Source organism: Crinia signifera, chromosome 9 (assembly GCF_055691185.1).
Source record: "Crinia signifera chromosome 9, ASM5569118v1, whole genome shotgun sequence".
Classification (NCBI taxonomy): Eukaryota; Metazoa; Chordata; class Amphibia; order Anura; family Myobatrachidae; genus Crinia; species Crinia signifera.
In genome coordinates, this window is record NC_139225.1 from 71,074,868 (window position 1) to 71,219,046 (window position 144,179).

Here is a 144,179-nt window from a genome sequence, read left to right on the forward strand (position 1 = left end):
ATATATATATATAGAAAACGGTATATCGAGAGATATAAAGAAGCAGCACTCCTTATTTGATTTTTAAAGTCCAAACAAACAATTTATTCCATAGGCAACTGAGTATCAGATTTTTGCAGCTTATCAATCGGCATTAGCATGCCTTTACCAGTAGCAAGGGTCACAAACATAATCACCCATCCTAGTAGTGTAGGGAGAACACAGTCACAGTCGACGGATCCGTTTCGGCTCAATAGAGCCTTTCTCACAGACTGACCCAATGTTAGTGATACTCGTGCAGTGTTTAAATAGCCATCACCATTAATTTCAATCAAATCACAACAGCTGCTGTGCATCACAGACCAGCCAATCATAGCCTATAGCCCAATCACGCCCATGCCCGGAACTCCATGTATGGAGCTAAACAATCACACACCCCTATCCCACTCACGTGGGTCTCACCTGCCACTACAGGACCCCGGGCTCACTCGTTCAACTGCGGCGGTATTAGCTCAGGTGCTGGAGACGGAGGTGGAACGCAGCGCTTCGCGCCGCGTCACCCGCGTCATCACTATGCACCAGGTCCAATCAGGGAAGCCGGCGTATCGCATCATCACCTGACGCGATCCCGGCCACTCCCCTGGACCAGCTCTGGAGCGCATCGCCATGTTGGAGAGGGCAGGGTGCTCTACGGGCTAGGTGTCTGGGGATGCGGACGCCATCTTGTGGAGGTCACTGAAAGACCTTTAATAATCGCATCTGAGGCATTGTAAACACTAGTTTAAAGGCATTTAGCGGCGGGGGCAAGTTACCAGATAGGCTTGCTGTTAAAGCACATCAGTGGAGTGAACATAACACGACAAATGACAACATATAATATATACCCCATCCTATGCCAACCTGTTCATGTACCAGTATGAGAAAATTCATATTATGTCCAATGTACAATATTCCAAATATGTGGCAATCTACATGAGGTACATTGACGACCTCTTTATGGTCTGGACTGGCACACAGAAGCAACTTGATGACTTTGTCCTTTACCTCAATGGCCTACCTGGCCTGATCAGGTTCACTTGCACAAGCGATCCAACCTCCCTTAACTTTCTGGATGTAACAATAACTGTCAACAACAATAAATACGACACTAAAGTATATAAGAAACAAACGGATAAGAACACACTCTTGGCATACGACAGTTTCCATCCACAGCCGCTTAAGAGAGGGTTGCCCTTCTCGCAGCTCATCAGAGTTGCGAGAATTACATCTAATCCGGATGATCTTAATGACGAACTGCAGATTATGGCACTAAAATTTCTTGATCGAGGATACGATAGAAGAGAGGTCCAGGAAGCAGTACAGAAATGTAAAACCATAAAACGCGAGGACCTACTGAAACCATCAAATAAAGATTCTAGCCTTGACAGAATAGTATTTCCTACCACCTACTCTACTAATTCGGGACTCCTAAAATCGTCTGTGCAGAGACACTGGCACATCATGAGCACTGACCCAGTGTTGGGCCCAGATTGTGCCAGTGCTCCACTGTTCAGCTACAAAAGGAGCAGTAATCTGAAACAGAGGGTCTCCTACTCCGACATCAGCCCCGTTAAGACATCAAGTGGTTGGCTGACTTCTAGGAATGGTACCTACAAATGTACAAAATGTGCCAACTGCAGCTTCCTAGTCACGGGCACACATTTCACCCATCCGATCTCCGGACAGGCATTTCCGATTTATCATCGCCTAAATTGTGAATCCAAATTCGTCATCTACGTCACCCTTTGCCCGTGCAACAAATTGTACGTGGGTAAAACCATCAGGATGGCGAAGGAGAGAATAGCGATGCACAGATCTTCTGTCAAGAAGGCCCTGAATGGGGTTGATATAAATACACCTCCGGTAGCAAGGCACTTTGTAGAGGCCGGACATTCAATAAGTGACTCCAAGTATATGCTGGTTAACCATATACCTCCTCTCAGAAGAGGAGGTGATAGACATAAAATGTTGCTACAGAGGGAATGCCAGTGGATTCGGAAACTGGATACCTTATCACCATCTGGACTCAATGAAGAATATCCTATTTCTGCTTATCTGTGACTCCATGACATGCATGGAATCCCCCGCTCAGTCATTGTCCGACCTCATCGGGCCAGATGTCAATTATTCAGGATCGATTGATATTCTTATGAAACCTTATTCAGGACCAATTGATATTCTTATGAAACCTTCCCCACTGTAAATACTGTATATATTATATGTTGTCATTTGTCGTGTTATGCTCACTCCACTGATGTGCTTTAACAGCAAGCCTATCTGGTAACTTGCCCCCGCCGCTAAATGCCTTTAAACTAGTGTTTACAATGCCTCAGATGCGATTATTAAAGGTCTTTCAGTGACCTCCACAAGATGGCGTCCGCATCCCCAGACACCTAGCCCGTAGAGCACCCTGCCCTCTCCAACATGGCGATGCGCTCCAGAGCTGGTCCAGGGGAGTGTCCGGGATCGCGTCAGGTGATGATGCGATACGCCGGCTTCCCTGATTGGACCTGGTGCATAGTGATGACGCGGCGCGAAGCGCTGCGTTCCACCTCCGTCTCCAGCACCTGAGCTAATACCGCCGCAGTTGGACGAGTGAGCCCGGGGTCCTGTAGTGGCAGGTGAGACCCACGTGAGTGGGATAGGGGTGTGTGATTGTTTAGCTCCATACATGGAGTTCCGGGCATGGGCGTGATTGGGCTATAGGCTATGATTGGCTGGTCTGTGATGCACAGCAGCTGTTGTGATTTGATTGAAATTAATGGTGATGGCTATTTAAACACTGCACGAGTATCACTAACATTGGGTCAGTCTGTGAGAAAGGCTCTATTGAGCCGAAACGGATCCGTCGACTGTGACTGTGTTCTCCCTACACTACTAGGATGGGTGATTATGTTTGTGACCCCTGCTACTGGTAAAGGCATGCTAATGCCGATTGATAAGCTGCAAAAATCTGATACTCAGTTGCCTATGGAATAAATTGTTTGTTTGGACTTTAAAAATCAAATAAGGAGTGCTGCTTCTTTATATCTCTCGATATACCGTTTTCTATGATCTCTTGCTGACGGGCACCCTCAGAATAATCTCTTAAGTGTGCGGATTTCCTAAGTTTTCTTATATATATATATATATATATATATATATATATATATATATAAATAAATAAGGGGGGGTAACCGGCACTCCAGGAACAACAGTGGAGACAATGACCGAGGTGCTGTGTCGGGAAGGTAAGTAGACGGGGGTGAGAGACACTGCACTCAAACGGGTTTAAGCTCAAAAGAAGACACCACACAAGGGGGCGTCTGGACCAGACGCCCCCTTGTGTGGTGTCTTCTTTTGAGCTTAAACCCGTTTGAGTGCAGTGTCTCTCACCCCCGTCTATATATATATATATATATATATAAATACTAGGTGATTCATCGCGCCCTACGGGCGCTCTTCACACCGTCGTAAGGGGCTGCGCCCCCTTAATTTGTGAACATTTGTATATGAGAAATATGGTTAGAATTGTATGTAAGATGGCCTGTATTGCAACTTGAGTTATAGGTGAAATGTGTTAAATAGAGAGCATATGATGTGGAAGGGGTGTGTATTGTTTTGTTTAATTAAAAAGCAGTTACAGAGTAAGATGTACATGTACATATAAATGTTGTTTATGTGGGTGTGCAATAGTATAGTAGGGTGTTTCTGAGTCAGCGGCTCCCCACTGGCGGAGGTCACGACACAGGAAAACAGGAGGCTGGGTAGTGATAGGGTTGTGTGGGCATAAGGGGGACTAAAGAGGAGGGTGGGAGATAATGTGCAGCTTCTGCCAGTGGGTGAGGGTCCATCGTGGCAGTACAGGATGGTGGCCCTTAGTCAGTCTCTCCTCCTACTGGGTGGGAGTTCGGGTGCATGAGAGCAGGAGGCTGGGCTATGAGGCATGATAGGGGCATGTGGGCAAAACAGCGTCAGCGACTCCCCAGTGGTGAAAGTTACGGTTCAGGAGAGCAGGAAGCTGGGTAGTGATAGGGGTGTGTGAGTATACGGGGGACTAAAGAGGGGCTTAGGGGTGCCGTGAATTGCGGGAGGGGCGCGGGGGGTGCCGTGAATCAAGGGAGGGGGGGCTCAGTTGTCGGCGAATCGCGGGAGAGGGCGGGGGTCCGCAAAGCGTGGGAGGGGGCGTGAATTGCGCGAGGGGGGGGTTGCGAATCGCGGGAGGGGGGTGCGCGGGGGGTCCGTGAATTGCGGGATGGGGGGGGGGCACGGGGCGCGATGAATCACCTAGTTGGTTATATATTCTTGTAGAAGGATGGTAGGATGTTGCTGTCATTCAGAATGCATTTACATAAACAGTAATAGTAGCAGTAAAAGGTCTGACTTAAAACACCTACAGTAAAACAGAACAGGTGTTATATATTATACAAAGAATTGGTTGATGATGTGTAGGTTGACATGCACATTGTTCATAGTTGTCACTGGAAAAAAATTGCTACACGAAAAAATCAACACAGAAAGTTCAACACATGTAAATGTTGACATAAGTGTGGCACTTCATCTGTGTCCATGTCGACACATGAGAATGAATATGAAAACATTCCAAAAAAGAAAAATAAATCTTCAAAAACTCATGTCAACCTTTTTCATTGTCGACCATAGCCGTGCCAGTGTTTTGCATGTGCCATTTAATCCTGGGGTTGCCGTGAATCGCGCGCAGGGGGTGGGGGTGGGAGGGAGGAGGTGAGGGGTGTCCGCGAATCACGGGAGGAGGGGTCGTGGGTGGATGCCGTGAATTGCGGGAGGAGGGGTCGCGGGGGGGGGGGGTGTGGGTGCCGCGAATTGTGGGAGGTGGGGGCGCGGGGGGGTTGCAGTGAATCGCGAGAGGGTGGGTCGCGGGGGCGGGGGGGTTGCCGCAATGACAGGAGGGGGGGTCAGGGGTGGGGAATCGCGGTGGGGGGGTCGTGGGGGGCACCATGAACCGCGGGAGGGGGGGCCCGGGGGGTTGGCGCGAATCGTGGGAGGGGGGGTTGTGGGGTGCTGCGAATTGCAGGAGGGGGGGGGTGTCACGGGGTGGGGTCGCGAATCGCGGGAGTCACCGGGGGTGCCGCGAATTGCGGGGGGGTGTGCTGCAAATCGCGGGAGGGTGGTCGCGGGGAGTGCCGCAAATTGCCACAAGAAAAAATCAACACAGAAAGTTCAACACATGTAAATGTTGACATAAGTGTGGCACTTCATCGGTGTCCATGTCGACACATGAGAATGAATATGAAAACATTCAAAAAAAGAAAAATAAATCTTCAAAAACTCATGTCAACCTTTTTCATTGTCGACCATAGCCGTGCCAGTGTTTTGCATGTGCCATTTAATCCTGGGGTTGCCGTGAATCGCGTGCGGGGGTGGGGGGGAGGGAGGAGGTGAGGGGTGTCCGCGAATCACGGGAGGAGGGGTCGTGGGTGGATGCCGTGAATTGCGGGAGGGGGGGTCGCGGGGGGGTGTGGGTGTCGGGAATTGTGGGCGTCACCGGGGGTGCCGCGAATTGTGGGGGGTGTGCTGCAAATCGCGGGGGGGGGGTCGCGGGGGTGACGCGAATCACCACAAGAAAAAATCAACACATGTAAATGTTGACATAAGTGTGGCACTTCATTGGTGTCCATGTCGACACATGAGAATGAATATGAAAACATTGAAAAAGTGAAAAATAAATCTTGTCAACCTTTTTCATTGTCGACCATAGCCATGTCAGTGTTTTGCATGTGCCATTTAATCGTGGGGATGCCGTGAATGGGGGGGGGGGGGGAGGGAGGGAGAGAGGTGCATACCTCCCAACATGACTCTCTCCAGGAGGGACACATTGCTCTGTTTCTGGACTTTCTTCTTAATTTATGGATTACCATCACCTGTGCTTAAACACCTTTCTTATCAATTACCCTGTTTAAAACAGGTGATGACAATCATAAATTAAGATGGAAGTCCACAACCCAGCGTTACAGCTCCAGACACACTTTGAGTGACAGATGTAGCCAAATATATAAGAGATATATATATATATATGGGAGTGGATGGTCCGGCACTCACTTGATGCACGAGATGAAATGCTGTGGTGCCTTCCCCAGGATGATTGGTCCAATATGTAGCGTGGTGTGGAGGGCGGCACTCATCAGACTTGTTTAATGCAAGTAAAAGCCTTTATTGGTCCGACGGCGTTTCGGGTAGAGACCCGTTTTCAAGGACATACAAAGATATACTGAATCCACAAACATATTTATACACTGTGCGGAACCCGCCCCCACAATAATCAGCTCACAGCTGAACTTACCCGGTCCTCCGGCGTGTCGGCGCCATGTTCAGCAGGCGGAAGTGTGCTTCACCCCACAGCCGTCCCCCCGGCAACTCAGACCATCACTCACGGTCCTCGCCGCCCGGAAGTAGCCTGTGTTCACTGTCGAACACCTCCGTCTGTCAATCTGCAGGCTGCCTTCACCCAAGTCCCGGGGCTTGTCCTGCGTTGCTAAGCAACCACCATATACACAAACGAAAAGCATAACTATAAAGGAACAAATAAATAACAAACAAGTAATGAAACATTACATTTAAAAATTGCAGCAGTTATAAAAAAACACTGCCCAATACAAACTTTATGATAAAACATTTTTTACGGTTAAGTATATATAACCTATATTGCGGTGGAAAGGAGCGTTTAAATGCAGTAATATATATCTCTCTGTTGTTACAGATAGTATGAATATTAAATATGGCTGTTGGTTCACTGCCCGTTATACTATGTATTGTCATTTAATAATACCTACATTAAAATACGCCTAGACAAACTTAAAGGCCAATCAGGAATCAAATATTATTGAATCTTATTTAAATGTCCTAATGAGTGACCCAAGGTCCAAATTTTTTCCCAGAGCAAGAAATATCCAAATAAGAGATTATTTTACAGAAATAATATGTAAATTATCAGAGGATCAGAGGAAACATTAAAGGCCTAGGTTTTCATTAAGGCCCCTGGGAGCAATGGTTTGTAAAAAGAAAATCCATCTACTCTCTTTTTGTAATAATTTTTTGTTTCTATTACCTCCTCTCAAAGACAATGGGACATGGTCAATAATCATTGATCTCATACTTGCAACACTGTGCCTAAATTTAATACAGTGTCGAGCCACAGGTTGATCACTATGACCACTGGCTAGACCCTGATTGATACCTGACCTATGTAGGGCCATCCGCTCCTTAAAGGAGCGTTGGGTTTTCCCCACATAGGTCAGGCCACACGGACAGGTTAAAGTGTAGATGACATAGGAAGAATGACATGAAAGTGGGAATTTTATTGTTATTCTCTTCCCTGAATGCGGGTGATTGAAGGATGCACCTACTGCCATGGAGCGACAAGTAGTACACCCCAGGCAGCGGTAACATCCATTCTTTCTACCCAGGAAGGTTGTTGGTGTTTTATTCTTGTCCCATCCTGAAATGTCATATTTCACTACCTGATCCTTAATGCTCATCCCTCTTGTATAGCTGGGTAATAATTGAGTATTAAGTAACAAGGGGAGGTCTTTATCAGTGGCCACTGCTGGCCAAAATTGTTTGGCCCTGATGACATTATGTTTACTAGATGTATTAAATCTATTGACCCATGGAATTTTATGCCTAGTTTTGTCCTCTGTCTCTCTTTCACTGTTTAAAAGACTTGCCCTGGGGATCCTAAGAACCTTTTCTTTGAGGGTAATTAGCTCCTTCTGAGGGTACCCCCTTTCCATAAATTTGGACACCATGGTAGATAATGCCGGTTCCACCTGTACTTCTGTAGAGGTTATTCTCCTTACTCGCAACATTTGCGAGTAAGGGAGACCTTTACGGGTAGCTACCGGATGAAAGCTCTCGTTTCTCAGGACCGTATTCCGGTCTGTCTCCTTCACATACAAAGAAGTATTAATCTTTTGTTTATCAATATCTATTCTCACATCCAAAAATTGGACAGTAGATACATCAAGATTATATGTGAATTTGACCACACTTTTAGATTCATTGTGGTCCTGTAGCAGATCATGCAGCTGACTGACTTCTCCCCTCCAAAAAATTAATAAATCGTCTATGTAGCGACGATAAAATAAAACATCGAATTTTAAAGTTTTATTAATAAAAAATAAATTTTGTTCTATATGGTGCATGAAAATATTGGCATATGCCGGGGCTCAGGCCTCCATCCTCATTGGCTCCTAGCTTCCTTATCTAGGGAGCCAGCCCTGCAGTCTTCGCCGGTGATAGCTCCTGTTTGGACCTATCTGTCTGCTGCTCCCCGGTCCGGTTCCCTGCTGTTCCCAGTGACGCTTTCTTGGTCCCTTCTTCAATTGGGTCCTCCCCGTGTCGTGAGTTGCCCCACTGGGGTAGTTTAATTCTTATCTTCTTCATTGTGATTACCATTCTTGTTCATATTTTTCCTGTCTGCCAGATTGGCAGGTCATTTACGTTGAGACAGCCTTTTGCCTCCCACTCGTCTCCTCCCCTTGCTTCCCAGTTTACCTGGGGTTCCCAGTCCATCTTGTTCTTTGTATGCTCTTGTATTTTGTCTTGTATTTTGTTTGGTTCCCTGGGCGACGGTTGTCGCGGGTTGTGGCGACCAGGTCGCGGGCGCTTAGCTGCGTTAGTCAGGGTTCGGCAAGTCGCCGTTTGTTAATTTTTAGTTAGGCCCTCAGTCAGCTTACCTCTTGGCCGTACCCTAGGGGGGTCCCCGGCTCCTTGTCCTTCCTTAACTCCTGGCTGCACCGGAGCTTGGGTGGGCATAACCTACCCATTCAAACGTGGCGGCTACAGGCGAAGCCTAGCAATACCTGCAGGAGTCGGTCACCCAGCCTGGGGGGTACAACAGAGGCAGTGTAGGGTTTTGCCGTGGCTGTCCTAAACAGCAGTCCCGGCTGTGGGGTCACACCCGAAACCTAACATTATCACCGGCCCTACAAAAAAAAAATTTTTTTTTCCTTCCTCCCTCCCCCTTTCTCCCGTTTTCCTGGACAGATAGCATTCAGGGTGTGAATATTGTTTGTCTCTGGCATAGATCCATTATTAGGATGAATCCAACTCCTGAAGGTCAGGCTCAGGCATTTGCCAGTCAATTACAAGGTTTGACGCAGATGGTTCAAAATTTATCGCTAAGGATGAAAACCCAGGAGGATGGTGCACAAGGAAATCCTCCGGTTCTCGTAGAACCTAAGGTTAACCTTCCAGACCGGTTTTCAGGTAACCGGAAAGATTTCTTTAATTTTAGAGAGAGTTGTAAACTCTACTTCAAACTTCGACCCCGGTCATCCGGCTCTGAACTGCAGCAAGTTGGTTTAATTATGTCTTTGCTTCAGGGGGATCCCCAGACTTGGGCTTTCGGGTTAAAGTCTGATAATCCCGCCTTAGCGTCGGTGGATGCTTTCTTTAAATCATTAGGACTTCTATACGATGACCCTGATAGGGAGGCGTCTGCCGAGAGTCATCTGCGCTCCCTCAGACAGGGTCGGAACCCTGCAGAAGCGTATTGCACGGAATTCCGACGATGGTCGAATGACTGTGGCTGGAATGATCCAGCATTACGTAGCCAATTTAGGCTAGGGCTTTCAGAGGCCATTAAAGATAGCCTTATCCAGTATCCCGTCCCGGGATCGCTTGACAAACTCATGGAGTTATCTATTAAAATTGATCGGCGTCTCCGGGAACGCAGGTCCGAGAGAGGACCCAGTCTGAGGCCTACTTCCCTCGGCTTTGTACCCTTGGAGGACGAAGAAGAACCGATGCAAATCGGTGCTTTCCGCATCACTCCAGATGAGAGAGCTCGCCGGATGAATGCTGGGCTATGCATTTATTGCGGGAGCAAAGGGCATTTCCTCCGTGCTTGTCCTAACAAGGCGGGAAATGCCAAAACCAAGTGAATGCAGAGGGGATTCACTTTGGTTCTCTTCTTATTTCCCCTCACAATGCAATAACAATGGAAGAGAAAAAAGGTGAATCAGTTTGACTGGGATGCACTCCTGTTCCACAGTAATAAAATATTATTTTTACCTATAAAAGGTGTATACTTTATTTGTTGACGTATTTGATTATTTTTAGAAGTTTTATTTATTAAACTTTATTAAGAGCTAGTAGGTCATCATTCTGTAATGGTGCTGGATAATACAGTTTGTCAATGATATGAGACCTTAAGGTAAGTAGTGAAAATAATAAAACAAGATATAGATTTAAAGAGAAAAAGAAATTTTAAAGATTAAAAATCACTCTGTGAATATTGTAGCTTGAGTATACTTGTCTAGTTACTGCTTAAATTCCACAGTGTGATAGTGGATTAATGCAGTGCCTGTGTAGGGTGTTTGATTAACACGGTGATATTCTCACTGTCTGTTGTCTAATCAAAGCAATGTATTGCCCTCTGCGTATATATTCCTCAAATGGGGTTGATTCTGCCCACGATAGTTCTATCTGAACCACACCATATGCAGTGGTTCAGATAGAACTATCGTGGGCAGAATCAACCCCATTTGAGGAATATATACGCAGAGGGCAATACATTGCTTTGATTAGACAACAGACAGTGAGAATATCACCGTGTTAATCAAACACCCTACACAGGCACTGCATTAATCCACTATCACACTGTGGAATTTAAGCAGTAACTAGACAAGTATACTCAAGCTACAATATTCACAGAGTGATTTTTAATCTTTAAAATTTCTTTTTCTCTTTAAATCTATATCTTGTTTTAATATTTTCACTACTTACCTTAAGGTCTCATATCATTGACAAACTGTATTATCCAGCACCATTACAGAATGATGACCTACTAGCTCTTAATAAAGTTTAATAAATAAAACTTCTAAAAATAATCAAATACGTCAACAAATAAAGTATACACCTTTTATAGGTAAAAATAATATTTTATTACTGTGGAACAGGAGTGCATCCCAGTCAAACTGATTCACCTTTTTTCTCTTCCATTGTTATTGCTCTTTTTTAAATCAGGGGATCAGCACCCTAAATTGCCAGGAAAGATATTTATAAAAATTTCCAGCGAATATAAGCACAATTATTCCACGATACCATACATTGCTTCAAAAGCACCTTATGGTGCGGGTCTCTCCACTTCTTCTCTTCCCCTCACAATGCGTTGCTAGTCCCTACTGAGATTCGGGGTGAAGAGGTGAAGATGTCAGTTACTGCATTTATCGATAGCGGGGCAGCTGGTAATTTTTTAGATATTCAGCTTGCTGAAAGACTGGCCATCCCTCTGCTACCCCTGAAAAAACCTGTAATAATGCGAGGCCTGGACGGCAGTCCGTTAGCCAATGGAGTGGTCCTCCATCAGACCCCGCCAGTATCCCTGCGGGTGGGCATCTTTCATACAGAAAATATCTCTTTCTTTCTTATTTCATGTGCCACGGTGTTGATTGTTCTGGGTCACCCCTGGCTCCGGGTTCATAACCCACAGATTGATTGGCAGGCGGGGGAAATAACTCGATGGAGTGATCATTGCTCCAGTCATTGTCTAGAACAGCCTGTATTTGGGGCAGTGGTTTCCGTGGAGGGGATTCCGGCTGCCTACGCTGACTTCCAGGATGTCTTTTCCAAAGGCGAAGCTGAGGTTTTACCACCTCATCGCACATACAATTGCGCCATTGAACTAATGCCCGAGGCACAATATCCCAAAGCCAGACTTTATTCTTTGTCTGGACCCGAGACGCAGTCCATGAATACGTATATTCAGGAAAATTTGGCTAAAGGCTTTATTCGGCCCTCAAAGTCTCCCCTAAGTGCGGGGTTCTTTTTTGTCTCCAAAAAGGATGGCTCCTTAAGACCCTGTATAGATTACAGGGCACTCAACAAGATAACGGTAAAAAATACGTATCCGTTACCGTTAATATCTGTATTGTTTGACCAGCTTCGCACCGCTAAGATCTTTTCTAAGATCGATCTGCGCGGTGCCTTCAACCTTGTCCGCATAAAAGCAGGAGACGAATGGAAGACCGCCTTTAGTACCCAAACAGGGCACTACGAGTATCTCGTAATGCCATTCGGTTTGTCCAACGCACCAGCGGTCTTCCAAGATTTCATCAATGACATTCTTAGAGACTTCTTGGGAGTCTTCGCTGTGGTCTATTTGGACGACATTTTAATCTACTCCAGCTCGTTGGAGGAACATCGCCATCAGGTCAGGTTAATTCTTCAGAGGCTTAGAGAACATCGCCTCTTTGCTAAGCCCGAGAAGTGCGAATTTGAAGTTACCAAGGTATCCTTTTTAGGATACGTGATCTCCTCTGAGGGCTTTTTTATGGAACCCAAGAAACTGCAAGCAGTTTTAGATTGGGCCAAGCCCACGACCCTTAAAGCCGTCCAAAGATTCTTAGGGTTTGCTAATTACTACAGGCGGTTTATCCGCTCTTTTTCTGACGTAGTAGCACCCATAGTGGCTCTCACTAAGAAGGAAGCAGATCCATCCCAGTGGCCTCCCCAGGCAGAGGAGGCATTTCTTGCCTTAAAACAAGCTTTCGTGTCCGCTCCCATTTTAAGACATCCCGATCCCCAACTACCGTTTGTCGTTGAAGTCGACGCTTCTGAGGTAGGAGCAGGGGCAGTCCTGTCTCAACAGGATCCTGAGTCCTTATTCTTTTTTCCCTGCGCCTATATGTTGCGAAAATTCTCTACTGCGGAGATGAATTATGACGTCGGGAACCGGGAGTTGTTGGCCATAAAATGGGCATTCGAGGAATGGAGGCATTGGTTGGAAGGGGCCAATCACCAGATTCTGGTTATCACAGACCACAAAAATTTACAATACCTGGAATCAGCCAAGCGTCTGAATGCCCGACAAGCCCGGTGGGCATTATTCTTTACACGTTTTAACTTTATTATCTCTTACCGCCCCGGGTCCAAAAATGTAAGGGCAGACTCATTGTCCCGGAGTTTTTTACCCAAACAGGGTATGCGGGAACCTCCTCGGCCCATTCTTCCGGCATCAATTATACATTTTTGCATTACTCAGACCCTCAAAGACCTACTTCTGCAGGTCCAGGGTCAGGCACCCAGGCAGATGCCTCTCGGCCGTTTATTTGTTCCGCAGCCCTTGAGAAAGCGGGTCTTAGAGGAGTTCCATGACAGTCAGATTGCAGGTCATCCTGGCATCAAAAAAACAAGGTATAAGCAGCGCTTTCATACAATAATTGCAAGTGTATGCATCAATCTAATCATAAAAAAATTTAATAAAACAATACACATAAAATACAGTAATGGTAAAATACAGTAGAATTATAAGGACCACTGATTAGAATATATTCACCACCAATGTTGGAATAACCTGCACTGATCTTGACAGCAAATGTCCAATGAGAATTAGAGGGAGTCCGTCCATACGTTCTTATATCACCTGGGGATGCTTGGTTGTTGGCCCGTTGGCAGGAGTTGGTATAGCCAGTTCGGGAAACTTTATTTGTATAGGCAATCCGCTTTACAGGAATGGATGGTTGGTCTGCAACCTCACTCGTCAAAATTGAGGACAGGAACAGGATCAGATGATTTAGCAGGAGATCAGAAGATGATTTTGCAAAACTTGGAATCACAGATTGATTCACTACTTTTTAGTCCTGCTGTCTGTGAGAATCCCTGAGAGGAGATGCAGCACTTCACTTTGCAGGGATTAACTGTTTTGTCATCCTGGATGACAAAACAGTTAATCCCTGCAAAGTGAAGTGCTGCATCTCCTCTCAGGGATTCTCACAGACAGCAGGACTAAAAAGTAGTGAATCAATCTGTGATTCCAAGTTTTGCAAAATCATCTTCTGATCTCCTGCTAAATCATCTGATCCTGTTCCTGTCCTCAATTTTGACGAGTGAGGTTGCAGACCAACCATCCATTCCTGTAAAGCGGATTGCCTATACAAATAAAGTTTCCCGAACTGGCTATACCAACTCCTGCCAACGGGCCAACAACCAAGCATCCCCAGGTGATATAAGAACGTATGGACGGACTCCCTCTAATTCTCATTGGACATTTGCTGTCAAGATCAGTGCAGGTTATTCCAACATTGGTGGTGAATATATTCTAATCAGTGGTCCTTATAATTCTACTGTATTTTACCATTACTGTATTTTATGTGTATTGTTTTATTAAATTTTTTTAATGATTAGATTGATGCATACACTTGCAATTATTGTATGAAAGCGCTGCTTATACCTTGTTTTTCTGTTTTTCTATATATTTGGGGAACTGACCACCCCCATAAGCAGCAGCTAACCAAGAAAACCACTCATATATAAGCGCTCTAAACATTAACCTAGGTTAATTATTTGCACATCCTGGCATCAAGAAGACACTTGATCTTCTCTCCCGATGCGTCTGGTGGCCGAGCATGGTTCCAGATACCAAGGAGTACATCCAGTCTTGTCCTGATTGTGCTAGACACAAGATTCCCAGAGTATCGCCCACAGGACAACTTATTCCCTTGGCCATTCCCTCCAGACCATGGTCACATATTGCCATGGACTTTGTGGTCGACCTGCCTCAATCATCAGGTTTCCGAGCAGTATGGGTGATTAGTGACAGGTTCAGTAAGATGGCCCACTTTGTTCCTTTGCCCCAGTTGCCGTCAGCCAATAAGTTGGCCAAGTTGTTTCTAGCTCATGTTTTCAAACTTCATGGTCTTCCGACCGATATAGTTTCTGACCGAGGTCCGCAATTTATTGCCCGGTTTTGGAAACTTTTTTGCAAAGCTTTAAAGATCAAGCTGAGTTTGACTTCCGCTTATCATCCCCAATCCAATGGGCAGACGGAACGCCTTAATCAATCCTTGAAGCAATATCTGCGCCTTTTTGTGTCCAAAGCTCAAAATGACTGGTCGGAGTTTCTCCCCGTTGCCGAGTTCGCATATAACAACTCCCATCACTCGGCTACCCGGACTTCACCTTTTTTAGCCAATTATGGCTTTCACCCTAAAGCCACTGCCCTGGCTCCAGAGGGATCAGTAGTACTCTCTTCCACCACTGCCCGTTTAAGGGTCATTTGGAAGGAGGTACACCACGCTCTTAAGAGGGCTGCTCTTCAGGAGAAGGTTTTTTCGGACCGGTCAAGACGACCATGCAACTTTAGAGTAGGCGATAGAGTCTGGTTATCGACTCGGAACATCAGATTGCGACAAGGAACTTTTAAATTTGGTCCAAAATTCATTGGTCCATTTGCCATTGTTAAGAGAGTCAATCCTGTAGCCTTTCGGTTACAAATCCCTAGGGCTTTAAAGATAGCCAATACATTCCATGCCTCTCTGCTCAAATCAGTTTTCACGTCGAAGAAATTTCCTCGAAAAGCAGACCTGGGTAAACCGCCTATTAATGTCCATGGACAGCCAGAATTTCTTGTAGAAAAGATCTTGGATTGCAGGGTCTCTCGAGGTTCTTTATATTTCCTTGTCCATTGGAAGGGATACGGCCCGGAAGAGAGGTCATGGGTTTCCGACAGGGATCTGCACGCCCCGCGTCTCAAAGCAAGCTTCTTTCGGGATTTCCCTCAGAAAGCAAGGCTTCGGGGTTCATTAACCCCTCCTCAAGGGGGGGGTACTGTTAGGCGCCGTGGGAGCGCTTCTGGAAGGACAGAGCGGCATGTTCGCTCAGCCGCCTGTCCTTCCGGCTCCGACGTCCGGTTGCGTAGCAACCAGGGACGCCAGAGGACGCAGCGTCGGAGCGTGACGCCCGTCCTCTCTCCCCGCATCTCCCAGCAACTAGGGAAGCCGGAGGACGCGGCGTTGAGACATAACGCCCGTCCTTCCGCCTCACGTCTCCCAGCGCCGGAGACGCGGCAGCGCCGTTGCTTAGCAACGGCAGACGCTGCCAGGCAGGGAAAGAAAGCCGCGAGTAAACAGACCACAGGTGTCTGAGGGGGCTCGTTAGGACAGGCGGGGCTCAGGCCTCCATCCTCATTGGCTCCTAGCTTCCTTATCTAGGGAGCCAGCCCTGCAGTCCTCGCCGGTGATAGCTCCTGTTTGGACCTATCTGTCTGCTGCTCCCCGGTCCGGTTCCCTGCTGTTCCCAGTGACGCTTTCTTGGTCCCTTCTTCAATTGGGTCCTCCCTGTGTCGTGAGTTGCCCCACTGGGGTAGTTTAATTCTTATCTTCTTCATTGTGATTACCATTCTTGTTCATATTTTTCCTGTCTGCCAGATTGGCAGGTCATTTACGTTGAGACAGCCTTTTGCCTCCCACTCGTCTCCTCCCCTTGCTTCCCAGTTTACCTGGGGTTCCCAGTCCATCTTGTTCTTTGTATGCTCTTGTATTTTGTCTTGTATTTTGTTTGGTTCCCTGGGCGACGGTTGTCGCGGGTTGTGGCGACCAGATCGCGGGCGCTTAGCTGCGTTAGTCAGGGTTCGGCAAGTCGCCGTTTGTTAATTTTTAGTTAGGCCCTCAGTCAGCTTACCTCTTGGCCGTACCCTAGGGGGGTCCCGGGCTCCTTGTCCTTCCTTAACTCCTGGCTGCACCGGAGCTTGGGTGGGCATAACCTACCCATTCAAACGTGGCGGCTACAGGCGAAGCCTAGCAATACCTGCAGGAGTCGGTCACCCAGCCTGGGGGGTACAACAGAGGCAGTGTAGGGTTTTGCCGTGGCTGTCCTAAACAGCAGTCCCGGCTGTGGGGTCACACCCGAAACCTAACAACATTTATTTATACTTACAACCCTGTTGATGTGTAGCGTGGAGCCGCACGCCGGGGGGGGGGGGGGGTGTCCCTCCGTCCTGCCGTGGCTGGTATGGATGATGTCACTCCGCCGGGCGTCGGGGCTCACGCTGCATAGAGAACCTATTGCCATGACGACAAAGGACGCTATGGAAACATCAACATAAAAAATACCGTGAATACGTGATGGGGAAAAAACAGAAAAACATATGTTTTTCTGTTTTTTTCCCCCATCACGTATTCACTGTATTTTTGGCCGCAAGAGAGCTGATGTCATAGGCTGTGAGCTCTGATGAGCCGCATGCTTCCGGAACGGGCAGCGTGGTGAAGCGTACCCGCTGCCGGAAAAGTTCGTTCCTAGGCGATAACAGTGAACCATAGTGCTTCCGGGGAGGGTAATACGGTGGAACGCACCTACTCCCGGAAGTATGGTATGCAAATGAATAGGGCAATACGGGGAATGATTTATAAATGCAAAGTCTGTTTGCATTTATAAAATTAGGAGGTACATGAGAATAGGTATAAATAAATAATGTACCGTTTCTGTCTTACACTTAAGGGGTTATTCTGGTTCACTCGCAAAGGCAAGTTCGCTCTCTAATAGACAAAACCATGTGCATAGCGGAGGCTAATTTTATTCCATAAAATGACAGGGGCATGCAGGAGATGGTGTCGGCGGCCTAAAAAGGGTGGTCGATCTGTTGAAAGCAGATCACTGTATTTTGGCCACTGTACTTAATCCCAGGTGTTGTAAACCTGTATCTTTGTTTCTGATAGACACAAATCTGCAGAGGCGCAAAGAGCTGTTGGTGAGACAATGGTCAGGAACGTGACATGGCAACATCTCCTTCTTTCATTTCTCCGGCATATTGAAAGAATGGTGGATGATTATTTATTTAATTCAGTTACAGTATCCAAGTAGGCATATCAGACAGTCCATTTATTATTATTTACAGTTTCTTATATGCAGCATATTCCGTTGAGCATTACAATTGGAACAACAGTTATAAAACAAACTGATTAGTACTAGTAACAGACCGATATACAGGGCCCTGCTTACAAGTTTATAATCATGTAATATATTGGCAGGCATATGTTTGTGCAGCACATTTTACTAGAGGGTGCAACGTCAAAGGGGTGTGCCTAGCACCACCTATTGGGCATGTCTAACACTGCACCCTGGGTGTGTCTAACACCGCCAATCAGACATGTCTACCATCATTTATTGGCATTCGCAATATAAAACATCTCTCAGCCACACCATAATCTCCTGCCTATTTCAGTTTTAATCTTCTAAATACTCTGTATAACAGTACATGCAAATAAAGTAAAAAACTTATACATATGATGCAGGTATGTAGTAATATGACAATGGTCTAGTACAAGTAACAATGCAAAACACACATAATTGATGGACACTTCTTTTAATGGAATACAGTTCTAGTAAGCAAAAGTCTTTGGTAAAAGGTATTGCTGGTATTGCTAGTGGCAGGGAGGTGTACATACGGTTGGGCATAGTATTAGGTGGCGCTTGTGCATCTCCAACACTCAATGTCCGCACGCCTATGTTGGTAGGAAAAAAATGCAATGTTTTAGTTGGGCCTTGCACAAACTACCTTTGTTTTACTCCATTATCTCTACTTTTCATTGTAATTTAATATCTGATACAGCACCCCAAGACAGCAGCAGCCCTCTCCCACAGTGCCCGGATAACTCTCCAGTGTGTCATCATTTATGTCAGTAACTCGATTTAGAATTTACAGCGCAGCACCCCTCTCCCACAGGTCTGGACTTATACAGCAGTATCACTGGACTGGATTTATACAGCAGTATCACTGGACTGGGCTTATACAGCAGTATCATTGGACTGGATTTATACAGCAGTATCACTGGACTGGGCTTATACAGCAGTACCAATGTACTTTAACGGCAGTGTCACTGGACTAGGCTTATGCAGAAATTTCACTGGACTGGACTTATGCAGCAGTACCAATGGACTTTAATGGCAGTACCACTCTGGACTGGCCTTATACAGCAGTATCACTGGACTGGACTTATGCAGCATTATCACTGGACCAGACTTATGCAACAGTATCACTGGACTGGACTTATGCAGCAGCACCAATGGACTTTAAAGGCAGTACCTCTGGACTGGACTTATACAGCAGTATCACTGGACTGGACTTATGCAGCAGTATCACTTAACCCCTTCACGACATTTGACGTATATATACGTCATGGTCGGGAAGTACTTCCCGACACATGACGTATATATACGTCATGACTTCTAACTGTCACTGCGTCTAGAGACGCAGTGACAGTTAGGTGATGTCTGCTGTCCCTGACAGCAGACATCCCCCCTCGCCGCCCAGGGGGGGCAGGGGTGCCCCCCCCGGTCGGCGATCGCTGTGATTGGCTGTTCAAATCTGAACAGCCATTCACAGCGTTTCCTGTGTTACCGGCGGCTAAGCCGCTCGGTAACACAGGGATCGGTGGTGATCGGTGCTGTCAAGTACAGCACCGATCACCACCGATGTGCAGCCCCCCCCTCGCACCCGCCGGGCACTCACCCGGCAGCAGCAGCAGCTCCCCCGGCTCCCCCGGAGCGTCTGGAGCGCACGCAGCGCTGCCCTCCTCCCCCCTCCCCCCCGCAGCAGCAGCAGCAGCATCAAGCTGCAGAAAAAGTTAAAAAATATATGCACTGAAAATATATATATATATATATATATATACACACACACACATATATATATATATATATATATATATATGTGTGTGTATATATATGTATATATATATATATATACACACACATATATATATATATATATGTGTGTGTGTGTGTATATACCGCACCGATTAGCACCGATCGCCAGCCCCCCCCCTCCCACCCGGCAGCCCCCCTCCCTCCCACCCACCCGGCTGCCGCAGCGCCAGCACCCCTCCCACCCCCCCGCCAGCCGCAGCGCCAGCCCCCCTCCCAAAGCTGGTGACTAAAATGGGGTCACTTGTGGGGGGGTTCCACTGTATTGGTGCTTCGGGGGTCTTGCTAATGCGACATAGCACCCACCATTCATTCCACCACCAAAAATCACTCCTTCCCTTCTGAGTCCTGCCATGCACCCAACTGGTATTTTTTGGTCACACGTGAGGCATTGCCGTACTCGGGAGAAATTGGGGCACAGATTTTGGGGTGCTTTGTCTCCTTCATTCCTTGTGAAAATAAAAAATTTTGAGCCAGAACTGCATTTTTCTGTAAAAAATGACATTTTTTTACACAAAAATGCAGATCTGGCTCAAAATTTTTCATTTTCACAAGGAATGAAGGAGACAAAGCACCCCAAAATCTGTGCCCCAATTTCTCCCGAGTACGGCAATGCCTCATGTGTGACCAAAAATACCAGTTGGGTGCATGGCAGGACTCAGAAGGGAAGGAGTGATTTTTGGATTTTGCAGCACAGATTCTGGTTGAATGACCCCCGAAACACCCATACAGTGGAACCCCCCCACAAGTGACCCCATTTTGCAAACTACACCCTTCAGGGAATTCATCAAGGGGTATAGTGTACATTTCAAACCCCCCGGGGTTTCACCAATTTTGATACAACTGAGCTGTGAAAATGAAAAATTAATTTTTTTTCATTTTCACTGCCCAGTTGTACCACAATTGGTGAAACCCCTGGGGGTTTGAAATGTACACTATACCCCTAGATGAATTCCCTGAAGGGTGTAGTTTGCAAAATGGGGTCACTTGTGGGGGGGTACCTAACTTTTAGCATCTTATGGTGCCTAGAAACCTACATTGTGCCTAAAAAATAATCTCATAAAAAGGAGGCTCCAAAATCAAGTAGGTGCTCCTTCTATTATGAAGCCTGTGGTTTGGTCACCGTGCACACTAGGGCCACATATAGGATATTTATGAAAACCAAAGAATTGGGGGAATCAATTTTTAGTCACATTTCTCTAGTAAAATCTACTGTGTTCCTTAGAAAAATGTATTAAAATTGCAAATCTGCAAAAAAAATGAAATTTTGAAATTTCACCTACACTTTCTTTTAATTCCTGTGAAACACCTAAAGGGTTAACAAACTTCCAAAATGCTGTTTTGAATACTGTGAGGGGTGCAGTTTTTGAAATGGCATCATTTATGGGGGTGTCTCACATACAAGTCACTCAAAGTCACATCATAACTGACCTAGTCCCTAAAAAAATCAGAGTTTGAAATTTTCTTGAAAATTTGAGAATTTGCTATTCATATTTGAAGCCTCCTAGTGTCCAAAAAAATGAAAAGGAGGTTGAAATAATGATGGCAACATAAAGTAGACATATGGTCTTTGTTAGTTATTAACTATTTTGAGTGGTATGTTTATTTGTCTCACAAACAGAAAATGTGAAATTTTGCAAATCGCAAAATTTTCCATTTTTTCACGACATTTTGGTATTTTTCACAAAAAAACACAGACTGTATCGACGAAAATTTACCACTAACTTGAAGTACAATGTGTCACGAGAAAACAATCTCAAAATCACTGGGATAAGTAAAAGCAAAAAAAAGTTATCCCCACTTAAGTGATACATGCCAGATTTGAAAAAAAGGGCTCTGTCAGGAAGGCAAAAACTGGCTCTGTCATGAAGGGGTTAAATTTATTGGCAGTTTCCCTGTACTGGACTTATGCAGCAGTATCACTGGACTGGACTTATGCAGCAGTACCAATGGACTAGAATTATACAGCAGTATCACTGGACTTATGCAGCAATTTCACTGGACTGGACTTAAGCAGCAGTACCAATGGACTTTAAAGGCAGTACCACTGGACTGGACTTATACAGCAGTATCACTGGACTTTAACGGCAGTATAACTGAACTAGACTTATGCAGCTGTGTCATTGGACTGGACTTATGCAGCTGTGTCATTGGACTATACTTATGCAGCAGTATCACTGGACTGGAACTATGCAGTAGTATCACTGGACTCTAATGGCAGTATAACTGAACTAGACTTATGCAGCTGTGTCGCTGGACTGGACTTATGCAGAAGTATCACTGGACTGGACTTATGCAGCAGTATCACTGGACTGGACCTATGCAGCAGTATCACTGGACTCTAACAGCAGTATCACTGGACTGGACTGGACTTATGCAACAGTATCACTGGACTTTAACGGAAGTATAACTGAACTAGGCTTATGCAGCTATGTCATTGGACTGGACTTATGCAGCAGTATCAATGGACCAGACTTATGCAGCACTATCACTGGACTGGACTTATGCAGCAGTGCTAATGGACTTTAAAGGCAGTACCACTGGACTGGACTTATTACATCAGTATCACTGGACTGGACTTATGCAGCAGTATCACTTAAATGTAATGGCAGTTTCACTGTACTGGACTTATGCAGCAGTATCACTGGACAGGACTTATGCAGCAGTATCACTGGGCTGGACTTATGCAGCAGTATCACTGGACAGGACTTATGCAGCAGTATCACTGGACTGGACGTATACAGTTGTACCACTGGACTGCACTTTTACGCAGCACCAACGGACTTATGGCAGCACTAAGCATCACAGCACCACAGGACTTGTGGCAGTATAGGACACCAGCACTAGTCAGCACAGCACTACAGGACACCAGCTCTAGGCAGCACAGGACCACTGTACTGGACTTATGGAAGCACAGTGACATGGCACCAGCATTAGGCAGCACCATACCTCCCAACTTCTGTGCTGATGAAATAGGGACACTCGAGCGTCCGCAAAGGGGGTGGGGTGTATGCAAATGAGGGCACGGCTTATGCTAATTAGCCACAACCTCATTTTCATACGCATGCGCACAGCGTCTATTCTATTAGATTGGGGGGTCTCCCAACTGCCACCCCCCGCAGCGGGACAATGCCTGACGCGGGTGGGACAGCGGGACAGGACCCGAAAATCGGGACTGTCCCGCTGTAATAGTGACAGTTGGGAGGTATGTAGCACAGCAGCACAGGACACCACCACAGAACAGCACCAGGTCGCCACCCCACATGCTCAACACCAGACCACCAGTACCACGGACCCTTTCTACCATGGACCCCATTCCTAGTTTCTGGGAGGGTAGGCAAGTATGTCTCAATGCATTACTTTGCCCAGGGTCTGCAATGCTGTTAAAATGTCCCTACGACAACATCTGTAGATTATCAAAGTAGATATGAGATGCAATACGCAGGAAGCAGTAGCAGGTATGCGGTTGCAGAATCTCTTAGGCAGGAAACCGTGCAGCAGGATGCAGAGTGGGTTATCACTGCATAAACAGAAAGTGAAAGTATGTAAAGACTAAACACGAACTGAGGCAGAAGAAACACACCCAGCAGCATTTTAGTAATTTCTTCCATTCCCATCATACATGAACTTAATGATCACTCCCACCAGGTTACACAGGATGGGGCAAGGATGGTGCGGTCCGGGACGGTGGAGACACAATTGCATCATCACAGCCCCGTCCCCAACTTTACAGCATAGCTGCCTACCCTCCTGCATTCTGTAGGAGACTCCCTGAAATAGCAGCAATCTCCCTCTCTCCCTCATTAGTCTAACAATATCCCTCATTTCACCTAGCCCACATTACAGTGTTACATTTTTTGGGGAAAAAAGGAATGAGAGATAGATACATTTACATTGAATCATCAGCGCCATTTCCCAGCACTTTAGCAATTATAGTAGCTCTTACTAACTGCTCTTACTAACCGCCAACCTGCCCCCTAACTCTGTTGCCCCAATCCGTGGTCTGTGAACACATGCTAACAATGCTAACCTTCACCTCTAACAGCCATGTTCGAAGGAGCTGGTTAGGTCGGCTCCGACCCCGATGCCGCCAGGCCTTAAGAGAGACAACGTGTTAACGGAGGTGATCCAGGCGCAAAAGAGAAACTAACTACCAAAAGTGGGGCTGGCTGGGATACCCCCTAGGAGTGACTAAATGCAGGATGGCAAGCCCTGGGTGCAACAATGCACAATGGTGGTACACAAGACAATACTGGCGCAACAATGCATAGGGATGGTATAATAAACAATACTGGCATAACAATGCATAGAGATGGTATAATACAAAGTACTGGCGCAACAATGCACAAAGATGGAATAGTACACAATATAAAAGAAGGCTGCAGGGAGAGCCCCTGACTTATCTGGGAAGAAGTGAGAATCACAGATGAGATCTCTCCACTGCAGCAGCACAGACACAACACCAAATGGCTGGGAACTCTGACAGGAACTCAGTAACCAGGAACACACCACAGACGCGCTGGTACCAGTTTTACTTTTTTCGGCTGAGTCTCTAGGATTCACTCTAGGATGGACTGTCCCATTTCCAGCAGCTGCTGGTAGAACAACTCCTGTCACAGCGCCACTAACTACCCTCTAGGGCAGTGGTTATCAAACTGTGGGTCCTGACCCCAAAGTGGGTCTCGACCTTCTCAGCATGGGGTCGCGACTCCATGTTGCTATCAGGCTGATGATTTTTCTAATCTTTTCAGTGATTCAAGGAGTCTGAAGAATCTGTTCAATTGTCTGTTATTTCAGACTCCTCACATCATTTAGTGCCTCCACCATGCTGCCATGTATGTGCTGTCTGCTGACTACACACGTGATGTGATGACCTTCTGCAGTAACTTGCTGGGGTCCTGTAATTATTTTTATTGTCTGATGGGGTCCCAGAGCAAAATAGTTTGAGGACCCCTGGGACTACAGATAGTTTGCGTTATAGGAATAGAGGGAGGGGCCCTAAAATGCGGTGCTACCTGCTGAGACCTGTAGTGCAGCAAGCAGGAGGAGGAGTTTGCAGGTGCACACTAAATATAAATGCTAGACCTTTTAATATCATTGCTAAATTGCATTTATGAGGTTATTAGCATAATGATGGCGATTATTATGGGTTTGTCCACCGCGTCCAGGTTACCTCAATAGGACAAGTCCCTAACACTACTCTGAGACAGGTCTGGGGGGTCCCGTGTCCTATGATGGCCATCATTATGCTAAGAACCTCAGAAATGCAGTTTAGCAATGATATTAAAACATCTAGCATTTATATTTAGTGTGCACCTGCAAACTCCTCCTCCTGCTTGCTGCGTTATAGGAATGTCTGCATATTGTGTGGAGGGGGTCACATAGGCAAACACAAATTATCTTATTTAAATGCTTAAAACATCCTATACTATAGACCATATGTATTGTTAAATATTAATACTGTACTCCATACAGTATCCAGTGTATAAAAACACCAATTTTCAGGGCTTTTAAAACTCCCCTAGACTCCCGTACTTACTCCAATGCACTGCAGAGTTGGAGATTTTGAATTACATTTGGAAACCCCCTCTAAAAATCCATTTGCCACTAGGTCACTCTGCAAAAGATCTTCTGAGGAAATCTTCAGCACATGTAGATGGAGAAACGCGTCAAGACCGGGGTTACTACTATCCTTTATTACCCACCAAGTTCCCCAACCATTTAAAAGTGGTCCAGATTGCCTGGTAGCAGCGCCCCAGGAGTACCTTTCCAGGATGGCCGTGTGTATAGGAGGAGACCTGTGGCGATCCCTGTGGCTCACTCCACCGGGCTCCACCGGACACTGACACCCGCTTCATGCGCTGGTAAGAGGTGTGGTTCATCTGTGGCAGTGGTTTCTCCCAGCACCGGCTCTCACTACAACAGAGCGACGTCGGTTGTGGCACCAGGAATGCCACCTACCACTCTGGCACTCCCCTGATGCCTGTGACGTGGTTTGTCCACATTGGGGAGACCTTCTGCGATCCGGAATTACCGGATTTATACTGTTTTATTATAACATTTATACCATCAATGCCCTAAATTTCAAGGACCTTAAAAACGTCATTACTACAAAGTATTAAGGATCTAATTATGACATAAATCCAAGATTTGGAACCATTTTATCCGGTAATACCAACCATGTAGAAACTTAACAGTGTGGGGGTTTAACTTCTATTGTTGTGGTTCAAATATTGGACAATTTATCCTTCATGTTTTTTATAATTGCTTCATAATAGTGTAAATGTTATAATTGTGCTTTTTTATGCCTTTAAATTGATTATTATATTGATTAAATAATTTATAGATCAATACAGTGTGCTCTCATCCTTTTTTAATTTTTTTCACTCTGCAAAAGACTTTAGTTAGCATAGCAGTTTGGTAGTGGGTAGAGGAGAATTACATGCATGTTGTAGGCAGTTAAAGTATACATTTTAGAGCATTGATTAATGCCCCTTTCCCACTGCAGGTCTTAAACGGTATATTGCCGTTTTTTCCCCTTTCTAAACATTTAAGGCTGCAGTGGGAAAGCGCCAGAGTTGATTTACCGGTTAAAGATAACCGTTATTTCAACACGTTTAAAAAGCAGAGTCCTACATGTTTCAAAGCCGTTTTTTAGGCAGTGGGAATGCCTCTTAAATGGTATTTAAGATCCTACACTAGTATTCCACCTCCCCTGTCCTGCACCCCCCTACCCCCCCCCCCCGTACCTGCCAGCTGGTTCCCTCGCTCCCCCCCCTGCCCTGGTACCCCCTCCCCCCTGCCCTGGTACCTTGCTCCCCCCCCTCCCCTTACATCCGGGCAGCAGGGCAGCATGGTAGGCAGAGTACCGGCAGTGCGGCAGCATGGTAGGCAGAGTACGGGCAGCGGGGCAGCATGGTAGGCAGAGTACGGGCAGCGGGGCAGCATGGTAGGCAGCGGGCATTGAAGGGCTCCTAGTCGGCAGGTCCCAGACTGATTGCTAAAAGCATCATGCAGGAGGAGGCTGGTGCACAGACAGCGGGGGCACTGGGGATCTGGGCAGCGCGTCCATGCACAGGAAGAGGAGGATGCGGAGGAAGGTCCATTAGAAGATTGTCATTTCATCGGCAGGGGTCCCTGCCGCAAATGGGAAATAGCGGGCCCGGAAATTACATATGCGCATATCTAATGAGCCGCTATTTCCCATTCACGGCAGGGACCCCCGCCGATTAAATGGCAATCTCCTAATGGACCTTCCTCCGTGTCCTCCTCCTGAGCATGGACTGCACTGCCCGGATCCCCAGTGCCCCCGCAGTCTGTGCACCAGCCTCCTCCTGCATGATGCGTTCAGCAATCATTCTGGGACCTGCCGTCTAGGAGTTCTTCAATGCCCGCTGCTTACCCTGCTGCCCCGCTGCCCGGATGCAAGGTACCAGCTGCAAGGTACCAGGGGAGGGGGGGGCAAGGTACCAGGGCAGGGGGGAGGGGGGTACCAGGTACCAGGGCAGGGGGGGAGGGGGGTACCAGGTACCAGGGCAGGGGGGGAGGGGGTACCAGGGCAGGACAGGGGAAGTGAGGGTACCAGCTGGCATGTACGGGGGGGGGGCAGGACAGGTACCAGGGGACACGAGGGGTTTAAACGGTATTACTGCAATGTGAATGGTACTTAAACGGTATTTAAAACGGTAATCTACTGCAATGTGAAAGCTAATACCGTTTTAAATACCGATTAAAAATACCGGTTCTTTAAACGGCTTGGCAGTGGCAAAGCAGCATAAGGCTTACTTTCTGTGGCAAATTTTCAGTGAAGGTGTTTGGATTCCAATAGTTAGGCCAGTTATTGTTTTGGTTAGAAGGAACCATTATAATTATTATTATTTATTATCAGTTATTTATATAGCGCACACATATTCTGCAGCGCTGTACAGAGAATATTTGAACACTCACATCAGTCCCTGCCCCAGTGGAGCTTACAATCTATATTCCCGACCACATGTACACACACACACACACACACACAGACATTCTAGGGTTAATTTGTTGGGAGCCAATTAACCTACCAGTATATTTTTGGAATGTGGGAGTTAAACGGAGTAGCCGGAGGAAACCCACACAAGTACGAGGAGAATGTACAAAATCTGCACAGTTAGGGCCATGGTGGGAAATAAACCCATGACCTCAGTGCTGAGGCAGTAATGTTAACCATTACACCATCCGTACTGCCCCAAAAATAAGCTAGTAATTTCCCAGGAGTGGTTAGGGTGTGTGTGGCCCCTTTTTTATTTGACTTTAGATTTCTGTATTCGTCTTTGTGCGTAGTTCTGAAAAAGTAGTCAGGAAAATTTAGGCTCATTCAGCATTTGTCTTACCCTAAAGAGGGCTCAGTGACTGATGCTTTAGATCAGTGTTGTCAAACTCATGGTTCTCCAACTACACATCCCAGCATGCCCTGTCACAGTTTCAGCAATCCATTATATAAAATCTATGGCAGGGCATGCTGGAATGTCTAGTTCCACAACAGCTGGAGGGTCATGAGTTTGACACCACTGCTTTAGATCTGGCAGACATTTGCCAGTCATTTTAGGAAGCCTTAAGTGTAGTGAAGGGTTTTGGGAAAGGAGCTTTATCAGCAGAGGTGGTTATTGATTTTGCATTTAGATTACTACCTCTGCATTATGGGTCGCTTAGGTACATGAGCTTTAAAGTAGACAGTGCATTTTATGTAGATAGGTGTTTGCCTATGGGTGGTCCAGCTCTTTTTTGCAGTGGTGTATTCGGGCTGGGTGGCTCACTATCTAGATGATTTTTTGCCTGTAGGGCTGGCCCATGGTGAGATTTGTTGCGAGCTGCATTTTTCAGTGCAGAGGCTTTTCTCGGTGATAAGGGTTCCCGTTGACCTATTACCCAACTGTCATATTTAGGAATCGAAATTGATACGGAGTTAGGTCTCTGCATATTGCCCCTGATAAACTGCAGCGTTTAAGTGAGTTGATGGGATGCTTGTGACTTTATAAAAGTTTATTTGAAGCAAATACCGTCACTTTTAGTTTTGCTTATTTTTTTCTGCCGGTTATTCAAATGGAGAGAGTATTTTGTTGCAGGTTAAAAAAGGCTATTGGGAGGGTGTGGGGGGGGGGGGGTTAAAAGGCTCATTATATGATTAGAATTTCTTCAGAGTTGAAGGAGGATTTGCAGATCTGGTTAAAGGCCCGGGGCAGCGATGAGTGGTGTGGGCTGATGCGCTAATGGTATTACCAGCAGATGAGTGAGGGAGTGGACGGTTTTCCATAGCATTCCACTATGGATAGCTGGACACCTCGGGGAAAAATCGGTAAAAAGTGTGTATACAGTGAGCGTATTTCAGCTCAGTGATATTCCCCATAATTGTTATCCAAACACGCTGGGTAAAAACGCCCAGTATGTATGGACCTTAAGGTTTTTGCAGGAGTTTAATGGACTTCGGATATGGCCTCGGGAGCCGGTAACCAACTCTGTACTTCAGTTATTTAAAACTGTTTCAGGAGCAGTGGGCTTTGAGGCCTATTTTAAGGTGATTGATGTGCTGAAGCCTGGCCTTACTCCTGTAAGGATCATGGTTTAACAGATAACAAGCTCCTTTTGGAACTATTTCCAAAAGCTGTGGCAGGTGAGCTTTAGTCAAAGCAGTTTAGTAGCCATAGAAAGGCGTTGTGATGCAATAATCTGGGAGTAGTGCGGACCATCAACAACCAGAGGACGGTATGTCTTAAAACTGTCTGGATACTTAGGCATTTGATTTTGCTATGCTTAAAGCAAAATATCTTTTTTTTCAACTAGACATGTGCCAGGATCTGAGAACGGGATGGCAGATGCTTTATCTCGGCTTTAGTGGAGTAGGGTTAGGTCACTGGATCTCTTAGCTAGAGTTCACAGATTGTTGTTTCCATGTATGACAGATCCTCCAGCCGGTATTGAATGACTCGTTCTGACAGCTTGGGTGCCAGACGGGGTCCCAACAGTCAGGATCCCGACTGTCAAAACACTGACTATTTTCCCTCGTGGGGGTCCATGATCCCCATAGAGGGAGAATAGAATAGGTGGCTCGCGTAGCGAGCCTCCGTGCCTGCAGCGCGGCGGGGTTTTGTTGCGCTCGCCACGCTGTCTGGGTCCTGCCAGTCGGGATCCCGACATCGGGATAATGACTGTCGGGATCCCGACTGTCGGACCCCTATACCACACCCGAAAGCTTTGGCTCCAGGTACACTTGAGACTTGGCCATTGGATGGCTAAGGGTAAGAATTTTGAGGATTCTATTTTAGTTTGTTTGGTTGTAGCATGAGTAAGGTAGGCCAAAAGCAGCTATGTCAGATGCTTTATTAGGGATTTCATATTTTTTTTAGGCTGAAATTTTTAAAGAACCCAACTAAATTGTTTTAAATAACGTATTAAAAGGTTAGGCGAGGGAACAAGCTAATTCGGGTCATTCACGTAGACCAGGAGATTTAGGTTATCTGCTTACATCGGTAATAGGTGTGACAGGGGATTATGAAGCTTTGAAGTTTAGCTTAGCATTTGCTTTATTTGGTGCATTGGTGAGTTAGATTTGGTTAACAAAACATCAGTTAGAACGGGTCTTCTTAAGGACAATTTGATAGAAAAACCTGATTTGATTTTGCAAAAAATTCTAGATCCTAGACAGATCAGCTGGGTAGAGGGTGCTGCATATCCATTCCAGCATATACAGTACAAGTTCTGCAATTGGCCCAGTATTTCTAGCTAATAATTGTTGCACGCGGAGCCTGGCAGGTAGAATAAAGTGACTTATCCATACGGACATTTCACCCTATCAAGGTTTCTGTAACAGGTGCTTGATAGCTTTGGATTTCCTAGTGGAGCATTATCGAACACATTTATTTAGAATTGAAGCAGCAACGTGTGCAGCAGCATCAGGGTCTTCCATAAGAGAAATAAATATGGTAAGTATGGTAAGCCAGCGCTGGCTGAATAATTGTTTCAGACAGGGAAAAATGATAAATATTTATTAACTCTAATCATACAAAATGTAAAAATCAATATAACAACTGAAATAATGAGTAAATAAAATTTTTAAATGAAATTAAAGGATGGGGAACGTGTCACAAAGTGACTTTTAGTGGTATTTTCATGGGTTAGTTAAAAGTCAGTTGTCATGGGGGGGGGCGGGGCCATGACGGAGTGGGTGTAAGGAGCACGGTGTGTGAGCTCCCCAGCAGGGAGGAATATCCGTATACCTGAATGCTTATGCAGCGCTGAGTTGCCTGGTCCAGCCCGGCGAGGATACCACAGAGCCTGACTGTGTACGGCAGTGAGACTCCATAACACACGGAGCATGGAAGTCTGGTGTGCACCTTAGGCTGGGACATCAAGAGTGCACGGAGCGCCATAGTGCACGGAGCGGACAGCAGCTGCAATCGGAGGGTCAGTGGGAGCACAGAGCGGAGGAGTGAGCGGCATAGCGGGGTTGATGCATGTCTCTGGCGTCCGGTGCATTGTCGCCAGAGTGAACGGAGCGGGCTGCAGTTACATCCATAACCGGAGACAGTGACATTGTGTGAGTTGAGGCTGACTGGCAAGCGGCCAAGTGCAGTTGTTGGGCTATCTGTGCTTGGGACTTGGTCGGGCCAGGTGAGAGCTGTCCCGAGAGGTGGCTGGGTGGTCTTGAGGCAAGGGGGGTCGCATGTTTGGTGGCCACTCCAGGGGCAGGGTGACTTATGGACTCCCTTGCCTTAAACTGTGAATAAAAGTTCCCAGCAGGAGAAGTGCCTGGAACACCTTGGGCACCTCGCAGCAGGAGCTGACTACTGGAATCCGGTGCAGTATACATTTCTTTTTTCCTTGTTATGGCATCAAGTTCTTTCACGTTATGTCTCTGGTTCTATGATTAAAATAATTGTGCTGGACTTTAGTACTTAACGGGAGGCGCAAGTGGTCAGATTGGAGTTGATCCCGAAGCCAGGGTCCCCTACAACCATACTAAAGCCATAATAAAGCTGTCCCATACAGTGACTGTGAGGTGAACTATACAGCTGTGTTTCCCAGAGGGGTGATACCTCGCACGAAATCTAAGTGGTGTGACTATCTTTCAATATGGGTAAAACCGGTAATGCTACGGCCGCGGCCCGGCTTGAGAAATTCACTAGATCACAGCCTGGTAATCCCCCACAGTCCCCGTCCACAGCCCCGCATGCTACCCCGAAGAAACATAAAGGCTCAGAGGAAGCCACTGACCCTACGCTACAGCAAGTCCTTGACGCTATTACTAATTCTGAAAAACGCCTCTCCAGGCAAATTAAAGACCTTCAAACTGAAATCATATCTTTAAAGTCTGATCTTAAACTTACAAATGAGCGCATGGATGAAGTGGAAAAGCAAATTTCACTTTTGGAAGATACGAATACCCAGTGGCTCAAGAAGTTGAACTACTGCACCCAGCAGTCTGCAGAATTTAAAGCTAAATTAGTAGAGATGGAAGGAAGGTTGAGACACAATAATCTTAGATTTGTGGGCTTGCCGGAACATGCAGAGGGTCAAGACCCTCAAAAGTTTGTAGAAACCTGGCTACTGGAAATAGTCGGCAAAATGGCATTTACTCCCCAATTTGCGGCCGAACGTGCCCACAGAGTTCCCCCAAGACATCCCCCTCCTGGGGCACTGTCACGAACATTTATCGTAAAATTCCTAAGCTTTGTTGACAGAGATATCGTGTTGCGTTCTATACGCGCCAACGGTCCACTGATGTATAATGGAAACAAGATTTCCGTTTTCCCTGATTTTGCCCTGGATGTACAAAGGGAAAGAGCAAAGTTCGGAGAGATAAAGAAAAAACTGCGGGAACAGAACCTGAGTTATTCTATGTTATTTCCATCAAAACTCTGTGTGGTGGACAATAATTCTACACACTTTTTTTCCACCCCTAATGAGGCAGCCCAATGGCTCGATACAATGTGTTGGGGTCCTGGGCAAATGGCGTCTGAATAGGATCATTCATGTATTATAATTAAGAGAGTGCAACCTGCTGGGGTACGCCTACAGGGTATGGTTGTACAGGGAGGGGGGTCAGGGGGGATTGTCTGATTACCTGTAAACTTGACAACTACTACCAGATGTTGATAACTATTCACTCATGCTTTTCTGGAGGGCCCTGGTATTCGGTGCTAACCAGGGACCTGCTTGTTAAAATTCGGTGGGATATGTATAGACGGTACTATACAACCTCTGCTATAATGTGTAAATCTGACAAACACTACCAGATGCTGATAACTATTTACTTATGTCTTTTCTGGAGGGCCGCTGTATTTGGAACACCAGGGACCAGCTGGCTAAAATTCGGTGGGATAGGTATAGACGGAATTACCAGGGACCAGCTTGCTAAAATTTGGTGGGCTGTGTACAGATGGTATTATATAACCTATAGGTACATAAAAACCAAATTGTTAGATGGTTAAATTACTATCATGGAACATCAGGGGGCTGAATAATAAGATTAAACGTTCCCTGGTTCTGAACCAGATACGTTCATATGGGGCAGATATTGCCTGTTTATCAGAAACCCATCTTATAGGGGGAAAGCTGATGGCACTCAAGCAGCGTTGAGTTGGCTGGACATTTCATGCCCCTTTCACAACCTCTTCTAGAGGGGTTTCTATACTTATAAGGAAATCACTAGCCTTCATAAATAATCGGGTTGAGATAGATCCAGGTGGCAGATACGTATTTTTGGATTGTGTTATTAATTCCCTCCCATTGGTATTGCTGGTGGTATATATTCCCCCTCCCTTCTCATATGAAATCCTGATAAAAGCAATTACCTTTGCGGCAGGCAACCCCTCTGCATCGGTAATATGCACAGGAGACTTTAATAATATTTTAGATCCATCACTGGATAGATGGAGAGGTGGTTCCACCACAGCGGCGGGCGGCAGCACCCCATTTGCCAATTTCATACAGGACATTGGATGGGTTGATATTTGGCGGGAACGAAATCCCAAAATTTCCCAATTTTCTTGCTTTTCTCTTTCATATCAAACGTCTTCTAGAATTGATTTAACATTGGTATCCCGGGCCTTTATCTCCTCCGTCAGCAATATAACATACAAACCACGGGGTATATCCGATCATTCACCTATAGTTATGGAATTTTCGGATTAATTAGAAAGGGGCCAGGGTTTTTGGAAACTCAACCCGTCATGGTTACATTATTTGGGACCTGATGAAAATATGTATAATCTTTGGCGGAAATTTAGGGTGGTAAATCAGGGATCGGCAAAGGCAGCTACAGAATGGGATGCTTTTAAAGCCTATATGCGAGGGATATTCAGGAAACGTATAACCGAAATTAAGAAGGCCAAGAAATAGCGTATACAGGAGATGGAGGAGAAGTCCTTAGAGTTAGAAGCTGAATATTTACTAACTAAATCTGAATTAACAAGGCAGAGCTGGTTGGAGGCCCAAAAGATCTGGCTGGGGGCAATCCAGGAAGATAATACTTAATTGCTGGTCCACCAGTCCTATAAGGCCTATCAAACTTCTGATAAAACGGGGCGCTACCTCGCATATCTGGCAAAAGCAGAAGCCCCCTCCTCGTGTATAGGTTCAATTAAAAATACACATGGCCAGCTAATATTTGCTACATCACAGATGGGGGAATTGTTTTGTGATTATTTCAGGGAGTTGTACTCCTCTGAGCTTAAGATCACCTCTGACGAGTTATTGACCCAGATCGAAAAGATCAAACTCCCCAACCTTTCTCAGATTGATAGTCAAGAACTTGAAAAATCTTTAGACATTATTGAAGTTCGTCAGGCTATAATAGATCTTCCAGGGAATAAAGCGCCTGGGCTAGACGGGATCCCAGTCGAGGTGTTCAAAAAGCATATAGACGTAATCGCCCCTCAACTTCACACTACCTTGACTCGTTGCTTTCGGGAAGGTGAGATCCCCGTGTCTATGGTTGAGGCTAAGATAATAGTAATCTTAAAACAAGGGAAGGATGCAACCAATTTAGATTCATATAGACCAATATCTTTATTATCAAATGAGGCTAAAATCCTTGCCAAAATCTTGGCTAGTAGATTAAAAAAACATATTTATAAAATTGTACATCCTAACCAGTCAGGCTTTATGCCCGGTAAATCAACATCGGCTAACCTGCGGAGGCTATATACACACCTACAGCTACCCCCGGAACTAGGCAGTCAACCGGCAGTGGTATCTTTGGATGCTACTAAAGCGTTCAATGTGGTGGAGTGGACATATTTATGGGCGACCCTAAAGGCGTTTGGAATAGGGGAAAATTTTATTAAGTGGATACAATTACTATATAAATGCCCCATGGCTAGGGTGTCCTTAAATGGGTGGACCTCAACCACATTCGGGCTCTTTAGGGGCACAAGACAGGGGTGTCCGCTATCTCCCCTTTTATTTGCACTTATTATTTGCAGAACCCCTTGTTAAGAACCCACACCGAAATCCAGAGCCTGCAGATGGCTAAGGGGACAGATGTGGTTTCTTTATATGCCGATGATGTGTTAATATATCTGGTACTTATGTAATATCAGGGCTCCCGTTTTTCTTATGAGACCGTGTCCGCTCGCCACGCTTCTTTATATAAAATCAACTCCATGCATAGTTGGATAGTAGGGGTATGAAAAAATGGGGTGCATTTAACATGGGAGCCCAGATAATACATTAGTACCATATATCTTTATGACTACAGGACATCGCTTCCTGTGGCCATAAAATTGATTGCCGAATCACATATGCTTTATTTGGGTACCACGCCGCTCCAGGCATTGCCTCCTCCCCTTCCAATAAACTGGGCAACTAAATTTAAATATTTAGGGATACAGATAACCCGTAAAGCCGAGGAATTTGTACAGTGTAACATTTTTCCAATATTGAATAAGTTGGACTCTAAATTTAAATCATGGAGCAAACTTCCCCTCACAGTCACGGGACAGATTAATTTAATTAAAATGGTGGTGCTTCCACAGCTGCTATACATAATCCAACAGTCTCCAACCTTTATTCCCAAAATAATATTTAGGAAATTTAATAGTAAACTTTCGTCCTTTATCTGGCATAACACCCGCCCCAAGGTCCAGTTAAATAAGCTAACGATGGACAAAGGAGTAGGGGGAATGGGGCTCCCAGATTTCCGTTTTTATTATATATCGGCCCAAATGGCTCAATTACGCCCTTGGTTAATGGAAGGGGAAGACAGCGATTTCGCCCTGGCAGTGGTTACAGTGGCCTCACCGCAATGCAACCCTAGTAATAGGACATTACAAAAATCGATTCATATGTGTTATCTGCCATTTGTGAAACAAGCCATAAAAATTTGGCAGGAGGCCAATAGCATATTAAATATAGATAGTATAGATCCTCTGCATCCATTAGATGATCCCCTGACCTTTAAAGAACTAATATCAATACAAGTCAAACAAGTCTGGAATAGATACTCGATTATATAAGTATTTCTTTCCGGCCGCCTAAAAACGTTTGCAGAGCTGAAGGCTGAATTTGGTCTTCCTAAATCCTATCTGTACCGGTACCTGCAGCTGAAAGCGGCAATAGGGGCACAGTTTCAGGGGGGCACCCCAATTATAGGCAAATCTCCAATTAAAACGATCATGAGGACGGGTGGTGATAATAAACTGGTTAGGTGAATTTATAAATGTTTGAACCATGATAAGGGTCAGGAGAGTATGGTAGCCCTGAGGGTAAAGTAGGAGCAGGATGTGGGGATGATAGAGGAGGAAGACTGGAGCTTTGTGGTCTCTAATATAGCACAGGCCACGAATGCAATTAGGGTACAACAGGTCCAATACTTTATTTTACACAGTGTTTACATGTCAGTAACCCGTATGGTCAAATTTAACGGACGCACCTCCACACTATGCCCTAAGTGCAATCGTTATGAGGGCACCTTTTTCCATCTTCTATGGCAGTGTTAAATGGTGACTGTATTTTGGGAAGAAATAATTCAAACTCTAGTGGACTCCGGCATACCTAGAACGGTGTTATCTGCAAGAGGTTGTCCGTTGAATATTATCGATTTCAGGCAGCTAGAACCCGGTGACCGGCAATATATTACAAATTTGTGTGCATTAGCCAAAGTAATAATTGCCAGAAGCTGGATGGCAAAGAAAGGCCCAAGTCCAGCTTGTTGGAAAGCATTGGTGAACTACACAATTAAGAATGAAAAATACCTTTACATTAGTAGAAATACTCTGAATAAATACAAAAAAATCTGGCATCGGTGGTTTGAGCTTTTTCCTCGAGCATAGGTGTGTAGTAGTATAGTGTGTGTTTTTTAATTACCAATAGACACGATAATAACACTATTTTGTTTAATAGAATTAAGAAGTTTTAAATAAAAAATTAAAAACTAATGAAAGGGCGCTTGAAAGCCTGGTAAGATGCACAGTCGTTCACTTAAGAAGCAAATTAGTCACATTTTAGAAATAAAGAAGTACTAAGAGGTATAGGACTTATTATTTGCAGTATTTATCGGGGGTTGTACCTGCGCACCGAATCCTCGGGCTAGCTGCCGCACTTACGGATGACTAATCCGCTGGGTTTGACTATAGAATACGTTTTGGTTCAGTGCTGCGCTCTGCCCTTTTTTATGGTTGAAATGTAGGAATAAATGAAGAATAAATCGTGGGTGTTATTTGAATAAAAAATAAGCTTTACTGATAGTAATAAAGATAAAAAAATGACCAGTGTTTGCGAACACCGCTAATGAATAATACAATGAATCAATTAATCAATTAATCAGGGATTGGAAAAACAAATAAACCAAATCAAAAAACCAAAACCAAAACAAAAAACAAAAGAACAAAAATACAATGGATAAGTAGATCAAATATGGGTCAAGAACTCGGTATTTATACGGAGTTCACTTTCTGTAGTGTCCTGTTTGTGAATTCTGTGTGTTCTCCGCACAACACAGAACAAGAAAGGCTGAATAAAAATAAACCAAAACAAAAAACAAAACCAAAGTAGTAAATAATGAGGTACATGTACGATACCAGTGGCTAAAGTGAGCCGGGTTGTTCCTGGTTCAACTCTGCTGGTGTTAATAATGTCTCACAAGTCTCAATGGGGCAGATGTATTAAGCCTTAACAAGAGATAAATGCAAAGTTGATAACAAGAGATAAACATCCAGCCAATCAGCTCCTTACTGACTTTTTTCAAACACAGCCTGTAACATGGCAGTTGATCGGCTGGACGTTTATCTCTCTTTATCACCCTTGCATTTATCTCTTGTTAAGGCTTAATACATCTGTCCAAATGTGTCAAAAAACGGCGTCCCGTTAGATGACAATATCTGGGGGTGTGCGCACAGTTCTTAACGGTGAATCTTCAGGTACCTCTTTAGCATTGGTGGTCAGTGGCGCCCGGTTTTCGGGGGAAAGTAGTTGCCTGACGCCGCAGGTTGCCCGGACTTCTGGAGACTCTTACAGCAGGACCGCTTGCACTCGGGGCTGCGCGTTAACACTGCTCCCTGTGCTGCGGTACACTCACTGTGAAGTCTCCCTGTCTCGGAGGTTTACAGGACACCGCCACGGATACCGATGTGGTCCGCGGCTGTGCCTGCTTCACCTCTCTACGGGTTTCCTGCACCGGTGAGCTTTTCTCTCCCCGTACTCACCTCTGCTTCTCGGCGGCCTCGGTCCCACGATGTAGTTGACGTGTACAGTCTGGCGCGTGCACACGCCGGCTGTCAGCGTCTCTGCATTAAATGTCCTGGCGTCTCAGCCTGTTAATGGAATCTGCTTACATGTATTCTGTCAGTGGTTCCTCCAACGCGTTTCAGCTACCTTGTAGCCTTCTTCTAGGGAGATTTGTAGTATACGTATGTCCATTGAGGTTTTTTAAATAACCCTCTCATTCCCTTTGCTGTTTTCTCATTGGTTAGTGTCATTGGTTGGTGATTGGGTTTCTGTTTGTGACGCTTCAAAACACCCTCCCTCCTTCTTAAATGTTTCTATGCAACATGTGTCAGTTTGCTGTAGCACAATTGCTACAGTGGTTACTTTATTACATTTATTAAGAAGTGATTAAGAGACAACAATGTTATGGTAAACAATGGGTTTACTTCTAACCATTAGGAGTTATTTTAAAGGTATATTGAGCAATGGGTTTAGAGGTGATAAATGGTACGGGGTCTCATTTATTTTAAAGAGATTTTATTCTAAAAGATTTATTTCTTTCCTACTATGGCTTTTACCTCATTGTCTAAATTAAGACCTCTAGGTTTCAGTGTTTTCAAGGTGTACATCCATTTAAGTTCAAGTCTATTAATTTTCATTTGGTAGTCACCCCCTCGCCAGTTCTGTTCTACTGTCTGGATGCCCGTGAACTTTAGTGAATATTAATATATATATATATATATATATATATATATATATATATATATATATATATAATATTACGTATGTGTTCGCTAATCCTTGTTTTTAGTGGTCTGGTTGTCCTCCCCACATATTGTTTTTTGCAGCTGCACTCTAATAAATAGATGACCCCCTTACTATTGCATGTTATCCTGTTTTTTATGTTATATGTTTCTTTGGTCTGATTGGACATGAAGGTTTCAATTGGTTTAGTGGATTTCATGTTCTGATTTTTACAGCCTGAACATGTCCCGCAATAGTAAAATCCGTTACTTGGTTGTATTGTAAGTGTGGTCTGGATTTGTCTTTTGGGTGGGATATGGTTATTCACTAGCTTTTGCCTAATGTCAGGGGCTTTTTTGTACACAATTTTAGGTTGATCTGGTAAAATGTCTGCAAAAGTCTCGTCCTCTAATAGCAGTGGCCAGTGTTTTTTAAGGATCCCATGCAGTGTGCTTGATTGTTGTGAAAATTGGGTGATGAACGGGGTTTCTTGGTAAGGGGTGTCTGTTTTGTTTTAATACTTTAGGAGGTCAGTCCTGTCAATCTTGTGCACTGTTTCCAGTGCTAGTTCCAATTGGTCGTTTTCATAGTCTTTCTCTCTAAATCTTGCAGTCAGTTCTGCACTCTGTTCTATGAAGTCTTTCTGCATTGAACAGTTTCTCTTGAGTCTAATATATTGGCTCTTGGGTATTCCCTGCAGCCATTTGGGGTGATGCCAACTGCTCGAAAGTATAAAGCTGTTTACGTCAACAGTTTTTTTGAAAGTTTTTGTATGTATTGTGGAGTCCTCTATGAAAATATTGAGGTCCAGGAATTCTACAGTGAGTTTGCTGTAATTTGTGGTGAATACCAGGTTATTGTTGTTTTGGTTCATATATGTCAGGAAATGCGTTAGTGAATCCTCATCCCCCTTCCAAATAAACAGAATATCATCAATAAATCTATTCCAGAGCACGAGATTCGCCCCGGGCCCGCCACCTCCCCATATGTGGTGATCTTCCCACCAACTCATGAAGAGGTTTGCGTACCCCGGTGCGAATCTCGTGCCCATCGCGGTCCCGGTGGTCAAACCCACCCGGCAGACCAATCATCTCTGGAATTAACTCACTAACCACTAATCTCTCAAAATACCTTGACACTTTTCTCCAACTATACGTTCAAAAACAGAAATCATACATCAGGGACACTACACATATTCTTCAACTATTACAAAACATAGAATGGGAAGATGACATGTGGCTGGTTACATCTGATGTCACTTCCCTGTACAGCATCATTGATCACGACCAGGGACTCAACAGCATACACTACCATTTATCCAAAGACGAATCCATAGAGCAAGACCAACTCACATTCATTCTGGACAGTATTAATTTCATATTAAAGCACAACTATGTGTGGTTCGAGAACGACTTTTACCTGCAGACCACCGGGACCGCGATGGGCACGAGATTCGCACCGGGGTACGCAAACCTCTTCATGAGTTGGTGGGAAGATCACCACATATGGGGAGGTGGCGGGCCCGGGGCGAATCTCGTGCTCTGGAATAGGTTTATTGATGATATTCTGTTTATTTGGAAGGGTGATGAGGATTCACTAACGCATTTCCTGACATATATGAACCAAAACAACAATAACCTGGTATTCACCACAAATTACAGCAAACTCACTGTAGAATTCCTGGACCTCAATATTTTCATAGAGGACTCCACAATACATACAAAAACTTTCAAAAAAACTGTTGACGTAAACAGCTTTATACTTTCGAGCAGTTGGCATCACCCCAAATGGCTGCAGGGAATACCCAAGAGCCAATATATTAGACTCAAGAGAAACTGTTCAATGCAGAAAGACTTCATAGAACAGAGTGCAGAACTGACTGCAAGATTTAGAGAGAAAGACTATGAAAACGACCAATTGGAACTAGCACTGGAAACAGTGCACAAGATTGACAGGACTGACCTCCTAAAGTATAAAAACAAAACAGACACCCCTTACCAAGAAACCCCGTTCATCACCCAATTTTCACAACAATCAAGCACACTGCATGGGATCCTTAAAAAACACTGGCCACTGCTATTAGAGGACGAGACTTATGCAGACATTTTACCAGATCAACCTAAAATTGTGTACAAAAAAGCCCCTGACATTAGGCAAAAGCTAGTGAATAACCATATCCCACCCAAAAGACAAATCCAGACCACACTTACAATACAACCAAGTAACGGATTTTACTATTGCGGGACATGTTCAGGCTGTAAAAATCAGAACATGAAATCCACTAAACCAATCGAAACCTTTATGTCCAATCAGACCAAAGAAACATATAACATAAAAAACAGGATAACATGCAATAGTAAGGGGGTCATCTATTTATTAGAGTGCAGCTGCAAAAAACAATATGTGGGGAGGACAACCAGACCACTAAAAACAAGGATTAGCGAACACATACGTAATATTAAAAAGAAAAATGACGAGCACAATTTATCCAAACATTTCAATGACTTCCATGACGGGGACCCCAGTTCACTAAAGTTCACGGGCATCCAGACAGTAGAACAGAACTGGCGAGGGGGTGACTACCAAATGAAAATGAATAGACTTGAACTTAAATGGACGTACACCTTGAAAACACTGAAACCTAGAGGTCTTAATTTAGACAATGAGGTAAAAGCCATAGTAGGAAAGAAATAAATCTTTTAGAATAAAATCTCTTTAAAATAAATGAGACCCGTACCATTTATCACCTCTAAACCCATTGCTCAATATACCTTTAAAATAACTCCTAATGGTTAGAAGTAAACCCATTGTTTACCATAACATTGTTGTCTCTTAATCACTTCTTAATAAATGTAATAAAGTAACCACTGTAGCAATTGTGCTACAGCAAACTGACACATGTTGCATAGAAACGTTTAAGAAGGAGGGAGGGTGTTTTGAAGCGTGACAAACAGAAACCCAATCACCAACCAATGACACTAACCAATGAGAAAACAGCAAAGGGAATGAGAGGGTTATTTAAAAAACCTCAATGGACATACGTATACTACAAATCTTCCTAGAAGAAGGCTACAAGGTAGCTGAAACGCGTTGGAGGAACCACTGACCGAATACATGTAAGCAGATTCCGTTAACAGGCTGAGACGCCAGGACATTTGAAGCAGAGACGCTGACAGCCGGCGTGTGCACGCGCCAGACTGTACACGTCAACTACATCGTGGGACCGAGGCCGCCGAGAAGCAGAGGTGAGTACGGGGAGAGAAAAGCTCACCGGTGCAGGAAACCCGTAGAGAGGTGAAGCAGGCACAGCTGCGGACCACATCGGTATCCGTGGCGGTGTCCTGTAAACCTCCGAGACAGGGAGACTTCACAGTGAGTGTACCGCAGCACAGGGAGCAGTGTTAACGCGCAGCCCCGAGTGCAAGTGGTCCCGCTGTAAGAGTCTCCAGAAGTCCGGGCAACCTGCGGCGTCAGGCAACTACTTTCCCCCGAAAACCGGGCGCCACTGACCACCAATGCTAAAGAGGTACCTGAAGATTCACCGTTAAGAACTGTGCGCACACCCCCAGATATTGTCATCTAACGGGACGCCGTTTTTTGACATATTGAGACTTGTGAGACATTATTAACACCAGCAGAGTTGAACCAGGAACAACCCGGCTCACTTTAGCCACTGGTATCGTACATGCACCTCATTATTTACTACTTTGGTTTTGTTTTTTGTTTTGGTTTATTTTTATTCAGCCTTTCTTGTTCTGTGTTGTGCGGAGAACACACAGAATTGACAAACAGGACACTACAGAAAGTGAACTCCGTATAAATACCGAGTTCTTGACCCATATTGATCTACTTATCCATTGTATTTTTGTTCTTTTGTTTTTTGTTTTGGTTTATTTGTTTTTCCAATCCCTGATTAATTGATTAATTGATTCATTGTATTAATCATTAGCGGTGTTCACAAACACTGGTCATTTATCTTTATTACTATCAGTAAAGCTTATTTTTTATTCAAATAACACCCACGATTTATTCTTCATTTATTCCTACATTTCAACCATAAAAAAGGGCAGAGCGCAGCACTGAACCAAAACATATTCTACAGGACTTATTAGTTTGCACTTTGTAACCGGATTGCACGTTGCACTTTAAAATGTTCATAAGGGTGTACGTAACACTCTGCATCACCTTAAATAGTCCACACATTGCACTTTAAATGAACACTAAGGGTGTACGGGACACTGTTGATTGAATAAGGATAACAATTCACAGATTAGATAGGATAAAACTATACAAGCCAAAGCACTAAAGCAGTTATAGATGTCTCGGCATCTAGTAGTAAAGTAAGAGGAAAGAAAGGAGGCAACCGGAAGGCAGGGTAGAATTTTAATTAGTAGTCAAGCATTGTACAACAGGCTGACAGGGTAAGCAGGCAGGGGGTGGGAGGGAGGAGAGGGGGGGGGATCTGGGATATGCATATTATGTTGTGTTGTATAAATGCACTTTGTATTAACATGGGGGTATGTATTGTAATTGGAATTTGTAAATTTTTATGTAGATGTGGCCTGCCCGCATTGTGTCTGTATGTTAAATGTGCATAAGCAAAATAAAGAAGTTATTTAAAGAAAAGTCAGTTGTCACAGAGTAGCCCAAATATATAGGTATTGTATATTACCAATTGGGAAATCCTTCCACTGATGTCCGCTGTATGAATGGATGTAATGTCCTTTCCAGAATTGGATGAAAGGTGAAGCTGGAGATATTGTGCTCAATGTAATGAGAGCAATTTGATCCTGATGGCGACCACTGGTTCTCTGGTATGTCTCTTTAGGAAACTGGCGTAGTATCCCAATGATGTTAGAAACTTGATCCAGCCTCAGGTGGTGCTCTATGATTCTCAGGAGTGGAGGCGGACTATCAGTCGGTATAGGGGTCTCAATTTGATTTACTCAACACGTTTTCCCGGATCAGTAACTTCCGGCTTTCTCAGGCCATTTCATGGCATCGCACATCCTATTAAATCGCATGCGATCACATGCGATTTTGCGGGACATGCAATGCAATGCGATGTGATATAGTGGGGATATAAGCATAGAAAAAATTACATTACAAAATCGCATTGCATCGCATTGCATCGCATTGCATAGCATGCCGCTATAATGGCCCATGTGATGCGATGTGATTTTCCTACGGTGCCATACATAGGAAATCTGGGCGCCATGCTAGGAAACAAGTACCATGAATTTGATAAATTTGACTGATTATTTAAGACAGTTCATAGTAATATTGGCCAATATATAGCACAATTAAAACATAAACACGATAATAAAAATGTTTACACATGCATTAAACCAGTAAGCTTTCTATATGGTATGAAACCATGTAGCTGGTGTTCAGAGTTAATGCTGCATTAAATGTCCTGCTTTCATTTTGCAATTGTGTTTCAAACGTTGTTATGCTGCTTTCAGACCGCATAACTGGCTTTGACCCTGTATTTGGAAACGTTTCCAAAAACGGGTCTGCCAGATAAAACCCCTTTCAGACCGCAGCACTTAAACGGTATATTACCGTTTAAGTGCCGATTTTTTGACACTGGCAGACCCGTTTTTGGAAACTTTCCAAATACAGGGTTAAAGCCAGTGCAGCCTTCAGCACTCCCCTCCGTGCAGCTCCCCCCCCCCCCCTCGCGTGTCGACCGAGCGCATGTCGACGCCCCCCGTGCATGTCGACGCCCCCCGCGCATGTCGACGCCCCCCGCGCGTGTCGACGCCCCCCCCACCCCCCCCCCCGCATGTCGGCGCCCCCCCCCCGTGTCGACTTACCCCGTGCCGGTACCTCCGTTGTGGACTGCAGCTCAGTATGCTCGGAAAGCACTTATGAAAAAAGTGTCTTCCAGAAAATGGCTGCCCCATAGGAAACCCAGTTTAAAAAAACTGTCTTCCGTATGGGGGCAGCCATTTTCTGAAAGACACTTTTTTCATAAGTGCTTTCCGAGCATACTGAGCTGCAGTGCCGGGAACCACAACGGAGATACCGGCACGGGGTAAGTCGACACGGGGGTCCGTCGACACGCGCGGGGGGGGGTCGACACGCGGGGGGCGTCGACACGCGCGGGGGGGCGTCGACACGCGCGCAGGGGGTGTCGACACGCGCGCGGGGGGCTCCAGTGCTGTGAATACTTAATGAGCGCTCATTAAGTATTCACTGTGCTGAATTTAGGACCCAGCTCATTGGCTGGGTCCTAAATACCGTTTCTGAGACGATTTTTTGGCTAAAATACCGGTTCAGAAACGGGTAGGACCCTGCATTTTAACCGGTTAGAAAAAACTGCATTTTCTAACCGGTTAAGTGGGACTGGACCTTTCAGACCGCACACATTACCGTTTTAAAACGGTAAAAAAACGGCAATTTACCGTTTTAAAAGTGCGGTCTGAAAGGGGCATTAGGGTATTATAGCAATTTGTTACTGTTATCGTTAGATGGATAAACACTTATTAGAATGTTAGTCCTTCAATTTAGAAACAGTTGAAGCAAAGCTTTAAAATATGTTAGTATTTCAATAGCAGTCTGTAGTTAGCAAGGTTTATAGTTAGGGGATTAAGGATCTAATGGGCCTGGAGCTGAAAATGTTCAAGGGCCTATTATGGGAGGAGGTGATGCCCAAACTATGTAGTATGTAGAACCCATACACTATAAGACCCAATATCTATATGTGCAAAAATTGCATAAATGTGTAACATAAGAATGCAAGTTGAATACTTATGATTCATACACAACCATGAGGCCATGTGGTGTCTGCCTGGTGATCATCATGCTGTCATGATGGTAGGCCTATTAAATTATGGAGACCTGGAGCTACAGCTCTATCTGCCCTATTGTTAATCGGGCGTCTGGCGTGTATACACAATATCATTTGTGCATAGTGTTTACCAAATTGTTGGATCGGATGAGTAGGTGGTCCATTACTTGTGTGTAAACAGCATAACTGCCCTTTATCTAGCACAGCCTGTAATAATGGCAGAAGCTGATTGGTTGGTTTGGTAACAACTCTTGAGGGATAATGTACCAGCCAATCAGCTCCAAACTGCTGTGTTAAAGACTACATTAAAATAAAAGAGTTAGTAGCTGATTGGTTGATGGTTTATCTATCTCCACTTTATCACTTTTCAAGGCTTAGTACATCTGGCCCCTGTGTGTTTTTTTTTTTATGTACCTAATATTTTTTAATACATTGAGCGGACATTGGTTACTTAAATAGTAAATTTGAAGTGGTGTACACATAAACCAGGGCACTGGAACCAATATGCACGCATAACACAAAAACACTCTGCAGAATGAAAAAGATGAAGGGCGGCATTTCCACTTTAGTATACGAAGTGTAGAATCATAGAGGAACGGAAACATTGACAGGAAATTTGTCACAGAGATGTTTTTGTGGCAGGAAGACAGATAGCAAGGACACTGAGAGAATCAGTAAGAGAACGGCATGGAGATGGGAAGATAAAATTAAGGTGATAGTTCCAGTTTAATCTAAAGTTCCTAGTACCAGATATAAATAGGTCTACTATAGCCTGACATGATGATGCTACAGGCTCAGAGGTAATGGTCTATAACAAACCTTTTACATGACCTATTTAATTAACAGACTTTTATTATTACACACAGTACAAGGACCGCTCTAGGAAAGAAGTTGTAGACAAGACAACGTCAGGGGACAAGAATGATGCTGAAGATGTTATGTCCTGTATTTGTCAGGAGAACCTCACTGGCAGCAGAACCTTCCTTCTGTCTTATCGTCATGCTGTCAGCCCTGATACATCATGTTCAGTGCAGCAAGGATCTAGGTAAGTGTGTCTTAAATACTTCTGCGTGTACTGAATGGTTTAATATCTTCATTTCTTATAGTCGGTGGTGCCAATTAAGTCCACATATTGTTCATGGAGATGGGTATAGACGGTTTCAATCCATCCAGGACTTATCGGTGCCAAAATATTAGTCATCTTGATATTTACTCATTTCTGGAGTTGATTTACTAAGATGGGAGATCTATTGAAGATGGGATGTTGCTATGGGCAACCAAACAGATTTTATCTATTGTCTTCCAGAAGGTGCCAAATAAATAAGAAGTAGATTCTGATTGGTTGCCCATAGCAACATCCTATCTTCAATAGAACTCCCATCTTAGTAAATAAACCCCTCTGCGCTTCAAGGGAAAGACAGAAGAATTTAAATACATTCTTATACACCATTATTTTCTGCTCCTTCCACTTGTTGTCATGTGCTTGTAAAGGACAGGGGGACAGATGTACTCAGCTTGAAAAAGTGCTAAAACAGAGACTGATAAACCAACAGTCAATCATCTCCTAACTGTTCTCCATTTTACAGGCTGTTTTAAAAATGACAGTTGGGAGCTGATTGATTGTGGTTTATCAATCTCCATTTTATCACCTTTTCAAGCTCAGTACATCTCACACAGTGCGGTACGAGCCGTCCTTAGTGATTATAGGAATTCTGGGCTTTGGGTCCAGAGTCCTATCTGTGCATGTGACGAGTGACACATGTGTCGCTGTGGATACTGGGAGGGCTCCGGTTGGATCCCTCACAGCAGGAAACTGGGAAAGAAACCCATAGACTTCTATGGACAACGTTGATGTTAAAATCCTGTTGCCCACCACATCCAGGCCCCGGAATGTACCGCATTCAGGCTTGATGCATATGGGGACTTTGGCTAAACCTCATTTTCGGAGGTTTGGCTGCATTTTTCATTTGCTGCATCTCACCCATGTGAGGGAATAATGATGCACTTGACCATGCAGTATGATTGTCTGAGCTCTCCCCCCATCATACTCTCATTTCAGTTCTAATTGTTACTGTATATGACATTTATGTACTACATCGCCAACACAAACCCTCCTTCTGGTAAATCAAAGTGTCTGAGTGCTTTGGAACAATACCAAAGACAGGATGTTAGATATTATTTGATATTTGCTCCTTAAATGTGCATCTCATTTAAATTGGACAATAGAAATATAATAAAACAGTGAAAATAAAATATTAATATAAATAGTCATATGGAGTCCAGAGAAGGCACATATGCTCTGCAAGCCAATGTTCAGCCCGAGCAATCCCTTACATAGACTCAGCCTCTGAAGTTATTAGTAGCAGGGCCGGATTAACAATGGGCCTAATGGAGCTCCAGCTCCAGGCCCACTATCCAAATAGGCATATTTTGTAGCTGAGGGCCAGGTCTTTCCAACGAGCCCAGACCCGTGTCACTAGACCCTCGGGAACCAGAGATACAGCCAGGCAAAGCATTTTCCACATAGGATAACATGGGACCCGCTAATTCCGACCCCCACCCGGTTCCAAAGACGACCAGTTCCCCCTCCAGCATCACAGAAGCTCGAGGTTGATCTCAGTCGAACCAAAATCGCTGGGCCTTTAATCTGATACCAGGCTGTTCCATATGGGTTCATTGGTTCTAGTGATATTGCGGGTAAACCAATTTTTTCATTTCTGAAATGTAATGTCATGGCTGTTCATGTTTTTTGAGGACAGATTTCTCTGGAACCAAATGTCCCAGTTTCCCGGGACCAAAATCAATCGAAGCCCACATGTAAATGGGTCAGTTGGTTCAGAAGATATAACTGGTTGTTTAAAGGGGGGGGGGGGGGGTTCTCTCCGTCTCACACCAGAAAATGCAGGGACTAGGCTGGTGTGAAAGGGGTATTCCTGCATTTTCTGGTGTGAAAGGGGTATTATTTCAAATAACCGGGACCTGCAGTGCTCTGAATACAGCCAGGTAGCCCCCTGCTCTCTGCCCGGCTGTCAATGGCTGTCATTTCTGTCTGGCGGCGGCTGTCCCCCAGTTACCATGAGCATGTATTCCACCTTGGCAATAAGCATGCAATCTCACATGGCAACGAGCATGGAACCTCTGGCAATGAGCATGGAACATTATGGTGTTGGGCATATTACGTAATGGACATTATGGTGTGTGGCTTAACATGTAATGGACATTATGGTGTGTGTTAACATGTAATGGACATTATGGTGTGTGGCGTAACATGTAATGGGCATTATGGTGTAAATATTGGCACGCTATGCCCCTGTTTATGAAGCATAATGTGCATTATTGCTCACTCTGTTTGGTATAGTGTGTATTTTGGCTCAATACGTGTGGCAAAATGTGAATTTTGCCTTAATCTGTGTGGCATAACGTGAATTTTGACTCAATCCGTGTGCCATAGTGTGAATTTTAGCTCAGTCGGTGTGAATTTTGGCTCATTATGGGCGGAATGTACTATTGATGAAAATGTGGTAAAACCCCCGTTTTATCGCATTTTTAAATTTACTAAAACCCGACCGTCTTCGGCTTCCTTTGGGTGGCGATACCCTATAGAAGCCTATGGGCTTCTATCACTGCCCGCCGTCCGCACACCCCTCCCCTGTCCTCCATGCTGCTCCTCCTCCTCCAGCAGCATGTCACAGCCGGGGATGTCCTTCCGGCTGCAGGGGGAAGAGGAGATGCCGGGGACGCCACAGATGCGTGCTGGCATCGCGCCGGAGGCAAGTACAGTATAAGGGGGTTACTATTGTGTTGCATGATTTGTATAAGGGATATTTGGTGTGGTAAACTTAGGTGACCACATAAAAGGTGCTGAAATGTTGTCTACCAAGTTGCGGCTTCCGTATTTTTTTTATGACTGGAGTGCCGCCTCACCCCGCAAGTATTTTAGGACATCGGCATCCTGCAGGTGCACCGGCCAATATGTCTCCCTGCATTTTTCCTATGCCAGCCCCTGCCTTTTCTAGGCATATATAATTAGTTGAAAATAGGTACATGAATAGAGACACACCCATGAACAGACCACCCAAACAGAGCACTGGTCATGGCTCCCACATTATTAGGTGCTGGCCACAACCCCTATTATTGCACATAATAGGCCCTTGATAATTTTCAGCTCCAGGCCCATTTAGACCTTAATCCGGCACTGATTAGTAGATGCTGTTTTATTTGCTATACGCTTACAATCATATATAGCAGTGAATGGATTCTGAGATGTTTGTGTGTGTTGCCTTGCATGCTGCATAGACGGAGTGCATGCTGTGGTCTATAGATAAAATATCAGAGCGGCCCACAAGCACTGTTAGGAACACAAGAAGATGATCTTTCTACCCCCCTGGGAATCTCCATAGATGCATCCTATATTCTTTAGAAAATCTAAAAAATAACAAGAAGCATCCATCAATCAGGTGGTGGTTTATCATTTGAATTTATGGAGCCTTCATCAAATGATTTCCTTTGTAATCTACCAAACACTTGCATACCTGCACCCTAAATAGTCTTAGATTAGACAAGACCGGAAAACCCCCAAATTACTAAAATAAACACACAAACAGTCCCTAGAAGTATATTTATCCCCAAATACGTATATTTATATACATATAATCATTGTAGGCTTGAGGAGCCTGCACACGGCATGCGTTGAGTGCAAAGCGTCCTTTATTACTTCTCTGCCTGATGTCAAATCAACATCATACATACTTCAGGTACTTTCTGTCAGTACCTGGGAATTCTGTGGACCCGGGAGTTGACCAGGAACCGGTGTAGCTTGCAGGGTAGCAGGGCGCCGAATATAAGTCCTTCTCATACGGGACCTGGGAGGACCCTGGAGTTGGAGGACACTGACGTGTAGGATGGATCTTAGAAGTTAGCCACGGGGTAGGTAATGAAGGAACAGATGACAGACGCAGTAGCGCACGCAGGGGGGGTTTCTGAGTACCCAGAAACCCCCCCATGAGTCTAAGGCTGAAAGCTGAGGGTCCCCTCTTTCCAAGGGTATAAGAATTTTAAAAATCGGCCCTTGGGAACCGGAGATATCTGACTTCAAAGCAGTGGTCCCCATCCAAGCCTATTAATTGCTCTTCCCAGTCAGATATTTCAGGTTTGTCTGACTTAGAGTTTTTCTGAGGGTATATTCCAAAAGCTGGGACTCTCCCCCTTTGATGGACACTAGCAGCTTGTCTCTACTTTTCCCAAAACCAGAGATATCAGCCTTCCAGCAGCTGGTTACTGCTCCAGCTCCACACACCTGTTATGTAGTTTTATATACTCGTTGGCAGATTGCTCTGCCTCCTGAACTCTGATCCCCTAGTCCCCAGTACCATTTGGTAGGTGGGATTCTCTAGTTTTTAATTCCATTAAAATCTAAGAAATCTATTTCTGGAAACTGGAGATATCTGCAGTCAAGCAAGCTGTCCTCCCACCAGAAAATTATGAATAACAAGCCCACTCCACTATACACCTCTCCTCTGCATATTGAACATCCTCTACCCCCCTGGAAGTTATGTATCAGGGCCCCTTCATTCAGCCCAATGACCCCTTCTCCCTCCCCATCTCCCACCATCTGTGCAATAAAGGGGTAATTAGTGGAAATTACTGATCCAGGCCCTACATGCTGAGCGGTTGATATAATACCCCCTACCACCTGGCTTCCCCCACCCCTACCGCTGGAGGATCGGTAGGTGCCCCAATACATTGCTATGCCCAGGGGTCTACACTGCTGTTGACGCCCCTGTATGTATATTTATATATATTATTATTATTATTTATATACATTTGGTCTATCTATAATACTTTAACTGACCCGGCATATACTGGGTCCATCTCTGTGCTTTGCTCCGCCCCTCTGGAAACCCCCTTCTGAAAATCCTGCGTTTGCCACTGAGACGGGAATCGGGAACCAGTTATAGCCAGACCGGAGTACACAGGTGACTGCAGTGGGTAGCACCCAGGCAGGGGGTGCGCAGGAGACTTTGACAGGCTGCAGCCAAACAGAAGGTACACTGGAGACTGGTGAAGGTTGTACCCAAACGGAAGGTGCACAGGAGGTTGCTTGCAGATTGCAACCAGGCAGGAGGTACACAGGTGATAGCAGGGGTTGTACCTGAACGGAAGGTGCACAGGAGGTTGCTTGCAGATTGCACCCAGGCAGGAGGTACACAGGTGATAGCAGGAGTTGTACCAAAACGGAAGGTGCACAGGAGGTGGCTTGCAGACTGCACCCAGGCAGAAGGTACACAGGTGATAGCAGGAGTTGTACCAAAATGGAAGGTGCACAGGAGGTGGCTTGCAGACTGCACCCAGGCAGAAGGTACACAGGTAAGCAGGCTTGATTGCACCTTGAAGCAGAATGCTGGAGGTGCACAGATGATTAGAGGCTGATTGCACTTAGAGCCAGACGCTGAAAGTGCACAGGTGATCCGGACTGATTGCACTTGGAGCAAGATGCTGGAAATGCACAGATGACCCAGACTGATTGCACTTGGAGCAAGACGCTGAAAGTGCACAGGTAGTCAGGAGAGCTCAGGACGCTGGTGTTCCCTAAGGATTGACAAGCGAAGAACTGGCACCAGCTTGGTTTAAAGATGAGTCCTTTATCCCCCTTGGGATTCGCTGATAGGCTGCTGACTTCAGCCTGGATTGCATTGGCTGGCTTCACCAAGATGGCGCCTGCTGTGCAGACGCTGCGGCAGAGGTAGTATGCCTTGCGTCAGTGAAGTCCCCACAGGTGGCCGGAAGTACTGCAGCTGCTGCTCCGCCGGTGCCCGCATCCAGAGTGAGGGGACAGCTTGGGGAACTGGGACAGGGCACTCCGCGCCAGCGCAAGACAACCAGTCAGAGCGGGCAGCGTCACCCACGCATAATGGTGACTGCCCGCGTTCTCCTGGCGTTCTGCTCAGATGCCCGAGACCACGCACCTGGACCAAATCCCGCCGCACCACCCGGACTGGTAAGTGACACACACGGACTGTGACAGTACCCCCCCCCCCCTTGGGAGTGGACTCCGGACACTTACCAGGCTTGCCAGGATTGTTTTGATGGAACTTTTTTATCAAGGCGGGAGCATCAATGTCTGTGGCATCTAACCAAGTTCTCTCTTCAGCAAATACTGAATCCGACCGTATCGTTTTCTGGAGTCTAGAATTCTTTTCACAGCAAAGGATACACCACGGTCGGCTTGAGGCTGCTGTAGTCGAGGGACTTTGTTCTGGAAGCAACGATTGAGAACCAAAGGCCTTAGTAATGATATGTGAAATGAGTTCGGGATTCGTAGAGACTGAGGCAACTGAAGCTTATAAGCCACTGGCGAGATGACAGAGATTACTGGATAAGGACCTATAAACTTGGGAGCAAATTTCATCGATGGTACTCGCAGTCTGATGTTTTTTGTTGAAAGCCAGACACTGTCTCCAACTTGAAGTTTGGGAACTGCCTTTCGGTGACGGTCTGCAAATTTTTTATAGCGCTGAGAGGCCTTGCACAAAGACGCATGAACATTCTTCCAAATATTAGAAAAATATTGAAGAGATGACTTAACTGCAGGAATGTTGCATTCTGGGAGTCTCTGAAATTCAGGAACGCGAAGATGCTTGCCATAAACAACGAGAAATGGAGACTGGTCTGTAGCAGAGTGATATGAATTATTATGTGCGAATTCAGCCCATGGCAGGAGTTCAACCCAGTTATCTTGGGAAGAAGACAGATACAGACGGAGAAAAGTCTCTAGATCCTGGTTCACTCTCTCAGTTTGCCCGTTGGTCTGGGGATGATATGCTGTGGAGAAGCTTAATTCGGAATGCTGAACAGAGAGATCTCCAAAATCTTGCCACGAATTGTACTCCTCTATCAGAGAATATTTCCTCAGGCAGGCCATGAAGACGAAATATCTCTTTGATAAAGAGTTGAGCCAACTTGGGAGCTGAAGGTAACCCCTTGAGGGGAACAAAGTGTGCCATTTTGGAGAAATGGTCTACTATGACCCAGATGGTGTTGAATCCATGTGACACAGGCAAATCAGTAACGAAATCCATTGAGAGATGAGTCCAGGGTTGTTCGGGTATGGACAAGGGCTGAAGGAGGCCGGATGGCTTTTGACGAGAAGTTTTATGGCGAGCACACTCAGGACAGGAAGAAATGAAAGACGTGACATCGGCTTTCATAGAGGGCCACCAGTAGGATCTTTTAATGATCTCGAGAGTTTTCTTGATTCCAGAATGACCTACAAAACGAGAAGCATGGGCCCAAAGTAGTAAGGCAGGAGGCAACTTCGTAGTTACGAATGTTTTCCCTGAAGGGACGGAAACTACTTTGGTCTTGGCAAATCTGGTGGCTGGAAGCACTGGACCGGGAGACTGATCCTCAATTGAAGAAGAAAAAGATTGAGATAAGGCATCAGCCTTGCCATTTTGAGATCCAGGCCGAAAGGTCAAAGATCTGAGAGTAGTAGGACGGGACCAATCAAGGACTTTCACTTTAGACGGATCCATGTGAAGATCAGAACCTGAGATAATGTATCCCAGGAATGCGATGGAGGGTTTTTCGAATTCACATTTGGACAATTTGCAGTACAATTGATTTTTTTCGTAAACGCTGGAGTACCTCCTTGACATGTAGATGGTGTTCTTGAAGATTCTGAGAAAAAATCAAGATGTCATCCAGATAAACTACGACTGAATAATACAGAAGATCATGGAATATCTCATTCATGAATTCTTGAAAAACAGCAGGTGCATTACTTAACCCGAATGGCATCACTAAATATTCGTAATGACCGTCCCTTGTGATGAATGCAGTTTTCCATTCGTCACCAGCACGGATACGGATTAAATTATAGGCTCCTCTGAGGTCAAGCTTGGAAAAGACTGTAGCCCCTTTGATCCGGTCAAATAATTCTGTGACAAGGGGAAGAGGGTACCAATTTTTTACGGTGATGTCATTCAAGGCTCTATAATCAATGCAAGGTCTAAGGCCACCGTCTTTCTTCTGTACAAAGAAAAACCCCACCCCAGCTGGGAGAGGAAGATGGTCGGATGAACCCCTTCTCAAGGTTTTCTTTAATATATGATGCCATGGCTTCAGTCTCTGGAAGAGAAAGAGGGTATGTCCTACCTCTGGGAGGAGTCTTTCCAGGAATCAAGTCGATCGGGCAGTCCCATCGGCGATGAGGAGGTAGTTTATCTGCCGATTTTTCACAGAAGACGTCCGAAAAAGCTTGATAGGCAGAGGGCAAGAGTGAAGCTCCAGCAGTAGCTGTGGTCTGGATTGGCATGATTTTTTGAAGACAGGATTGGTGACAGTCTGGACCCCAGGATAGGATTTGCATAGTTCCCCAATCCAAATGAGGGGAGTGTCTCTGAAGCCAAGGAAATCCTAAAACAATCGGGTGACTGGCTTTCAGGATTACTAAGAACTGAAGAAACTCAAGGTGCAGTAAGCCGACTTGAACTGAGAGCGGGACAGTACGGTGGGTAACTGACCCCTGAGGAAGGAAGCTGCCATCCACAGCAGAAAGACGATAGGCTTGCTCCAACAAAACAGTTCCAAGACGATGCTGCTTGACAAATTGTAAAGACATAAAAATTTTTGCTGCTCCAGAGTCCAGAAGGACTTGTACTTTGGTTAGTCCCTGATGTAACGAAAGTTGCAAAGACAAAAGAGAATCAGACTTGAGTGGAGAAATATCTGCACGTCCTAGCCTGGCTTCTCTAGGACCAGCTAGGACCGATGGTTTAATGGACGGCGTGGACAGGAGACGATAAGATGCCCCGGCTCCCTGCAATAAAGACAAAGATTTTGGCGTTGCCTTCGTTGTCATTCTTCAGGAGACAGGTGGGCCCTATTGACTTGCATGGGCTCTTCAGGAGCGGGGGGTGGAACGGAGGATGCTAACCTGGGAGTGATCACAGATCGAGTCCGTTCTTGCTGGGACCTCTCAACTTGTCTCTCACGAAACCGGAGGTCTAATTTATTAGAGGGAAATGATGGCACTGAGGGTGCTGTGAAGGTCACGTGTTGCCAATTCATCTTTAAGATGATCAGAAAGTCCTGCCAAGAAGGTCGACACCAAGGCTTCCTCATTCCAGGATAATTCGGAGGATAAAGTCTGAAAATGTATAACATACTGAGCAACAGACCTGGTACCCTGGCGTATGCGCAGAATTTCATTGGCGGCTGAGGTCACCCGGCCGGGCTCATCAAAAATTTTCCGAAAGTCAGCAATGAAGTTCGAATAGTTAATGAGCACAGGATCTGAACGTTCCCATAGGGGAGACACCCAATCCAGGGCTGACCCAGACAGTAGCGAGACTATGTAGGCAACACGAGTTAAATCTGTAGGAAAGTTTGTGGGTTGGAGTGAGAAATGTACTTCGCACTGGATGATGAATCCCCTGCAGGCCTGAGGAGTACCGTCAAATTTAGCCGGGGTTGGCAGATGCAGGACAGAGGTACTTGAGGGTCGAGCAGGGTTACTGACTTGAGCCATCACAGGAGGAGTCGGCGGAGCTTGAGGCAATGATGCTTGAAGAGAGTCCTGACGCTGGGAAATTCCCTGCAGGGCCTTAGCCACTAGCCGCTGACCCTCCTCTAAGGCTTGCAAGCAGTTAATTAGTTCCTGACCTGAGGCCGAGTCCATCTGGCCAGTTCTTTCTGTCAGTACCTGGCAATTCTGTGGACCCGGGAGACTACCAGGAACCGGGGTAGCTTGCAGGATAGTGGGACGGATATAAGTCCTTCTCATACGGGACCGGGGAGGAGCCCAGGGCTGGTGGACACTGACGTGTAGAAGTTAGCCACGAGGTAGATGATGAAGGACCAGATGATGAACAGGAACCAGGGCCAGTCGTAGCAAGATCAGGATACACAGGTGACTGCAGTGGGTAGCACCCAGGTAGGGGGTGCGCAGGAGACTGTGACAGGCTGCAGCCAGACGGAAGGTACACTGGAGACTGGTGGTGATTGTATCCAAACGGAAGGTGCACAGGAGGTTGTTTGCAGAATGCAGCCAGGATGAAGATACACAGGTGATAGCAGAGGTTGTACCCAAACGGAAGGTGCACAGGAGGTTGCTTGCAGATTGCACCCAGACAGGAGGTACACAGGTGATAGCAGGGGTTGTACCTGAACGGAAGGTGCACAGGAGGTTGCTTGCAGATTGCACCCAGGCAGGAGGTACACAGGTGATAGCAGGGGTTGTACCAAAATGGAAGGTGCACAGGAGGTGGCTTGCAGACTGCACCCAGGCAGAAGGTACACAGGTAAGCAGGCTTGATTGCACCTTGAAGCAGAATGCTGGAGGTGCACAGATGATCAGAGGCTGATTGCACTTAGAGCCAGACGCTGGAAGTGCACAGGTGATCTGGACTGATTGCACTTGGAGCAAGACGCTGGAAGTGCACAGATGACCCAGACTGATTGCACTTGGAGCAAGATGCTGAAAGTGCACAGGTAGTCAGGAGAGCTCAGGACGCTGGTGTTCTCTAAGGATTGACAAGCGAAGAACTGGCGCCAGCTTGGTTTAAAGATGAGTCCTTTATCCCCCTTGGGATTCACTGATAGGCTGCTGACTTCAGCCTGGATTGCATTGGCTGGCTTCACCAAGATGGCGCCTGCTGTGCAGACGCTGCGGCAGAGGTAGTATGCCTTGCGTCAGTGAAGTCCCCACAGGCGGCCGGAAGTACTGCAGCTGCTGCTCCGCCGGTGCCCGCATCCAGAGTGAGGGGACAGCTTCGGGAACTGGGACAGGGCACTCCGCGCCAGCGCAAGACAACCAGTCAGAGCGGGCAGCGTCACCCACGCATAATGGTGACTGTACGTGTCCTCCTGGCGTTCTGCTCAGACGCCTGAGACCACGCACCTGGACCAAATCCCGCCGCACCACCCGGACTGGTAATCTACACACATGGACTGTGACAAATATGCCACAATTGTTTACTTTTATGTGATATTTGGTCACTGGATTTGTTGAATTGTTGTACAAATGGAATGATCTTTTCCATAGGTTTAATCCCTTTTGGGTGTCAGCAGTGATGCCCGGGGGATAGAATTTACCTTCTCTTTAATGTGCAAAAGTTCTTTGTAAAAAAAGTCAATCATGGTGTCCATCTGCTTGTCCAATGCATTTGGATCAGAGTTGATCCTTTTACACAACAATAATTGGGAGAAAGGTAAGCCATGGATACTAGGTCATGGATGGCAACTAGAATAATGTAATAAATTATTGCGATCAGTCGGTTTTGTGAACAATGTTGTAGATAACCTTCTTGAATCATGATGCATACATCAAAAAAGTATATGACAGATGTACTGAACGTGTATGTCAGTGTTACCGTACTGGGACCAGCATTATGGGAATCCAGTATTTGTACCAGGTCTTGTGTATCTCCCAACCAGAATAGCAATAGATCGTCTATGTAGCGGGTGTAATTTTTATTACTCTCCGCTACATAGGAATTCTTGAAGAATAACTCGTCTTCCACAAAAAACATAAATGTGTTTGCGTTTCGCTGCTCATGCATCTTTTTTAAGGTGTTTTTTTTATGTACACAGTGCGGGTATAAATACCTTTTATGATTACAGCATCATGCACACCTGATGGTATCCACTTAACTTAACACATTATCAAATCATGATCCTACAGGTACTCATATGAGTTATTTTTCTTTTTACAGTGTTATATAACAATAAATGTTTATTTTTTAATATTTAATTTATTTTATTATTGCATTACCACATCCAACATACAGCGCAACTACCCCCATTGTTTTTTTGTTTGCCTCTAATAACATAGTAGTTTATGGACATTAAAAGTAGACCGGCATAATAATGGGCCTTATTCTGGTCGATGCGTAATTTTCCGAATTCTTTCGGATGGCGTTTTTTAGCCGTCTGCGCAGGCAATGCTATGCGCATGTGCCACGCACGGTCTCCGTACTCGTTCTCACTAATACCGTACAGAAATGTGCACCGCATTCGGGAAATATGGGCGTAATATGGGCGTCATTCGGAACTACACAAGGGCGTAGTTTCAAAGTGGGCCAAAATGGGCGTAAATATGGGCGTACACGAGGGAGTGCACTAACTCTGGTAGTTAGTACGGCCGCACCTGAACCACTGTCAGCTGAACACAATGCAATCCACTCCTCTACTCATTACTCATTAATTACACTCTTTTCATTGCTTCAATTGGAACCATTGCAGCCTAAATGGACCATTACAAAATGCACAAATATATGCTGAAAGCACGGCTGCATTTTTTAGACACATTTACACTGCAAACAATGGACAGAACTTGGTATCACTAATATAAATATACATGTCACTTTTACAAACAAACACTTTTTAATGAGGTTGCCTAATTGCATAAGTGTGTCATGTGACAGATTTATGAGTTCAGATAATAGTCGTGAGTTTTGCGGAAATACACTGCATTGGTGCGTACAGCCAGGTTCCAGTCCATTCTGACGCTGTAAGACCGTGCAGAATCTTTGTGTGGCCACCGCACACGCACGGTTTGGATGATGTCCGTAAACACACCCTCTTCTTAGAGAGCGAGTCCGTCCGAATGCAGAGGACCTGTGGGCGTTTCTTCTTACAATATCCGTCCGCACAGCGTGGCGTGAGGTCCGTTTCGAAAGAATTCGGAAAGTTACGCACCAACCAGAATAACCTCCAATGTGTGAATGGAGCTTTGTCAGCAATGGCTCCCATACACTTATGCAATTTGGGGCGATTTCACACGACTCTAAAGGATGGGTTTGAGAAATTGGGTAAATCATCAAAAATCACATACTTGACATCCCATCTCATGCACGGCCATTTGCTCATTGGATCGGATCCATAGGTCAGATCTGCTTGCAGGGCCGGCGCTACCCACTCAGCAGAGGATGCAGAGCAGGGAGGCACCATGTAGGAGAGGCACTTCCCCTGCTCTCCATCCTCTGTTGCCATCCTGTTGTTCCCGGCTGCTGCTGCGCCTGTCACACAGGCAGCAGCCGCACAGGCAGGGGCGGATTGGGAATTAAAAGCAGCCCGGGAAATAATTAGAAGCAGCCCTGGGGGGGAGCCTGTTGTGCGGCGAATGCACGCACAAATGTTTAGGGGGCGTGGCCTAGTGGTATGGAGGCGTAGCCTATTATAACGAGGTCACAACGAGGGATAATCTGGACAGTGCACGCCGAAGGCGTGCCCAAACATTACACCATAATGCCTATTACACGTAACACACCTATATTATACCACATGCCATAATTCCCATTACACTTTATGCCAGGTGCAACAATAGAAAAAAAAATAAGGACAAGAGGGACAGTGCATGTCGAAGGCGCACGCCAATAATTTACACCACAATGCCTATTATACCCCACACCCATTACATAGTATACTACATGCCCAGCCTATTACACAATAGCCCATGACTGGACACTAAAATAAAAAATAGGGACAATATGGACAGTGCCACACACTTTAATGCCCATTACACATTATACCAAACACCATAATGCCCACACTGTAATGGCTATTACATATTATGCTATATAAGTGCTGCCTACCTACTGTACATGTTAATTGCCAGGGCCTTCATGCTCAGTGCCAGGGCCTTCATGCTCGGTGCCAAGGCCCTCATGGTCGGTGCCAGGGCCTTCATGCTCAGTGCCAGGGCCTGTTGCCAAGGTGGAGGGCAAATGTTCATTGCCAATGGGGAGGGCAAATGCTCATTGCCAAGGGGGAGGGAAAATGCTCGTTGCCAAGGGGAGGGCAAATGCTTGTTGCCAAGGGGGAGGGCAAATGCTCAATTCCAAGGGGGAGGGCAAATGCAGGCAGGCACAGGCTGGCAGCTGGAGCAGGGCAGAGGAGATTGCTTTGTAACCTGGACACTGGAGGTGACCATCGGCGGGAGATCATTGTGCTGCCGCGAATCAAACAGCCAGCTAGAGACCAGCAGCACCATGAGCATGAGCCGAGCAGGAGGCTGGAGCAGTTCCGCCTGCGGCAATTTCTTCCGTTATATACACAAATACAGACAGGTAGTATAGGGAGAATAATTTCAATACACAAGGAGGTAATCTCTTGTATTTATAAAGCAAACCCACCTCCAGTAGCTTTACATTAAAGCTGGTTTGCAGGAAGGGTCATGCAGTAGACTGATAATTTCTATAGGTGGGTATAGGCCCTGCAGGTTTACTGACATGCAGCCTGCTGGGGAGGGGGAGACAATAAGCAGGGCTGAAGGCACTCACCCACTCCTGAGAGCAGACATGCAGGATGGCAGGGTGCAGGAGGCCGACGCTGGCAATGCAGGTAGTGTGAAGGAGAACTCCGTCCGTGTCCCCAGCAGTGTGTCCCCTCGGACCCCCAGGCAGGAGGAGGAGAGCTTAGCGGAGGTCGTGGGGGTCCCGCTGTGCAGATCACAAGCAGCAGCGGGACACTGAAGTGTGCAGGAGGCAGCGCGCTGTAAGGCGGAGGAGGTGGGCGGCCCAGAGGGACACCTCTGGAAACTCAGGTCCTGGCCTGAAGGGACCAGGCAGGCCGCCACCCACGGGAGCACCAGAGCCTGCCTCACGACTCTGCAGCTCCCACCTGATGTCCACGGGAGTGACGGGGGGTGAGGGAGGAGATGGAGGTACAGGGGGATAGGTAGTTGCAGCCAGAGCGCTGCAAAGATGCCATCTGCGGCTATTTAAATATCGCACCTGCCCTGCTCTCAGTCTGGCAGCCAATCAGGAGCCGCTGCTCCTGATTGGCTGGCGGACCGCGAGCAGGGCAGGCGTGCTATTTGAAATATCCACAGGCGGAACTGCTCCTGCTCGCCTCATCCTCATGGTGCTGCCGTTCTCTAGCTGGCTGTTTGTTTTGCGGCAGCGCCATGATCTTATCCCGCTGACGGCAGCATAGCCCAAAACAAATATGGCCCGGCCCACCGGGAAACAGCCCGGTTTCCCGGTGGGCCAATCCGCCTCTGCATCCCACCACACATAAACATGACATTTTGACCTCCAGGACACATTAACATGTGTCACTCCCCTAGTGCAAATGAACCTCCCCAGCACACATTAATATGCATCCCCCCCTAAAGACATTGAGATCCCTATAATCACATACCTAACTCTGTGCTGTTGTGGCTGGCTGTAGGGCTGGCTCCTCTCTCTATGCCTTGTAGCTCCTCCAGTGAGTGCACATGTGCACCATGCTCAGCAACAGACCATCGGAGGACTGGCTGCTGGGCTGCTGCTATTGGGGAGGAAAGGTGGGTAGCAGAGTGGAGATAGGGAAGTTGCACAGAGGATGGAGGAGGTGCGACGCTGCTGCTGCTAGTACAGCGCAGCCATCACACAGTGTGACAGACACTGGCAGCGCCGCAGCGGTAGGAGCTGTGTATGGGCCAGGGGTCAGGGGGCAGAGCCATGAGCCGACACTCATGAGCTCCGCAAAGCACTATGGGGGGAGCTTCGCGCGGCCGGGCTTCTGCAGCAGCCCGACCGCCGACATTTTGGAGAAGGGCAAAATGCTGGAGCCGCGGCAGCTAACTGCTGAGACTGCGGTCATGCTGTCCGCAGCCCAGCCAGGGGAGGAGAGTGGCCCGGCCAGCCCAATTCTAATGTTTTATGGTCCGGCCCACCGGGAAATGTCCCGGTTTCCCGGTGGGCCAATCCGCCCCTGCGCACAGGCATTGTGAAGTACCTCCAGCCGCCCCCACAGCATGGAACAGAACACAACATTGAACACAAAACTGACCCGCGGGAAGGAGGCAGAGCTACCCATTGGATGGGGTGGAGCTACCATGGAAGGGGGTGGGGCTACATGAGTCTAGACCAGCACAGGGAGAGAAAAGGGAGGGACTCAGGGAGAGAGAACGAGAAGTGGAGGAGCCGTGCAGCCAGACTACTTTGCCAGGCAGGTGGAAGGATTGAGTGTGAATGTGTGTACTTTATATGCATTATGGGCCAGATTCAGACCTGTTCACTAAGCTGCATAAGTTTGCAGTATAGCGAACAGGTAAACGCCACTCGCCACACGACCGAACTCACACCCCCACCTCAATACTTTTATCCGAGATGGAGAGGGCCGAAAAGGGGGCCGGCGCTAACATTATGTTAAGTCAGCTGCCCGTCTCCCAGGAGAACACCCAGTGTTTTTATGGTTATATATAAACACAGTACTTTGTTGGTATAATGTGTATACATGACATTAATGTTTCAGGCATTATGTGTATAAGTGACGTCACTACACAGAGCCAGTAAGTGGGGTAAGCACCTCAGGGTGGTACCTCTCTGCCAACTAAACCCCGCTGGACCCGGTGCCTAAAAAAATAATTAGCTGGGATAAAAAGAAGGGGGGGGGGGGGGCGAGGATACAAATGCTGGAGGTCCCCTGCACCTCTAGCTCCTGTCATGGGCAACGAATATGTAACCCTCCTCCTGACATTGAGCATGTTAGCCCCCTGAGAATGAATGTGTAACTCCCCCTCCTGACAATGTGCCTATAACCCCATTGACAACGAGCATGTAACCTGCCGTGGGTAACAAGCATGTAGACTCCCCCTGGCCAACTACTGTAGCATGTAAACCCCCATAGCAATGAGCATGTAACCCTGGCAACAAGCAAATAATAGGATGTCGGTAAGTGGAATTTATGTGGCATAATATGTAATAGCATATATGTGGCATAATATGTAATATTATACCACGGTCGTTGGTATAATAAATAATAAGCATAACGGTGTGTGGCATAATGTGCAATAGATATTACGGTGTGGAAAATTATGTGTAATGGGCATTACGGTGTGTGACAATGTGTAATGGGCATATTGGTGTGTGGTATAATGTGTAATGGGCATTACATTGTAGCATAATGTGTAACAGGCATTACGGTTTGTTGTGTACTGTATAATGGATATTAAGATGTAAATTTTTTATGAGCTCACTATCCCTCATTTTAGTGTGCATGTATGTGGGGGGAGCACCAGTTCCATTTCTGATGTAACGCAAAATGTCTAGTAACATCACTGCTGCTACTGGCCATGTTATGTGTATGAGGCACGGCTACAGGCATTATACAGCTTTTTTTCAGAGTGCGCCTTTGCCATGTTCTGTCTATTTGTAATGGGAGGGAGCAAATTTATAGTTTGCAGGATGGCGCGGAACACCCTAGAACCGGCCCTGTCTGCTTGCACCTACAACCAGGACTCCCTAGGAGGCAGCATGTGATTCTGACACCTGGGAAGGTCCCGGGAGGCTCAAGGGGAATTGAATGGTCATACACTGCTGCAAGAAGCTGCAGTACTGTATGGTCACCTTAACACTGTGGCAGTAGTGTATGGTCACCTTAACACTGTGGCAGTAGTGTATGGTCACCTTAACACTGTGGCAGTAGTGGATGGTGTTTGTTCCTTGCACAGGGTGGTGGTTTACCACGCAATCCAATCATCATTTACAATATCCTAAACCCAGCACCCCTGTACATAAAGGGACCACTTTAATGCCTCAATATGATTCAAAACCACAAGCTTAACCATTTCACTCCCAGCATGTCATTTAACAAAACCCACCGTCAGATTACATGACAGAGACTGACTGACACCTGACCCAATCAGCGTGCCAGAAATCAACCAATCAGGAGGACCTACACCAGGCCTTGTCCCGCCCTCCTTCCTTAACTACTGCAGGCAATCAACTACATGCATTAACTCCCTAGAAGAAGGCCCCCGGGCCGAAACGCGTTGGAGGCACAGCACATTTCTGACACTCTCTCACATCTAAGTCTCCTCCACTTCTCGGAGTAGAGCACACGGAGCTCCGTCTGGCTAGGTACGCTCCCGGCGGACGAGATCTCGCGAGATCGCCCGACCCGGAAGTCATACCAGCCGGCGTTGAAGCACCGTGGAACCGGAGCTGCAGGAGCAGCCCGGCACCAACAGCACCCACCAGCAGAAGCAAGCCGCCGACGAGGATCGAGACGCAGGCAGTGCGGGTGCACCACCCGAGGTAAGGGACGCCGTCCTCCGGTGCCACCTGCACAGACGCTCACCACCCACCAACGTACTGCAGTTTTCTCCCGTGACACTTGACTCTGGTGAACTGTCACCAATCTCAGCCGCCTTCTCCAGGAACTGTATTGGTTTTTCATTCCCCCCAACCCCCCCCCCCCCCCCCACTGTCCAGAACGCTTTGACCACCCTGACCTACTGACCTAACCCCCTTTAGGTAGACCAGCTACTGTCCCCACCAGCATAACATCACTAGCGACATAGCTGGAGAACCTTGGGGGTCTTTTCTCAGCAGGAGACCGGGATAGTCCAGCCCTGACAGTAAAGAACCCAACTCAAGTGATACATCATATTGGCACAGACTGCCAAGCACCCACTTTTTTCGCCACTATACCTGTGTTTTTGCACAATAAAAATCACTTTTGAGATTAAGCCCAGATCTCATTTCATTCTTCAGTTAGGGGTAGAGCGCCGAAATTTCTGTATTTATTCTTAACCTTTGCAGGCTGATCACCTGCATATTTACAGCAGCTAACCCCGCACATTCGCACTTAGTGCGCAGTTTCACAAACCCATTCTGTTTATACACTGCTGCAAGAAGCTGCAGTACTGTATGGTCACCTTAACACTGTGGCAGTAGTGTATGGTCACCTTAACACTGTGGCAGTAGTGTATGGTCACCTTAACACTGTGGCAGTAGTGGATGGTGTTTGTTCCTTGCACAGGGTGGTGGGAGAGGCCAAGTTACAGTTTTAGACTGCCTACTGCTGACACAGTGTTAGACTTTCTCACTTAGATAGTCATTAGATGCAGAAGGTCAACATTACAAAAGGTTGACACTGATAAAAAAAGGTCAACATGCACAATGTCAACACTGACAAAAGGACAACATGAAAAGGAGTGAGATAACGAGGATGGAGATAAACGGCCTGATTAAGACCTGTTCGCTAGGCTGTGTATACTCGTAGCCTAGCAAACAGGTCAGCACTGCCTGATACTAGGAGCTGCTGGTGGAGAAAAGGCTTTGGTGGCATTGGGCGGACAGGAGATTTATACATAAAATACACATGATTATTTATTTATTTTTGTTGTATATTTGTACTGAATTGTTTTATTGATAAATACTTGTATTCAGGCTCGTACTGGCCCGCGGGGGGGGGGGGGGGACCGGAGGATTCCCCGATAGGCCCCGGTAATTTTTGACCCTGCCCACTTTTTGAGGTGGGCAGGGTCTGGCTGAAACTTGGTTGCCTGGTTCCCCACTGGGCGAGTGGAGCACACATGCTGAGCTGCATACAGCTGCAGGCACCTGGTCGGGAGTCTGAGCGGGGGAGCGGCAGCAAAGCTGGAGTGAGGGAGTCAGGGAGGAGGCAGAGTTAGAGTGAGGAAGTCAGGAGCAGCAGCATGATTGCTTTGAGCGGGGGAGAAGAGCACCCCATGGGTTGCACAGGAGGGACAGACAGACATCATGATGTCCACCCCGTCATGACTTCACACATTGGACCCGCCCCCGCATCATGACATCACACGTCAGACAGACCCCAGTGGGCCAGCCTGTCAGATACTGGTGGTGGTTGTGGTTTTTGCAGGTGAATCCCACCAAAAAGAGTGAGCGCTTATTGTAATATAAAAGTGACAAATACTTTATGTCAAGCTGGAAGCCAAAATGTTTTATTTAGTAACAAAAATATGCCCTTTTGTGTTGGAAATGTGCAGCAAAAATGTGGATAGAAACATAGATCCATGCAGTATGTCTGAATCTTTTATTCTACATATCCTAATGTACATGGGGAGGTTGGGTATAATAAATCTGTGATTGCATTATAATGGCACAATTACAGGTGGTTTCCAGGACGTGTATCTCTTCCCTTCTGCTCATCCTGGAGATTGTAAAAAAAAAAATATAGACTTGAATATTTTAAATTAAGACAATTATGTTAGTGTTGGTTACTTCTATTTTTTATTACATTAGTTTATAATGTTATATTTCAAATGTTAAATATCACACAAGAAAACATAATCTCTTTAGTCATCAGCTAATTTTAAATGATACATATCTTGGTGTAAATTCTATAGAATGTATAATTTGATTGCACAGTCTCTAACCTGTCTCCACACCCAAGGAAACACTATGCATTCTTCCCCATCCCAACACCCCTGGCTAAGAGATGTTGGGGTATAAATATTTGTGTATGCCTCCATTTATAGAACCTCAAGGAAAAATGAAGTGAATTCTAGGTGGGGGTTTTACGGCAAATAACCAATCAAGTGCAGCTTTTCTGAGTGTGAGAAACCACACAGATTAACTATTTGTTCCAATCCCTTGCTGGAACTCAATGACACTTTATTGTATCAATGAGGTTCATTGATTCAATTTATTAATGTACCACATTAATACAATGACGTTCATTCATAAGTGTTTAAAAAAAAAAAAAGTCCACTATTGGTGGAAATTGATCATTCAGAGTACAGCCAGTGACTATTGATTTTGCCTAGTTATAATTCATCTGCGTGACTGACTACAGTACGCCGTTTGTAATAAGACCTGGAAGCACTGGTGTATGTGCAAAAGAGGAGCAAGACATTTATTTGATATATATTATATATGTGAACCTATAGTATAAATTACATTTAGAAGAACAAAATAATATGATGTATTACATCATTAGAGAAAATAATACACTACAATTACCACTCCAATTATAAAAACAACAACTTTTTTTTTAGTATGTAGTAATAGTATGTGTATGACGTTTGTAGCATTATTTGAATATGTTGATGGTATTTTGTGGCTGAAATCTAACTCTTTGTTCATTATGTGATGCAGAGTTGCACTGTACGATGAATAAGTACAGAAATTTGACTTGTCTTTGGAACCAGCAGGGACCCCTGAGTGAGAACTACACATTATATTACTGGTGAGTGATTAGTTAGAATTTCTCTATCTCTCCCTCCCTTGGCCAGATTATCTAAGCTTCAAAAGTGATAAAATGGAGAGTGATAAACATTCAGCCAAGGCCCCTAGGCACCACATTATTTGCCGCCCCCCCTGCCACACACACACCTGTTATAGAGAGGGAGAGGTGGGGTGGGGGTTAGAGAATGAGAGAGGATGCTCTGTTCAAAGCAGCGCAACTTCAGCTGCACAAGTACTGTAACTCCAGGTTGCCAATCCCAGGTCACTCACTGTGCACTATGACGGCAGTCCCTAGCATCCCACACACACTGTGCACCCAACACAGCGGCACACAGGGAGCTTACCTAGGCTGACGGCAAGCCTCCCCTTGGACTGCTCTGATCCTCCAGCGCGTCCCACCGGCACCTCTCCCCGATATTCACCACTGTCTATAGCATGGGTCTTCAAACTGTGGCCCTCCAGATGTTGTGAAACTACAAATCCCAGCATGCCTTGCCACAGTTTTAACACTCCCTTATAGCAAAACTGTGGCAAGGCATGCTGGGGTTTGTAGTTTCACAACATCTGGAGGGCCGTAGTTTGAAGACCCATGGTCTATAGCCACCGGGGTCTTCACTGCAGGCACCCACACTCAGGTCTCCCTCTCTGTCTGCTGCTTGCAAACTTCAGTGGTGGCCGCTGCAATCTTCACTTATCTCCCGGAGATGACGGCTGCTGGGTCTCTCTCTGCCACCTGGAAGCTGAAGCTGCGGTCGTTGCCATCTTCACTGGTGACCTCCCAGGGGACATCAGCAGCTCCAGGGGATCGCTTCTCTGCTAGCCATCAACAGGCATCACAGGGCTGGCTCTCACCTGCGCCGGATATTCAGCACTTGCTGGTTCACAGATGCTGAAGGGGGCACTTTCAGCACGGCGCAACAATATTTGCAAAAGATAAAAAAAATCACGCCACTGCTTGCCGCCCCCCAGCATGTGCCTCACGGGCCTAGTGGGAAATCCGGCCCTGGTTACCAAGGCGGGGGGCATCACCAGAAAAATCTGGCGATGCCCCATAGAAGCCTATGGGCTTCTAACGTGATCCCCCTCTTCCCCGCACCAAGAGCTGTCCTTTGCCATAATTATTGCATATGTTACAGCATATGCGATAATTATGTATGCGAAGGGCGGCGATGTATGGCGGAGCTGGGCTGCGGATGTAAGGACATCCCGCCCCATGAAAGCAACTTTGCACATTGGGGGAAAAAATGTCCTGCTGCTGGTGTGGGAAATGTAAAATGTGAGAGATTAAGATTTCAGAGGGGCGCATCCACACTCAAATCTACATTGCAAGGTATCAATAAAAATAAAGCTGTTAACTATTTGTGTGCTACAGGCAAAAGCAGCCATTATGTACGCAGCTTGGGAAAATATAAAAACTGTTTTCTCCCCTTGCATTGCATTGGTTTGTTCCAGGTGCAAAGCTATAGTACTTGCTACAGTATATTTGCTCTACTCCCAGCTTAAGGGTAAAGTTACTAAGATGGGAGGTGTATGTCACATGGGATGTTGCTATGGGCAACCAATCAGAATCTACGTTTTATTTATTTAGAACCTTCTAGAGCACAGGTCTTCAACCTGTGGCCCTCCAGATGTTGTGGAACTACATATCCCAGCATGCCCTGGGGTTTTTTGGCATGCTTTTATAGGAAAAAATGGGGCAATGCATGTTGGAACATGTAGTTTCACAACATCTGGAGGGCCCTAGGTTGAAGACCCATGTTTAGAGGATAATATAGTATCTGATCGGTTGCCCATAGCAACATCCCATCTGCAATAGAACGCCCATCTTAGTAAATTCCCCCCCCCCTCAGAATCATCCCCTATATTAGATCTTACTATGCACACAAACAAGTGCCATTGTGCTATACACAATGGCAGCCTGCACACTGCCCAATTAACCCTATATAATAAAAGATTAAAGGCCCCCATACACTAGTACGATTTGTGATGATTTCACCAGATCCCGACAGATTGGGCCAAGAAATTGGACCAAATCGAATGTGTGTGACATCCCATCCGACTCGATGAGCGGTCCTGTGCGCATCGGGTTGGACCCTACAGATTGATCCTGCTGCACATAAAATCTATTGGATCAGACCCATCAGCGGTACATCACGGGTGCTTTTTTAGCACCACAATGAATTGGGTCTGATCCATAGGTGTTTGCCAGTGGTGAAGCACCGATGGCGCACACCTATGTGCAGGGGCGGACAGCGGCGGGTTGCATGTGGCGGCTGCGGGGCTGCAGTGAGTGACAGGTGACAGGCAGCGGTGAGTGGCGGGTGCCGGGCAGTGATTAGCAACATGTACTGGGCTGCGGGGCGGGAAGCGGCACAAGAATTTAAAAAAATAAGTTCAAAAGACTGGCTGTTGAGAGAATTCGGGGGAAGTGAGTTCCACCACCTCTCCAGGACCACTTTAAGCACTGGCGGATGGCGAGTCTTTTGAAAGTATTTTTTAAAATTCTGTTGCCGCTTCCCGCGGCCTGTCACCTGCCGCTGCCAGCTGCCCAGCACCCGCCACTGCCTGCCTTGACGCTTATTGCTGGCTCTCCTGCCCCCCACCGCTGCTGCAGCTCCCCGGGCATGTAAAAATGGCAGATGAAGTGCCAAATCGTAAGTGAGCCTCCTGGGGAGCTTTCGGGGGAGCACAAGGGCAATTTAGTCTGACTTGTCCTTAGGATGGGGCCTTAATGCTACTTTTTACTTCTATTGGGTGAACTCGAGTGTTTTGCATGCCAGTGGCCACTAGACGGCACACAATGGCGCAAACAAACTGTTGTTCTGTTCGGCAATGCACAGCCACTAGCACTGACATTACTGCTATTATTGTTCTGTTATTTTGATGGGAACTAGTTATTTCATAGTGGATTATACTGTACAGGAGAGCAGATGGAGACAAAGCCTAATTCATCTGATTAAGGAGAGCTATCATCAGGGTGAAAAAAAACCCTAACAATAGATTTTTTAGAACATTTTACATCTTTAAAATCTCAAAGTAGAGAATTAAGACTAAGCGAGTAGTTCCCAAACTGTGTGCCTCAGGGAACGATCAGCGGTGCCCTGATTTGACGGCCCAGGACCAATTTAAATTATTTAGGGTCAATGTAAAAGGCAAACCCAGTGCTTGTGGCTGCCAGTCATAAAATAAGTGAAAAAAGGCAAACAGAAGCAAATCCTGTCTCATAACATAACTCAACCTAAAGGTGTGTACACACGGTGTAAAATGTTTTTGGGCATCAGGGGTGTCATTTAATGGGATGCGATTTTTAGAATTCTGCAATTTTTTGTAAAAAAAATTGACAAATTTGTTTGTCACACATGATTTGGCACTTGATGTGCCAAGTTGTGCATGTGATAAATCCCATGCAGTTCCCGGGGAACTGCAGGCAGTGGACGCCGGCAGGGGGCCCAGAGATCGGGGATGGCAGTGGGGGGAATGCCGGCTATCAGAGAGCCAGGCAGAGGGAGGCAGCGCAGGGTGCCGGGCAGGGATGGAAGCCGCTATCATCAGCTCGGCAAAGGGGGCGTCGCAGGGAACCGGGCAGAAGAAGAGGCAGCGGCGCAGCGCCAGCGGCGGGAGAACAGGACTTAAAAGAAAAAAGCCCATGGTGAATGGGCAGCCACTGATTGGCTGAGACCTCTCTGAGCCAATCGCTTCCCATTCATTCGTATGGGCTTTTTTTTTTTTTGAAGTCCTGTTCTCCCACCTAATAGTATTAGGATGAAAATAATGATTAGGATTGCAATCCCAGCACCTTTTCATACTTTATGATGTATAAATCTGTAATAAGATTTTATGAATATGAAAAAAGCATAGATATACGTGTGTGAAACATACAAGAAATGAACCCCTCAGACCCCTCGGACACAGAGTGCAAAGCCTCTCAGCATTTTCACTTGCACAATCAGGGGCCATGCTGTATTCGGGTGTGGATCAGTTGGTCAGCAGCAAGTTGTTAGACAGTCATTAGGTCGACACCATTAGGTTGACATGCAGGAAGGTCGACATGAGTCTAGGTCAACATGGGTTAGGTTGACAGGGTCATAAGGTCGACAGGGTCATTAAAGTCAACATGGTTTGGGTCGACAGTCAAATGGTCGACATGGGGTTTTCCACAGTTTTTTACCTGAATGTCGACACAGTCAACATGGACACAGGTTAAAGTGCGCCGCACCCTATTGGATGGCAGGGCATGAAATACCACCTGTCGGCACATGTCGGCTCAAAAAACAGTGACAAACCCCATGTTGACCTAATGACCCATGTCATCCTAGCCCATGTCGACCTAGACTCATGTCGACCTAGACACATGGCGACCTAAATGCATGTCGACCTATTGGTGTCAACCTTATGACTGTTGCTGGTGACCAAATGACCATATCCCCTGTATTCTGCCTCCCAACATCTCTGTACAGCATTGTAGCAGTCCCTCAGTAACTGCCCTCACATTTTCCTCTTACCACACTTTAATGTCAAAGTCAGTGGCGCACGCAAGGGGGGTTTCCGATTACCCAGAAATCCCACCTGATGGACCAGGATTTGTTTTATGAGACAGCTCTGCCTCTGTCTCTCAGCCCCAGCAACAGGGGGGGTCAAAGGGGACAGCCGTCCACCCCTCTGCCGCCTGACCCCCTGTCACGTAGACGCTGGCTCTGCTGCCGGACCCCCTGCCACCAAGGTGCAGCACAATGAGTCAGTGAGGCTGGCTGTTAATTGCCCGATGTGTGGGAAGGGGTGAGGGGCAGCAGGGTTCTGTCCCTGACCCATGCAAATGTCACAGAGTTCTGCCGGCCACTCCATGGGGTTCTGGCGACCACTCCAGCTCTGCCTTTGGCACCCACCCGGCCCCCAGGACCTGACCAAATGGGAGCCAGGGAGCAGCAGCCGGAGAGGAAACCCGCCATGTACAGCCACACAGGAGCCCGGGGACTGTTCCAAGGAATCAGGCTGCAATGTATCCTGATGTCTCATAGTCACGGCCCCCGCGGCTGACTGTAGGAATAGGCTGCCAAGCTACAAGCTCCAATTGGCCCGTGCTGGCGACAACTTTCTAATGGCTCCCAGATCCAAAGTTATCCTCAAGGACTCAAGGAGTAGGAGAAGTGCGATCTGCGCTCTCCTCACAAAATGGAAAGAGCCAGGGGGCAGCAGGAGTGAGCAGCAGAAGAAAAGCAGAAGAGGGGTGGTGAGTACTGATGGCGGCATTCTGCATTAGGCCCTATATGGGGGCATTCTGCATTAGGCCCTATATGGGGGCATTCTGCATTAGGCACTATGGGGGCATTCTGCTTATGGCACTACTGTGGGCATTCAGTATATTGCACTACTGGGGGCATTCTGCATATCGCACTACTGGGGGGCATTCTGCATATGGCCCTGCATTATTCCACTTCCAGGACCCAGCTCCCTGTATAAAGTTGAGTTTTGCACATAACTTTCTTCTAAGATGAGGTATCCAAATATAAAACAGCTTTTGATATTGCTGTGTATTTGTAGGTACGGCACGCAGGAATCTTCAGCAGCCCCTTGTCCTAAATACCTGATTACCAATCATATAACTACCGGCTGCTTTTTCTCTGAAGGAAAGACTTTCCAAACGTTCACTGTGAAGCTGAACAGCAGCAGCCAGGGAAAACCAGTCCAGAAATCATTTGACAATTTACAAAAGCTTGGTAACAACTATATATACTATATTGGAAATGTGTGATTGATATATATATATATATATATATATATATATATATATCACGATATGTATACATGTAATTACAATGTGCTATTATTGTTTTGTAATTCTAAAATATTGTATTTGTTGCACATATATCAGTTGTAAAAGTATGTTTTATACAGTGTAGTCTACTTTATATATTATAGTGGGCCAGATGTATCAAGCTTCAAAAAGTGATAAAGTGGAGAGTAATAAACAACCAGCCAATCAGCTCCTATCTACCATTTTTCAAACACAGCCTGTAACATGACAGGTGGGAGCTGATTGGCTGGTTGTTTATCACTATACTATATAACTATTCTATAGTTTAGTGCATGCTCTTCTATTTAAATCTGAAAACTACTTCCTTATATTACATGTGCAGTAAAGATGGATTCTCCAACAAACTTACGTGTTGTGAATACTAGTAGTTTGGAGCTACGTCTCACATGGGAGCAATCCTATGGCTATTTCAAAGAGCACTGTATCTCTTATCAAGTTCGGCATCGGAATATGGACAGTGCCGAATGGACGGTAATATTAGCTTATGTGTGCACAAATTACATAAAAGATTCTATTCACAATCCTATAAATGCTTCTCTCCTTTCAAGAATCAAATCAAATAGTTTTTCTGCTCTACAATTAATATGTGTTTTATCTACATATACAGACAGTACTGTCCACATGTTTTAGGCTAGTGTGGAAAGAATGCTGAAACATAAGAATGCTTTCAAAATAGAAGTGTTAATAGTTTATTTTATCAATTAACAAAATGAAAATTGAATGAACACATCTAAATCAAATCAATTTGTGATGTGACCACCTTTGCATTCAAAACAGCATTAACGCTTTTAAGTAAACTTGCACAAAGTCTGGAATTTTGTAGGTTTACAGATAGGTGTATGAGTAACCAGAAATGCCAAACAGTTGATATTGATCATCCTTTTCATATGTAGTTTGAAACACAATCATTAAATGAAACAGAAACAGCTGTATAAGAGGCTTAAAACTGGGTGAGAAACAGCCAAACTCTGCTACAAAGGTGAAGTTGTGAAATACAGTTTCATGTCACAAGTCATAAATTATAAAGACTGAGCAGAGCAACAAGACACCACAAGGTAGTTACATTGCACCAAACAAGGTCTCTCCCAGGCAAAATTTCAGCAGACTGGGGCTTTAAGATGTGCTGTTCAAGCTTTTTTGAAGAAGAACAAAGAAACAGGAAATTCCGAGGACTGTAGACGCAGTAGTCGGCCAAGGAAATTTAGTGCATCAGATGAAAGACACATCATGCTTACTTACTTCCCTTCAAAATCAGAATATGTCCACAGTGCCATCAACATAGAACTGGAAGAAAGCAATGGGACCCAGGTATACAAATCTACTGTTTGGAGAAGTCTGGCCAGAAATGGAGTGGTCAGAGAGTCGTGTTACAAGTCTTGAATTTTGTTGGTCCGACAGAGGTCCTTGGGCCCTGGCAGATATAGCTGGTTGTGGTATAGGGTTCCGACCGTGTCCGGCACCCGATGTAGCTCTAGGATATTGGAGCAATGCAGGTCTAATATTATATTTGCATGTACAGAAGGGAATTAAAGATTAGTGATAGAGGCTGATGTAACCCAGGACATGCCGGGGTGTTCACAAATAGGTAGACAATGAGGTATGGACTTCTACAGCACCCACCATGCAGTTTATCTCCCCTGCCTGGGTCCTCTATAGCACCGGACAATGTGAACGGGTAAAGTGCTGAAATGTGACAAGGAGGACTTGCCAGACCTCATAAATGGGGTAAATATTGGAGCGGTGCAGAGATGGATGGTCTAAGACAATTGGCATTTGGCCTTAAATGCAGAAGTGGCTGTGATACACAAAATGCTGCTGATCCCAGGGTCAACTAGCCATCACACTTATTATTTATCCTTCTACTGGTAAGAGCATCCCAAATGAATGAGTTATAGTTTCCATGAACAATATGGGCTTCGCACAATTAGACAACTGACTTGATATTATGATTTGTTGAGGTGTGGACAGTCTGAAGAAGATGCTTCTGTATGAGCAGATGAGATGTCTTCAGAGCCGTTTTGGTTGCACAAAAGGACTGATATAGAGTTAGTTCTAGTGGACTTAGGAGGATATTTTGTGTGATTTCGTTCAGAAAGAGAGAGGACACATATGTATCATTGCAGACCTACATGCATTTAATCTCGATGCCAAACCCTCCATCCAAAAAATGGTCAGGGACACATAGACAAGTACTGTATGAGAAATATTTGCATTCATTCATGAACAATTGTACTAAATCACTGTCACTTGTTTAGTTAATAAGTAACTTCCATGAACTTTCCAACGTGTGTATTGCTCTTTTAATCTTCATAAAAATACCTCTGATTTTCTTGCTTTAGGTGAAGATTGCCTCTTCTAAAAAGTTTTCCTTGCCTAGTTTTGACCCTCTGGAAACCTACACCTTTCATGTGAGAAGCCAGTTAAACACAAATTGTGTCAGTTCTAGTGTATGGAGTGAGTGGAGTGAAGGAGTCACCTGGGGAAGGAATGCCACAGTCAGCGGTAAGTGGAAGAATTGATGTTGCTGGCCTAGCCCAAGGGATAGTTTCCTAGGGGGAAATTTACTAAAATGGAAAATCTATTTCAGATGGGATGTTACTATCATCTTCTAAAAAGTGCTAAATAAATAAGTAGATTCTAATTGGTTACCCATAGCAACAATTCATGTGAATCACAACTCCCATCTTAGTAAATTATTCCCTAGTCCCCACACATAGATTTCTGCCTAGTACAAAAAGATCCCACTACCATACAGATCTCCCTTTAGCACTTAAATGCCGAATGGGTGATATTTGGCATTATGCCTGAAGGTACCCGAGTGACATATATTTAGAATGGAGTGGTTGGAAGTATCCCTGCGGAAAGATGTATCGACTGAAAAATTCTTTAGTACATGGGAGAGCTACTGTATGTTGATACTCTACCTCATGATGTAAAAATCAGATATGGAGATGCTTCCGGAATACACTTTGGTACGAAACTCAAATTTATATGCAAGACCCCCTGATTTATTTCGACGATACTCAGCATTAGTATTTAATATCTCCCTTTTGGGCTTATGCGGATCGGGATTGATGGCTGAGACTGGACCTAGACCCACCACGGTATTATTGACTTCTTTTCCCTTTTTACCTTGCCTTTATGAATGAAACCCACTGAATCATTAATATATTGATTTATTAGACTCTTTTATTTGGACAAATGATTGTATGATTTATACATTGTAAATTGTACACAAAATGTTTGTATTGGATTTTCTTTTTGTGCTTTAATAAAAGAAAAGTTAATAGAAAAATAAAAGATCCCACCTCACAGATCTCCTACTAACATAGAAGAGACCACCCCCCCCCCCCCACACACACATACACAGATCTCCCACTAGCACAGAAAATCCCCCCTTGACACAGAAGATCCATTAGCACAGATCCACCCTCCCATTGCTAAAAAGATCTTATCCCTCATACATCCATTAAAATGATCATTTTCCCAACTATGTTGTGTCTGGACCTAGTCCTCTGTTCTTACACATCTGTTGAAGCCCCCACACACTTATGCAACTTCTCGGAGGGAGAAGTCACATAAGAATTCCCAGGAGGCAGAATACATTGCATGCAATGCCATTCCCCACTGCCGGGAGGCTGCCTGTATCGGAGGCCGGACCTGCAAGCAGGTCCATTCTCTGACTCCTATCCGATGTGCATGGGTCTGCGTATCGGATCGGATCAGTTAATAAACACATCCAATTTTGGCATTTTCACCCAATTTTTCTGCCCAATCCATCGGAATCAGGTGAAAAGTACCCAAATCGGACAAGTGTATGGCCATCTTAACCTATGAAATAGGAAAAGGAATAAAAACAAAATGTAACATTCTCATTAAGTAAAAAAGTAAAATGTAGCAAGTGGACGTAAAGTATCAATAGCCCTTTACATCTCCCAGTTCGTGAATGTACTGTGTCTGCTAAAAGTCAAGATTCACAGCCGGCTTTCAAGCGTGATATAATAGTAATTGGTTCGATTGGAGTTCTATTGAAGATGGGATGTTGCCCATCGCAACCAATCAGAAACAACTTCTTATTTATTTAGAACCTTCTACAAGATAATAGATATAATCTGATTGGTTGCGATGGGTAACATATCTCATCTTCAACAGAACTCCCATCCATAGGGCTTGATTTTGAGTTGCATGCAAGTATTAATGCAGGTACATTTGGCAACTTTTAGCAAAAGGCCCATGTGTCACAGCCAACACATGCAACTTGGAGCAGCTACAACTATTCTGCATAGTACATATCACAATCGCTTCTTAAGGTGCCCACAGACGCTACAATTGTACTGTGCTATGCGTTTTTGACTGTACAATGGTTCTATACATTTTTTCTTCCAGCTTGCTATGAGATGTACACTTGGATGCATGTGATGAACCCATGTTTGTAATGTTAAATTTCAGATGTAGTCTAAAAAGTACGTGCAGCACGTACTTTTTTAGACATACAATATCGGGCTTCCGGGAACATAAACACCATCCAATAATTGTACATAAGATGCAATTTGTGCTTAAAAAGTACAAAACGCATTTGATAATTGATGCGTCTGTGGGCACCTTTACTGATGGCTAAATGGGCAACTCAGAGGCAAGAGGGCGCATAAGACAAGTATCCTGTGGGTATTGTGTGGGAGTGTAATCAGACTTGCAGCCAATTATTGATGTGTAGATGAATACTGCATGCCATTTACAGCCTCATTTCCTGCACCATGCATCGGGTAGGTGAAAGTGCCATTAATAGTGATGGCCTTAGAGTTGGGACGGTGCTGTCACATAGATGCCTATGGCTCTGAACAGGACTCCCCATTGCTGGAGGCATTGCCATTCCATATATTCCGTCTGGTGATGTACAGACTAATAAGGATATATTTATTTGTCATTTATTATCTCTTTGTGGATCCGAAGTTCAACACAAATGGATGGATTTTTAGCCCATTGCATTAGACTGTATTTAATTTTATCTGAAGTTCTTATGGAGCTTATGCAGAGTTAGGAGACGATTTTAAAAGGGCCAAGATGGAAGCAATTTGCTTCTGGATAAACCATATGCAGTGCTATTGGTGTGGATTATTTATGCATGTAAGCAGGGGCACCACAACCTTTTTGGTTGGAGGAGGGCGATGATATAATTTCATTTTGGCTCCCCTAAATCGCTGAATGTCACCCCCACCGGGGACCTGGACTTACACCACATACCTAATGACATAGATATCTATGGATCATGGTTCAGACTTTACAGGTTACATTTTCAGTTGAACCTAGTTGGAAATGATGTGAGGTCAGGGGGTGCCAGGAAGGAAGGGGGTGGGAAGAGCAAGGGAGCTGACAAAGGTGGGAAGAAGTGAAGAAGAGGGGCGGATTGGGAATTAAATCCAGCCCGTGAAATATCTTAAAGCAGCCCTAATGGGGGAGGAGGGGGAGGGATCTGTTGCGCGCTGGAGGCGAGCCCAATTTTTTTGGGGGAGTGGCCTAGCGATAGGGTGTGGTCTATTTCAATGAGGTCACGCCCCATTCTCACCACTGTGGGGGCATGGCTAGTGGCTCTCTGAGCTGCTGGCTATGCCCCCAGCCCCTCAGGCTGCAGATAGGTGCATGCGTACAGCCTCTGTCTTGAAAAAGGCCCCTAGAGCAGGGTTCGCCAACCCGTCGCTCGCGAGCGACGGGTAGCTCGGCAGGTGTATTCAAGTAGCTCGGCAGCTTCCACTGACCTCCTGCCGCGTAGAGGTTCCTTGCTTGGCGGCAGGAGGTCAGAAAGTGATGTAATGCAGAGTTTGTGGTCCTGACTTTGCGGCAGTGACCTCCTGCAGCGTAGCGGTTCCATCCTCGCTTGGCGGCAGGAGGTCTCAGAGAGAGTGACTCCGTGCCGCGTGACCGCCTGACGTCCCCAGCGCATGAATTCACGCACTTTCCATCGACGCTACAGCCTCTGTTCAAGCCCGTCCTGCGCCATGCCGCCACAGCCTCTGCTCAAGTCCTGCGCTCAAGTCCTTCTTTTTGGTAAAAAAAAATTGTAAAACTCTGTGTGCGCAAAGTGGGCATCATGTGTGTGGCATTGAGTCATTAAACATATGCCACACAAATGATGCCCATTAAACATATGCCCTACACCTTGGGTGTGGGGCATATGTTTAATGGGCATCATTTGTGTGGCATATGTTTAATGAGCATCAATGTGTGGGGCATATGTTTAATGGGCATCATTTGTGGGGCATATGTTTAATGGGCATCATTTGTGGGGCATATGTTTAATGGGCATCATTTGTGGGGCATATGTTTAATGGGCATCATTTGTGGGGCATATGTTTAATGGGCATCATTTGTGGGGCATATGTTTAATGAGCATCAATGTGTGGGGCATATGTTTAATGGGCATCATTTGTGGGGCATATGTTTAATGGGCATCATTTGTGGGGCATATGTTTAATGAGCATCAATGTGTGGGGCATATGTTTAATGGGCATCATTTGTGGGGCATATGTTTAATGGGCATCATTTGTGGGGCATATGTTTAATGGGCATCATTTGTGGGGCATATGTTTAATGAGCATCAATGTGTGGGGCATATGTTTAATGGGCATCATTTGTGGGGCATTTGTTTAATGGGCATCATTTGTGGGGCATATGTTTAATGGGCATCATTTGTGGGGCATATGTATAAAGGAGCTTCACATTGTGGGTCATAGGCATAATCGGCATCACGGTGTGGGGCATTTGTATAATGGAGTATTACGGTGTGTGGCATATGTATAATGGTGCATCACGGTGTGTGGCATATTTTTAATGGAGTATCACGCTGTGGGGCATTTGTGTAACGGAGAATCACGTTTTTGGGCATATGTATAATGGGCATTGTGTGTGTGGCATATGTATAATGGAGCATTACGCTGTGGGGCATATGTATAATGGAGCTTAACATTGTGGGGCATATGTATAATGGAGCATCACGCTGTGTGGCATATGTATAATGGAGCATCACGCTGTGTGGCATATGTATAATGGAGCATCACGCTGTGTGGCATATGTATAATGGGCGTCACGGTGTGTGGCATATGTATAATGGGCATCACGGTGTGTGGCATATGTATAATGGGCATCACGGTGTGTGACATATGTATAATGGCCATCACGGTGTGGGGCATATGTATAATGGAGCATCACGCTGTGTGGCATATGTATAATGGAGCATCACGGTGTGGCATATGTATAATGGTGCATCACGGTGTGTGGCATATGTATAATGGAGCATCACGGTGTGTGGCATATGTATAATGGAGCATCACGGTGTGTGGTATATGTATAATGGAGCATCACGGTGTGGCATATGTATAATGGAGCATCATGCTGTGTGGCATATGTATAATGGGCATCACGGTGTGAGACATATGTATAATGGGCATCACGGTGTGTGGCATATGTATAATGGACATCATGTGTGTGGCATATGTATAATGGACATCAGGGTGTGCGACATATGTATAATGGAGCATCACGGTGTGTGGCATATGTATAATCGAGTATCACGGTGTGTGGCATATGTATAATGGAGCATCAAGGTGTGTGGCATATGTATAATGGAGCATCACGGTGTGTGGCATATGTATAATGGAGTATCACGGTGTGTGGCATATGTATAATGGAGTATCACGGTGTGTGGCATATGTATAATGGAGCATCACGGTGTGGGGCATATGTATAATGGGCATCACGGTGTGGGGCATATGTATAATGGGCATCACGGTGTGTGGCATATGTATAATGGAGCATCACGGTGTGTGGCATATGTATAATGGAGCATCACGGTGTGCGGCATATGTATAATGGGCATCACGGTGTGCGGCATATGTATAATGGAGCATCATGGTGTGTGGCATATGTATAATGGGCATCAGGGTGTGTGGCATATGTATAATGGAGCATCACAGTGTGCGGCATATGTATAATGGAGCATCACGGTGTGCGGCATATGTATAATGGAGCATCACGGTGTGCGGCATATGTATAATGGAGCATCACGGTGTGGGGCATATGTATAATGGGCATCACGGTGTGGGGCATATGTATAATGGGCATCACGGTGTGTGGCATATGTATAATGGAGCATCACGGTGTGCGTCATATGTATAATGGAGCATCACGGTGTGCGGCATATGTATAATGGGCATCACGGTGTGTGGCATATGTATAATGGAGCATCATGGTGTGTGGCATATGTATAATGGGCATCAGGGTGTGTGGCATATGTATAATGGAGCATCACAGTGTGCGGCATATGTATAATGGAGCATCACGGTGTGTGGCATATGTATAATGGAGCATCACGTTGTGGGGCATATGTATAATGGGCATCACGGTGTGCGGCATATGTATAATGGAGCATCACGGTGTTTGGCATATGTATAATGGAGCATCACGGTGTGTGGCATATGTATAATGGAGCATCACGGTGTGTGGTATCTGTATAATGGAGCATCACGGTGTGTGGCATATGTATAATGGAGCATCACGGTGTGGCATATGTATAATGGAGCATCACGGTGTGTGGCATATGTATAATGGCATCACGGTGTGTGGTATCTGTATAATGGAGCATCACGGTGTGTGGCATATGTATAATGGAGCATCACGGTGCAGGGCATATTTATAATGGAGCATCACGGTGCGGGGCATATTTATAATGGAGCATCACGGTGTGGGGCATATTTATAATGGAGCATCACGGTGTGGGGCATATTTATAATGGAGCATCACGGTGCGGGGCATATTTATAATGGGTATCACGGACTGCACTATTGGGGTCATGTGTACCTGGCACTGCACTATTGAGGGCATATGTGTATCACACCCCCCTTTTCCATGGCCCCACCCCATGTGGCTACAGCTCTACAGAGAGCTGACCATGCCCCCATAGCGGGAAAAATGGGGGATGTAGCCTCGCAGGAGTTCCACGGTAGTACCTGAACCCTCTAATTTTGTCTCTTCTCCTCTGCCTCCAGTGTTGGGAGGTATGTTTGTGACATATTGGACCTTGCAGTGTGTGGCATATTGTGTCTGGGGCATTGCAGTGTGTGGCCTCATGTGTCAGGGGCAATACGGTTTGTGGCATTATGTGTAAAGGGCATTTTTTTTTATATTATGCAGATTTTTTTACATTTTTTACTTTAGTAGCTCTTCGGCGGTTTATTTTGTCGCGAGTAGCTCCCGACCCAAAAAAGGTTGGAGACCACTGCCCTAGAGGGTTGAAACGTCGACTATTGCTTGAGGATTTACAATAAAATATGCTGACTTAAGCTTCAAGTTGGTGAGTGCCACTGCTTTATTGTGAAGCATTTGAAAGTATGTATATATATATATATATATATATATATATATATATATATATATATATAGAGAGAGATAGATGTGCGCTCTATTCACCACTTAATAACCATACATTGGTACATAAAATGTATATTTATTCAGACTTTCTTTACAGTATAAATGAAATAGTTTTTCAATAAAAACAATGGCAATGTGGATTCCAGATTCAGACAAGATGTTATTCAAATGAATGACAGGAAAAAGATCCGACTTCAGAACAGGTAAACTTCTTTAACAAACGAAACCCTACGCGTTTCGTCCCTTAGGACTTCATCAGGGGCAAAAGATGATCTGAATATGAATCTGAATGGTGAAAAAATGTACATGAGCCGTCAGTGAAATAGAACATATATATTAAAAGGTCCCTATTAGGAGGGTAGTGAAGATGGGGGGCATCTCAGCATGGAAAGTGGAGGAAGGAACATAGAGTGGAGGAAGGAACAAAGATGTGAGGAAGTTCCAGTGAAGAATGGATGTGAACAAAGGTCCGGTGAAATGGTGAGGCGGAGAGAAAAGATGGACAATAAGAATTACAAACGTCCCATCTTAATATGGGGTAGTTGAAAAATCCAGAAAGAGATGGATGTGCCCGTGGTTGTATATAATTAATTACAATAATCCAGAGAGAGAAAGATGCGCCAGTGGTTGTAAATAATTGATTACAATATACGGAAAATGTGAGACCAGATGTAGTAAGATGAAAGACTAGGATAATACAGTAAATCTATATTCCCCTGGTGTGGGTGTGAATTATATTCAATAATATACTCGTATAGCACCTTAAAGGTGTAAATTCCATTTAGTGATATACCATTATAACCCCTAAGTGGTGGGGGAGAAAGAGGTGGTGTATATTACATACCAAGTCTGGACAGTGCCATATATAAAGGTTTCTTCCAACGATATAAGCTGGATAGATATGGTGGATAAATTGGGTAAGGTAACTGACCACGTCAGTTCTGGTAAAACCTCTGTCCTGCAGAGGTATAGGACTTCAAAGAAAGGGGTCCTATAGGTAAATATAGTGGTTGTTAATGTAATCATAATGAATATTTAAATATTATTGGGGGGGGGAGGTCAATTCCTGGGGTTACACATACCAATATCTGCCGATATCTAGCTTGAAGCGACAACTGCTCAACCACAGAGGTCCACGTTAGTGGTTAGCAGATACTAAAAATAAATATATGTAGTACTTAATGGAAAATCCTTTAAACAAGTATTTATAAAAAATAAATAAAAATAAAATATTTGGTATATGTTGCCCCAAATATCATATTATGGGTGCAACATATCACACAAGAGCAAAATATGTACATAATAAGAACCGATTGAAAGTTATAGGGTAACACATACCAATTTCAGCCGATATGTAGCTTGAAGAAAAACTGCACAACCACAGAGGTCCACGTTAGTGGTTAACAAATACTAAAAATAAATACATATAATACTTAATACAAAATTCTTTTGACAAGTATTAATAGAAAAATATGAATATTATATATGTTGCTCAAAATGTCAAAATGCAATGTTTCATGCGCATCATATCACACGGGGGCAAGTTGAGTGTATAATAAGAACCAATGTGGGGTTATGGGGTATTGGTAAATGCATTTATGTGATGCGGGCAGGCAGGTAACATTATTCAGACACTGATACAATATGATGTACCCGTAGAACATAAATGTTATGAGCCCCAAATTGGAGCAGGCCCGCCGTCTGACACAGGCCACCGTCATCTGGGGTACAAAACAACTCCATGTTGACAATTCATGATTGGTAAAAATAGTTATTAATGTGTAGCGACAACAGTGCATAATTCATAATAACACACCATGTCAAAATATGGGGCTCACATATTCAACCTCAATATGCTACACTAGATGGTACAATAAGTCAATCAGATACAGCCAGCCAAATGTGGGTACAACATTGTCCCATTACAGAAAGCAGTGTGTACTGATGATATAATAAATCACAGGCATAGATTTCAGTACAAGCGTGGGATCGCTTACTACACATCATACACAGTATATGGGACCAAAACAGAGCAACCTACCGGTGGAGAGATAATGTCCAACTCCTGTGGGTGTGCAGCGAGATCAGCTAATGGTCTGCAATGGGTTTAAATACCCTGATCAGTGTTACGTCACTTCCTGTGGGCTAATATCTATGGTGAATGCTAAAACGGAGGTTTCCAACGAGTGACAATAAAAAAGATAGGCAGCAGAAGGAATAGCTGGGTGATACAGTATAAACTGGAGGAAAACGGGGGCTAAGTGGTGGTGATTTCTGAGGTTATAAACGTTCGTGGAACGCACTTCCGGGAAGCCGTGCGTTCCAACTGCCCAGTATGTACGTCCGGTCACCTGACCGCATCTGGTGGTACTATGCTGGCGTCAATGGAACGCATATCCGGGGCGTTTTGCGCTCCAAAGCCCGTCAGCTCACCTTATCTATTTGGACCTTCCTAGGTTCCGGGGATCGGGTATTAATATACCCGCTCGTCAGTGAAAGCTGGTGGAGGGGATGGAATAATAATAAAGCGCTAATTAGCGCCTGACTGGTGGTACCTGCGATACCTGATCTGGATACGTTACACGTAGTACTACATAATTCCTAGTGGGACACGGTGGACAGGAAAAACGTTCCTATGAATAAAGGTTCCCACTTACCATAAGAGTGAATGATAACTATGATGGACATATAGGCTAGTCTATTCTATGTGTATAGACAAAACCCTGTATCAAATTTATTAAAGTGGATAGGATATTATGGAGTATTGGTGACTGTGTGTATTATATATTAAATGTTGAATATGAATAATATTTTATTTATATTATTAGAATTAGTGAGTTCAGTGAGATCATATTAATTATATGTAGAATAATTTAAAAATAGTGAACTAAAAACATATGATATAGGATATGATGTAATATATGATATAATCCTTGAAATATGATATCTTATATGGGGTTATACAATCCCTAAATAATTATGTATACCTCTAAATGGGAGTACAGGAAAGGAAGTGATGTGGACAGGAATCGAATTTTAACAATAATATGTTATAAGCCCCTTAACTATCACACTCCCATCAGCATATGGGAAGTGTTCCCTATTGGCCTGAATACTTCAAGAGTACCCTTCTTGATGTATATTATATGGGTTTGTAGCTGAATTGGTCCCATATGTACAATACTGCATTTTCATATTATACATAATACAGAATATTATAGCAAATTTAGTTATTCTCTAAAGTGTTAGTGAAGTATAGAAAAAGTGGGGATAGGGACATGATCCTGGGTCTAGATAAGGGAGAGATATAGCTGCGAAAAGTGGGACAGTAAGTTTAGTTATAAGAAAGAGACTATATCAACATTTTCATTGAGTCCCTTCGGTGATAAGGAATGCATAGTATATATCCAAAAGGTTTCCCGTTTGGATAATTGGAGTTCCCTATTCCCTCCTCTAGGGTTGGGTGGATATATATAGTAAGGAGTAAGCACAGGACGTGTATAAGAGAAGAGAGTGCCCGGCACCTACCTCAGGGAGCGTGAAGGCATCCAGCGGGAGCCAGTGGAAAGAGAGCCTGGGCAGCTCGCAGCACCGCACCCGGCTACAGTGAAGCCGGCGGTTTTGTGGAGAGGCAGTGATTGACAGCTACAACCCGCCGGGTAGCGTGCGGCTGGAAGGAGACAGCGTGCGGCTGTAGATGGGACCGGGTGCTAGCGCGTGAAGCAGGCTGTGGCACCCGACAGGCGAGGAGACACTAGCCGCAACAGCAGAGAGTGGGACCCGGCTGCCGCCCCTTCGCCCAGCGGTTATTGACAGCCCAGGAGGACTGTGTGTGGCAGGGAGAGGCCGCGCGCAGCTGAGACACCGGGAACCAGCACCTGAAGCTGAGCCAAACAGAGAGGCGTCCTGCTGTGTGGAGAGAGAGTGAGACTAAGCGCAACAAGAGAGACCCCAACACCAGACACACCTGAGCAGACACCAGCATTAGGACAGCGAGAACTACAATGATTTTCATGACTCCTTTTTTCTGAAAATAACCTCACAAGATGGGCTCACACTGTCTTTGACAAGATAAGAAGTGTCAGTCAACAGGATCAGTAACACATAAACAGAGCATCCACAAATACACACAGCCTTTCCCTTGGTGGGAGATTTTTTTGGGTTTTAAGGGCTCCTGTACTACTCCTGATGGGAAATACATCTGGACAAAGTTGTTTCTAGTGTGAGTTCAGTACCTGTTTTTATAAAAGTTTTTTTTATCACAGGGTGACCACACGAGTGCAAATTAAATAAGGATAGCCACAAGGTGGCGTTTTTCACCCTTTTTTTTTATTTTTTATTTTTTATTTATTTTTTTTTATTTTTTTATATTCTTTTATTGAATTTTACATGTATAAAAAATTACCGTAACATTAACAAACAATACACAAAACATATAACATATACAATATTTAGCGGCATTACACTATATTGATCTGGGTGTATCATCTTATCCCGCTCAGTATAACATACAATTAGCAGCATACATATTGATACATTTTTTTTTTTTTTTTTTTTTTTAATACCGTGATAATACTGTATTAAAGCCATGGCGGTGGCTATATCTTAGTAAGTTCTATTCTCCTCTGGGAAGCTAAGACAGGGATGGACGGTTGAGCTGTGTTACTCCTCATTCAACATTGCACTGTTTCTAATGGCGTGAGGCTCCTAGGGACAGAACGACCTTCATACCAACTCCGAACAATTATGTGCTTATTACTTTATTTATTTACCTTTTCTATTCGACTCTAGCCAGCCCTCTCATTTTAATCTATTTGTGACTAATATAGTGGTTTTTTTTTTTTTCCCACTCTGGGTTTCTTCTAATTTCCTGTGTTACTTTACCCAGCTCTAGTGCTCTGTGTATACAATTCTAGTGGCCTCATGCACACAAGCTAACATCTATATGGTAACACTCAAAAATGTGAATATAAAGAACAGTAAGTTAAGACGGAGAAGAAAATATAGCACACTGCGATTAGCCTCTTTTAGGCCATACATCTATTTGGGTCTCCCATTTTAAATCTCCTAGGATATAAATCTGGGATACAAAGACAGTATTGCATCGCAATCCTGACTGTGTGTTTACACCAACTAACATATATATTATAACACTCAAAAATGTGAATAAAAAGGATAGCAAGTGAAGACGGAGAAGAAAATAAAGCACACTACGATTAGCCTCTTTTAGGCCATACATCTAATTAAGTCTCCTATCTTAAATCTCCCAGAGTATAAATCTGGGATAGAGGACTGTATTCCACCACAGTCCAGACTGTGTGTTTACACCAACTGACATATATATTATAACGCTCAAAAATGTGAATACAAAGGATAGTGAGTAAAGACGGAGAAGAAAATACAGCACACTACGATTGGCCTCGTTAGGCCTTATATCTGATTAAATTTCCTACCTTAAATCCACCAGACTCTAATTCTGATACATAGAATATATTTAAAACACAATCCTGGCTGTGTGTTTACACAAACTGACATATATATTATAACGCTCAAAAAATGTGAAAATAAAGGATAGTAAGTGAAGACGGAGAAGGAAATAAAGCACACTGCGATTAGCCTCATTAGGCCTTATATCGGATTAAATTCCCCACATGGAATCTCTCTTTTTTTTTTTTTTTTTTAAACTTTGGTTAAAGCTCGTCGTGCTCCCAGTATATTGAAGTGGTCCATCTATGCCATAATTTTGTATATCTATTCAACGTCTTCCTACTTCTGTGTACATGTTTTTCTTGTCTAGCCGTATAATTTACCAGGGCCCTCCATGTCTGGATCTCAGGGCTTTTCTCTGACATCCATGTCCTTGCTATTATAACCTTTGCTAAGGCACACAAATTGACAATATAAAATGTATCACCCGCTTGTAGGCTGGTTCCCTTTATCACACCGAGTATACAACATTTCACAGTCATAGTTTCTCTAGGAATTCCTGTGTCCACCAATATTTGCACAACTTTCCCCCAAAAGTCGGCAACCTCTGGACAGTCCCATAACAGATGCAAGAAAGTACCCTCATCCCCTTTACACCTTGGGCATACACTCGAGGTTCGACCTGCAAATTTCAGCATCCTGGGCAGTGACATGTATGCTCTATGGAATATGTATAATTGGACTTGTTGCACCCGAAGGGCATTTGTCGCTTTAGATATTACAGATTTTGCATCATTCCACTCCTCCTCCCCCATACATCCTAAGTCCCTTTCCCATTTTTCTTTTAATTCTATCAGGCCATCGCTGTTTTTATGCCGATTGATACACTTGTACATTCTGGATACTAATTTAGTTTTATCACTTGATTTTAGTATTACTTTTATAGGTGATTCTCCAAATATTGGGGATACATTAGGGAATTGGACCTCCAGGGCATGCCTCAGTTGGAGGAAGCGGAAAAACAGTGTCTGCGGTAACCCATATTCACTTTTCAGTTGAGAGAATGACTTAATCCCATCCGCATTATATATCTGACTAAGAGCAACAATTGTATATGGCCCCCAGACCTCTCTTATCTGTAGCTCCCGTAGTTCACTTAGCATCTTGGTATCTTCTATTGGATGGTCTAAATCTATCTGTTTAAATTTTATATACTTATTGGTCTCTTTCCAAATTTTGACGGCCTGAACTACTAAGGGGGGATCCGAGGTCGACACCTGTCCCTGAAGAATTTTATGCAGGGGACTCATCCCTGGAGCTACCAGGGCTACAAGGGCTGCCGTTATTTTGCTATTCTGCTCTTCCACAATCCAGCACTTAATTTGTGCCAGTTGGGTTGCGACATAGTAGGCTCTAAGATCTGGAAACCCCAGACCCGCCTCAGCCTTTTCTCTCATCAAGGTGCTTAGCCGGATTTTTGCTCTAGTCCCATTCCAAGTGAACGATGACATCATACTATTCAACTTTCTAAATAGTGAGTCGGGAAGAAATACCGGAGACTGGTGTAGGACATATATGAGTTTAGGGAGGATCACCATCTTGAGTAAGTTTACTCTGCCAGTCACTGTTAATGGCAATCTTCGCCAAGATTTAAATTTTTTGCCCATGTATTCTAGTATTGGCTGGATATTTAGTTGTATATATTCTTTTGGGTCACAAGATATCATAATCCCTAGATATTTAAATGTTAATACCCAACCCAGTGGATATGGGGGGGAGAGTCTAGCGCGTATTTTGCCATCTAGTGGGAGAATGTGGGATTTACCCCAGTTCATTCTAACCCCCGAGTAGTTCCCAAATTCATGAATTAATTTCAAGACCAGAGGGAGAGAAGTGCTGTAATCTGATAGATATATGAGCAGATCGTCCGCATATAACGATACAGTATCTCTCTCCTCCCCTAGTCTAAAGCCGCAAATTTTTGGGTGGCCCCTGATAATACATGCCAGTGGTTCAATTGCCAGGGCGAAGAGAACCGGCGAGAGGGGACATCCCTGCCTCGTCCCCCTGGCAAGAGTGAATGCTGGTGAGGTCCAGCCATTTATGGTGACCCTGGCCGTTGGATTTGTATATAACAGCTGCAGCCATTTTATATAATTGGGCCCTATTCCATATGCCCTAAGGATAGTCCATAAATACGGCCATTCTATTGAATTGAATGCCTTAATGGCATCCAGGGTCACCACTACTGGCTCTCCCTCACTCTCCACTGGCATCTGGAGATGACTACATAATTTCCGGAGGTTAAGTGATGTTGCTTTTCCCGGCATAAAACCAGTCTGGTCTTGATGCACGATTTTTAATATATGTTTATTAAGTCTAACCGCGAGTATTTTTGCCAAAATTTTGGCTTCACAGGTCAGAAGGGAGATAGGCCTGTATGAGTCCATACATTTCGGGTCCTTGCCCTGTTTGAGGATAACTACTATGTTTGCTTGGGTCATTGACCTTGCTATGATATTTTGATCAAAGCTTGCACATAGTGCCTCATGTAAGAGTGGCCCTATTATATCTTTGTATTTTTTATACAGTTCTGGAGGTAGGCCGTCCAGCCCAGGGGCTTTCCCAGATGGAAGTTCTTTTATAGCAGTCATAACCTCCTCTACTGTTAAAGGAGCTTCAAGACTGGCACTGTCCAGTGCGTTTAATACTGGAAGCTCTATTTTATTAACATAACTTTGTATTTCGATTTGGCTATGCTGCAGTTTGGTGGAATATATACTGCTAAAATATTCTTTAAAGGCCTCGCCAATCTGTACCGGTGTTTTCATTAGATCCCCACTGCTATCTTCTATACTACTGATTATATTAGGGGGGCTTTCAGCTTGCGCCAAGAATGCCAAGTAGTTACCTGCTCTATCGGAGTGTTGATATCTCCTCTGGGACCTGTATCTCATTATTTTTACATTCTCCTCTTCCAATGCCTCAGTCCATACTTTTTGGGCGTCCTGCCATTCCTTTCGCGTATCATCGGTGTTATACTGCAAGTGCCTTGCTTCTAAATCTTCACATTTCTTCTCTTTTTCTAAAATTTCATTTCTGCTCTCTCTCTTAATTTCTGCTATACATTTTTTAAAAGTACCCCTCACGTACGCTTTAAATGCATCCCATATCACTGCCGTCATAGCTGACCCCTGGTTATGGTCCCAAAACTCACCCCACTGTGTTATCAGGGACTCACTCCGCCCTATCCGCTCTATCCAGTTTGGATTTAGTCTCCAGAAGCACTGTCCTTTAATACTGGTCTCGGTCAATTCCACCATAATTGGGGAATGATCCGAGATCCCTCTTGGTTTATATGTTATTCCAGTAACCTGTGGCAGTAAGCCTCGGGAGACCAAAACCAGATCTATCCGGGAAAAGGTCTGGTATGAAGACGAGTAGCAGGAAAATTGTATTGTTTTAGGATTATACTCCCTCCATGGGTCCACCCATCCCATATTATTTATGAATTCTGCAAACCCCTTGTTCCCCCTGGCCTGCCCGTACACCGCACTCCTCCTGTCAACCTGAGGATCCAGTACATTGTTAAAGTCCCCTAAACAAACAACAGGGGCATGCGGTGCAAGGGCTGCAAACTCAGCTGCCTTAGTGAGGACTTCGTATGCAAAGGGTGGGGGGATATATACCGCAAGTAGCAGTATCTGCTTATTGTTGATTGTGCAATCGAGAAAAACGTATCTACCTCCGGTATCGATTTTTACTTTGTTACAGACAAACGAAACAGATTTTTTTATTAACACGGAGACACCCCTGGACGCGGATGTAAAGGAGGCATGGTAGGAGTGACCAACCCATGGCTTCCTCAATGCCATTAGTTTTCCTCCCACCAAGTGTGTCTCAAGCAAGCAGACCACATCCGCATTGTAGGTAGTGCTTCAGCTGGTTTAGCACCAGCGACCTTTTGACCTTATCATTTATGCCCCTTATATTCCAGGACAGTAACCTAATCATTTTAAATTACTGTAGGACCATAGTTCCTACATCTGTCTCCATTACATCCCCGTCCATTGCCCGCTTTCCATGTATATATATTTTTTATTTTATTTTTTTCCTTCCTTTTTTTCCTTTCCTTTTTCCCTTTTTTCTCTGCCGCCACAGCCTTATATTGCAATCTGCATATATTACATTTATCAACACACATAAACAAATGCATCATATAGTATACTGTTTGAAATACACTTACACACAATAATAAACAGATACCCTCCCCCCACCCTGTATACCGACCCACCCTCAGTATACCTATACCCTTCACACCCCCCCCCCCCCCCCCCCACAGAAAAAAAAAAAAAATGCACACAATACGCTCCCTTTCTCTGAGGGCTATGCTAATAGGGCCACCAATTTACAGGCGACTCCCTGACATGACTATTACATGCAATTTTTTCCCCGAAGGGCCTGAAACCTAACCATCCGCCAGCTGCCGGACTCCTGGTGACTTTTTATCCAGCCACTTCGCAGCTTCATTTGGCGTGGAGAAAAATAGGGTTTCCCCATCACAAATCACCCTTAACTTTGAGGGAAATATCATTGAATATTTTAAATTATTGTCCCGCAACCTTCTTTTGACTTCTACAAATTTTGCTCTGTCGCTCTGGACCTCTATGGCGAAATCGGGAAATACAGAGATTTTTATCCCGTTATGCTCCAGTGGCCCTTTAGTACGCAGCAGGCGAAGAATAGTGTCTCTATCCTGATAGTTCAGTATTTTTGCAATTAGTGTTCTTGGAGGGGCCCCGGGTGGCAGAGGCCGGGATGGCACCCTGTGTGCCCTTTCTACTGAGAAATGGTCTGTAAAGGAGGTTTTCCCCAGTTTAGAACTCAGCCAGTCCACTATGAATTTGGGTGCGTCCGCACCCTCCGCGTTCTCGGGCAGTCCCACAAATCTGAGGTTATTCCTCCTTAATCTTCCCTCGATGTCTAAAATCTTATTTTTCATTTCTGTCATTTGCAAGGCCATTTTGTTGACTTTATTTGAAAAAAGATTATTGTTATCCTCAATTGCGAATATACGCCCCTCTGCCTCCTTGATTCTTTCTGTATTTGCTTTTAGCTCAGTTTTTATGATCGCCATTTCCTGCTGTACTCCATTTATTTGTTCGGACAAGCGCTGTTCGGAGCTGCTTATGGCTTCTAGTACTTGTTGGAGTGTGATCTCCGGGGTACTAGGGCTTTTGTTTTTTGTTTTTTGTTGGGGTGGCCTGAGGTGTTGAGGTAGGGGTGGGAGTTTCCCCAGTATTCCTACCCTGGCCTCGGGCGTATTTCTCAAGCCGGGCTGCTGCAGCTGTGTTACCAGTTTTCCCCATTTTGTTGAGGGAGCTATCTAAGTTCCAATATAGTCACTGTTGCTTTGGTTTTTAGATTACGCTGCTAGTCTATGACTACCGGGGCGGTCAGAGGGTGTAGTGCTATTGACACTATATCGCTGGGCACAAGAATATAAGCCGGTCCTAACACAAGGACTTAAGTTCTATCTAGGGTGTCTGCCTTTGTGCTCAGATTATGCTGCGCAGGTTTATTGTGTTCCGCTGGACACTGTAGAAGCACAGCCAAGACCGGCCCAGTATGTTCTATCAGTCCCAAAAGTAAATGACCAGACCGGAACCAAGGGCTTGTATTGTATTATATCAGAGGCCTTATCACATATACACTGGGAGTCCCACACCGGGTTGCTGCGTGCACCGTCCACCAAACATAAGGCTGAGCCTAACAGCCAGGCTTCTATTATATCAAAAGCATTGAACACATATTCAGCTAGTATACTGCACCAGTTCGTTGTTTTCTGGTCCTCGGCGGGTCCCAAGTGCCTCTTCACGTCAGACGATACTGGCCCAGCCTGCAGGGGCTTCACAGCTGCCCCATGAGGTAAATCACCACTCCTTTACTTTTGCTTCTTCTGTGTGGTTTTTATATTTGCTTTATTCTTATGTGCGCCTCTCCTCCTTGAATAGAGCACTTTCTCAGCCCCAGGGGAGTCTGTGTCCCGATTTTCACCCTGGCCACCGGTCTCAGCTCACCTCACCACCCTGCGTTGCTGCGTGCAGACCGGGGGATCAAGTGCACAGCCTTAGGGTTTTACACTGCTGCTGCTGCGTTGCCGCCGCGTCTCCACGCTCCAGCCGTCTCACTCAGCGGGTTGCGTGCCGGCGGCTATCAATCAGCGCTAGATGACGGAGCTCTGGCTTACTGCTCCCTGCCTCCGTCTATACCGCACTCTCTCCGGCTCAGCCTGCAGTTTCTGCGATCCTCAGAGCGGCGGGTCTGGAACGCCGGCTGGTAGAGCCACTCCACTCTACCCTGTCCCCAGGATTCAGGCTTCCTTGGCGGGCATCAGGCTCTCAGGTACAGCGTGGGTTACTGCATGTCAGGGAGCTCACTCTCTCACCTGCTCACACCTGCACCGCCGTGGCCCCGCCCCCCCTTTCAAGTCGGCGTTTTTCACCCTTAACATTTTAGTGCACGTGCACAAGCACTTTATTGTAAGGAAGCACCTTTTTGCACATATATAAACGGTTTTTTGTAAACTCCTAACAATCTCCTTCTGGAAATTTCATACGCAATCGAATGCCCTTACGCAATCGGCGGAGTCTGAAAATAAATGGATGAAGGAGTATCTTGGAGTGAAATACACTACTACGTGTGATATTGCCTGATACTTGTTGGTACGCACATAGAAAGCACTTTAAGGATTGTCACAATACTGCTATAATTGTTTATGCCAACACTGAAGGCGCAGAAGTTTTACCACAAAATAGACATTTTTACGGTCCTACGGAAATTCGGCCAAGCCAGTCCCACCCCTTGTTCTACCAGCTTCCAGAGCCCCTAGATACCTGAAAGATAGAAGGCTCACAAGGATTAAAAATACGTTCAGGGGCTTCAGCTTCTGTCACTCCCGAGGCTAGTGCAGTTCACAGGTAATGCCTGAGTAGCTGCATCCTCAAGCTCCCCCTACAGGCAACAGCACCACTGGACTCGGATTTTAACATAAGGAAGTAGGAACTAGCAGCGCTGCCGTGCTGTGACTGCGGCCGGTCACTGCTCCGCTGAGTCCGCTCCCATTCCTACGCCACTGTCCTGGAGCCCCCACCTTATTCCGACTTTGGGGCCGGGCAAGCAAAGCACCGCGGGAGGAGCTGTGCGCGCCCGCGAATGCTCACCAGCCCTCCCGTGGCCATTTTGACTTTGGGCACAGCCAAGGCCAGCCGCGGCCATCTTTAATTAGAGCATTTTGCTGCGGCCGCTGCTGGTAACCACGGAGATGGTGGTTCGGCGGCCCAGCCAGGGAGGGTGGGCAGCCGCTACTCCTCCAAAATGCGCCGGCCCACCGGGAAACGGCCCGGTTTCCCGGTCGGCCAATCCGCCCCTGGTGAAGAACATATGAAGTGGGAGAAGAGATGGGTGCAGGGCTGGTCCAAGAGAAGGGGCCAACCGATAGTATCTAACCACACTGTAGGGGTGGAGCGGGGTACAGAAGGATGGCCCAGGAAGAAGACAGATAAGGCAGAGAAGGGCAGAGTGGAGTAAGAAGGTTGAACCAGAAAGGTTATTATCTCCCTCCTGACACTGCCTGTAGAAGGCAGCCACACTACACCCCTCAACCCAGCACTTTGGTACCGCTCAATTTTTCTTATGGGTGTGCAAGCTGCCCCCACTGTTCTAGGACCTATGCATATAGGGAATACACTTTCTGCTTTTAGATGCATTGAGAAAATACTGGGTAGCTTTTTATGCTGAAACTTAGAATTGTTCTAGGACACCCGCAATGCATCATGGATTTAGCAAAATACAAAATGTTTCATTTTCTGACCCTTTTGTATTTACTTTTTATCAGGTGGATTTATTAGCACATGAAAATAGCATCTGAAATAGTACAGTACAAATAATTGAATAGCTCACACCACTTAAATTGGAAAGACTTACAGTAACTCTGCATTGAGACGTTTATACATGGCGCAGTACATTTTATTGTATTTTCCAACATACATTACCCCTACAATGCAGATTACAAATATTACATGGAATGTAAGAATACATTTTAAATTGCTTCTTGCTTAGACTTTGATAGCAGCAAATTTTTAAAGTAGAAATTTCTCATATCAGTTTTTTTCTTAATATAACAAGTTCATATTTAGACATATTGGGGGGGGAATTTAATAGGATGAGAGATTTGGTAAGAAATATCCAGGTTTTTTTTTAAGCGGTAATCATTTACAATGCAAAAGCAGTTTGATTTTGCAGTGTAAATGATTGCCGCTTTAAATAAACTGGAGATTTCTTACTAAATCTCTCACTTTCTGAATCTCTCATCCTATTACATGTCACGGGTTATTTTTATTCTACCTCCTCCTAAAATTAATATCTCAATTTCAAAGTCAATCTGGAGTACAAACAGTTATGGCTGGCAGGCATAGACATATGCTCTCAGACTCTTGTGTTAAGTGGTCTCCCCCAAAGTCTCTTTGCTCTCTATATCATCTGCCATGTGACTATAACTGCAGAGTTATTATTATTAAAGATACTAAAGTAATAGCAAAGTACAAAACTTTCTCCGTGGGATTTTTCCATGCTGATTTACTTTAAATCTTAGTGTGTGAAATACTTAATTAAACATGAAGAATGAAAATCATACAATGAATTAACCGTCAGTGTTATTTATTTACAGTTTCTTATAAAAGAGAAAGATAGGTCTTCTTACATGAATGCTTGACATCATATGAGGAGGCTGAACTGAGGGCCACCTCACTACACATAGGAGGAGTCTGGAATCAGAGCCTACTCACTGCATACACGAGGAGGCTGGAATCAAAGCCTCCTCAATGCACACACGAGGAGACTGGAATCAGGGCCTCCTCAATACACACATGAGGAGGATGAAATCAGGGCCACCTCACTACACACAGGAGGAGTCTGGAATCAGAGCCTACTTACTGCACACATGAGGAGACTGGAATCAGGGCCTCCTCACTGCACACATGAGGAGGCTGGAATCAGGGTCTCCTCACTGCACACATGAGGAGGCTGGGATCAGGGCCTCCTCACTGCACACATGAGGAGGCTGGAATCAGGGTCTCCTCACTGCACACATGAGGAGCCTGAAATCAGAGCCTACTAACTATATACATGAGGAGAATGGGATCAGGGCCTCCTCACTGCACACATGAGGAGGCTGGAATCAGGGTCTCCTCACTGCACACATGAGGAGGCTGGAATGAAGGCCTCCTCAATGCTCACATGAGGAGGCTGGAATCAGGGCCTCCTCACTGAGCACATGAGGAGAATGGAATTAGGGTCTCCTCACTGCACACATGAGGAAAATGGAATCAGGGCCTCCTCACTGAACACATGAGGAGAATGGAATCAGGGCCTCCTCACTGCACACATGAGGAGGCCGGAATCAGGGCCTCCTTCATACAACAGGGGTCTGTCAGGTACCAGTTATTTTCCCAGGGTATTGCTAAGCTTTCCAGTGAATTTTTTATATTCAAAGTACCTGAAGAACCTATACGTCCTTTAGTTTATTCAACCGTGCTCCTAATATTGCACATATTCCACCACCAGAAGATAGCATTCTAGCATGTCTACAATTTATAATCCCATATGTTTGTTCTTTCAGATGGACAGCCATTAACAGCACTTGCCAAGACGGTACTTATCTCCATTACTTCAACATGCCTGTTGCTGTTACTTCTGTTACTTCTCATTAGAATGGAGAGGTAAGTGCTTAACATGCTATCGACAGCAACGTAACAACAATGTGCTACTCTCTTGCTATTGTTTTCAAATTCTTCTTCTTGTGTAAGGAATGTATTTTACATGATGTTTTCCGGATTTTTCCAGTTATGAGAAACTTGCGATTTGTAGCTTTGCCTTAGTGGATGGTCTGTAATGTTGGGGCGTATACTATAACTTTGGAATGTTCTTTTTTCATGTATATTCTCACTGTCTCTTGTCAATGTTTGCTGCATGTTATGCCTAATGTCAGCCTTTTTTTTGTTAAATTAGGATTTGGCTCATTCTTGTTCCTCAAATTCCAAACCCTGGGAGAAAATTTGAGGCTCTTTTCAAAATCTACAGAGGCGACTTTCAGGTACACAGTTTCTGGAAAATCTGTAGGATATATATATATATCTATATATATCTATATATATATATAGATATATATATATATATATATATCTATATCTATATAGATATAGATATATATAGATATATAGATATATATATATATAAATAAACAGTTTATGCAGAGTTGAATTTAAATAAATGAAATTATATTTTCCTTCGCCCAAAAGGGAGCATAGCTTCAAGTAGGAGGGCGGGGCATTGGATGGAGGTACAGGGCCTTGTGATTTGACCCCCCCCCCCCACAATTGTTGTCATTTTGGGGGTATGCACAGTGCTTCCTGAGGGGCTGGGCAGCCCCTGGCTCCCCTCCCCATAATGATAGGTTCCATGCACATGCATCTATTCACTGACCATGTCTGTTCAGCAGAATGGCAGTGATATCTACCACTTCAAAATCCCCCCCACTTCACCACCACGGGACACTGTGACCCACAGGCAGTGCCTAATTAACCATAAGGCTAGTTAGGCTGCAGCCTTGTGTGCCAGGACTGGGGGGCGTCTTGCAGGTGACAGCTGAGGAATAAACGTAAGGCCTAATTTATTTCATGCTTGTTAGCTATCACCTGTCCTGATGTACTGTGGGGGGGGAAGTTCCTACGGTGTGTAATATACTATATAACTTAAACAGTATAATATAGTTTGTTGCAGGTGCAAACTGCGTCTATTAGCATAAAATACCTCTGGTGTGGTTATGCACACATTAATAACTTTCAGAAAGAGTATACAACTGTATATACTATTGTATTGTGGCTTTAGGCACAAAAACTGATTTAATCAACAAAGAGTAGATATAACAGCAAATATAGATAAGTACATTACAGGTGGAGTCTTCCGTATCTGGAGATCTCTTATCCAAAATATTCTAAAAACTGTGTTTTTTTTAAGAATATATATATATATTTCCCCCCCCCCCCCTCCCTGCCCCTTTTTTCATACTTACCAAGTCCCCCGATGTCCATGGCGGCCTTTAGGAACTTCTTCAGCGGTGACGCCGGCGTACCTGCAAACTCACGCAATGCACCCCTGGGACTGCTGAAGAAGATCATGAAGGCCGCCGTGGACGTTAAAAAAATATATTCCAAAAATCGGAAAAATCCCTTATCCAAAATGCTCGTGGTCCCGAGCATTTCGGATAAGGGAAACTCAACCTGTATGACTATTTACAGCAAACAGATACTTGTAGCAATCTAGATAGAGTTACTGTAAATAAATACTTAAACCAACAGTCTATAAGATTTCAGCAGAAAGATATACAGATGTAGCGGGATTCATCTTTGCAGGGGATGGCGATGGCGACGCCAGCCGCCATCCCCTGCCCCGCGCCATCTGTATGCCGGAAGGTGACGCCCCTTCCGACAGTGCTGCCCTCGGTCGCCCGGTGCCCACACCGGGCGACCGCACCCCCCCGCAGTGCCCTCAGGTCCCCCTCAGCCCCCTCGAGCGGGAGGCGGACAGTATTGCGTCCGCCTCGCCGCCCGGATACTGAGACGCACGTGCGTGGGGGACGCACGCGCGTCTCAGTCAGTTGGAGCGCTGTGTTGCTGGCGGATCACCAGCAGCATGCTGCTGGCGATTCGCCAGCAACAGTAAGGCCGGATTCATCTGTAACTTACATAGATCCATCTGCCCCATTGTTAATCTGTCCCTAGACCTCCAGTGCAGAATAAGAACTGATGATGACTTGCAGCCATTCTGAAACCTTCCCCTGATACTATTACGATTGAAGTGTGACTGCTGAAATCTATTCACATTACATAGATATTTGCAGTCAGTTCCCAGCAACAATGCAGACTCACAATCGATTTATTTTTAAAGAGGTAGTTAATGGATGTTTGTGCTGATTTCAATGTAATGAGTGCTATCATTTTTATGGGTCTGATTGCCCTGTACATAAGACAATGAATGGGATTCTCTAATACCTCCCGCAGCACATCGCCGGCACTCGCAGTTTTAGTAATCGCATATGCAGTAACATATGCAGGCCCCATAAAGAGAACATGCTGTGTACTGTAGTTCAGCAGTAGATGCAGACATGTCTGCACATATGACCCCTATTCTTTCAGTGTCTTATGGCAGGTTGGTATAAGGTGCTCCGCCATGGGTGGCGATTCCTCTGCTTGAGTACTCTCTCATAAATAGTGTACTACTGATACGGAAGTGGATGCCATTTGCATTGCAGCTGCAGCAGTGATGAGAAAATATTCTAGTGCCTCATTGGGCATCTGAGTAACAAAGACACCTTCTACTGGCATCGCAGATCACAGTGCTGCATCTGAAGACGTAGCATCTGATCACCATCGTGGCTATTAGCGTGCCAGATTGGCTATTTGGCACAATTTGTGGACAGGTATATGTGGACATACACAACAGATTTGTTGGCAAGCTGCTCAATCAGATTGTGATGTCACTCAGGTGCCAAAAGGGAGGGGTAATTCTGGTTAGGAAAAAAACATTTTGTATCCCAATTGCACACTAAGTGAGAAATATACATATAATAATCAGATAATACAGAGATCTTGGTTGCATATATCTGCAGATATAGGGCTAAGCCCCCAGGCCGTACATCAAGGCGTCTCTGTGTCAATGGGGGTCCCTAATATTGGGTATGGGTGTGGGCTGTGGGCCCCCAACATGCCGGCACAGGCTGACTACTCCAGGGCAGCACACAAATGAAAGTTAGTAAAGGTTAATAAGAAGCACATGAGTGCTATGTATGGGAGTGAAGGTGTGATTAAAATAATACATACAATGTGATAGGGAAAAACATAAGTGTTAATAAAGTGTTAGGGTGTGCTAACCTGGAGCAGACCAGCCCTACCAACACAGGGGGAACCACACTCCCAAACCCATCCCATAAACAATAATATATATGTCTGGGTCTAATAGCCCAGTGTAAGGCCACATGATAATGGCTTACATCACCTGAGAGCCAGCTTACCTGGAGATACCCCTGGCTTCTCCAATGGCACTCAGGAGTCAGCAACCCCTCCTAATGCTGACCCATCTATGCCTCTCTCAACTACACAACACATTTGTTGGTAAGCTGCTCAATCAGATTGTGATGTCAGTCAGGTACCAAAAGGGAGGGGTAATTCTGGTTAGGAACAAAACATTTTCTATCCCAATTGCACACTGAGTACAGTATATGTGTACATAACTGTACAGGAACCGTAGGCAGTTCCATCTTAATGTATGGACTCAATGAGCAGGTGCCCAACATTCCCCTCAATTCTATGGGCCTTTCAAACTGGGGTAGATTGGGTTGTGGGCATATGCCTCCTGAGCTTCTTAGGAGGCAGTAGAAAATGCTGTCTTGTCACTCTCAATGTGAATCACATCATTGACTCCTCCCTCTCTTTCACCCCCCCACATTCGTGCTCTCTCACAGTCTTGCCGCTTTCACCTACGCAACATCTCGCGCATCAGACCATTCCTCTCCACTGATGTGACCAAAATTCTCATAGAGGGGCAGATTTATTAAGCTTGGAGAAGAGATAAACTGGAGATAATGTAGAGATAAGGCAAAAGGAGATAAAGCACCAGCCAATCAACTCCCAACTATCTTTTTCAAACACAGCTGATTGGCTGGTGCTTTATCTCCTTTTACCTTTTCTCCGCTTTATCTCCAGTTTATCACTTCTCCAAGCTTAATAAATCGGCCCCTCTCTCTCTTGTCATCTCCCGCCTTGACTACTGCAACATCCTTCTCTCTGGGCTCTCCTCCCACTCCCGTGTCCAAGACTTCTCTCGCGCTGCCCCCCTGCACTGGAACAACTTCCAGCCACCCATCAGGCTTTCTGATTCCCTTACCTCCTTCAAGCGCTCCATCAAAACACACTTTATTCGACTAGCCTATCCCTCCTCCTAACCTCTTTTGATCCTCCTATCCTGCCTCCGTTCCCATCGGTTCCTACTTCTCCTATTGTTTTTCGTTTGTCCACCCACCTCCTTTTAGTATGTTAACTCTTATGAGTAGGGCCCTCCTTCCTCACGTACTCACCCTACCTCATTACCTCACCTGTGCTCCTGTCCTGTTCTTCCCTTCCTCTACTTCATCTTTAGTCTCCTCGACAATTTCCACACCTACATCAGAACTGTTGCTGATTTTAGTTCTACCAGCTATACCCCTATTTATGCTGTATTTTATCAACTCACCCTGTACGTTACCTTGTAATTTGTTTTTTGTTTGCTATGTACGGAGCTGTGGCGCCTTATAAATAAACGTACTACTACTAAACAGAGCAACCAGGCAGCATTCTGGGGAGGCACAGGCTGGCGACAGACGGCGGATGGCGATCAGATCACCAGGAGCCGCTCTAATGAGAGCGACTCCATTAGTACATAGGGAAATTAGATTGTATTGAGAAAATTTGTGAGAACTATGTGGTTTTTTTTTATCATAAATCATATTTAAAAAATATTTGCACTTAACAGTCATTACTTCTTTCAGGAGTGGCTTGGGGTATCCAAAGAAGCTGTAGACAACTTGAAGCCCAATTACAGTGAGCCACTCTGTACTGTGAGTGAAGATCCTGATTGTATAGTGCTGGATATGAAGAATGCTACATACAATTGATCTGCCACCTGACCACTGTTTAGGCACATCAGTGTGGGGCTGAATGCCACCTAACCAGGAGACTTTTAACTCATTGTCTTAAATTGTTGTAACGCTGACATCAGTTGCTAAGGAAATGCTAAAGGGTAAATAAATACTGAAGCTACTGCACAGACTGAAAGGAGAGTTACTATGGGAGGAATTCACCTAGCTGGGGTACATTATAATGGCTGATTGACCTCGGAGGTTAATTCAATTGATGCCGATATCCAGCATTACCAGGGATTTGTTTTCACCTGCCATGAGGAAATGAAAATAAATCCCCTCTAAATGCAGTGAAAATACATGGATCTGGGAACCTATTTAGGATTCTGGGTATTTTTGCTCAAACATAGTTAAATGTTCTATGAAAGATCATTGGGCAAGAAATTGCAAAAAAAAAAACTTTTTACCCTGGCTAATTGAATCCCCCCCCCCCCCCCCCTTCCTATGTATATAATGATGATATTATCATTTTTCTATTATACATTTTAACCATTTTTATAAGAAATTATTATTTTCCACATTATCTGTCTTATCCTTTTGTTTAGAGTTTTTCTTTATTACCACTGACAAAATATGTAAATATGATTCATTAGGTATTACTTTAAAAAGTAATATATTCCCTTATATCTGAATACTTGAAAAATAGCATATTTGTTTTAAAATGGAAATTGTGACAAATATTCCGCTTAGAACAGTTTACTCCAAACCTCCTTTTTGTCATAAATAACACACAGACATTTACAAGACAAAACCAATGATTGCGGTTTTAAAAATGCAGCTGTTCACGGACAAACTCCCACACCTCTGGTTTCTTGCACCTTATTACATGTCTTCTATTGTAAAAGGCTATTTGTTTTTACATATTTTTAATGAAAACCATTAATGTTGCAGATCTTGTTTTGATTAAAAATAATTTACTTAAAATAAATGTTTGTTATGGTGTGCTTAATGTTATTCAGCATCAGCATTCAGAAACATCACCTTCTGGCAAACTACTTATTTGTGATAACATTTTCTAGATGCAGGAAAGGCAAATGACCAAGTAATGTACTGTAAGTCCAGTACTTACGCCCTGCTCAGCATGCTCTGAGCTTCCAGGATTAACAAGCAGCAACTTTGTCCAAAACTCCAGAATACTTCAGCAGTCCCATAAACAATGCTTTATTTCTGCTTGGTTCACTAAAAACTTTGACATTTTGGAGACTCTCCTGGGAAATGACATACTTGATATACTGTAAAGGTATATATTGCTCTGTGTATAACATAGAACTGACCGTCATTTTATCCCTTTTTTATGATAATTGGCCTGAGCCTTGGCCATACTTTTATTATTTAGTTAATAACACATAAATTATTTATTCACTGAGCTTTTGAATTGTATCTCACATTTATCATATTGGTTTATAATCTCTGTATACAAGAAATGTATATCAATATACAGTATGTGTAATGGTGCCCACTCACGCGGAGATTCTCTGATGCCTTTTGAACTTTTTTTTAAATCAGGTAATTTTTATTGATGAATTTTTGTATACACACAAAAGTATAATTCAAAAAGTAAAGTACAATTCAAAAAATTAACAATGGTACATTGTCCAAATATTTGGTATATGTGTGACATTCGAGTATACCTGAGTGACATATACTATCATAGGTTCTTTGAATGAGTAGTGGGGGGGGGGCACCCAGTCAAGGCACACATAATCAGGACAGTAGAGCAAAGTAGGGGGAATGGTCTTGGATGTACAGCGAAGAGTTCTACCAAAGGCCCCAGACCTTGTTATATTTACTTTCACATCCACGTTTAGAGTACATAAAACGTTCATGGGAGAGGGTGACATTAACCAGCGAGATCCACATAGCATGAGTGGGGGGATCCGGGCTCATCCAGGTTCTAGCAATACAGACAAGTGCTAGAGTGAGAAGGTTGTTAACATATAGTCTGAGATGAGTAGGTAAGAGCTCCTCTAAATCAAGACCAAAAGTACAAATACGGGGGGCAATGAGGGGGACCTGAACTCCAGTATCTCGGATACTAAGAGTAACTGCTTCCCAAAAAGAGTATATGCATGGACATAGCCAAAGCAAGTGCCAGAAACCAGCCCCAGACTCTGAACATTTATGACCTGCATCCGTAACAGTACCGCCTATCTGCAGCGGTCTGCTCGGAGTCCAGTAAACTTGGTGTAGAATATATAGCTGGATTTGCTGGAACCTGGCATATGCTGTGGCACTCCTCAGGGAGGCAACCATAGAACTCCAATCCTTATCCTCAATGGTCAACCACCCATTTAGTGCGTAAAGCACTTAACTTTTTAGTTCCAGAGAAGGAGAGGAGTACAGAGCCGAGATTCATCTTTACGGACCATAGCATGAACAGGCCATTCAGAGATTTGTGGAGCGGTGCCCCCGCACTGTGCACTCTGAGCTGTAAGTATTTATAAAAGTAGTAACGAGGGACTGAAAAAGTAGTCACTAATTGTTCAAAGGAGTGAAATATCCAATCTTGACCAGGCCAATTGCAGAGACTCCAAAGGATGTCCAACCCCAGCCATCTTTCAATTTATAAAGTTTGGGGAAATTTTTATTTCTCCAAATGGGGGAGCAAGCGTCTAGTCTAGGGCCTCCCAGTACCACCTCCACTCCTACCCACACCCTACGGGCCTGGTGAAGGAGAGATCGGAGGCGTACGAGCCAATTGAAATTGCAATGGCGAAAAGGGAAGACCCACCCTGCTTAAGAGAGCAACAGGTAAGTCTCCATAATCACCAGGTGCAACCCATTCCACTAGCTGAGTCAACTGGGCAGCTAAATAGTACAAGCGTATGTCAGGCTGCGCCAAGCCACCATCAAATTGGGATCACCAGTGAGGAGGCCCTAATATGGCACGCCAGTGGTTCTATCGCCAGGGTAAAAAGTAAAGGGGATAGGGGAAATCCCTGTCTAGTTCCCCTTTCCAAAGCAAAGGAATCTGTAGTGTAACCATTAACCACCACCCGAGCGGCAGGCCCAGAGTCCCAATTTGATCCAGGCCAGAAGGTTCGGACCTTTACCAAATTTAGACAGTACCTCCCACAAATAGACCCATTCCATGGAGTCAAAAGCGCGAGCGGCATTTAATGACACTATAATAGCTTCAGTCATGTCCTCGCTGGCCCACTGTAAATAAGTAAAAAGACGGCAAAGATTAAGAGCAGTCGACCTGCCTGGCATAAAGCCGGTTCGATCTGAGTGTATTAATGCAAGTATCACAGCGTTTAGGCGTAAAGCTAATAGTTATCCCAGTATTTTAATATCAGTGGACAATAGGGAAATGAGACGATAGGAATCAGGAGACGAGGAGTCCTTACCTGGTTTAGGAATGAGCACCACCAGGGCCTCCGCCATAGAGGGAGGGAGGGAGCCATGTTCCAGGAGCATATTAAACAGGGTCAATAGTTTGGGGGCAAAAATTTTTTTATGAGTTTTGTACAATTCAATGGGGAGGCCATCTACGCCAGGGGCTTTAGCATTAGGGAAGGTTTTTATGGCGAGTTCAATCTCCTCCAGCGTAAAGGGGTTATCCAGAAATTGTCTAGAGTTGGGACTAGAGTGGGAATAACAATATTAGACAAGTAAGTAGCCAGCTCTGTAGTAGAGTATGTAGCTCTAGATTTATATGGGAGGGTCCCAGTACACAGTATTCAAATATTTTTGCTCAAGCTCTGCACTCTGTCCCTCCAACTCCTCCTCAGCCCTGCAATTTAAGTCAGGTGACATGGGAAATCAGGGAGCCTTGCAAAAAAGCCTTATATGTATCGCAAGTTAAGGAGGGATCGGTGTCTAGAGGATTATTAATAAAAAACTCATCCCAGGCCGCCAGTAGCTCAGAGGCCGCCCCCATCTGCGTCAGCCAAAAGGGGTTGAAACGCCAGAAACTAGCCCCCCTGGGAGACTCCAGGTCAAGAGATAAATGTACAGGGGAATGGTCAGAGACTCCCCATGGCAAATACTCTGTGGCATTCACAGAGGGGAGCAGCCACCTGGAAACCAGGGCCATATCGATGCACGAAAAGACCCCATGTGCACCTGAAAAGCAAGAGAAGCATTGAGCAGATGGATAACGGATCCGCCAACATCAACTAATCCTAGTTCAGCTATAAGGCAGGCAAAGGGAGTAGCTCCAGTCTGACCTGCCACTAGTGTCGTACAACACCTATCCAAGCTGTCATCCATAACAGCGTTGAAGTCTCCAATACATATGACCGGGGCAGAGGGAAAGTCCTGCATAAATAATGGCGCATTATGAAAGGAGCCTGCCAGAGAAACATAACAACCCGACGGATCCAGTTGAACCTTATGGCAAGTAGAACCTAAGTTTTTATTTAAAAATACGGAGACTCCTCTAGAGTTTGAGTGAAAGGTGGAGTGAAAGGCCCAGCCCCCCCCCCCCCCCCGGGTCTTTTTAAAGCAAGGACGTTCCCACCCACAAGAAGGGTCTCTAAGAGACACACCACTCCTGGGGAGCATGACTTAATTTGTTTTAATACCAGGGATCGCTTAATTCGGTCATTCAGGCCCCTAACATTCCACGCTAGAATATGTACCATAATATAGTTGTAGGGAAATTAACGTAAAGGAGCAAATAATCACGTGTTACCCCAGGCCACCACAACGCCCCATGCACAAACCAACCACCACATCAGTATACAAGACAATGCACCAATAAAAAAAGAAAACATAAACAACAGCAAAACATATGAAAAATAAAAAAGGAAAACCCCAACCCATCTCATCCTGCATACCCACCCAAACATAGGTATACTTTGGTATCCCAAACAAACAATGTAACTGGGCCTCAATAGAGAGCCACTCTAAAAGAGAAAAGTAGCAAAACCCCTAGGGGGCAACTAGTAATATGACCTAAAGAACATAGCATTCCTGACCAAAAGTAGTATTAATCGGCAAGAACACCACCCCGTAGACAAGAGTGGACAAGCCTATTATATAAGATCGACAATATTATCCCAACATCAACCGACCATGTAATCATCATACAAATCATCAACATAAAAAACAGTAGGCTATATTCGGGGGGGAATCACTCATTGAGCCATTTGTGTGTCAATCCATGTAGAGGCTGCCCGCGGGGAGTCAAAGAAGTGAGTGCGATTGTCAGCAACCACCCTCAAACAGGCAGGGTAGAGCATGGAGTGTTGTAGCTGTAGAGAGCGTAGCCGCTGTTTAACATGGGCAAAGTGGGAGCGGGATTTTTGAACCTCCGCCGAGAAGTCCTGGAAAGCAGCCACCCTCTGACCTTCATATTCCAGAAGGCCTTTTACTCTGGCAAGTCGTAGAACAGAGTCCAGATCTTTATAGTGCAGAAACTTGGCTATAAATGTTCGGGCGGAAGCATCAGGGGACAGTGGGCGGGTGGGCACCCTATGCGCACGTTCAACTGCAAACTGGGGAGTAAAAGCATCTTTATCAAATAGAAATAACAACCAGGATTCAAGGAAGGATTCTGGTTCTGCTCCATTCGCCTTCTCCAGGAGGCCCACCAAACGGACATTGTTTCTGCGGAGTGTCCCTTTAACCTTTTATCAGTTTAAGTTGACAAGCCTCATCTGAGATTCCAGGGAGGATATATGATTGGGGATGGGGTCATATGAGTTCTCAAGGGTAGATATATGATTCTCGATCTCCCCAACCCAATTCCTCAATTTCTGCATATCTTGGCGAATAAAAGAAATATCAATTTGTACCTCTGCCGCCTTATCGGTAAGGCCCTTCTCTGAGTCAGTGATGGCCTGTAGAATCTGTATCATGGTCACCTCAGGGGAATACGCCATCTCCTCGGAGGGGGGAGAGATGTCAGGAACAGAGGGTGAGGGAGGAGCAGAGGAGGCCGGCTGCTGGTCCGTTTGTGCAAATTTGGCTAGTTTTGCCGCAGAAGACGTTTTGTCCTTTGACCATTAGACCTCATAGTCTATTACACACATAGAGGATTTGAGGAGCACTAGACCGAGTAACAAAGGGCAAAAATTAGCAGGCCAATGAAGGCAGGCATGGGCACAGAGCCTGCTCAGCAGAGGACAATAGTTATATTATATGCAAAATGTAGCATGATAGGGCAGGCTTATATTGGCACACAGCAGGGGCTGTATGTGCCTATGGAAATGCAATATATTCCCCCCCCCCCCCCCCCCCAATATCTGGGTGGCAGGGGTCCAACTCACCTGGAGAGTTTGCGGCAGTTCTGAATCCTCACAGCAGTGTATGGTGAGCAGTGGAGGTAGAATAGGCACAGTAGCAGGGCAGGGTGAGTGTCAGACGGCCACACTCTATCCCTCTATCCCGCTCCTCACAAAATGGCGGTGGCCACAGCAGGGGCTCAGTCAGGATGTGGGGTGTCACCCCGGTCCAGGCACCGCAGGAGCAGCAGCGGCCCAGGAGCCGCACAGCGCCGCACCACCTCCGCTCCCAGGATAGTGCTGGAAGGCCAGGTGGCGGGGAGGTCTCACCGTCAAGGCACCTCCAGGAGTTCCGGCGGGTCAGCGGGGGTGTGGCCGCGAGGATCAGCGTGGCCGTCCCACCTCTCCAGTCCCGGGACAGCAGCAGTGGAGGTGGGCAGAAGCCACGCAGCAACGCACCTCTCCCTGTTTTCAAGATGGCGCCGGCAGAGCAGGAGGCCGCGATCCACGGATCAGGGGGAAAAGCTCAGCAGGGAGGAGCATCCCGACGTCCAGGGGGCCACCGGAGGACTCAGCAGGCAGGCAGCCAACAGTGAGTAAGAAACGGGGAGTTCCCATGCTGAATCAGGAGCAAGGCAGGATCAATTGGTCAGGAGCTCCGCAGGCACACGTCTTACTCCATATGCCGCAAGGCCACGTCCCCCGCCTTTTGAACTTTTTAGTTCAAGACACATTGGGGGAAATTTACTAAGAATACGAATACAAAAAATCGTATTCGTATTCTTAATACGGATGAATACGAATGAATACGACTGGTGTAGTCGTATTTTCATTCATATTCCGGAGGATAATTTACTAATCAGTCGTATTTGCCTGATTCGTATTATCCGATGGCGTATTGATTTGTATTTTTTCTGATACCAATACGCATTTTAAATACAAATTCGTATTTTTAAATACAAATTCGTATTGGTTTTAGCTTGCATGGATCAGTCAGATGCGTGCAGGCTGCAGTGTAAAAAAATGTAAAATTAAATAAATAATTGTAAAAGTGTGTATGTGTGCTTAGTGGCATTTTATAAGTCACACGTTTGTGATTTTGATCAGCTGGGGGTTATTTTCAGATTTTTTCCTCATGTGTAAAATTCTAAGATGTGAAATACACTTCCAAATCAAGGCGTATTTTTTAAGATTCGTATGCGTTTACAATTCGTATTCGGTTTTTTTACTAATACGAATTGTTAGAAAATGACTAAAGTACGTTGTTTTCATGTTAAAAATAGGCGTATTCTATCGATGTCGTATTCTTTCGTATTCATAACAAAAATACGAATACGCCATGTTTACACCATGAATACGAATACACATCACCGTATTTTCAGGATAGTAAATCCTGAAAATACGAATACGCATAAAAAGAATCGTATTTTGCTGTACGAATACAATTTTCTATACGATTTTACCTTAGTAAATTTCCCCCAATGTCTCTTTTGAACACGTTTTGGCATATTGAGAATATGCCGTACACACAGCATTTTATATTGCCAGAAACCATTTAATGATATCTGGACTGGAGGTTATACGGGTTTGGATCATAGGGTCGACTCAATGAAGGACGACATAGATTAGGTTGACAACAGAAGGTCGACACGGCTAAGGTCGACAGGGTCGGAAGGTCGGCACAAGCATTAGGTCGACAATGAGAAGGTGAACAGTCAAAAGGTCGACATGAGTTTTTCACGTTTTTTCCCCCGAATGACAACATAGTTGACATAGACACCATCTAAGTGTACCGGGGCCCCTCGTCTGCTTCGGGCACGGTACCTCACTGCGCTCGGTACACTATCGTGTTCTCTCACCATGCCGTAGGGGATGGTAGGGTATGTTGGTAGGGTGTGTTGGCACAGGTCGGCTAAAAAAAAATTAAAAACTAATTTTGAACTTCCCATTGTCGGCCTAATGCTTGTGTCGACCATCTGACCCTGTCGACCTTAGCCAAGTCAACCTATTTTAGGTGTCAATAAGCCCTGTCAACCTTCAGTGGTCGACCTAATGTATGATGACCTTCATAATGTCGACCCCATGATCGTATCCCGTTTATACGTCTGCAAGGAAATGTTGAGGTTGTGAAATGTTGGGCTTCTGCTGCTAGTGCTGCGCTGCTGCCCTCTCCTGTTCTCCAGTTATACACAGAATATTTCCAGCCACTGAACCAGTTTTATTGTCATTTTGTGAAAATATTTATTTGATTTAAAAAATCTATATATATATTAGTAAATCCATAGGGTAACATACATGGTGTTGTTTAGGCCTTATATCTATTAATTAGTCATTAGTTTACTGCACCAGTAATAACTTAAGAATTACATTTTTAAGAATTTAATCGTGGAGCCTTAGGGCTATTTCACACGCTCCGGCTCCTGCCGGGGGGCGAAACCCCGCACAGCCAGGAAGCCGTACCACAGCCAGGAAGCCGTGCCACAGCAGTTTATAATGGTAGGGATGGCCACAGCCCGGCAGCCATCCCTTCCAGTGGTGGGATCCGGGTGCAACCGGGCAGCCGGGCCGTGGCCGTCCCGTGTGAATGGCGACAATCGTGTCCATTATTAACTACTGTGTGCGGCATGGCATTTGGCCATGCGGGGTTTCGCCGCCTGGCAGGGGCCAGAGCGTGTGAAATAGCCCATACAAAGTCCATGCTCACAGGGGTACATTTCTAAGACAAGAGTTCTGTTAAAGATGGAATGTTGCCCAGAGCAACCAATCAGATTCTGTCTATAACCATACCTCCCAATTGTCCCACTTTACGCAGTAACGTCCTATACGTCCAGTAACGCATGCGCCTATTCCTGCTATAACCTTCTAGAAGTAGATTCTGAAAGGTTGCTATGGCAACATCCCATCTTAAACAGAACTCCCATCTTAGTAAATGTACCCCACAGTATTCGGTACTTCAGTGTCTTGTGGTGAAGTGTCCATCAACAAGAGAATCACTAAGCAGATTCACTGCTGTTCTCACTGGGGGCCTGATTTAGACCTAGCATGCCAAGGGATGTGTACTCAAACATAACTGCACATGTACATGTGAAAACCTCCCAACATCGAAAACAGGGCCGAAATCGGGTCTGAATTGGCCTCTGAGCGAACATGTAGAAAACACATGTAATGTATACATACCCATACCCTCCAACTGTACCGATTTAGCCGGTACAGTACCGTTTTTTAACAGTCTGTACCGGCTAAATCGGAGTGTACCGATTGTACCGATTTTTGAAAAATTCAGACCTCTCCATTTATTGTGCACGGTGCAGAACGCAATGGTCATTAATTCTGCAGAAAAACTGTCTCCACTACGGCACCCTCTCCGTTCCCAGGGGTGCATTGCGGCGGATCCCGGCAGCGTGCATCGGCGTCATGACATCACGCAGCCGGCGGACTCTCCCGCACTGCTGTTTCTGAGGGCAAATCCACGGCATGGGTGTATCTGGTGTTGGCAGGCATATATGGCGCTGTTGCAAGGCAAGGTATTAAATATAAACGCTGAAGCGGGCTACTTGTTTTTTTTTTTAGTTATAGAGCGTGACCCATAATGTACTTACCATGAGCCCGGCCCCGTGTGATGTTTAATGTCTCAACTATTTTGGCAGGAAAGCGTTTTGGTTAGCCTCCTGTGAACCCTGTAATAATCTGGTGTTGCATATTCATAAACTTCCCATCTTTCAAGATAATTAGGCTGAATTTACTAAATCAAGGAAGATGTTATCTCCGTTGTGTGTTTTTTTTTCTGATTGGCTCATTGGTCACTGCTGCCGCTGCCCCGGTTTGGCTGGTGCTAAGTTTGTTGCTGATATACATATATATATATATATATATTTATTAGTATAAAAATGTCCAGTACGCATTCGGAAAGTAGTGGACACCAATGGACACACCCCCTTTACCATTGGCCACGCCCCTTTGCGCATGTGTACCGATTTTTAACATTCAAATGTTGGAGGGTATGACATACCTCCCAACATTTGAAGATCTAAAATCGGGACCTGCCATGTCAAAGGCCAGAAAGGGCTACCGGATGAGCGGGCGTGGTTTTGAGAAAGGGGCATGGCTTATCACCACGACCCAGTTTTTCTAATTCTCGGGGTGTGCCTAGCGCTCCCATAGCTGCTGGGCAGCCCCCGGCTACCTCTTTCCTGCACTAAAAAGATACTGTGACTAGGTGCGCAATCTCCAGCTCCCCCCCAACTGCCCCCCACCACCACACACAGGACACTTCCCCCCATGGCAGGGACAGTGGCACAGTCTCCCAATAATGTGACCTTCCAGCTGTATTTGGGAAAGTTGGGAGGTATGATGTATGTAAAGGTGCCGATACACGTTACAATTATTGTATACAATATTGTATACAATATCGAATCTCATCGCATTGGTTTTGCGATGAGATGACATGAGATGAGATCTAGTACAAAAAGTATGTGCAGCACTAACCTGTTGAACTTATATGAGCAGGCGAGAGATGATTTGGACCCTTATGGGGGTGCCAGCTATCATCCAATGTCTGGGCTGCAGAAATTAATGTGTGCCCTCTACTTGGCCACAGGCTCCACTCAGTCACAAGCCACTTTCTCTAAGTAATTCACTCAAGTGTTTCAAGAAGTTGTGGCGCACATATATCAGATTCCCACATTGTAAGTACGAGTGGCAGGACCTTAAGGTGGCTTTCTATCGGCTCTCAGCATTCCCAAACGTGCTGGGAGCCAAAGATTGCACCCACATTGGGCTTCGGGCACTGCACGTGAGGGAACATGTCTATGTCAATCATAGGGTTACCACCTTTGTGTTGAGAGATTCGTGGACAGTGGCCCACCCCTTGGCACACCCACAGCCCACCCACTGACCCGCCCCTTGACCCGTCTTATGTTTTTGATTTTTTTTTACCTTTGCTTCAATTTCATTCTTGATTTTGCACACCATAATGCCAGTTACATGTTATGCCACACACTGTGATGCCCATTACATGTTACGCTATAGACCGCAATGCCCATTACATGTTATGCTAGTTACAGTGTTTTCTAAAGGAGGGACAACATGGGCAGTATGCCCTTAAGGCATGCGCCAAATTTTTTTAACATAAAGCTGATTACACGTCACACCCATTACATAGTATACCACATGCCGTAATGCCCATTACATGTTATGCCACACACTGTGATGCCCATTACACATTATGCCCATTACCTGTTATGCCAGGACGCAATTTTAAAGTAGGGATAACATGGACAGCAATATTTCACCGTAATGGCGATTACACCTCACACACCCATTACATAGGTAATTACCCATGCCATAATACCCATTACATGTTATCCCGCACACCATAATGCCCATTACATGTTATACCAAACACCATAATGCCCATTACACATTATACCAAACACCGTAATGCCCATTACACACACACACTGCCCTCACCCAATACTACAGGACACCCGCACATGCCACCCTCACCCCATTCTGCACGACACCCACCCACACTACCCTCGCCCCATTCTGCAGGACACCCACACACTCTGCCCTCACCCCATACTACAGGACACCCGCCACCCTCACCCCTTTCTGCAGGACATACGCAAACACTGTCTGCTGCTGGTCCATCACCTCCATCATCAGCTGCTACATGCCCAGACTCATCTCTCCCGCACCTAGCCCAGTTTACAGGCGCCGGCCAATCACATCTCTCGGTGCTGACAGCACGCTCTCAGACATCTCGGCCGAGATGGCCGAGGTGCCCGCAACAGCAGCAGGTGATGGTGCCACGGACTTCTAGTGTGCGCACTCAGGTGTGTTGTGGGCGTCAGGTGTGCGCACGGCAGCCGGACTCTTCTGTGTGCCCAGCTCCCAGACATTTTATAGTCTGGGAACGCCACCCGTCCATACTCTGAACACCAGGCTTAATTACAAACTGTCCGGAGTAATCCTGGATGGGTGGTAACCCTAGTCAATTGGGCGCCACTCTCTGAACGTGCAGGTGGTATGTAATGCCAACCTAAAAATCCTCAGTGTGGTTGCAGGCTTCCCAGGGAACTGCCATGATGCCTAAATTCTGCGTCACTCAGCCCTCTGGGACCGATTCCAGGACCACCAAATGCCGGAGGGCTGGCTACTTGGTAAGTACATTTTAATATATAGAAATGTTTTCCCACTAAGTATAGTGCTACAATGTATTCATTTACATACTAAACAATTATTGCACTCCTGTGTAGTGTGCCAATAGTGTTTAAGCTATACCCACAAATGAATCTAACCCTCAATCCCTTGTAAAGCTGATGTCAGTCTGCCGAAAATATGGGTATGCTTGTTTGTAAAACCACTAATTAGCAACAGTAACTGTACCCTGTACTATAGTGCCTGTTTTTTTTACTCTAAAGTGACACTTTAGTGTGTAGTCTCTTCTGATATGTGCAATATATAGGTGGAATCAGTCCCTCTCCTTTACCAGACTTCTTTCAATATTGGTGTTGTCCCCCTTGCTCATGCAAAACCAATGCACATATGCTACCATATACTGTACTGGCCTCATCTTTTTTTTAAAGGTGGCTCAGGATATGGGTGTCTTCCGTGGCTCATGACACCACTGCACTCCCCGGAAGGCCCTGCACAGCACTGTTATAACAATGCACACATTGCCACCTGCAATGTTGTGGAACGCACCCTTGGGGTGCTGAAAAGTCGCTTCAGGTGTTTGGATAGGTCATCAGGACCACCCAGCAAAAGAAGTGATGATTGTCCAGGCTTGCTGCATATTACACAACATTGCCCTTTCCCAACCATGTTATGTGGAGGATGGCAATGAAGCAGTCGTGCAGGAAGCTGAAACTTCCAAACTTTAGGTAGTTAGGGGTACACGGATGGGGCAGGGCCGGCAACAGAAATCTTGGGGCCCCATACACTGATATTTCTGGGGGTCCTCCCACCTCCTCAATCACTAGTAGTTGTGTGGAGCAGGAATGGATGGTGGGCGTATTGATGGCAAGAAGGCCCATTTAATGGCTGCCCCAGCACAGACAGTATCACTTCTGAACTGATAGCTACTACACATTATGCTACACATCGTAATGCCCATTAGACATTATGCCACACACCATAATGCCCATTACATATTAGGCCACACACCATAATGCCCATTACACATTAGGCCACATGCCAAAATGCCCATTACATGTTATACCACACATCGTAATGCCCATTACATATTATGCCACACAACGTAATGCCCATTACACAATAGGCCACACTCCATAATGCCCATTACACAATAGGCCACACTCCATAATGCCCATTACACATTATGCCACATTCTGTAATGCCCATTACACATTATGCCACACTTGGTAATGCCCTTTACACATTTTGTCACACGCCATAATGCCCATTACACATTAGGCCACATGCCATAATGCCCGTTAAATATTATTCCACATGCCATAATGCCAATTACATATTATACCGCACTCCGTAATGCCCATTACACATTGTGCCACACACCATAATCCCCATTACACATTAGGCCACATGCCAAAATGCCCATTTTATATTATACCACATGCCTTAATGCCCATTACATATTATGCCACATGAGTGCCACTTACCTACATGCTCTTTGCCAGGGGTTGCATGCTCATTGCCAGGGGTTACATGATCATTGCCAGGGGTTTCTTGCTGGGTGCCAGGGGGTTACATGTTCAGTGCCAGTGGGTTACATGTTCGTGCCAGTGGGTTAAATCATGCTCCTTGCCAGGGGTTTACATGCTTCTTGCCAGGGGGTTACATGCTCCTTACCAGGGGGTTACATGCTCCTTGCCACGGGGGGGGGTGCATACTTGTTCCCATGGCGAAGTTCACGCCCAGTGGGGATCACCTGCTCAATGCCTGTGAGGATTACATGCTGTTGCTCTGGGGGATAACGTTTGCCAGACAGGTTAAATTTTTGTTCACAGCGGCACATGCAGTCAATTGCTGCGGGCCGCCGGCACTTGATTCCCCTTCCCCCTTCCAGCCCCCCAAACAAGAATTTTCGCGGCCGCCTCTGGGACTTGGGAGAGGGGTGGGCTCTTACTGTGCTGCCTGGGGATGGACGCCGGTCGGCACTTGCAGCTCCCGCCGGCACCGCTTACACACTCACACTGACATGAGCCTGCTGCGGAAGGCTCCCGGACTCCGCTTGCAGACACTGACATGAGCCGGTGCTGCTGCGGAAGGTTGTAAACTGCCTTCCGCAGCAGCACCGTCTCATGTCAGTGTCTGCAAGCAGCACCCGAAGCATTCCGCAGCAGGCTCATGTCAGTGTGAGCCTGCAGCAATTGATTTCCGGGCGGCTGGGTGCAGGGAGGAATGAGTGACCCGGCAGCTAAGCGGGGCTGATTTTGGGGCCCCTCTGATCGCCCAGGTCAGTTGTCCCCTTTGACCCCCCTGTCGCCGGGCCTGGGAGGGGGATCTGATGTGTAGGGAGATCAGAAGGCGCTATTTCTCAGTTAATTGCATTTATAAACTATCCTACCATGTACCTTTGGTGTAAGTGTGTTTGCATACCATAAACCATTTTGCCATACATTATCACCAATATTTAGGTGAGTAGTCAGAGCCCAATGAGAGAAGCTGCTTTACCTGAGGTATCTATATGCTGGTAAGTACATTTTTACAATGCTGTATGGCAATTATAAAAATTACCTAACACACCAAATTAGTTCAACACCCTCACTGCACAAAACCATAGTGAGTTACACCATTTCAGTTTTATTAAAAAAAATTAGGATTGAAGAAACCACAGACACATTTTACTGTAATTTAATGTAAAAAAAAATTTAGGTCATTTTACTGGACCATACATTTTCACAAAAATATTCTTCATGAAAAAACTGTGTAACATCAAAAATAGACATGTGCAACTTGTTCATTCATTTTTCAGGTACCTGTGTACGCGCACATCCCCCCTTTGCTCCTGACCCCAGGCCACCCCTAGTTCGCACACTCTTACGTGGTGGTGAAGTGGGTGAGCCACTCAGTGGTGTACTTGACACACTACTAAGAGTGGATGTAGCTGCACCTAATAAATTAAATTCTGACTATTTATCTGTGCCTGCATGGCAATCAAGGCATTGGTCTGTGCTGATATAGCTTGTGTTTGCCCGTGTACACTTTCAGTTAGGATGGTTATATTATTGTTTTGTTCCCATAGGGCCTGACTAATTTCACCCAGACGTGTGTCCAGGGTGGTAGCCATTTTGACTTGTGTGCCCACACTTACATAGACACTGGTGGCCACTTTTTTAAGTTGTTGAAATATGCTTCGCAGGTACGCTTGCATATTGCCCATTTGATGGCTTTGCATTGCCATGAATTAAATCTTTTTTTTTTTTTCAAAACATTCTTCTTTTATTTCAAAAGAAAGGCAGTTAACAATAAGAGACATCTGTACACAATGTTGTCCCTTATGCATGTCCATGCTATGTTATCAGGACAGCAATAAAGCATTGTACATAGGATAAAATGTCATCACTTTCTTTCTTACATTAAACATACAAAAAATATAAACCCGAATATAAACCCCTCCCCTCTCAAACCCTGCCCCTTTAACTCCCCCCACCCCCCCCTTTCCTCCCCCAGTCAGGTCTTGGGTGCAATCTATTCTCTGCTAAGCGATCTAGTCAGGTACCAGTTGGTACCTTCATACAGAAAGTAGATACGTCGTTGAGAGTCACCATCTAGTGAATCTATATATATCCCCCATTTAGGAATTTTTGAACCCCTTGTTCCACATGTGGGACCGTAGTACGCCTATCCAAGTGGAGAAGGTTCAATAAAGTCATTTTAACTGAGTGAAGAAATGGGGAGAGGACACTGTCCAACTCCTTAAGATGATTTTCCTTGCCACTGTCACTACAACTGTCAAAAAGGAGGTAAGGGCTGTTTTACGGCCCTGCAAATTCCAGTTAGCAAAGTTTGCACATAACATGGCAAGAGGATCCTTAGTTAGTCTTGAATGACACACTTCATTTATAAATCCCATCACTTTGTCCCAAAATTTTCTTATGTGTCCACAGTCCCACATACTATGGAAGAAATCAGCACTTGGGCCTCTGCATTTCAGACATCTTCTCAATTCTCCCGGAACAAAATGTCTCCTTTGCGCCTGGGACATATATGCCCTATGCAAGGTCTTAATATGGACTTCTTGCATCTGGGCAGAATGGAATGTCTTCAACGTCTTCTCCATAGGCTTTAAAAAAATCTTGGCCTCAGATACACATGGTATATCCCTGTGCCAAGACGTTATGCATGGGTCTTCAAACGGTGGCCCTCCAGATGTTGTGAAACTACAAATCCCAGCATGCCTTGCCACAGTTTTACCACTACCTTATAGCAAAACTGTGGCAAGGCATGCTGGGATTTGTAGTTTCACAACATCTGGAGGGCCACAGTTTGAAGACCCATGCGTTATGGCATCAGTCCAGATCTTCTCTGGTTGTGCCGGGAGAAGATCCGTGTAAATATATCTAAGTCTAAAGGGCCCGGTGTTACAAATATTGATTGTAATACATCTGGTAAATCAGGGTTTAACATGGGAGCCGGCATCGACTGTACATAATGCCGTACCTGAAAATACATAAACATATCACTATTGGGTATTCTGAATTTGTCTTTGATATCCTGAAATGACATTATTCGTCCCCCTGGATCAAACACATCTTTAATTGATAAAATTCCCCAAGCCTTATATCTGTGGTGCCCTGCTGAAGCCATTCCTGCAGGAAAGGATGGGTTACCCATCAAAGGTGCATATTTAGTGACAGTATGACGCCTAACTAATTTCCTATTCACGTGGACCCACATCCAAAAGGTGTAAGCAAACATTATATTTTTTAAAACCCCTGCAGGGAGCACATTTCGCGGCATATGTAACAGTGCTGCTAAAGAAAAGGGCGCCACTAATTCTCCCTCCAGAGCCTTATGAGTGTAGGATTGGCCATTGTGTAACCAATCTAGTATGTATCGTAGAAATACCGATTGAGTGAATGCCATTATATTCGGGACCCCCAGCCCACCCTCTGCCTTTTTTATGAATGTCTTATGTCTAGCAATGTGTGGTTTCTTCCCCTGCCATAGAAATTTTAAAAAGCTAGTGTTTAATTTGGCAATATCTTTTCTTGTTAGTTTAATGGGTAACATTTGGATGCAATATGACAGTTTTGGGAATATTATGGATTGCAGAACTGCTGCTCTGCCCATCATAGATAGTGAAAGATTCCTCCAATTTTCCAACAATATTTTCAATTATAGGGGTATAGTTCAGTTGGTATAATCTAGATAAGTTACCCGGTATGCAAATTCCCAGGTACTTAATGGAGTCCCTGGTGACCTTAAATTGGTCGAGTATCGGGGGTTCCCCCCACGGTGATTCTCGGCCGCCCACCTTTAGGATCTCGGACTTACCGTCATTGACCCTATATCCCGCAAACGAGGAAATTATGTCTAGGATGGCGGGCATGGAGGAATCCAGGTCTGAGTCAAACAAAAGCATGTCATCTGCAAAGAGACATATCTTCATTGTTCCTAGAACTCACTTGTATTCCCTTATAACTCTGGCTGGTACGTAGTGCGACCGCTAGCGGTTACAGTGCCAGGGCAAATAGAAGGGGGGACAGAGGGGAGCCTTGTCTAGTGCCCCTCTGTATCTCGAATGGGGCCGAAATATACCCATTGGATACCTGGGTCCGTGGGTGCCAATACAGATTCTTAAGCAAATCTTCGAATGAGGGTGGAAATCCGTATCGAGACAGGCATTCAAATAAGTGATCCCAGGTGACCAGTTCAAAAGCCTTCTTCGCATCTAAAGATATAATTGCCTGGTCACCTGGGCTTCCCTCAACTTCCATGCTTTGAATCACTGCTGATACCTTGCGGACATTCACTACCGAATGCCTGCCCCAAATAAATCCAGTCTGGTCTGGGTCTATCATCGTTGGTAAAATATATTTCATCCTTTCCGCTATAATTTTGGTCAGTAGTTTGTACTCTACATTAAGTAGGGAAATCGGCCTATAGGCTCCCGGTTCTTCCTTATCTCTACCCGGCTTAGGCAGTACCCTAACCACAGCGAAGTTAAAATAAAATGGCACCCGCGAACCAGACATGATAGCATGGAAAACATTTTTAAACGTTTCCCCTATTCTTGGGGCCAGAATTTTGTAAAATTCCCCCCAGAAGCCATCCGGCCATGGGGCTTTCAGGGGCTTCAGCATACCAATGGTCTGCTTGACCTCTTCATCCGTGATGGGGGTAAATTAGATAGGTAGCGCTCCGTTTTGTTACCATGGGTGTAAAACTGGAAATTAGAGTTACATATGCTCCTCGTAGCTTACACCGCCAAGAGTGAGTCAAAGTGAGATTTATGCGAGAAGAGGAGGGGTGGGAAGACCCGCACCATAAAATATTTTTGTTGTGATATATTATTGTTGTGGAAAAATGTGCTTATACTTGCTGGGAATTTTATACAAATACCTTTCCTGGCAGGTTAGGGTGCTAATCCCCTGATTCAAAAAATGTACAGTAATTTACGAAGAAAGAAAGGTGAATCAGTTAGAATGGGATGCACTCCTGTTCCACAATATAAAAAATAACGTAATACCTATATATAGGTGTATATTTTATTAATTCTCGTTTTTTTTATATATTTAAGAGTTTTTTATTAAACTTTTATAGACTAGCAGGTCATCATTCTGTATTGGTGCTGTAAATTTACAGAAAACAGTAATATGAGACCTTAATACCCCTTTCACATCGCACTTTTAAAATGGTAAATTGCCGTTTTTTTCCCTTTTTAAAACGTTTAAGCCTGCACTGTGAATGCACCACAGCCGATTTACCGTTTAAAGTTAACTGGCATTTCGAACCGTGTAAAAAGCAGAGTCCTACACGGTTCCTTGCCGTTTTTTGTGCAATGTGAATGTGTACAATGCTATGCATTCACAGTGCAGGCTTAAACGTTTTAAAAAGGGAAAAAAAAAACGGCAATTTACCGTTTTAAAAGTGCGATGTGAAAGGGGTATAAACCGGTATTTAAAACGGTAATCTGCAGCAATGTTAAGGCTCTGACCCGTTTTAATTACCGTTTTAAATACCGGTTTTTAAAACGTGTCGGCGATGTGAAAGTGGTACAAGGTTAAGTAGCGAAAGTATTAAAACAAGATATAGAATTAAAGAGAAAAAGAAATATTAAAGATTAAAAATCACTCTGTGAACTTGTAGCTAAACGTAATAATCTGGTTACTGCTTATACTCCGCAGTTATGCTAGTAACTCTGGCCCTTATTCTGAATCGTGCGGTACGGCCCGCGTGCGGCCGTACCGCCGATGTTTTCAGTCTGCACATGCGCAGAGGTCAATCTGCGCATGTGCAGCCCAATTCGCCGCAGACGTAGTTCGTCCGCCGCAAAGGGGGCGTATAGGGGCGTGAGGGGCTTCATACCCTCATTTCCCTATGCATACGCCCCGCGTTTCATGGGCGTTCCCATGCAAACGCGGGGCGTATGCATGCTAATGAGGGTATGACGCCAGTGATGGGGGCGGAAAGCTGACGTCGCCGGATGTCAGCTCTCAGCCCCCATACAAGCTATCACACGGACGATTGTCCGTGTGGTCTCAGCTTGCGGGACCTGGTGGGGCGTGCGGCCCTGCCTTCGATGGTCGCCGACCATCGAATGCAGGGGGCAGCTCCCACCATGGTGGAGGCGTACGCCCCACCATTTTCTTGCGGATCGCCAGCCGTCCGTGTACGGACGGCCGTGGCGATCCGTATCGTGGGCGGGGATTGGTTTGTGCGGCCGGAGCACCGTGTGCGGCTCCGGCCGCACAGATCTGAATAAGGGCCTCTGTTAGGTGCCTGGAATGTTTCTTCAATTAGTAATAATGATATTTTCACTGTCTGTTTGCAAATATTGTTCGAAATGTTGCCTTATACTTTGTTGCAATCCACTGATAAATTGTGTCTCAGTTTTGTATCTTAATGCCACATGCACACCGTGTGTAGTCGTGGGATTTGCTTTACTCACGACAGTCCATATAATGGATCCTTTCGATCTCTCAGATCAATACCAGTGTTTCAGGCATATACTGCTATTTTGGACACAGTGGTACACACAAAGCAGATGATGTAATAATAAATGCGTGGAGATGCAGTAATCCTTCCCACATTAGTGGGTATTTGAGATTGCACTCGCAGCTTAGCACGTGTGCAGGATAATTCCCAGAAAAAAATGTGAGTTACTGCATTCGATGCTCTTGGTGTATTGCCCTATAACCACACAGGGCAATCCTTGAGTTGAATCCAACCGGGCAATTTAAGCATGTATGGTCTGCTCCTGTGCCTGCTCTGTTGTGTTATTGGGCCCCCGTGTGTAGGAAGTGTGGGTGATTTAATAGAGGATATTCCGAGGCGTCCACACCAGGCAATCCTGGAATTGGATCTGCCCTGGCACTGACTTGGATTAATACCAGTATTTGGGCATATGCTGTTGTTTCACATAAAGCATGTGTAGTGGCAATAGATATGTGGAGATAGAATAATTCTACACATATTCATGCGTGTTCATAATTGCACTCATTACATCCACAAGAGGCAATCCTGTAATTGGATCACTTGGGCACTGAATTGTGCACTATGTGTGTACAAGCATCTGCTCCTTGGTACTTTTGAGCCGGCGCCTGTTAGCACAGATAACTGCCCATCTAAATATGCAGTAGTTGTGTGTCCGTTGGGGTGGAGACGCTCTGGGGGAAATTTACCAATATGAAAAACCTAGTTTTTCGTATTGGTATTTTCCCTACGACTGCATACGACTGTTTAAGTCGTATGCAAAGTCGTGTTCCGGAGGATCAGTTACAAAGCAGTCAGATACGACTACTTTGTAACCCTCCGATGGTGTAATGATTCGTATTAGCGGCCGTATATACGGCTGCTAATACGAATTATTTCTAGCAGTCTGCACGGATCAGTCAGATCCGTGCAGGCTGCAAGGTGTAAAAAAAAATAGAAAAATAAATAAATTAAGCTCCTGCTCTGGGGCTGGTTCCCAAAATACGGGGGACACAGTGGCGTATCTAAGGCTCCGCAGCCCCTGCAATGGCGGGGGGGAGCAGGTGCCCCGGGGGCGCAGATTCACGCTCCAGAGCCAGCAGCAAGAGAGCAGCAGCAGCCAATAAGGATACGCCTCTGGCTGTGTGAGGACGCAGTGACAGGGTCACTGAGCGTCCTCACACAGACAGCCAGAGAGCGCTCCCCCTTCCACTCTGCCCGCTGCCCACCCACCTTGCACGCTGCGCTGCTATCTATTCCGGGCTCCCTGTGGCTGACTGCTATATGCTGGCAGACAGAGCGGGCTGGGCAGGGGGCAGCCGGGAGGAATGATGAGTGCTCTCCTGGCTGCTCTGAACGTCTGACACCTGCCCCGCAGCCCCAGCATGTCCTATCCTCAGATGTAGAGGTTCAGGGCTGGAACAGTTGGCAGTGTCAGTGTGTCACATCACACGCCGCTTCCTGTGTTACAAAGCTGCTGCTGGGTCCGTGATTATGGAGCCAGCCCCTCCCCCTGGACCTGCCACCAATGAGCGGAGCTCATATACAAATTCTTCCCTTCCTGTCCCCTGACCTCCCTTCTGCAGCACTGACTCGTCTCCTCCCAGCCAGCATCAGCCCAGCCTCCGAGTCCTGCAAGGCTCTTCACTTTTGAATACACTACAGGTAATTGCTTTAGTAGGGGCAAATATACTGTATATGTGGAGTGTCAGTGTGGCAATCATGTATTTATTTGTTGTGTGTGTGTGTGTGTGTGTACAGTACATGGGGGCTGTTTTTTCCTTTATTTTATTTGTTTATGTGATTGTTGTATGTGAGTGTGTGTTGGGGGGGGGGGGGGGGGGGTTTAAGTGTATATGTATGAATGGATCTGTTATGGAGTCTGATGATTTCTGATACACAGTATAGTATATCATCTCTATATCTATATATATATCAGATATATTTATATATGGTCCCAAAAGAATGATTTTATCCAAAGTATTCATGCAATCCAGCACCTACGGTTGTACCCACGCGACCTGGGCACACATGGTGGTACATTTACTAAGATGGGCGTGCTATGGATGATGCCCATAGCAACCAAGCAGGTTCTACTACTTATTTATTTAGCACATTCTACAAGATAAAAGCTAGAATCTGATTGGTTGCTATGGGCAACATTCTATCTTTAATAGAACTCAAGTCTTAGTAAATTTACCCCATGGTTTGTTATGCCGCGTGTGAATCTTAATATACTGGGCTGTGTCTAAACCGAACCTCCCAAGCCCCTAAGCCTGACCATAACCCCTGCCTTGCATGTCCTAAAATCTCCATCCACAGCCTAACCCTAAATCACTAGCACCTAAACCCAATCCCCCCTTTCTTGGGCTTTTTTTGCATATTATTTGGCAAGCAAGCAATAAGGCAGTGCTGAGATACTGTGTTCATGAATGTCGCATTCAGAGGCACTACTGGGGGCATTGTATGAAGGGCATTGTGTAATGGACACTACTGTAGGCATCCTATGTATAAGCAGGAGTACTGGGCCATTACGGTGTGTGGCATGTTGTGTAAAGGGCATTATGGTGTTTGGCATCTTGTGTAAGGGGTATTACAGTGTGCGGCATATTTTCTACTAAGCATTGCCACTCTATAGGTTCTTTATGTTCTTCATAAATTCTTTGTGTTTTTTTTTAAGTTTGTGAGGGGATATTTTGACAGGTCGCACTGGGAACTGAATTGGCAAGAGCCAGTCCTGCTTGTTTTACCCAAAAAATAGGGCAGGGGAGGGGGGGGGGGGGGGGGGGGCCCAATTTATTTTGGCAGGGGGGAGCAAAATTTCTAGTTACGCCACTGGGGGGACAAAATGACTAGGGGTCCCCCGTATTTTAAGAACCAGCCCCAGGCAAAACCAGCCAGCAGGGTAATGCCACAGCTGGGGGGAGACTTTTTATGCAAGTCCCCCCGGCCAAAGCATTAACCCTACCGACCAGTCAGCCTGGCCAGGGGCCCTGGGGGAGTGGGGACCCCCCCAATAAAGGGGTCCCCCCCCTCCAGGACTTACCTGACCAGGCTGAAGCCTGGTGCTGTCCTCGATGCCCCTGGGCGGTGGGCATCGAGCTGATAGTTGTGTAAAAAATAGAACAAACTATTGTTTTTTACTGTGGCACTACAAGTGCCAGCAAGCCTCCCCAGCAAGCTGGGACTTGGAGAACCACAAGTCCCAGCCTGCTGGGCATTAAAGGGCCCGCTGGGTCTTGTAGTGCCACAGTAAAAAAAAATAGTTAAATAAAACACACTGACACCCATTTTAAATAAAAGTTTAATACACACATTACATACATACTGATACTTACCTTTCTTGATCCCGTAGGTAGCCCTGGTCCTGATGTCCTGTGTCGTCCTCCAGGTCCATGTCGGCTGTCTGCGTCGTCCTCCAGGTCCATGTCGACGGTCCGTGTCGTCCTCCAGGTCCATGGCGGTGTCCGGGTCCGAAGAAATCCATGTTGGAGCTGTGGAAGGAAATCCTACTCACCTGGTCCTGCGCTGAAGAAGTCTTCTCTTGATCCGATGTAATCCAGGTAATCTTCATGCTGTCGGCGCTCCCCGCTGTCTGCGCTGTCTCTGCATCGCGCTGAGGAGAGATGCTGATGTTTCATATTCGGCGCCTCTCCTCAGACTGAATTCTATTGGCCGCCTAGCAGGCCAATCAGGAGCCGACTTTCTCGGTTGTTCGCAACAATACAGTGGAGATAAATATTATAATTGGGGAACATCAGGTGGCCAGATAATAATACCCATACAGTAATAATAACGTATTATACGAGATCATGAACAATTTATTTTGTACCATATAGTAATAGATCAATTGTACATTATTCAACGGAAACTGGCATGCAGAAATTTTGCACAATATGTTGCGAATCATTATGGACATATAGCAGCATCCTATATACAACATAATGGATAACATGCATCCTCCCTGAATCTCACTGACGCTAGGCAACCAATAGGAACGCCAGCATCAGTTTGAATAGTAAAAAAACGGACCACCATTGGCCCAAAGCAAAAAACACCCACTTAAGGCTGATCCCATAAATATCACCAATCCAGGGGGGGCCAGGTACTTAGGTGATAGCCTTGAAAAAGCTACATAGCGAAATGCGCATTGGCAGCCCTCCTCTGTGAACTTGTAGCAATTTAGCCTGTAAATAATTTAATGTATGTTTGTTGAATGTAAAAATTGTGCCTGTAACAACCGCTAAATAACTTCTGTGCGATCAGCGCTCAAGCGCAGCAGCACACGCCGGCCAGGGGGATTGTATCCCCAGTGACAGGCGCTGGAAGGATAGTGAGCGCCTCTGCCCTAACGGGCACACGGTCACTGCGTACACAGAGAGGCAGCTATCTGGATTAACTGGCGTCCGCTTAATATTACCAAGGAGCAGACATAACCAGGACCGCTGACTGCACGGAGGGAGATCCGATTACAGGACTACCCTATATGCGTGCTAGATAACGCATAATCTATGTGTCTATAAACTGCATACATATGATATAAACCACCCATGAACGTCCAATCCAGATATTGCTCTGTGTGGATGCCGGGCAACAGATTTAATGCAATAGAACGCAGGAACTTCTAGAAATTAATTATATGGTCCAATATCCACGTATGTGCATTTGTGACATAAAATCTGTGTATAGGATTGCCTGTTGTGGATGCGGAACAGAGTTCAAATCCACAGACTGTGTCCAATAAACTGCCTGGGTGAATACAATCCCAGGATTGCCCCATGTGTATAACAATTCAGCCTGCTAACAATTCGATGTCTGTCTGTTTATTATAAAACTGTGTTTGTTACAAACCGCTCAACAAATTCTGTGCGATCAGCGCTCAAGCGCAGCAGCACACGCCGACCAAGGGGACTGTATCCCTGGTGACAGGCGCTGTACGGATAGTGAGCGTTTTTGCCCTAACGGTTACACAGTCATTACACACTTAGATGGACAGTTACCTGTGCTAACAGGCACCTGCTCAACAGTACTAAGGAGCAGATGTCTGTATAATTAACACACACAGTATAAATCGTGACATATAATATGTGTACAGCGCACAATTTAGTGCCCAAGTTATCCAATCACAGTATTGCCTTGTGTGGACACGGAACAGCGTTAAAATCCACAGACTGTGCTTAATAAGCTGCCCGGGTACCCAACAGCATTAAGGAGCAGATACTTGTATAATCAACATACACAGTGTAATTGTTACATATAATCTGTGTATAACGCACAACTCAGTGCCTAAATTATACAATCTCAGTATTGCCTCATGTGGACGCGGAATAGTGTTAAAATCCACAGACATTGTATAATAAATTGCCCGGGTGAATCCAATTCCAGGATTGCCCCATATGTGTAGCAATAACTCAATGTTTGATATGTAATGTAAAATTTTGCTTATTACAACCACTCAGCAATTTCTGTGGAATCGGTGCACAGACACAGCGGCACACGCCGACGAAGGGGATTATATCCTTGGCGACAGACGCGAGAGGGACATAGAGCGTCTCCACCCCAACGGACACACAACTACTGCATATTTAGATGGGCAGTTATCTGTGCTAACAGGCGCCGGCTCAAAAGTACCAAGGAGCAGATGCTTGTACACACATAGTGCACAATTCAGTGCCCAAGTGATCCAATTACAGGATTGCCTCTTGTGGATGTAATGAGTGCAATTATGAACACGCATGAATATGTGTAGAATTATTCTATCTCCACATATCTATTGCCACTACACATGCTTTATGTGAAACAACAGCATATGCCCAAATACTGGTATTAATCCAAGTCAGTGCCAGGGCAGATCCAATTCCAGGATTGCCTGGTGTGGACGCCTCGGAATATCCTCTATTAAATCACCCACACTTCCTACACACGGGGGCCCAATAACACAACAGAGCAGGCACAGGAGCAGACCATACATGCTTAAATTGCCCGGTTGGATCCAACTCAAGGATTGCCCTGTGTGGTTATAGGGCAATACACCAAGAGCATCGAATGCAGTAACTCACATTTTTTTCTGGGAATTATCCTGCACACATGCTAAACTGCGAGTGCAATCTCAAATACCCACTAATGTGGGAAGGATTACTGCATCTCCACGCATTTATTATTACATCATCTGCTTTGTGTGTACCACTGTGTCCAAAATAGCAGTATATGCCTGAAACACTGGTATTGATCTGACAGATCGAAAGGATCCATTATATGGACTGTCGTGAGTAAAGCAAATCCCACGACTACACACGGTGTGCATGTGGCATTAAGATACAAAACTGAGACACAATTTATCAGTGGATTGCAACAAAGTATAAGGCAACATTTCGAACAATATTCGCAAACAGACAGTGAAAATATCATTATTACTAATTGAAGAAACATTCCAGGCACCTAACAGAGTTACTAGCATAACTGCGGAGTATAAGCAGTAACCAGATTATTACGTTTAGCTACAAGTTCACAGAGTGATTTTTAATCTTTAATATTTCTTTTTCTCTTTAATTCTATATCTTGTTTTAATACTTTCGCTACTTAACCTTAAGGTCTCATATTACTGTTTTCTGTAAATTTACAGCACCAATACAGAATGATGACCTGCTAGTCTATAAAAGTTTAATAAAAAACTCTTAAATATATTAAAAAACGAGAATTAATAAAATATACACATATATATAGGTATTACGTTATTTTTTATATTGTGGAACAGGAGTGCATCCCATTCTAACTGATTCACCTTTCTTTCTTCGTAAATCAAAGTGAGATTTAGCCTGAATATTTCTCTGTTTATATACCTCAGAGGTATTTAATTTATATTGAGCAAATGTTGTTGTGAGCTCCTCCTGCGCCTTTAGTATAAGAGCTGCCCTTTCCTTACGATATTTGCCTACGAAGGACATAAACTCACCCCTTAAAACTGCTTTTGCTGTTTGACATTATATAAGTGGATCTCAATCCTGACCCGTATTGTTATGCAGGAACTCCTCCCATTTGGCCGCCAGCATATTGCGAAACTTGATGGATGAGGATAAATACGCTGGGAATCGTTATTGGCGATGAGTCCCAGTATCCACCGTGGCTATGTCGCACCAGATTAGTGAATGGTCTGAGATGAAGACTGGTTCAATACCCGCATCCATGATGCTTGACAGCATGGAGGAGGAGGTCAGTAAATAATCTATGCGTGACAATGTGCCGTGAGCGGCTGAAAGGCACGCGTAGTCCCTTTCTGTGGGATATAATAGCCTTCAACAATCAATCAGATGTAATTGTTCTGTAATAAATTTGATATTTAATGTTGGTTGTGAAGAGGTTCTTCTTTGCAGGAGGATCTATCGATTATAGGGTTAGCTACCATATTAAAATCCCCTCCAAGTATCAATAGGGAATCAGAGTGTGAGAATAGTTTGGACAATAATTTGCGATAAAACTGTCTGGAAGAAGCGTTGCATACTATGTATTGTTCCTTGTGGATCTGTAGTTTCAAAATAATTACCCTGCCGTCAGGGTCCACATAGATCGGTGAGGTTTGAGCATTCAATGAGGCTTTTACCAGTATGGCTACTCCCCTGGCCTTAGGTCCATAGGAGGCCGAAGCTGCCACCACATAACCCATTGATCCAAGTTTTGCATGTTCCACATCGATGAGGTGAGTCTCCTGCAACAGGGCGATATCCGCCTTCTGTTTTTTTAGATATAATATTATTTTCTTACGCTTTATAGGAGAGTTCACCCCACCCACGTTCCATGAACAAACTCTCAACACCGACATCTTAACATAGCTCTACAATATTCCTGTAACATTGCCCCAAGACCTGCTTTCCCACCCCAGTCATTATCCCAACGTCGGGATCCTGAATGCCCGTACTAAGACAGCATGGCGAGGTCAAAAAATCTCCTTGCGGGCTCGCTGCGCTCGCCACCTATTCTATTCTCCCTCTATGGGGGTCGTGGACCCCCACGAGGGAAAATAGCGGGTGGCCGTCAGGCACTCGGCTGTCTGTGTTTTGACAGTCGGGATCCCGACGTCAGGTAAATGACTTTCGGGATACCGACTGTCAGGAACGCATCCGGCACCCGTCTGGAAAGCCTTGATCTGTAGTATGTAATATCCGTCCTCCCCTGGGGATCTGGAGTGTCACTGTGCTTCTTGCAGTCCACAAATTCTACCCCAGGCCAGATAAACATTCCTGCCCCTCCATGACAGATGATCAGTATTCCTGAGTATCAAATATGTTCACAAAGGAGGGGTGGGAGAAAAAGAGTCCCAAAGAACCAACCGAGAGTCAATTACAACATGTAAAAGAAAAAGGATAAAGCAAAAACCTTTGTGTCCTCAGCATTTACCCTTATTGGGCTATGGCCCTCCCCGGCTCCTAGATATGATATAGCGTCCCCCGGGGTGGAAAAATTGTTAAAGCCACCATCTTCAAATAGGTGCAATCTGGCCAGGTACATGAGTGCACATTTCCTGTTATCTCTTATAAATTGGGAACATACCACTGAAAATTCCATTCTAGCCCGGGTAACCTCTGCCGAATAATCTTGAAACAGGTGTAGCTTATGTGTTTCCCATGTCAGGCCTTTCACCTTACAAGAGGCTGCCTATAGCAGCTCCTTATGCAGATAATTAAGTGTTCTAAAGATCACTACTCTGGGCCTAAAATTTGTTTGTTTTTAAATGTGTGCAATAACCGTTCTACCTGTTCTGGTGTTGATGGTGTGTGGGGTGATTGGGTGGGTGTGTGTTGGTGGGGTGTCACCACAGTTAATGCCCTTTCAGTCACTGTTGTTGCAGTGTTTTCTTCCGCAGGTGAGAACGCTTCGACGATCATTTCAGCTGATTCTGTCGGTTGCTGCACTTCTTGTGATGATCCTGTTCAAAAAGAGAAATGGGTAAGTATTCCATCATAGTTGTGCAGTATGTGTCCTTTTGTTTTTAAGGTGTCTTGTGGGTTATGCCACATAACAATAGGTACTGTTCTGTAATACATTCACCCCTGGAATAAATGCAATGGTTATATTTTTTATTTAAGTGTGATGGTTGTTTCACATTAAATTAATATCCGTTGGTACATAGTGTGTCTCAATGAGTCCATGGCATGGCCAGCATATCTGGCAGCACTTTAATGTGCTATTTTGTTTTGCATTAGGCAATATGACATTGGTTCAATGAGCATGTAATATGATTTAAGTTTTTTAAACAATGAAGTTGACATTTAGGGGGACATTTACCAAAATGGATTCGTAGAAAAAAGGTGTATTCGTAGGGAGAAATACACCTTTTTTTTACGAATTTGTATTTTCGGGATTTACAATCCCAAAAATACAACAATTCGTCGTCCTAAAGATGGAACATTCGTATTTGTATTTACAAATACGAATGTCTACACCATCGATAGGATACGACAGAAATCACCATTCAAAAGAATGGTGGTTTCTGATTTACTAAGCAGCCGTACTGATAATACGGCTGCTTAGTGGTGTAAAACACCCACGCAAATACGACAGGAAAATAGAACACCATTTTCCTGTTCTATTTGCGTTTTAGCCTGCACGGATCAGTCAGATCCGTGCAGGCTTCGGTGTAAAAAAATAGAAAAATTAAATAAATAAAAAAAAAAAACGGCGTGGGGTCCCCCCCACAGCCGAAACCAGCACCAGGCTGACAGAGCCTGGAGCCGGTAATTAAAAATCAGGGAACCCGACAAATAGGGGTTCCCTGATTTTTACCAACCAGCCCCAGGCTCCTGCTCTGGGGCTGGTTCCCAAAATACGGGGGACAAAATGACTAGGGGTCCCCCGTATTTTAAGAACCAGCCCCAGGCAAAACCAGCCAGCAGGGTAATGCCACAGCCGGGGGGAGACTTTTTATGCAAGTCCCCCCGGCCAAAGCATTAACCCTACCAACCAGTCAGCCTGGCCAGGGGCCCTGGGGGAGTGGGGACCCCCCCAATAAAGGGGTCCCCCCCCTCCAGGACTTACCTGACCAGGCTGAAGCCTGGTGCTGTCCTCGATGCCCCTGGGCGGTGGGCATCGAGCTGATAGCGGTGTAAAAAATAGAACAAACGATTGTTTTTTACTGTGGCACTACAAGTGCCAGCAAGCCTCCCCAGCAAGCTGGGACTTGGAGAACCACAAGTCCCAGCCTGCTGGGCATTAAAGGGCCCGCTGGGTCTTGTAGTGCCACAGTAAAAAAAAATAGTTAAATAAAACACACTGACACCCATTTTAAATAAAAGTTTAATACACACATTACACACATACTGATACTTACCTATCTTGATCCCGTTGGTAGGTCGCTGGCTCCGGTGTCGGCGGCTCCGTGTCGGCGGCTCCGAGGTCGGCGTCCTGTCCGAGAATAATCCATGTTGGACCTGTGGAAGGAAATCCAACTCACCCAGGTCCTCCATGGATGGTCTTTTTTCTTCATCTGTCGACATCCAGGTCTTCTGACAGCTGCTGACGACTTCCAGCAGCTGCCGGTATCTCCCGCGACGCTCCCCGGCTTTCAGAGCCGGAGAGATCCTTCCTCTTCGGCGTCAGGGCTCAGAATGAACTCTGGCCAATCAGGAGCCGCCTAGCCGCCTAGCGGCCAATCAGGAAAGGTCTGGACAAAACTTGCAAGGACAGCATTTCTTACCAGCATGCATCATAAATGTTTTTTTTTTTTTTCCTGGTAGACACATGGGTCATGGTAACAAATTATTTATGGGCAATAACTTGTTTTTTTATATATATTATTAAAAACTTGTATTTAAAAAAAAATGCCTGTAAGAATGCTGTAATGTCCCTTAGTAGGAGAGTGGGGAGCGAGATAGAGAGAACGGGGCTTTCATAGTTAAGGAGGAAATGAGGGATAAAGTGAATATAGAGAAGTAGGAGAGAGAGAGAAGAGAGGACAGGAGAGGACATAAACAGATGGAGAGGACTAAAATAGACAGACAGACAGGAGGCGACAAAGAGAGAGAGACGGATGGGAGGGGGCCATGAGAGAGGAATGGATGGGAGGGGGCACAGAGAAAGGGATGGACAAGAGGGGGCACAGAGAGAGGGATGGGTACAATGGGGCAAAGAGAAAGGGATGGACGGGAGGTGACACAGAGAGAGAGGGATGGACAGGAGGTGACACAGAGAGAGAGGGATGGACAGGAGGGGGCACAAAGAGAGAGGGATGGACGGATGGGGGCACAAAGAGAGAGGAATTAACAGAAGGGCCTACAGAGAGAGGGATGGACAGATGGGGCAACAAAGAGAGAGGGATGGGCACAGAGATAGGGACAGATGGGAGGTGGCACAGAGAGGGATGGACGGATGGGAACAAAGAGAGAGGGAAGGACAGAAGGGGCACAGAGAGAGAGAGAAAGCCCCTGGGGTTTTAACTTTTTCATATTCAGTTACTGCAGTTTAAACAGCCCCTCACTTCCACTCTCACCTGAATGACACAGTATTTCAGGGTACAATGGTCTGCGTACGCTTCGCAAACAAGCTTCTCAGGACCAGGACTGGTCCTGAGAAGCTTGTTTGCGAAGCGTACGCAGACCATTGTACCCACAGTGTGTGCATCCCCCCTGCTCCCCTCCCCCATGAATGTATTTTGATTTCTGTTTAGCTTAAAACGGCAGCGCTACCCACGGACGCCAGTCGACACTGGGCCCATGTTGACAGAGCAGCGGTGTGTGGCGCCTATCACCGTCTGATCTCTGGTACCTGAGCGGCAAGGTGTCGGAGGTGTTATATGTGTACACCACGATCCCTGCTTAACACTGCATAGCGGTCGCGGCTGACGATCTCCCACTGAGCGACAGGTGATCAGCATCGTAAACACAGTCCGTATGCTGCACCTGACTGACTCGGGGAAGTAGTCTGAGCCGGTACACATCCCTCGCCCACAAATTGGGGCTGTGGAACAGTACACACCGCCAGATATTGTACCAATCCAGTGCTCACGTCACTGCAAACCCCTCATTAAATCTCCACTGATGATAAACCACAAATCATTATTGTTCATGAGGAGGCTGCAGCCAAAATACATATATATATATATATATATATATATATTTGTTTTAGAGACGTTGGGTGACATTCTATGGGATGAGATAAATGCGCATGTTTTTTTAGCGCACCACATCGCTGCAATTCGCCCTTTTTCAAATCGCACTTTTCAGTCATAATTCGCATATTTAATGTGATGCGCATTGGAGGCTGAAAAGTGCGAAGAGGTGCGATTTGCGGCGAAGTGGTGCGATTTTAAGTAACAAAAAAGTGCGAGTTCTTCCGCCGGTCATGTGCGAGTTTTGGACCAACCGGAGTGCGATTTACAAAACTGTCTCTGCATCACTAAGAACCCACCAACCTATTGGCCCACCTGTGTCCCCTCCATTATGCATCACACCCCCTATATAAAGGGGCATTGGCGCCATTTCACTCTTTGATAGGAAGTAAGGAGCATGGAGAGGAGCAGTGGCAGTGTGAGTACAGGAAGAGGTGTTGGTGGCAGAGTGAGGAGTGGCAGAGTGAGGAGTGGCAGAGTGAGGAGTGGCAGAGGAAGCAGTGGCAGAGGGAGCAGTGGCAGAGGGAGCAGTGGCAGAGGGAGCAGTGGCAGCAGCCAGCCAAGTAGGAGAGGCAGCAGTGTGGCAGGCAGCATGGCCACAGCAAGGGCAGCCCCACACCAGGCTCTGGGCGTCCAGCCCCAGCAGGAGGAGGTGGAGGATCCGCTGGCATCCCCATCCTACAGCCAGGACCTTGACCATACCCCACACCAGCTGCAGGAGGGCCACATGTCAGAGGTGGAGGAAGATGGTGGTGAGGAGGAGGAAGACACTGGCATGGAGGAGGAGGGGTACATGGCTGGAGTTGAAAATAAGGAGGAGGAGGTGGAAGCTGGCCGCACAAAAAGTGGCCGAAAGGTCCGCTTTTCATATTAAGAAAATGCAGCACTTGTCCGGGCTATCCTGCCAGTGTTTGACCGTTTGCTTGGCAAATCTCACCACAAGACCACTGCACAGCGCAAAAGGGCTATGTGGAAGGACATCACCCAGGCGGTGAACGCTGTCAGTCAGCACAAGCGCCTGGTCCGCAATGTTAAAAAGAGATTTAACGACATCAAAAGGCAGTTGAAAAATAAAATGGCCATGGAGTTGGAGGAGGCCACCAAGACTGGAGGAGGAAGCCCCACCACTGTGTGCTACAATTCATATGAGGTGAAGCTGAAGCACATCATACCCCCTGAGGTCCTGCCTGGCATGCACGTGGCGGATTCCGATAGGCCGCAAACGCCATCCAGAGCTGGTAAGTGTGACTCCATGCAATGTTAAACATACATGCCAATGTATTATAACTGTAATGTTCACTTGTATTGTTATGCTAAGTAAAGTGCTGCTGTGGAACTACATAGCCCAGCAAGGTCATGCACAAGAAATTGCCTGCTCCTACTTTTAAATTGCTCATAATGCTGGGCCTTGTAGTTCCACAACTGCTCATATTGATTAAAACTGTAACATTCTTTCTAGCAGCCTAACATGTATGTGGCCATAAACCCAGAGGTGTACTGGTGGTTTAGCTTCCATGCCTACATACCACAGATTATCCAATAGTTGTCATGTGTACAATAGTTTAATAATAATCTTAAAAAAAAATCTTTTGGTTTAAACAAAAAAAAAGGTGGTGAAGAAATAATGCAGTCCTTATCCAAAGGGTATTGTCCATTATTGTCATTTCAATGCATGTTTGCAGAAAATGCTTAGCCATTGCAAGGTCCATAATGCCTGCCCATCTTTCCTTGCACAGATTTTCCATCCCGAAGTGCTCACGCATCCAAGACAAGAAGGCCCGTTGCTGCAGAATCTGCGGAAGCAGGTAAATGATCCAAAAAAACGCCATTACACATACAGTACACACACCCATGTCACATGAACAATATCTCACACTACATTCATCTCCTGCTGCTACATTGCAACGGAAATGAATGTCATCTGAGCTAGGCATGTGACATATTATTCATGTCAATGTTACATGCTTTATCGGGGTACATGTAAGTACATAACACCCCTAGGTATGTGCGTCCAGCATCTCTAGCCCTATGTAAAACAGTATAGACGACAGTGTGGCCAATATATGCATCAGTACTTACCTCTTCATCTGTATCCACAGGTGCTATACAACTAGGGTCCAACAGAACAGATTCTTCAATACTGGTGTTAGACGAAATGGACATCATTCTTGATCCGGTCGACACCTTTGCGGCAGAGGAAGAAATACAGACCTCGTCACAGAGTGATCTTCCCCCAAGTGGGGTGTCTCCCAACCCACCCACCCACACACCCCATACAGCAGCTTCTGCTTCCCAAGTAGCTAACTCCTTGATTAATTTCAAGGACAAACAGTTAGAATTCATGGCCTCCCAAAGCCTCCAAATAGGTAACATCCAGGGGTACATGCGTGACACCTTCCTTCAGTTACGCAAAATTGCACGTAGTGTACGGGTAGGTGTAGGCACTCATGTGCGCATTGCTAACAGCATTGACACCCGTTTTGCAGAACAAACTGCTGCTGTAAGGGAACAGAATAGGCATATTGGCAGCCTGGCGCAAAGTATCACAGCACTAACCCAATCATGCACAGCGCAGACCAATGCCTTACTAGCTATGCAGGCCCAAATACAGCAGCTGGAAGCCAATGTGGGAGGTGGCGCAGCATCAACCCTCAGCAGTGTATCCAGCACCCCAATAAGTGGCTCCCCCACTTCCCCACCCCGTCGGAGTGTTAGGACCCGTGGTGGGCTTGGTGCAGGGTCTAGAAGTGGTGTAGGGTTGCCTGATGCTGGGAGAAGGTAGCTGATATATATGTTTGTTAATTTTGTCAAATCCCAAACATCTTGTAACATGCCCCCACAGTTGTTATTTTTCACCTGCCAAAATGCAGATTGCGTCTGAAAAAGTAGACAGAAGTAAAAATGTCTAACCGCATACCATTGTGTTTGTGTCTTTTTATAAAAACCAATTAATGTGTGAATTATAACATATTGTAATGGTATATGACAATGGGATTGCACTAAAGTAGTGTGGGGTAACTCCATGGCGGGCAAAGGTTGTGGATCTACATATTCCAGCAGGCTCTGACAGTCATGATTTGGACTGTAATGGTTGTAGTGTGTCAGGGCATGCTGGCACATGTAGTTCCACAACACCAGTGAGCCATGTTTGACTGCAAACTTCATTCATACATATATCAAATGTACTTACAAGCTAGATACGAGCAAGGGATAGGTCAGCACCACCATGTGCATCCGTTGGGCACTGTGTATTAGGCTAAATGTTGGTGGAAACAGATGGTATTGGTCAATAATTTGTTTATGAGTACACTTACAGTACAGGTACATTTTGGAGTACAGGGCACATGTGCTTACCAGAAAAGTAACGGCTGCTGATGTATGTCCGCCACAACTTCTTTATAGCAAGTAACACTTGAGTAAAATGCTTAGAGAAAGTGGCCTGTGATACCCCCAAGGCTCATGAGGTCACAGACTGAGTGGAGCCTGTGGCCAAATAGTAGAGGGCACACATTAATTTGTGCTGGCCAGACACTGCATAGTTGGCTTCCCCAAAAGGGTCCAAATCATCTCTCACCTGCTCATATAAGTCCAACAGGTTAATGCGGTTCAGCCTAAACATCCCCACAACCTGTTGATCTGAGAGGGAGTACAGGTACAGGCGAGCACGATACATACGTGGGGTACGCAGTAGTCGGGGGGCTAGCAGGATCTGTTGCGCAGCTTCCTCCCTCCTGCGCAGCTCCTCCAAATGGGCCACATCACAGATATGCAACTCCAAACCACTCTGCAAAATCTCCTTGTCTGAAACCCTCACAGGTGTCCTTAATGATGTTGGGGTTTATGTAGGGGTGTTTGGGAGTGAAAATGAGGGCACCTGTGGTGAAATTAACCATGTGTGCACTTGACCAAAATGAGTTCTGGGCCAAATCGCCAAACAGAACCTGGTCTGAAATAAGTGCGATAATTAGACACCTACAAAGTGCGAATTGCGAATGCGCTTGCATTAAATAAGCGATTTGTATATTTTTCTGTACGAAAACATCTGGATGCGATAAAAATGCGAATTAATCTCGCACTTTTGGTCCGCATGCCTTAACGCACATAATATGCGATTTCAGTCCCTTAGCGCATCCCATTAAATTGGCGATTTGACGGGAAAATGCGATATCGCCATTTTGTTGTCTAATTAACGCCAAAAAACACAAATCGCATCCCATAGAATGTCACCCGTAGAGTAGCGTGTGCTGTTTAAGAAAAACCAACTTATTTCAGGGAGATAGTGCAGCGGGGGAACCCCTGTGTGAGGATCGAGTATCCTTTTTAATACGTTTGTCCGTGTCAATTTGTGTATATTTTATGTCAATATTTCGCAACGTTTTATAAAGAAACCAATAAAGGTTAAATTTTATGTGAAATTCACCTCCTGTGCACCACACAGTGACACACTATCCTTTTTTCTCTTTAATTGCCTTGTATTGTGTCCGTGGTAGCACCCCCTCCCGTAATTAATTACAGTGATTATCCTATTAGAGGGGTTTCCTATCATATTTAATCAATACACCTTCAGTGCGACTGGCACATCTCCGTTTTTTGTGTGTACCCTTCCTCGGCAGCAGATGCCATGAGGCGCCTGGTGTGCAGCACAGCAGCAGCCCTCCTGAGTGTCTCCCACCAAGCGTCCTCCCCCGGCACTTGCAGAAGACTCCAAGCCCCCACACCGACTCTAGTTGTGGCCTCTACTATTTCCGTCTCATGTAGCAGCCTCCAACCCCGCTGGACCGTCTCCCGCAGCAGCAGCCTCCAACCTCCACGTGATGCCCTCGCGCAGATATACAGCACAATGCCCTCGCGCAGACATACAGCAGTATGCTCACTGTCTTGCTGGTCTATGCTGTCAGGCAACGGCAGTAGAGAAGGCTGGGTGCGGCTAGCAGAATCCAAGAAGCGCACTGCTTGTGTTTGTGTATGACCAGCACCTCTGCTGGCCTGTAGATTTAAAAAAAAAAAAAATAAAGGGAAAAAAATGTTACGCCACTGGCTATGACAACATGATAAGTATGTTTGGAGCCTGAGCAATTTAAACCTGTAACATAATTTGTTAGGCATTTGACCAATACCAGCAGGTGCGGAACTACATGACCCAGCATCACCAACAATTTCAATCTATGACCATGACATTTACATAACTTTCTCTTGCTGGGATATGTATTTCTACGCCAGCACTACTGTTATGCAAACATTTCAAGAGAGCAGGACAGTTATAAAACAATGCAATGTATGATGTACATGAAAATGTGTGAGCACTTACCAACTTGGGGTGGCGTACCTGGCTTATCCATGTCCGCCACATGGAGCCCAGGAAAGACCTCTGGTGGGATTATTCGCTTACGTTTTTTCTCATAGGAGGTATATGTGGTGGGTTGGGTGGCCCCTCCTCCAGTGCGGGTGGCCTCTTTGATTTTGGTGGCCATCTTGACTTTGAGTAGCCTTTTAATGTCATTGAAGTGCTTCTTCACATTCCTGATGCTCCTTTTGTGGCTGATATCTGCATTGACTGCACCTGTAATAGAGTCCCACATTGCCCTCTTCCGCTGTGCAGTGGTCCTGTTGTTGTGCTTCCCCAGCAGCCTGTCAAATACAGGGACTATAGCGTGGACAACGACCGCATTTTCCTCATAGGAAAACCGCACCTAACAGCCACTTTGGGTGTGGCCACTTTCTGCCTCCTCCTCCACCTCCTCTGCAGCCATGTCCCCCTCCTCCTCCAGGGCAGTCTCACCCTCCTCCTCCTCCTCACCTCCATCTTCCTCCACCTCAGGCCAGTCACCATCAGACATGTGTGCCTCTCCCTCTCACACTGCTGGGTCTTATGTCCGGTATACACCAGGACGATGGTGCTCGTGATCGGGTCATCACAGGAACGTACGACCCACTCAGGAGCTGATGGTGCCGCCGACCCGCCACCGTCACGCCGCGAAAATGTGGCTGATGTGATCACGTCCCCACCCATTGCTATGGTCGGTTCTGGGATCCTACCTGCACCAGGGCAGATGTAACATGTGCAGAGTGAGTTAGATTTGGGTGGGGTGTGTTGAAACTGAAATCTAAACTGCAGTATAAAAATAAAGCAGCCAGAATTTACCCTGCACAGAAACAAAATAACTCACACAAATCTAACTCTCTCTGCACATGTTACATCTGCCCCACCTGCAGTGCACATGGTTTTGCCTATTTTCCAAACACATTTGTACTGCGATCAGATCTGAATAAAGGCCAATGGGTGAAATTTAATAGGATGAGAGATTTAGAAAGTGAGAGATTTGGTATGAAATCTCCAGGTAACTCACACAAATGTAACTCTCTCTGCACATGTTACATCTGTCCCCCCCCCCCCCCCCCCTGCAGTGCAGCATTTTTTTGCCCATTTTGAGAACAAATTTTTACTGCAATCAGGTTTGACTAAGGGCCAAAAGTCAGTGATACAACAGTTCAAAAGCCTCATTACCTTTTCACTAGTAATGTCCTACCAACCTTCTATACAACAGGACATTAGCACATATGGAGTAAATCTGATTATATTTTTCACAACCTTATATGAATTTAGGAATGTTTTGTGATAGTAATGTCAATCAAGTATAAAAAAAACACTGTTTTTGAAATCTGTAAATTAAAAAAAAACCATACTATTTAGCATTGTTTAGAGCACCGTGAGTGTGGTATATTGGGCCTTATTCTAGTTCACTCTCTCTGACAAAATCCTTCTTAGATGGACAAAACCATGTGCACTGCAGGGGGGCAGATGTAAAATGTGCAGAGAGAATTAGATTTGAGTGAGTTATTTTGTTTCTGTGCAGGGAAAATACTGACTGCTTTATTTTTACACTGCAATATAGATCTCACTTTGTAGTAAAACCCCACCCAAATCTAACTCTCTCTGCACAAGTAACATCTGTCCCACCTGCAGTGCACATGGTTTTGTCCATCTAAGAAGGATTTTGGCAGAAAGAGTGAACTAGAATAAGGCCCATTGGGTATTATCAATAAGAGTGTCTGGGTGTCAGATCTTGCTAATAAGAAATAACTGTTGCAGTCTGTTATTGAAAAACAGTAACTGTTACAATTAGTAATATAATAAACAGAAGTGTTTTAAATCCTGCACCTAAAGAACAGAGTGTAATGCATTGTTAAGGTCCATACACACTGGGCGACTATGCCCAGCATGTATGGACAACGATGATGTCAATCGTCACTGGGGGGAAAGCCGCTCAGTGCATACACATTAAGCGTCTCTCCCCTTGCTCAGCGCCGACTATTCTATTAAAGGCAAACAAAAGGGATTTTCCTTTGTTTGTTTTTTCACCAAGTTTCTTTTCTTGATCACATCAATTACAGAGCATAATCCCCCCCCCCCCCCCCCCCCCCAAAAAAAAAAAAAAAAAACACGTTCCGGAGAAACACCATATTCACAATTAAAACCATGAAAATGGGTCATTTATCAGGGATTTTTTCTCCCGCCAAAGTCACTCACTTTGCACTAGGACAAGCTCGTACTCTCTTATACTAAGCTAAAGTATATTAATGAACCACTCTAAGACATCCTGACATAATTATAACTAGATCGGAGCTTCTTCACAGTTTTCATCATTTTCACCAAAAAAGTGAAACTTCAGGCCTCTTGCCAGAACAGAAGATGTTCAAGATGATCAAAAAGCTTTTGCACGTTTCTTATTCAGGTCAAGTCACAACTTTCCCACACTAGCCGATATTGAATTTCTCAATATCAGTTTTTTCACTCCGCCCTAGTAAACATGCCTATGGTGACTTGGAAACGTCTAACATCACACATGACTGTGACCTGAAATAGAAATGTTACAAGTTTGTATTAACACACCTGCCCATCCCATCTATAGTCACACATTACCACCTTCCTTTTCTCACCTTTTAGTAACACATTTCCCCTTTTCCTCATGGAGTAAAATATTTGCATTGTAGCAGCCCATTCCCATCCCCGCACCACTCCCATGTTAACCCAATAGTACATTTCCCTGCACATATCTTATCTGTACTCCAGTGCGTCAGCTAAGGGGCAGATTTGGCATTTTAGGTTTGCCGCTCACTGTTCACAATAAAACATTTCAAAATTGAATGTGTTCTAAGTAGCTCATACATGCCATGTATGGGAACCAACATGAACATGGTCAAAGTAGTTCAACTGTGTTTCAAAATGTTTATAAAATTCAGGACAATTTTTAGAATCTGTTCTGTAATGCATGGCAGTAGATCTAAGTGTCTGTACAGATCATTGGCTGGGTCTCACTGATCATTTGGGGTGGATTACCCAGACCCAGTGCCATATTTATTAAGGCTTGTGAAGTGATACAGTTATAACACACCAAACAGTCACTTTGTAACTGTCACTTTTAATCCCTTGGGCCAGCCAGTCATCACTCATTTTACAGTGACGTTGGCGGCAGGCTTGGGTATAGTCGGCGCGGCTCGTGGGGACCCAAGTACTCCCGAGACGCCGCGAACATCCCCCAGTCTGCCGCCGATGTCACTGCTGAATGTGACAGGCAGCTTAGGCAGCGGGGACAGCGGCAGGAAAGCTCTGGCGTACTAAAGCCAGAGCGGAGGTGAGGGGGGCTTCCAACTTTCTGTGGTGGGTTTTGCTGGGGCAGGACAAACCTGCCCTGGTAGGTTTGTCCTGCC

The 144,179-nt window shown here is 45.3% G+C and overlaps 1 protein-coding gene across 1 annotated transcript; it reads left to right on the top strand.

Annotated features, from left to right (window-relative positions):
* Positions 1-46,307: 46,307 nt before the first annotated feature.
* IL2RG (interleukin 2 receptor subunit gamma) lies at positions 46,308-103,966 on the top strand. The gene is made up of 9 exons (XM_083159192.1): positions 46,308-46,388; positions 46,543-46,721; positions 67,534-67,624; positions 73,162-73,337; positions 73,758-73,906; positions 75,775-75,937; positions 97,962-98,061; positions 98,351-98,435; positions 102,924-103,966. Exons 2-9 carry the CDS (start codon positions 46,598-46,600, stop codon positions 103,047-103,049), a joined length of 1,014 nt encoding a protein of 337 aa, XP_083015318.1. The 5' UTR covers positions 46,308-46,388; positions 46,543-46,597; the 3' UTR covers positions 103,050-103,966.
* Positions 103,967-144,179: the final 40,213 nt, after the last annotated feature.

Bases quoted from the DNA above. Each gene is read 5' to 3' on its own strand.
- IL2RG (XM_083159192.1), top strand. From the start codon at position 46,598: ATGATGCTGAAGATGTTATGTCCTGTATTTGTCAGGAGAACCTCACTG. The intron at 67,625-73,161 runs GTGAGTGATTAG...GTGTATTTGTAG, and splicing joins AACTACACATTATATTACTG to GTACGGCACGCAGGAATCTT. The intron at 73,907-75,774 runs GTAATATTAGCT...TTCTTGCTTTAG, and splicing joins TGGACAGTGCCGAATGGACG to GTGAAGATTGCCTCTTCTAA.